The sequence below is a fragment of the Diplotaxodon limnothrissa genome, linkage group LG15, assembly GCF_057381915.1.
Source record: "Diplotaxodon limnothrissa isolate DT_005_m linkage group LG15, D_limnothrissa_male_GT1.1, whole genome shotgun sequence".
Classification (NCBI taxonomy): domain Eukaryota; kingdom Metazoa; phylum Chordata; class Actinopteri; order Cichliformes; family Cichlidae; genus Diplotaxodon; species Diplotaxodon limnothrissa.
Window position 1 is genome coordinate 23,380,480 of NC_140610.1, and position 136,777 is coordinate 23,517,256.

A 136,777-nucleotide genomic window follows, 5' to 3' on the forward strand; every position below is an offset into this window, starting at 1 on the left:
GAAGCTCCTATGTTGCCTTGTTTTCAAGTAAACACATTCACAAACTTAGGTGTCAATGTCACCTGCCTGAAATGTCACGCTGACATTTGAACCATCTGTCCCTCTTAAAGAACAACTAGTTATTTTTTTAAAGACATGCCCGTTTGTGTTTAAAGAACTAACAGATACAAATTAACTAAAAGACAGTGACACATTAATGGACATCTTGGGCTAAACTGATACAATGACAATAAACAACAGTCTAAGATGTAGAACACTAAGTGAATGTGTCAATCATCCCCTGTTTCCTAATCAGTTAGCACAGACCAAAGTACAGTAATATGAGTTAGGTTTTCTGAACCGTGTCTCATTCCTATTGTGTTCATCATAACCCCCAGTCATCGTGTCTTTCAGTTCAAACTCATCTGTGTTTAAGCCATGGAGATATTACATGTTTTCCTCGAGTCCATTTATTCAGTTGTTTTACTTGCAGCTCTGACAGTCTTTCTACTGTTCTATTTACATTCCTCCAACATTTTTCACACCCAAAAGGATGGAAAAGAGCCTCCTGGACCCACACCACTTCCTTTAATTGGGAACCTGCTGCAGCTGGACCTGAAGAGAATATATGTGACGTTAGTGAATGTTACAGGGTCATACTGTAATGTATGATAAGCATGGATGGGTTAAGGTGTTTTTTTGTTTGTAGTTATCCAAAAAATATGGATCAATTTTCACCATCTATCTGGGAACCAAAAAAGTAGTGTTCCTGTTAGGATACAACACAGTAAAGGAGGCACTTGTTGACTATGCTGAAGCATTTGGAGAAAGGGATCCAATACCAATTATGGATGAGCTATTTCGAGGACAGGGTGAGTAATTAAAAAGACAAGATTATGGCAAATACATTTCCTGTTGTGCATCATAATTTGAAAATATATATTGCCATGTGTATGTCATTGAAATTTGTTTTGATCAAATCAGGTATTGTATGGGCTAATGGTGAATCATGGAAAAAAGATGAGGCAGTTTACGATGATGAAGCTGAAGGACAAAATCATCGAGGAGTGTCATTACCTTTTGGAAGCTTTTAAACCCTTCAAAGGTAAAAGCTGATTAATGGCTGTGGAGAGAAAACAACTTCACTCCTTTAAATTTCGAGAAATTTAGTCAAAAAATAAAATTTCTCAAAGAAGTGATTTTTAACACCTTTTTCTGAATTTTAAAGGTTTTAAATGTCTTGAAGAATCTTAAAGAAGTTCCATCAGTTCAGGACCTCTTTAGGGGTCACTTCATTAAGAAGGTAAAATATATCAGAACACAAATGATGTGTTTATTGTATATTACAGCTTAACAAATGATCAGAGATTTGATTACTAAAACATCGTCACAGATGTGGAACAAAGCAGAGTGAAGGATTCTTCCTCTGATCAGTTAGTATGTGATTATCCAAATTATTATGAAAATCAACGTTTTATACACTCTTCAGTCTTCATCAATCAGTTATTTGCATTTTTAAGTTCTAAAAATGTTTTCATCCAAAACTTGTTTGTCCCAGATGCAATTTTACTTTTAAGTCGCATGTAAAAACAATATATGAGTTTTGTGTAATATTCTGTGAATATATATTAAAAAATGCAAGAAATAAAGGTTTGTGTATTCAACAGGGGACAGCTGTGTATCCTTTCCTGTTTTCTGTTCTGTCTGATGAGAGTAAATGGGAGAAACCGTACACTTTTTATCCGGAACACTTCCTGGACAAAGATGAAAAGTTTATCCAGCGTGATGCCTTCATGGTTTTTTTCTGCAGGTTTGTAATCAACTTCTTGTCAAGACCCAGTCTACTCACAGATATAATCTAGTATATTTTTTTGTTTTGTATTTCAGGTCGCAGGGTTTGTCCCGGAGCAAGGCTGGCCAGGATGGAAGTCTTCATCTTCTTCACCTTCCTTCTGCAGCACTTCCGAATTGCTCTGCCATCTGGGGTTTCAGATGATGAACTGCTTCTATCACCATCTGATAGTCTCATCCTTAACCCTTCAAATGTTAAACTGTGTGCTGTCCCCTTGTGAGACACAGTGGGCTGATGTAATTAATTCTAAACAAGAAATATTTTATATAAAAGAAGCTGCTAATGAAATAGGTAGAAGGGGTGGTGTTTCCTTGATTCTTCTTTAAGCAAGAAAAATCAGTTTGAGACTCCGAAAGAAACCTGCGGCACCACGAGGAGCTTTGTAAGGATATTTTTAATCTCCAGTGTTGTATTCATTTAATCAGGGTAATTCAGACATGCATCTGACTAGTGCATTCAGCATACCCACAATCTACAGATGATTCAGAAGATAGAAACCTCCGTTTGTTGTAAATACAATACTATGCATTTAGGCTTAACCCAAGTGTAGACAGTCAACTGACACACCAACATCTTCAGTTACACTGAAACAATCCATTCTAACTTTTGTCAGAGTCACACCTTTCCTTGACATTTTCCACTGAGGTTCAGAAAAAGTGTTTATGAAAAGATAAGATGGGATTTTCACTACTAATACAAACTAAACTGATCTCTTTCACAGTTTATTCCATTCATCTCATTCAAATTCTGTCCTTTGCATTGATGCAGTATAAACATTAATTCACACTTCACACTGAGTTTTCCTATTTTCTCTTCCAATGGTGATTGTGTATTTCTCCTGGCTCTCCTTACATTTTCCCTTCATGGCACATAGCGGCCCCTCCCTGAGCCTGGTTCTGCTGAAGATTACTTCTTGTTAAAAGAACTTCTTTTTTTTCTTCCTACCTCTGCCAAGTGCTGCCTATAGTTCATCGTTTGATTGCTGAGGTTTTACTTCATATGTGCATGCTTTACTATGTGTCAGCATAGATTTACACTTCTGCAAATCTAAACTGTGTTATATCCAAACTTTGTTACATAATATATAAAAGGAGTTGGCAACATATAAATGCAGCTGTGTGAAACTGAATTGAGTATTGAATTGTTAACATTGTTCACCCAGAACAACGTGTGTTCTATCTTGATTTTGTGTTTACAGTTTGGTTCTGAACTTATTTTGCATATTGTAATGATTACTATTTCAGCATCAGATCAGTCAGATCTATACGGTCTCTTTATAAAATGTACTGATTAAATCTAGCGGAGCATATACTGTTAAAGATTTTATAATGAAATATATATGCTTGTTATTCCCTCTTCCACATTATTACAAAAAATATGACATGTATTCTCTGTAGACACAGGAAGAAGCCTCCAGAAGAACCAGGCTCTGCTGTGACTGGTTGGGCTCACGGGAAGAAGAGAGCCAGAGATTAATAATAACCAATAATTAAATACAGAGAGGTGTATCAACACATAATGAGTGGAAAAGGTGACTGAAGAAGAAATATTCAGTGCAGCAGCCTACACCTATTCCAACATAACAAAGGGAGGATTCAGGGTCACCTGATCCTGTTAGGATGCCTGGGTCGTCGACCCAGGGTTTTTGAGTTTTTGATATTATTTATACTTCCTAGTTTTTGGTTTCTTTGAGTTCCGTCTTATGGCTTATGTCTCTGTCGTCTTTAGTTGCTCTGTCTCCCCTATCACCTGCATCCCCTTGTCTAGTTCGCGTCTATGTGTATCTTAAGTTCCTATATCCCCGTGTTCAGTCAGTGTTTGTCTGCCCTGTTCCCACGTCTCTGTTCCCTTTGTAGTGCCTGCATGTGAGTCTGTGTCTTTGTTCAGTCTGTGTTATGTGTTTCCTGTTTTACTTTGAAGGTCTCTGTCTTTTCTCAGTGTGTTCAGTTTATGCTTCTTTGGTCTCGTCAGTTCTGATTTGCCCCAGCTGTGTTTCCCTCCTGTTACCCATTCCCTGATTGCTCCCTCTGTGTATTTAAGCCCTGTGTTTCTCTGTGTCCGTGTCGCGATCTACCGTTTTCTTAGCTGTGTGTTCTGTCATTTCTCTAGTTTAAGTTTGTTTTGAGTTTTTTTAGTTTTGTTATATTTTGAGTATTAAATTAAAGCCTTTTTTGAGTTCACGTCTGTCTCCGGAGTCTGCACCTTGGGTCCTATTCCTGCCTGCACACAGCCACACCTAACAGATCCAGCCCTAACTACATGCTTTGTCAAAAAGGAAAGTTGTAAGCCTAATCTTAAAAGCAGAGATAGTGTTTGCCTCCAAAATCAAATTGAAAGCTAGTTCCACAGAAGAGGAGCCTGAAAGATGAAGGCTTTGCCACCCATTCTAATTTTAAATACTCTAAGACCCACAAGAAGCCTGCAGTTTTAGAGTGAAGCGGTCTACTGGGTTATAAGATGAGGTGTTTAGATTGGGCCTGATTATTCAAGACCTTGTATGTGAAAATCATTGTTTTCAATATCTGTGTTTATTTGAAAAAAAAATGCTGAACATTAAAATGCTTTATTAAACTCAGAAAGAACATCATAACCAACAACACAAAACATTATTGATTAATATTTCTGATACATGAGAGATTGTGACTTCATGTACGAAAGTCACAGCATAAACCTGCGACAAAGTGAGATTAAATGGCAACTATGTGAATTAATCTTAAAAATAAAAAGATGCACCTGAAAGCATTTGCATATTGATTGTATATAACTGCATACTACTACTATTAAAAAATACAATATACTGCAATATAAGAAAGAAATTTTACAAATGTATACTTCATTAAGATTATGCTGGTCATAACTCTTGATGTCACAGTATTACAGCTATTACTATTACTGTATTTAATCTATTCGTAAATCTGAAAAATATAAAATAAATTAAAAAAACATTTTGGTTGATGTTTAAAAAAAGAATTAAGCACATTTTAATGTAAATGAAAATGTACTTTTAGATTGTTAATTAGATAAAACTAGACAAAAATAAATTATGAAGGTTATATAATGAATTTCAGGCATGATATTGAATATTACTAAATATTGAATAATATATACTACTGAAAATTAAATTTTACTAAGTAATACTACTAATACTTGTAACTATAACAAATAATTATGAATGCTTAAATATGAAAAAGGTCAGTGCAAATGTTAAGATGTGAATATGAAAAGCTAAAGACTGATTATCAAACGATATGTATGTATGGTATTTATGTAATGTAAGATAGGAAAAAAACACTGAAAAAACAGGGGTTAAAATATCTGGAATATATAACTGTTATGTAAAACAGCAGTCCCCAACCCACGGGCCTCGGACCGGTACCGGTCCATGAGTCGTTTGGTACCGAGCCGCGAGAGTTGAGGCTCAGGTGTGAAATGTATAGTTTATGAATACATTTTCTTTTTTTCGGTACCGGTACTAGTTTTATTTTGTTGTATTTATCCGCGACACCTTAAAGGCTGGTCCGTGAAAATATTGTCGGGCATAAACCGGTCCATGGCGCAAAAAAGGTTGGAGACTGCTGATGTAAAAAACATAGCAGATATGCAGAAAATCTCTCTTAATGTAGTTAAACAAATGAAAAGTTTCATTTGCTAGTTTTCTCATTCGAATTCTGGACCATTAGATTCTTTTCATGGTGGCGTAGATGCTGCTGCTATCACTGGAAGCTGCAGAAGAGGCGTAGGAAACTCTGACTCTCCTGTTGGTCGCCACATCACCTTCCTGACGTTTACTGTGAGCCTGTGAGATAAGAGTAAGAAACGTAACAAATAAACACTTAAACACACTTAGAGAAAAAAATACATGTGCTCTGTCACCCGAGTAAAAAATACTTGTACTCAGTCTTGTACTTGTAAATATGAAACAAGCGTGAATTTGCACTGGTGCATAATCTCACCCTTTCTTGACTGGTTCCTGGTACATGGCAGTTGTCTGTGCTCATTTCCTGGACAAACATAGTTTAGTTTAAGTTTATTACTGAAAATGATGGATAGAGAAAATAAAAGAATTCACAAAAGTTGTCATTATTCTTTAAAACCCTGATTATTTAATTTGAAAACTCACAATGTTGCCACTTGTCGGTGATTTTTTCACTAAAAACATAGAAAAGGACACATTTCAGTTCAATACTGACTGACTTGTAAAAACATTTTTGTTTATAAATTGTAAATATACCATTCTTACGTTTACTTATTTTCCATATGACGATAGCAATCATTATAAACAGTACTGCAAACCCACCGGCTACAACGATCAGAATGATGTTGGACTGAACTGTAAAGTTCATAAGTGAAACAATGAAACATGACATTATTATGAACCAGAGCTCAGTATGTTGGCAGGATTTGAAAAACTGTACTGACCTGCATTTGGGCATTCTTGAGCTGCTCGAGCCGATTTAATTGTAGTTGTTGCTGTAGTTGATTCTGTCGTGTTTCTTGTCGTGTGTGATTTAGTTGAGGTTATTGTTGTAGTTGAATTAAATGTGGTTGTTTTCGTAGGTGATTTAATTGTGGTCACTGTTGTATTTGATGTAGTTATTCTTATTGTCCCCAGGGATATAGCTTTGGTTCTTATTACAATCGATGTAGTTGTATTTTTTGTCATCAGGGATTCAACAACTGTGGTTGTTGTTGTAACTGATTTAGTAAAGGTTGTTGTCATGGGTGATTTAGTTTTGGTTGTTGTTATAGTTGTTTTACTGTTGATGACTGTTGTTGAGGGTGATGTTGTTACAACTGCTGTTGTGGGTGCTTGAGTAGTTGTTGCGCTTGATATAGATCCTTCTGATTTGGGTTTTGCTGTAGTTGTTGATGATGCTGTTGTTCTTGTGCTTGCTGAGTCCTTTTCTAAAGATGTCAAGAATACCAGAAAAATAAAATATCTGATATTTAGTTTTACAATCTAGGAATATGCAGATATTATTAAACCAGACAAAACTGTTTGTGTGTGTGTGTGTGTGTGTGTGTGTGTGTGTGTGTGCGTGTGTGTGTGTGTGTGTGTGTGTGTGTACTCACACATATATCTCTGCACCATAACTTTATACATATTTATGTATAAATATATTTGATACATACATATTTATTAGGGGTGCAACGATACACAAAATTCACGGTTCGGTTCGGTTCGATACTTTGGTGTCACGGTTCGATATTTTTTCGATACAAAAAATGTTCATGCATTTTTAATTTGTCATTTATTAAAATTATAAATATATATTTTAACTCAAAAGTACAGTTTTTAAATTTAACCCTAACCCTTGTGCGTGTTTTTTATTTTGACAGCGAATGCGCACCTGCGGACCACTTATGTGCAGCCCTGGTTATTTAGCTCATCATATTGCAGCCACAGAAATTCTTTTGTCCATGAAACCATAAAGCTGCACTTTCTTTTTGCCTTATAGTCTGATTTGTCATAACTTCTCCGTTTTGTGGTAAGCTTTTCTTTGGCTGTCACTTCTTCACCCTGACCTGTCTTATTTGGCTCAGCAGAACTGAAATGCTTTTACACACTCACTCACATAAGCTCAGCGATTCTCTGCGCGATCAACCTCTCACATGTTTAAGCTTGCTGCGTCATGTTTGCATAGTAAGCTAACGATTAATAAGACGATGTCAGAGGAATTGGTGCACAAATTATCATCACTCACAGATCAGTGCTGTCGCTCTCTATACACAGTTCGCACGATTGCAAAGTGAAAGCAAAAAAACAAGCGCAAATTCAAACGCGACTTCAATATGTCACATATTGACAGTGGCTCACCGATGCCAATGACATAATTACCCAGCTACATTTCTGAAAGAATGCAAAAGCATTGACATATATTTTTCCTACAATAGCCCGACGGGCAGGGAAGAGATAGATTTTGGTAGCCCGACTGAAAAAATCGCTAGCTCCGGGACGTCGGGCTAGCGATATTGCAAGCCCTGTATCTGATTGAGGAATCACTCATCTTTGGAAAAAAGAGTTTATTACAGAGAAATGTCTCTTTCCAAAATAAAAGCTATACTATCCGCTTCTTCTGGGCTATATTCTCAGCAGCATAAGGAGAATCATGTGCTAACAGCTGTCTAAATGACTCGGCTAAAGTTAGTAGCATGCTTGCTTTTTTTTGTCTGCTTCCACTTGTCTTTGCACTAGGATGATGTCGGCGTAAATGTGCAGTCATATTCGTTGTGTTCCCACTAGTGCTTTCAGGTTAATCTCGTTGAAATGACCTTAACGCCACAACACGGCAAATCTCCGTTAACGAGCTACCGCCGATAGCTCCGTGCATGGGGCTAGACGGCCAACACGTTAACGAGCTAACTGCGCTAACACACTAGCTCCCACCCATGTAATTGAGCATTGCGTGGCACATCCAACATACTGTTTTACTTTAGTCCATGACTCGCTTACCTTCAGGGTCATACGTCACATGAAAACCAAAATAATTCCAAACACCAGATCTGAATGAGGGTGGGGGAGGTGCCCTGCCCTCTTCCTTCTGACGATGCTGTCTGTGTTGAGCGCTCAGTGGATCTGCGCTGGACAGTGCAGCCTAGGCGGAGTAGTCGAACGCAGATTCACTGAGCGCTCAACACAGACAGCATCGTCAGAAGGAAAATTGATAAAATAAATTACAAATGTTGTATTGTTCGATACATATGCGTACCGAACCGAAAGCACTGTATCGAACGGTTCAATATCGATACGAATATCGTTGCACCCCTAATATTTATGTATGTATCAACTGTTCACATTTTGCTCACAAAAGTGAGCAGAAGTTTAGATTCAAATTTGGAAATGTTCATGCTTGAAAAAAAAAGACATTGTATGCATAACGATAAACACATACAGTATCATAGGTCAAGCATCAGGGTCCAAAACTGAAAATTTAAACAAATATTCTTCAATCTCATTTTCTGTCTCCTGTTTTAAGGCTCTTAATTAAAAAAAAAAAAAGTCTATTCTTGTGAGTAATAACAACATAATTGTATCAGTGTGGTTTAGACATTTGCATAAAAAGGGAAAGATCTTTGGTTGGAGATCAGAGGGGGTTGCATCAGGGTGGAATCTGGTATTAAAATCTGCCAAATCAAATATGTTGAGCTACCAGCTGTGGTGACCCCTGTAGTGACACAAGGAGTGTCAAAAGTAACCTTTATCAGTGGCTTTACACTTAACTTCCTCACTCTAATCATAATTACTGTAATGTTTGAAGGTTCACACATCACTATAGAAACACTAACTGTTAGAAACAGACAGGAGAGCCCCAGAGTCTGAAACTTGTTTTCCTGATAAAAACTCCCTGCAGCGGTAATCACTGTCATCCAGTGATTTGATCCAGTGACAGTGTCGCTGATGTATTACTTACTCAACCAACAAAGGTCCAGGTTTTACTGTTACATTTAGCATTAAAGTCTGCTGCATTTTGACAGTGCAAGTGATATTTATAGGAAATGGGAAATGCAAAAGGCAGACATCAAGGACCCCCTGCCAAATGCAAAATTTATAAAGGTATTTAAACTCTTTACATAAAACTACTATTCTTATTTTTTCTCTAAAATATGTGATTTAGCTGTTTTGATTTGGGGGGGGGGGGGTTGTTTTTTGTTTTTTTCAAAATGACCTATCAGCCAATACATATTCCCAGCTAAATGTCCTGCAAGACATTTTGCACACTTTTTAAAACATTTTTAGTTAGTTCCCTTTAATGTTTTTTACATTTAGTTTCAGTTTTTTAATTTTCAATTTAGTGAACTATATAAACTTATTTAAACTTAACTATATAAACTTTAAAGTTTTCTTGTCAGCTATGCACAAATAGATTTATTCTATATTTTCACTGTTGTGTCTTGAGAAACCTTGTAGTTGGAAGACTGGTATACTTTTAAATGTTTTTTCTTCTTTTATGGTTTCATAATTTGCTCACCTGTGTTTGTGACTGACACACACATACACACACACACTCACTTTATCACCCTCAATTTCAAGGCCCTTCCTACAGCTCTGAATTTCTGCTCTTAGATAAGCAATAGTAATGCTGCACTACTTGCACAAAACAAAGGCACTTCACCTTCATGTCTCACGTTGTTGGTGAAATTGGATGGTGGGATTCCTGCTGCTGATAAAAAAGAAAGAAAAACAAAGTTCATTCTGGGTACTTTAATTAAAATGATTATTTAATAAGTTTGAAGAAGACAGAAGAAGAAAGTTATCATGACAAAAACATACAGCACTATAGGTAAAGCATAATTTAGAACAATGAATTAGATTCTCCTCTGAGTTTTTGCTTCCTGTTTATGAAGCTATTAGAATCTATAAATCTTTATATGTTTGTGTGTAAATCACACATAATTAAATAAAGGTTGGATTTGCACATCTGCTTAATAAGTGAAAGATTGGTAGTTCGAGATCATCTGGCTTTAAATCTGCCAAATCAAATACGAATTGTCTCCTGCGGTGACCTTTTGTGAATACGAGAGAAGCCAAAAGTAGACTTTATCAGTCACTTTAGAGTTAATGACCTTCCTCTAATTATAATTATTGTAATGTTTGAAACAGTTTAAGGCAAAAATATTATGATAGAAATACTCACTGTTAAAAACAGACAGAAAAACCATAAAGTTTGAAACTTGTTTTCCTGATATGAACTGTCTGCAGTTATAACGACCGTCATCCAGTGATGTGATGTTCTTTATAACCAGAGAACAGTTTTCTGTGACACTCAGTCTGCCTGACTTAGATCTGGCGTCATTGTGAATCTTCCCATGTTCAAACAGTGGCACTGTTATGAAACTTCGGGAAGCACCAAATAGCCAGGTAGTACTGTTACAGCTTTTATTAAAGTCTTCTCTGTTTTGACAAGCCAACGTGATTTCATTTCCAATCCTAACAGACAGGTAGGGGTGAGTTCCTGCTGCTGAGGAAAAGAGAAAAGCAAAGCAAAACAAACAAATAAAAAACATACAAACGTAAAACTTTTGTCTTCATTCTTCATTAGATTAGAAGTTCTGGCATATAAAACCTGGTATTCGATTCCTGTCTCACATCACTACCTGTAAAAGTTTCTGTACTTTTACTCTGGAGACCAACGATGTCAAACTCATTTGAAATGGTGGACCACATACAGCCCACTTTGATCTTAAGTGGACCAGACCAGTGAAATTACAGTGGTCCCTCACTTCACCTTTTGCGGCCTCGCTATTTCGCGGATTTTTTTGGTGCAATTTTGCATGCTTTTTTTTTTTTTTTACATCGCATTGTGTTCTGCGTCCTGATCGGCTGTAGACCATTATCTGTAGAGCATCCTCCATGCCGTGTCTCCTGTCCAGCACAGAATGCATTCAGCTTGTCAAATTTACATAAATCTTTGATCGCTGGCAGTGAGACTGAAGTGCTGTACTGTATGTTTGTAAGTTTCCTCCCCAACAAACACAACAATGTCGACAAAATGTTTTGCACTGTCAAAGACACCTGCGGTAGCACCCAAAAGGCAGAGGAAGATGCTAACCATCACACAATAAGTTGGACTTCTGGACATGCTAAAGGAAGCTAAAAGTTACCGTATTTTTCAGACCATAAGACACATCGGGTTATAAGGCGTGACATAAGCAGTGATATAAGTCAAACTTTACTCAACTCGTTCTTCTTGCTTCGTCTATTTCTGTACCATTGATTCATTAATGTTGAATTCTCTCGCAGCTGCTCTATTCCCATGTTCTGGACCTGAAAACAGGCTTTGATCTTTGGTTTCATTCTATAATACTGGATGTATTTTTCTACGAAGGTTTGAACTTTGAGAGTGTTTAAACAAGAGAGAAACGTGAAAATGTTCATGCCTGTCTGAGAAAAGTGTATGAAGTGTGTAGTTAGGGGTTTTACAGCCTTAAAACATCTATAATAACTGTAAAAGTAAAAGTTGGCTACTTTGTGGATTTCCCCTATCGCGGGTTATTTTTAGAACATAACTCCCACGATAAACAAAGGACCACTGTAGCCTTTGTGTAAGTGTAAAGAAGTTTAACACATTTAAACACTGATATATATTTAATATATATAACAATACACCTGTTTTTCCACATGATAAAGTAATGCTGCTATTGTAAATGAAAGAGGGCTGTCAGCATGACTCTTTGAGCTTAAGGTTTAAGAAATAATATAAAATTAAAGGAAAAAGTTTTGTTAGCTCATCGTCAGACTTCACAGAAATTTCTATAGTAGATTGTGAAAAATGGAAACTTTCTGTCATTTCATTGTTCAACTATGTCTTATTTATTCAGTGTAGTATAAATGGCAATGGGGAAAGGTCTTTATCAGTATGAAAAGACGCAGAACTTACGAAAATACAGTTAAAAGTCCAAAATGCCTTCTGTATGCCTTCCTTTACATTTTCCAAAGCCATACAGTGGGACAGTCTGTGGTGGGTCAGTTCTTATGTTTGACACCCCTGCTGTAGACTTAGCTTTAAATTTCCTTATCGTGATGCTGTCTTATTACTGTAACGTTTCAGACCATTCAATGTGCAAACAGTTTCGAAGGACATACCCGCTGTTAATACAGACAGATGCATAACTGCTTCTTCTGATCTGAATTGACTGAGGCGCAAAGACCAAAACACTCAGCTGTGAGATTCTTTTTGACTAAAAAACAGTCTGTCTGATTAAGTCTGTTGAAGATCTGTTTTTTGAAAAAAGTGGCATCACTAGGATAGTGGTACATAGAAATCTTGTCACTACTGCAAAATTTGAACTAAAAAAAAATACAGACTCATATTTTTTTTTAAAGATATGTTAAATGTTTCCTTACCTGCTAATGGCAGCATTAGTATCACAAACACATAAATGTTAGCCAGTTTTAATCCAGCCATTGTGCTTTATTCTGTCTTTTCTTGTCTCCCGTTCTCTCACTCTTGACTCTGAAATGGCACATACTCGAGTGTCATAGATATAAATGTAGACATAAGTATGTTCCACCAAAGCATGACTTCACTGGGGTTTTTTGTGTGTGGGCGGATCATATTAGACCATTAGGCATATGTAAAGAAAAAAAAAGAAAAAAAAGAGTGATGTTTATCCCTTTTTTTTTTAACCAAAGTGACACTATCAGAGCTAACTAATGTGTGTTGTTATTCTATTTGTGTAAATGTGTAAATGTGCAGATGCTGTAGTTTTGTCTCTACTGAAGCCAGAGTACACTTCCTGTCCACAGCCATCTTTAAAAGCAACTGTGACCAATAATGAGGTCATTATTACCATAAACACTCCAGCTATTTTTGTCTTCTGGTCATGATTATTATTTGTATAATTTTCTTATCTCCAGACCCTAAAAATGGATGTATGATATTAGAAATTTTTTGGTTATTCTTTGTGCAGCAGAAACATACACAGTTAAATGATAGCCTCGTGCAATTTATCCTAAAGCCCACTAATCCACGTACGTTATATAATGCAGTGTGAAATGTGCTTTTAAATAAAACGTATATTATTTATTCTGTGTTTATTAGACAGCAGAATTCATGTTAACAGTAGACATAAACAGGTGGAAATTGAACAGTTGAGCCCATCTTTATGTCCAGGTTGTAAACATTTTACTTGTTTAGCAGCTGGGAAAGAACAATTTTTAGTCATATGACACCGGTTATCCTCAAATAATTTTTGCGTGGGAGGTCTTTCGTTATGAATTTGGTCAAAACAACAGCAGAGCTCTGGAGGTGTTACCCACAAATGGACAAAATAATCATGAGGTGTGAACACACTGATGTTAGTTTTAACTTGCATGAGAAACTCAAACACTGTCATGAACTGGCTGTGTGGCAGGGACCATGACAAACACAATCCCCCTCTTTGGAAACTTGGAATAGTATGTTTTGTTTTGTTTTAAATAGCATAACAGTAAACAGCTGCGTCAAGACAATAATTAGAAATGACTATTTCTAATTATTGAAAACTGATATTATCAGTTCCAAGAGTAAGTTTGGGTGTGTTTTTGTGTGCACTGGTTAGATTAACTAAGGTCGATTCAGAGGATGGTGAGAATGTAGGTAGAAGAGCAGCAGGCCTGTAGTTTTAGTCTCTAACAAAAGCCACATGACTCATTCATGGACATTTGAGGCCAGTCGGTCAGTATAATACACCTTCCTATAATTCACAGCATCTGTGATGTGTGTTTGTTTCTTTGTCCACTAACTCTGGTGCACAACTGGGAGCTGAGAGACAAACTTTGCAGGTACACCAAGGCCTCTTAGCATCCCTGTCTAAATTATACACTGTGATGCCATCATGTTGTCCACAGACTACCTTGCAACACACTGAATAAAGCTATTTTTAGCATATACTGTACCCACATATACTATGCCTATATGTTTTTCACACTAATGGATTTTACTGATGTTACCAGCTTTATTTTAACTAATATTGTAGTGTCCCTCCAACAGAAGATGGTATTAGGTATTCCGTTTACTGGCTGTTTATTAAGAACAGTAACACAGTCAACTGCGGACCGTAGCCAATGCCAAAACAACAGGGAAAACGCTCTCTCCAGAATCAAAACAAAACAAACAAGTCACTCTCTCTTCACCTTTTCATGATCCTTTTCCCTGCATAGACCAAAGGCACACTCTCTAACACCCACCCCCCAAACACTCTCAGCCAACCACACGCATGCTATCCTACAGACTCTCTCTCATGATCTGATTGACAGGCCCAACGGCCTCTAGCACTAGATTTACTAAACCTGTGCAAATTTGCGTAACTTCCCTCAACCCAACACCTCCTAGAATTACTGGCTTTTTTATTTTCTGGTGCAAGTCCCGAGGTGTTAATCACCCCTGCTGAGATTTTCACAGGTCGTCAGCTCGTTTCTCCTCCAGCTTTTGTTGTGCAAACCACCCATTATCCTTGAGGCCTGGCACATTTGCATTTGCTCACTCAGAGTTGCTCAGATCCAAGTCAGGCCAAACCTCTGTGTTACAACTTTCAGAAATGCCTGCCGTATCTATACAAAATATCCCACACATTGACTGACCTGCAAATATGAAAGACACACATTCACACCTTCCTTGACTCTCAGCACAGATCTTCCATTGTTCCATTGTCACTGTGTATGTGAGGAAGAGGCATTGCTTGACTACAGCACAGTACTGTGCATAAAAGCAGACCGACCAGGCGGAAGAATCATTTCTTGTTCACATTTCTGAGAACGCACATCAGGATGGCCTCCGTATCACTGCCACGCAGGAAGAACCTCTCTGTGCAACAGGCTTTGGCCTGGCTTCAGGAAATGGACAAAGCAGATTTTGATGGAGGAGAGGTTTCATTTGTCCAGCAGGCCACTGATACCTCCTCAGAAGAATCTGAAAAGGAGACGGAACAAGAACCCAACATGATTCCACGGAAGAGGCACCGTGGTACTGGAAAGCCCTGTTTGAGCCACACGGCAAAAGATGGCACTGTGTGGATGAGGAGGACATTGGAATGCCCAGTGCAGTAGCAAATCGCTCGTGCTTCACTGTGCAAGCTGGACCCACAGAGTCTGCTAAGGTTTGTCACTGCACAGCAAATCCAGCATGTCCAAATTAACACTGTCAGATTAGATTTCAACACTATTAAAGTGTCTATATGGGTCCACATCAGAGAGTGTTAATTTAACTCTTTTTGGAGAGTTGGTACGTTAACTCTGATTTAGTGTTAAACACCAAATCTATCTGGAGTTGATAATTTAACATTTACTAATGCTAACTAGGTGGTAAGAGTTTATATATTAACTCTCAAAGAGTATTTTAGTTTAACTACATAAGAGTTATCTTCTAATTAATTCTAAAAAGTGGAAATTTTACTGTTCTGAACTTCTAGAAATTCCTTTGGAAATAAACAGTTATTAAAAAGATGCAATGGTTTTTGAAAAACATTTATTCTGAACTGTGCACCACAATTTCAAAACATTTTCTGAAAGATGTAACAGTATACATGTTCTCACTTTCATTAGAATTTTGTTTGACATAGATGAGCTGGTAAATGCAAATAACAGCATTCTCATCACTTATTTCTTCAATACAATATGCATGTCCTTCATTCATCACTTTGTGGAACTTCAACGCACTTCTGCTGTCCCCCATATTCCATCTTCATATTCACAGCATATTCTGTGTGGAGATCAGAGAGTAACGCGTTACTGTAATCTGATTACTTTTTTCAAGTAACGAGTAAAGTAAGGGATTACTATTGCAAAAACGGTAATTAGATTACCGTTACTTTCCCGTAGGAACGCTGCGTTACTGCGTTACTAAAACTGTGATTTTTTGCGAGAATGTCTCACGACAGTGACGTAAGCGAGTGCGCCGTTAGTGACAACAGCTGTGTGCAGATCAACAATGGATCACATATCGAGTGCGGGAGAGAGTATGAGCGTGCAGTGTTTAAAGCGTGGAAGTACTGACCTTACTTTGAGTTTGATTCCATAAAAAGTGACAAAAACATTAGCGTCCATCGTGCGTGGGAAGAAAACTTCTTTTTACAGCGAAAAAAACCCCTAAACTTCCAAGCAAGCACCGAGTGCGCTATGACGTAATGGGAAATTCACAGAGAAACTCGCGGATTCTTCCATTGACCACGGCACACCTGCACCAGGGTAAACCTCCGCCTACCGCAGTCCTGCTTTACAGGTGAAAATAGAGCAACAGGACCGCTGAGTCTTTGACTTTATTTATTTTCTGCTGTGTTTTATTTGCATCTACTTGAAAGACTGAGTGTAAACACAAAAAATATTTTATTTTATGTGCTGGAATGTGTAGAAAATAGGTTTAAATGTTAAACTAATTTATTCAAGTCAGAGAATGTTGCCTATAGTTTAATTTTTACTTGATGCATAAAGTTAAAAGATTAAAACTGATAAAACAAGTTAAAAAAAGAGACTTTTCCATTTGATTACATTTTGTATGATGGATTATGCAGAAAAAGTAGAATTGGGCTGAAAGATCTATCGCTTTATCACCTCTATCAGGTTGTAAATCGTGTTTTTAAAAAGTAACTAAGTAACTAAGTAATTAATTACTTTTGAAAATAAGTAATCAGTAAAGTAACGGGATTACTTTTTTGGGGAAGTAATCAGTAATTAGTTACTGATTACTTTTTTCAAGTAACTTGACCAACACTGGTGGAGATTGATTAAAAATTGATTAAAAATTAGTTGACACTAATTAATTGCACAAATAATCACAAATAATCATAGTAAAAAAAAAAAGGAATAATTTTTGAGCCATTACTTGTGTAAAGTATTTTCCCAAAAGACAAGGACACAGACAACAGGTAATACTGAACTAAATTTAAAACCTCAACCTTTTTCATTTTTACCTAAACCGTGTGCACAAAACTCTGGAGGGATCTAGATGCTAACGTAGAACCCAGTCAGGACATCTGCTACTGCTGTTTGCTCATTTTTTTATGGGAGATCGTTTTCAGGCTTCAAGTAGCACCATTATACCAACATTTCACATTCTAGACATTGTTTTAGGTGTATTTAAGTTGACCAAAAATTTGACTGAAAATTCACATGTAAGCTTTTTTTCAGGACTGTAGTATTTGCCCGCAAACAATACCTTCCACCTAGCTAAAACAGAATATTATGCTATCAGCGAGCAATATGGCTAATGCCTTTCACATAGCTTTGTCTAAACTCCAAAGAGCCACAGAAGTAAAAGCTAATAATAATAATTGAAACAATCTTTGAAAAAATGACTTACCAAGCATGGCAAACAACTCAAATATGTAGAGCAAAATGTTCTGAAACAGCTGAAAACAGACAAATTTGCGGCGATCTCCGACATCTGGACATGCTTCAACAAGAACTGTGCTAAGAGTTTCACTCCAGGAGAACATATGACCATAGATAAACAGATGTTCCCTACCAAGGTTCCTTGTCCATTCACACAGTATATCGCAACCAAGCCAGAGAGATTTGGAATCAAGTTCTGGATGGCCACGGATTTGGAGACCAAATATGTCTGCAACGCATATCCTTACTTGGGAAAGGACGCCAGTCGTCAGAAGGGAGAGAGGCTGGCAGAGAACGTGGTCATGAAACTGATGGAGCCGTTTTTGGATGATGGGAGAAACGTCACAACGGACAATTTCTTTACTTCACTGTCACTGTCGCACAGACTACTTCAGCGCAAAACAACATTACTGGGCACGTGAATAAAGTCCGGTGTGAACTTCCTCAACTTGCAAAAGATACTGCAAAGCGAGAGATATTCTCGACTTCAGTGCTTAGAAGTGGCATGTTTACCTGTGCAACATGTCACAAATTCACCTGTGCCAAATGCAGGGATGATGGACACTGGGTCTGCCAATGCTGTAAAGTTTGAAACACTTTGAAATAAAACAGACTTGTGTACCCATATATTGTGAATGTGTGTCTTTTGTATCGATACAGCAGGAATTTCTGAAGGTTGTAACACAGAGGTTTGGCCTGCCTTGGATCTGAGTAAACAAATGCCAATGTTGCACACACACACACACACACTGCTCTTGCTCTTGACGAAGGCGGTCGCACAGAAGATCTTGGAGAACGCACGGCTGCCGTGAATACTCAGAACAAGACCTCTGAGTGAAAAACTGGATTACATCTGGAGGGGCTAGCTCGAATAACACCTTTGAACGCAAATTCGATCACATCTTGGGGAAGTGCACTGCGGTCGTGAGTTCTCAGAACCTGCTCTTTGAGCAAAAAGAATGAAAACATCACAGAACGTAAGTTTGGATAACATCAGCTCGCGGCTCTCCAACAGGAGATTGAGAGACCAGTGTTGGACTGTTAGAACAGCTTTGAAATTCATAAGAGGTGTTCGCACTAAAGTAAAAACCATCATCACTTCATGCGGAGACCCCTTCGGCACCAGCTGTGGTCTCAAGGCTGGAGCTGAACAAAACACCCTAAAAACGACTGTGTTTAGACTGTTCCCCCCATTCCATGCAAGGCCACCTGGGTTGGCTGGAAGACTGTTTACTTAGCCTGGCGGAGCGAAGGACACTGTCTCAGCTGAACTCTGGACACACACACACACACACACACATACACTGATATGCACACACTGATCCCCCCTCCCTTTCCAAACGCCTTCCATGCTTGTGCCCTACCGGGGAAGATGGCAGTCGACTGGACCAGCGCAGACATGCTGCAGGACCGGATGCGCTGTCTACACCGGCTCTCTCTTACCCTTTACCCACCCCTGTTGCTTGTCTTGTGTTTCTATGGTGTATTGATAGTCATTTTGTGCTGAGGTGTTTTTTCTGTTATCAAACTGTTCTCCCACTAGGAGCTCAGTCTGAGTGGAGTTTTTTTTCTCCTCCTCTTACCTCATGTTATGTATTTTCGTTGTTTTTTTCCTATCAGCCTACCTTTCTGACATGTCTCCCCAATGTGATGTTTGTGTAAAGTTGGTCAGAAGGTTCCTTTGTAAGTGCGCATGCGCCATTAGCGTGCTGCCTGCTGTAACCCTAATTTCCTTCGGGATTAATAAAGTATTCTGATTCTGATTCTGATTGCCTACTCTTTCTCTTGTCTATTGTGGTGAAACTTATAAGGCGCAAATTATCTGTTCACATCCGTTATAAGGCTTGTGCATAGTATCTGCGTCATTTGAATAATATCGAATCTTGACCGACATTTGCCGTCATGTTAAATGTTGTTGTGTGTTTTTGTCTCCACCCACGCTTATCCTGAGTACTAATGCCATAATATATTATCCTGATTACCTCATCTTCACTTACCAGCTGCAGATACATAAACGACGGTTTTATGCCGTTATAAAGATTGTGTTCCTGCTTTGAAATGTAACCCATGGTCTCTATGGCTATTGTTTGAAACTGTATTAAATCAACTTCTTGGTGGTGGGGGGGGGGGGGGTGTCCTCTGTTGTTTAGATGATGTTTTTTGGGGGCAATATTTTTGTTTGATGTTTCCAGGATGTGCTTCATCATCAGAGAAAAACATAGATAAGCTATTTTAATTGTGTGAGACGTGATGTAATTTTCCCGAGAACTGAGTAAGCGATCTTTCATAAGAACGTAATGACAAGAGCAGCAGAACTTTGTACGTTTCTGCCTGATGTCGGGTTTGATTCATGCCACTTCTTACTATATGGAAACCCATGTGCATTAGACACAAGTGTAGCCGGATGGGCTACTCGCATTTCTTTTTCTCTCTCTCCCTCGCTCGCTCTCCCGCCCTCGCTCTCTCCTGCATTCGCAACTAGGTTAATTGGGAACCCACCTGCATATTGATTGCAGGGGGGCATCAGTCCGTATAAAGTGAAGCCGGTCTTCTCCTGGTTTATTCCTCCCATGCCTTTCGCGAAAAGCAGCAGTAATGCTGGCACACCGCTACGGATTGATCAGCAATTATTAATCCTTTATTTATCCAGGTAAAAAATCTCATTGAGATTAAAAATCTCATTTCCAAGAGAGACCTGGCATCATAATTGAGCAGATCATGTGACAGCTACAGCGCGGCAGCTTCTGTTTTACTCCAGCGTTGCGGAGAGAGGTGCTAGAGTTATCTCCACCAGTGCAGTATAGCGCCTCCAGTCCAGGGGGTTTGATTGCTGCCTTCACCTCTCCGTGGCAAATCGCCCAACCTTAATTGGAGAATCGAGACGCCTGCCTAGTCGCTGTTTGAGGGCTCCTCCTCAGTGCAGCTGCTGTCTTGTCTTGTCTGGTGTCATCTTTTATTTTCCTGGAACTGTTTTTATTAAGTGGGCTTACCTTTCTTTGGTCCACCTGGTTTTATTCTATTTTATTCTGGATTGCTGCTTGTCCCCACGCCTCCGTGATCGGGCTAGAGCGATCCTCTGCCCAAGTGTCGTGTTGGGAACTTTAAACTTTTTTTAAACTCCAAAACACATGCAAACTCCAAAACACTTGCAAATTCCAAAACACAACAGAAGTGCTCCAGGACGCTAGGGGCAGTGTTGAGGTTTTGTTACCTAGTAACTACACAAGCCAGAAAGTACCAATGACCGGATTTAGGCTGTATCCCAATTCAGGGTCTGCGGCCTTGAAGGCCGCATTTTAAGGCCGATTACGTCACAGCGACACGACGAAGGCTGTCCCAATTCAAAGGCTGCTTGAAATGTGGCCCCCAAATGCGTCCTTAATTTCTCTGAATTTTAAGGATGGGTCGGTGTAGCCTTCATGGCCCAACATATCCCAGATTTCATAGCGCGGCGGTGGTGTGGATAATTTTGCCGAAAAAAACGGCGGAAGCGGAGGCCTGGACAGTTACCACCAACCCAAGCTGTGGTTTGACTCGTGGGATGTAAGGCGTGTGTGTGTGTGTGTGTGTGTGTGTGTGTGTGTGTGTGTGTGTGTGTGTGTGTGTGTGATTTCTTTTATTAAAGCTATTAAAGATGATATGTAGCGAGCCTGATGCTCAGCGTCCTTTTATTCTTTTAACGTGTTGTTCTGTGTTTTATTTCAGTGAACAGAGGACGTGCCAGTGGTCCAGGGACCTCAGGTGGTGGGTCGTTTTCACACTTCCTTTTGTACAACACTGGGTGCCAGCTGTAGTGATTTTCTTTTTGTGTGATTTTGTTTTGGGTCCACGGCTGCTGGTTAGTCCAAGTTCCATGATTGTTTTATTGCACTTTTAGGACACTGTCAACTACGATGCTACATTAATGTATTAATTTTATTCTTTATTTTAACTATAAATAAAACTGTATTAATATTGGAGCCAACCTGCCTCGGTGTGCATCCTTGAATATGTGCGGCCTCTTTTATTTATTTTTCTTAAATATATATATTTCCTGGAGGTGAAATTCCTCTTGGTGGCGTTGTCATGTTATTACTATTTCTTTTATAACTCCGCCGACCACTTGGTCACACAAGCATTGCCCTATATGAAATTTTTTTTTATCACTCTTTCTTTTTTTTCATTAGTCAATTCAGTTGTGGTTGTTATGTCTTAGAATTTGCACAATCCAATAGCAGAATTAGCTAAGAATCAGAAAGGCCCAAAAAAGAAAGCATGGAGCATGAAAAATGCAGACAGTGGTGGCAGAGCACACTTTTCATTATTTTGAACACTGGTTTTCACTTCAGCTCTTTGTGTGTTATAGCTTCACTCTTCTTCAACAATAGGGTGATGGATCAACAACAGCACAAACAAGAGTACCCCACAGACCATTGGTATCCCTGGCAGACTGCCTCCACTGGCAGCAGAACTCTCTGTAGGTACATTTGCCATCATTAGATTACCAGCAGACCGCTTCTGTCACCCCTGAACCATAAATTCTAAATATGGTCATGCTTACGACTGCCTGTTAAGAGTTGGGCTGCAGCATCTGAACAAACTGAAGATGAGAGATCAGAGCCTGGCTGATACCAAAATGAAGACTATTACAGTACTCAACCCTGGATTAAATAAATGCACGTATCACTTTCTCGAAGTTAGCAAATGATAAAAATGTTCTTAGTTTTTGCAAGAGCCCTGAACTGGAAGAAGCTGGCTTTTACAACAGAGTTTCTTTGTGTCTTAAATGAAAAAAGATGAAGGACACAATCAGATTTTTTTGAAATGGGAGTTCTGGACTTTTCCAGAGCCTAGGTCACCGTTAAGAGAAAAACGAGGGTCAGAAGGTCCAAATAGTACAATCTCAGTTTTTTGATCGTTTACATTCAAAAAATGTAATGCAAACGACGATTTAATATCAACAAGGCAGTCTAGCAGAACATTTTTAGAGAGTCTTTAGAATTCTTTTTAAGAGGAAAGTAGGTTTGATAGACATTGGCATAACAATGAAATGAGATTTCATGTTTCCTGAAAATAAAGCCTAATGGGAGCATGCAAAGTGAAAAGAGTACTGGGCCACAGATAGATCCTTGGGGGGGACCCCACATGTAAGGTGCGTGGATGTGGATAAAGAGCTACCGGACCTGACCGAAAAACTTCTATCAGTTAAATAGGATCGAAACCAGTCAAGTGCAGTTACCCACACAGACCAGGTCACTTCTTCACATTTGTTATGTCTACTTGAAATATGTCAGATGATAGAAGCTCAACAAATACACACATAAAGAAAAAATATACGAGTGACGAGACATTAGATATCACAAATATACACACCAAATTTTAATCGCTATTTTAAAGAGATAGTAAAATGATAATAGGACAGCTTGAGAAAATAAATTTCAGCCATATATGTCTTTTAAATTTGTATTTGAAAGTTTTTGTTTGCTTGAAATATGCATTAAACTCACCCTATTTAAAGATAAATACCATCAGTAATATCAAAACACATTACTGATCTCTGTGTAAATATGTTTCTTTGACTGGAACACCATGATACAGACAGACCATGAACTCAATGTTAAGAACATCCACCTGAGAGTCTGTAACTGATTGTCCTGATCTGAATCATGGTGTAAGGACCATGATCCTCTGATGTGACCTTTATAACCAGAGAACAGTGTGCTGTAACACTCAGTGTGTCTGATTTAGATCCAGCTTCTTTCTGAACCGTACCAAATTTACGTTGGTAATTGAATTCTTATCTATCTCAGGCAAAGTAACTCCATCTCCAGCTCTAACAGAGAAGCTGGAACTGGATGGCTGAGATGGAACTGCTGAGAAAAAATAAATAAATAAGGAGAGAGAGAGAGAGAGAGAGAGAGAGAGAGAGAGAGAGAGAGAGAGAGAGAGAGAGAGAGAGAAATGTAATACCTTTATAGGTTTTTGATAGGTTACGGGTCTGAAAAATACACTAAATTTGCCATGTTAAAAGAATAGGAAGAAAGAAAAGAAGAGGTTCATGCATAATATCAATGATATTCAGCTAGAAATTTCCTGAAAGCAATACTGTGTTAAAACCTTTTCTTGCACCTTTTCTTCACTCACCCAGACCCAGCTTAGCCTTCCTCCTCTCACAAACCTCCACCTGCCATTAGGGATGGGTACCGGTATCCGGTGCCATTATGGCATTAACGGTAGTAACCAGACCGAGTTGTCACACACTTTGGATTCTAGCCAATCATTTTACCTTTGCAAGGATAGTAGGCGGGCCCAGGTACGTACGTTCTTTTAGAGCAGAGCTACAGATAAAAAAATCCCCAAGGCGAAGTGGTCAAAAGTCTGGCTGTACTTCACAGCAAAAGATGCAAACTCAGCAGCCTGCAACAAGTGCTTTAAGGTGATACTGTGCAAAGGAGGTAACATCTCGAATCTGGTGAAACACCTGGCGACACATGGCGTTTTTTTAAAAGCCGAGAAATGCACCATATTTGATAGCTTGCTGCGAGACCTCACACCGGCACATCTACTGCGGGTGTGGTGCCTGTTATCGACCCGGTGTTAGCAACATCCCCCAAGAACCCGAAGACGAGAGTCCTGGCCCCTAGCCCTGCCAGTGTAGCAGAATTGATGACGGATGATGATGGCAGCAGCAGCCGTTCTTCTCTGGTGAGTAGCTTAATGTTGTTCGTGTGTAATTTACGTTGAGTAGGCTAACCACGTTATTACATTAATAAGGTAAGGTGAACTAGCAAACACCGTCATAGTTACATGCGGCTGTCTTCTTGTTTGATGGCAGATACTCCCTTCACCCTGGCCAAAAAGGCTAAAATGACCAAAGAAAAAGTGGGAAACAGCTAAACATGAGAGGTTTTTGGACAAAGTTGGTGTTTTTTCCAGTGTTTAAGCACTGCTTCCAGCCAAGAGTGATACAATATATGCCCTATAACTGCAAGGCTAATATTGTTATCTTTTTACAAAAAAAACCAGCTAACTATGAGAGGTTTTTGGACAAAGTTTGTGTTCTCCATTCTTTAAAACACCAGTTCGAGCACCGTTTAAGCACCGGCACCGTTTCAAAAGTACCGGTTTGGTACTGGTATCGGATAAAACCTAAACAATACCCATCCCTACCTGCCATCAATGACCCTGTACACCAGCTCATTACCTCTGTCCCCTCAGGTTCTAACTCTGTCTCTAGCCCACAGCCTCCATTCCCAGCCCTGATGTAGATTTAGTGTCTTGTTTCCTATTCAGGGTTATAGTCACAGCGTGTGTATATAGCACTTCATGTTCCTTGTAATAGTGTATGTAAATAGTGCCTCAATCGTTCTCAGCCATTGATTCCCATGTATTTGTTTATTCTCTAGTTTTGTTCACTGTTGCACTTCCTGTCACATTCTTGTAAATATCTCCACAGTCTCTCACTGTTGTAAATAGTCGCATGTTGCAATCTTCCACTGTTTACCTTGGTATTGTAAATAAACGCTGTGCACATCAACTGCATCTCGGTCTTTATCTGCTTTCTAGGTCCATCTTGGGGTTCAGCTCTTTCAGTCGTGGCACAGGGAGCCTATGCTGCCCTCCCTCTTTGTATCTAAACCAGTTTATCCAGTTAACTAAACAACTCTCAGACTGAGAAGTTTGTGCTGCTGTTCTTCCATCATGTATTATAAGCATCCTGCTGTACCATGTGCTCTCTCACTTCTAGTGAGCCCCACCGTTTTACTTCCTGCTTCAATAGGGTGGAAGTATTTCACAAAAAAATAAGGGTTCTCTGAATATATCGCTTGGGCCGTGGCATACAGAGGCCATGATAGTACCATTGCCTAGCCCAGGGGTGGGCAACCTGCGGCTCTTTAGTCTTTATGCTGTGGCCCTGTGGTTAGGGAGAATAAATTGTAAAAGTATTTAGCTGAATTGTATTTTATTTGTGTTAGTTCTTTTTTAACTTGTAGTTCTAAATTGAAGGATTATCATGATCTTGAAATATAAAAATAAAATTATATTTTATTATTTTTCGTTGCTCAAAGTAAGAGTCACACTCGTGGAAGCCGGTATACCAGCCGAAACCCGCCGTGCATTTATTGAGACTTTCAACCCCAGGTAGGCCAAGTATGGAGAAATGTAAAAAAAAAGAAAAGGAAAATATCTGAAGAAAATAGAAGATGTAATGATGCCTGTGCAGATTTATTTACTTCTGACGAGAGCTGCCTAACAGTATGCCTAATTTGTGGATTGTCGATCTTCGGATCCACATACATGTTTGAGCAGCTATTCCCCACCATGAACAATGATAAAAACAAAAACCGCTCATGCCTTACAAACAACAGCTTACAGTCCTGCGTAAAGATGAAAGTGACATTGTACAGCCCCAGTCTGCAGAAGCTGTGCGCAGAGGTTCAGGAGCAGAAGTCCTATTGTAAAGATATCACGGCAGACCCGACGATGTTTGCATGAACATGTTTTACAGTTTCTCTTTGTTGATCAATTTCACACACGTTGCTGTACACATGCAGCTGGGTTTAGCTTTCCAGCACACAGCCCGACACATAACACAACAGCAGAGACAGCACAGACTTTAAGGCAGCGAGGCGTGATTGTGGATGACGCTCAGGTGTGACCACCTCTCTTGCAGCGGCACTGCAGGCCACGCCCTGCCACTGATTAATATAAGTATTTATTCAAAATATAGCAAAAAAATTAAAAGTGTAAAATGTTTTGGCTGTTAGCAAAGTTTGGAATTCAGATCACGCAAAGTAAATTGACAGAAAATATCTCATTTTTTTTATTAAACATAAGATGTCCGAAAAAGAAAAAATGTTACAATTATAAGTTGTTGTTTTTTGTTTTGATTTTTGAAATTTGTCTTTATGAATCATTTAGGGAAAAAAAGGATTTATGTAGGTTCCTAAATGATCATCACAGTAATATCAAATAATATAAAGCATATTCTGATCATTAAAAATAACTGCCCCTGGATTTTTGTATGCTTTTCATGTTCATGTAGATCCTGTTATCATTATTGGAGGCTTTGCCAAAGGTGGAGAAAGTCAGTGCATCATCTTTATGGTCATTACTCTGAACCTGTAAAATATAGGAAAGCAGCACACACACACACACACACACACACACACACACACACACACACACACACACACACACACACACACACATAAATACATAATAAATACACACATAAAAAAACTGCATAATTTTTCAGTCATCAGAAATAAAAAAAATATCTATACAAAATTTTTGCTGCTGTGATTTGTTCTTGATCAATACTGGTACTTACCTGGGTTTTATTCCTGGACTTTTTGATGGAGGAATAGGAAACATCAACTGCAGGATTAGCCTAGACATTAAAAATAACCAGAGGTGATATGTTAATATTTTTGATATCAAATTTCTTGTGATTAACCTGTGCCTTCTTTTAGTATTTCCTAGTGTGCAGATTCAGAAAGATTTCTAGATTGAATTTACAGACATTTAAATCTCAAAAGTAATGATTGCAGATAGATATTATCTATTATTTATTTTAGAGGGACATACTTAAAAAATTTTGATTTTTTTTTTGAGACAATAAACTAGTCTAGTTTAATAGTTGAATAGACCAGACTGGTGAAGTCATTGCTTTTTATACTTTTCTTGTTCTTCATGAATTTCAAACATGTGTGAGATGTGTTATTTTTGTTCATTGCACCCTTGATGCTTTGATTTAATCTGCTGTAGGGGTTTTACACACACACACACACACACACACACACACACACACACACACACACACACACACACACACACACACACACACACACACACACAAATCCTAACGCATAATGTAAGTTTTTTTTCATTCAACACAATTATACACAGCAAATTCTAATTGTTGAAATTTGTCTTCATGCAACAAAACTAACATTAAGTATAACCAGTGAGACAGCTTACTGGGGCTTTGTAGGTCTTGTTTCTGTTACCAATGGTATGATAGTAAGCAGGATCAGCCTACGCAGTAAAGTCAGAAAAATATAGAAAATGAACATAAATACTCAAATACACCTCATTACTTAATTTCTAGAGGTACATTTATAGTATATACTTTTTTACCATTTTCAAACTATTTTGTACTTTTACTCCAACACCATTCAAAAAAGGTGACACATTTTTTTAATCATTTGCATTTTTTGTGAAGTTGCATTTAGGCAACAGGAAACTTTTTTTTTTTTTAAATATATTTGAGTATAGTTCAGTCAAATATAATCTGAGAAAAAAATGTCTTTTGATGTCAGTTTTATATAGATTTCAAATTCCTTATAAACATTTATAAGGAATTTGTAAGGGGCGACCGTGGCTCAGGGGGTTGGGAAGTGCATCTGTAACCGGAAGGTCGCTGGTTTGATCCCCGGGCTCTCTATCCTGGTCGTTGTGTCCTTGAGCAAGACACTTTACCCTACCGCCTACTGGTGTTGGCCAGAGGGGCCAATGGTGCCTCTGGTGTTGGCCAGAGGCACCTCTGGTGCTGGTGCCATCGGCCCCTCTGGTGTCAATCTGCCCCAGTGCTGCTGTGGCTACAGCTGTAGCTTGCCTCCACCAGTGTGTGAATGAATAGTGGCATTGTAAAGCACTTTGGGTGCCTTGAAAAGCGCTATATAAATCCAGTCCATTATTATTATTCTTTGTATCTGGACACCCAACCATCTACCCCTGACACTAAGGAAAATGGAAATGTAATGAGTACCATTACTTTTAATAATTGGTTCAGTGTATAGTGTGTGTGTGTGTGTGTGTGTGTGTGTGTGTGTGTGTGTGTGTTAGAGGATAAATATATCATAAGTAAAATATGAAACAGGTGTAATTTGCACTGGTGTGTGATCTCACCCCCTTCTGACTGGTTTGTGGTATACCGCAGTAATTCATGCTCAGTTCCTGAACAAATAGAGGTTGTTAGATATTTTTCATTTAAACCACTGATACTTAAAATAAAGTGATGTTATAGCCACAGAGAAATTAACTATAGAAGTCCTCGCTGTATAAACATCTTTGACTATTCAGTTTAAAACTCACAATTTCATCACTCTTCTGTGTTTTGTTCCCTAAAGAGACAAAATAGGGAATTCCAACAACAACAATTTAAGTCCAACAACTTTATTTAAAAAAAATATTTGTGTTTCTCAAATATAAATGTGGTGTTCTCACTTTTATTTCTCTTCCATCCAATGAGTGCCAGGATTATGAAGAGTACTAGAAAACCACCTGCTAAAATGATCAGCATGTGTTTGGTTTGAACTGGAAAAAAAATTTTATTCAGAAATTAACAAAATATAGCTATTAATTACAATACTATGTATTTATTAAACCAGTTATCAACATGGTAAATGATTTATATCCAGTGTATTTTCACTAAATGGGAGAGCGAGAGAGATACCCTTTCTTATTGCTCTAATCGCACCTGTGCAATATGGCAGCACGTGGCACTACCTGTCAGTATTTCATAAGATTTGATAAGTGTTGATAGGGCTTGCTAAAAAAAAGACTGCTACTTCCAGCCTATGTAAATTGTGGAAATAATTTATGTATTTTTAGTTTTTTAAAAAACATTTTGCCTGATTGAGACAATGTGCTACCAGAATAATGTTAACCCTGTTTTTGGTGATGGTTTGATCTGTATTATTTACTCAGAAACAGCTTTTTTATTAAATAAACACATACAGTTTTAATTTTTAGATGCTCACACTGTACCTGTTTTTGAGGGTTTCTCTGGTTCTGTGGTTGATGTAGCGCTTTTAGATTCAGGGGCATTTGCTGATATTGCAGTTTTGGTTGTTGTTGATGTAATTATTCCTTTTGTTGTGTCCCCTTCTGAAATGTTAAAAAATCCAGTGAGAAAATATACACATTTACTATCTACAGTCATTAAACAAAAAACAATGGGTCTAAAAATTACAAATCTATCAATATAAAAACAAAACAATTCAGTATGAAATCTCTTCAAACTTTTTATCATATTCTCACTTGTATGCAACAGCACTACTGTACTATAAGATATGCAATACTTTGTATATACTGTAAATCACTAAAACAGAACAAATAGACCAGACTGGTGAAATCATCACATTTTTTATTTTAAATCATTTGTAAAGAATAAAAACTAATGTTTTATCTTTATACTGAATCATGGAGGGGAACATATTGAGCTTAATTAGATCAGAAAACTTATCCATGATTATAAATGAGCTATTAGATCCACTCACTGTAGGCGTTAATGTTCAGATTTTTCCTTGATTTTTTTAAGCTCTCATTAAATATACAGGTGTCAGCATAGGCCAAGATAATGTACTTATTTACTGTACTTTGAGTGCGCTGTAACAAAGCAGTTAAAGGTGAAAACAGTAATGTCAATACTCACTGTTAATAACAGACATGTAAACCAAAGAGTCTGTAAATTGCTCTCCTGATTTGAACTGTCTGCAGGTGTAATGACCATCATCCTCTGATGTGACCTGCTTTATAATCAGAGAATAGTCCGGTGTAACACTCAACCTGTGTGATTTAGCTCTGAGACCACCGTTAAACTGCCCATGTTCAAACAGTGACACTGTTTCATTGCTTCCTGAACCACTGAAGAGCCAAGTAGTACTGTTATAGCTATTGTGAAAATCTTTTCCATTTACACAAGGCAACATGACTTCACCTCCAACTTTAGAGCTTAATTTGGTCATTTGAGTAACTGCTGGTGACAAAAGTAGATAAATGAAAATGATAACGTTAGACTCAAACACAGCTTTTATATTGTATGTAGGGCATAATTTTATATTTATATATATAAAATGCACATGGTTCAAGAATTTCCTAAACTCATCGTGTTAACTAAAAATAGTAAACAGTTTCAGTTACATGACTATTACGTCCTGAACCATCATTAGCAATGTCAGTATAGGTTTGATACATATTTTAAATATGTTTCTTTACCTGTAAATAGAAGCATCAAAATAAGAAGAATTTTAAATATTGCAAATTCAACCATTGTGCTTCTTTGTCTTCTTCTTTATTATAACCTCAAGTCTCAATGTCACTGTACTTGTGTCTCAAGACAAGTGTAGAATCCAGCCTACTTCCTGTCTCCACCTCATTGTGACTGGTGGTTTTCAGTCTAGGCAGATCACATTAACGTCTTCATTTTGTTCAGTTTAAACTTATATCCTGTTTAAATCGAATTCACACTGTATTTTTTTAGCATAATATTGATGAATGAATACATTTTAAGAATATAAATGTTTTGTTTCAGAACTAGTCTCTAATGAATCGACCATGCATTACTTTTATATTTCAAAATTAGCATTACGACACAATATAATGAGGGTATTTCTATCCTTTAACCATATATACTCAACCAGCTAGCACAAAAGCGTGTCACTATACAGTATGTGTGCTTCTTTGGGAAAATTGACATTTGTGCTTTTTAAACAGCAGGATTCATGGCATGACGGACAGCACACGGAACTATGAGGGAGTTGAACTTCTAAACCATATTTGACTCCTAGATGTAACACATTAATGTTTTATAGAGGATAACACGGACGAGATATTTTAGTGGTCTGAGAACTGTGGTCATGAGATTATTTTTTTCTGAGAACTCAAATTCAAATTCAAATTTTTATTTGTCATGTACACAGTCATACACAGTACGATATGTAGTGAAATGCTTGGACAACTGCTCGTGACCTAAAGAGAACAAAAAAGGAAAAGGCTATGAATAAGATAGGAAATAAATATGAAAAATTAAAAAGGGTAAATTTAACTAGGAAGGAATAAAATATAAATTAAGGTTAAAAATGAAATAACTGTACAACACAAATTAGAATGAAGGGTAAATTTAACTGGGAAGAATAAGATAAAGATAAATATATAAATTAAAGTTGAAAATAAAATAACTGTACAACAAAATACACAATACACAATATAGAACTATATAAGAATGTATGAAGAAATCTAAATATAAATAAATATATACACAATAACAGCAGCTGTACAAGTATTAACCGGAAATGAAGAATATAGTGACCAGTGTTGTGCAAAACCAAAGTCCAGAAAGTCCAGTGTGTGTGTAAGAACCATATGTGTGGGTCAGTACTGTGTGGTGGTGTGATTGAGAGACCGTATCGCCTGCAGGAAGAAGCTCCTCCTCAGTCTCTCTGTGTTGGTCTTCAGGGAGCGGAATCGCTTTCCTGACCTCAACAGAGAGAACAGTCTGTTGAGGTCAGGAAAGCGAACTAGGGTACTAGGGTAGGAGGTGTTTTGATGACATTGTGGTTAATGTCAGCTCTGTTTGCGTGCCATACACATGACAAAAATAAGCATCAGGTTCAACCACACTGTCATATCTAACTAATTTTAAATTGCGTGTAAGTCACAAACCCACAATCCTACTTATTGGAAATGTAAAATGCTATCCCTCTATCTTTTAGCTACAAGGGCTTACTTCGTCCCACCTGGGTTATTGCTGGGCAGGGAAGACTTTCCACTAACATTGCTTCAGGAACCTCCTAGAATTTGTCCCTCTACGATCTAACATTTAGCAGATAACATATTGAAACATCATTAAGCATAGCTAAGCATTTTTCACCAGGACATATTGACACACACACACATCCTTCATCTAAGAAATAACTAATTTGTATGCATCAGGGACACCTCTAGGGACGCCTATAGCATCTATGTAAGTTGGAGAGTTTTTAGTCAAATCAGAATCTTCTGACATGGTTCTACCAGTTCTACTCACAACGGTCTCTGCAGTAGCATGAGATCCCATTAACACTATAGGGAGCGCTAATCTCACAATAGTACAAGTTCCTGACCAACCACTGGGCAGAGTGTCTCTCACGGTCTTGTCTCCACACCACCAGGAGCGGTCAGCACGAGCAACATTAATGCTGCTCATATTTGCCCATTCAGTGACATCTATGACCTCATTGCACCATGCAGCGTCTGAGTTTCCTATAGGGGTGACACTTACCCTGGTTAAACAGGTGTAATTTCCGGCCCTTGGGGAAAACAGAGGAGGAGTGACACCCTTCCTGACTACTGGGAAAAGTGCACTTAAAATTTGTTAGTCATGACCCACCTCCTCCTTCATGTGGAGCTGTAACATGCAGTCAAATCCTGGCCTGTCCTCCCTGAACAATAAAGGGGCAGTCACAGTGAACAGTGTGGGGCGCGCTGTAGAGCAGGCCACACACTCTATCATGTTGTTTGTACTGGCTGTGTATGTTATCCAATCCAGCCAGGTGTTTTTATCTATGTACCCTGTTTCTACCTGTATCATGTCCTCTGGTGAGGATATGTTTACATACCTCACAAATAGGTCTCTGGAGGTCTCGTAGGCCAAATCCGTGACATTCACCCCTTAATCTTTGTGGTGCTGAAGTGCCGTTGACTGGAATGTAACCCCCACCGACAGTTTCCGCCTTAGAGTGAAGAACTACCTTAATTATCCCCATGCTATCTGTGCCTGCCTGGTCTACTCTGATAATCATGTAAAATGAGTCTTCAGACAGATCATAACATCGTCCTGAATATGCGATGGACCAGGGATTTTGTTTCAGACCATTTATGGTCAATAGCAAGGGGTTGGATCTGGTCCCAGTCCCACCCGGCCTCTCTTTAATGAGAAAAGCGCAGATTTCGTACCTTGTTTGGGCCCCAATAATTTGGTTGCAAGTGAGACCACACATCGTCCCAGCTACTGCACCAGCTTCGGTCTCCAGGTTCGGGCCATCCCCTTGGTGGCCTACACAAATACAAATCATACCCTCTCCAACTGTCACCCTTTCCCTTACAATTAATCACATTACACAGATCAAAACTTAAATCTTGAGTGGTTGAGTATACATAGTGTAGTTCAAGGCATCCGCCATACTTAGAGATTTGTCTCTCTGCTTGTTGGCAGTTCCTCCTATTGTACGGATGTCTCTGGGCTTTGGCATGGTGTTCAGCTGCAGGTCTTCAGCTGCAGGTCTCCCCAGAGGCTCGACCACAAGGCAGCCCTGTGAATAGCACAAGGGCTGCTTCTCGGTTTGGCACATCATTGCAGGTAGAGGGTAGCCTACTACCTGGATGAGGTGCGAGGATTATTCTGCCCAATGTGTTTTGTCTGGTTGTACTTTCTGTGTCACAGGCAATTCTCCTGTGAAGAGCTTACAATGGCTGACGTGGATCAACTTGCCTCTTTCCGCGACCTTCACTGCTGTCTGTGTGGTCAGCAGGAATTGGAATGGGCCCAACCAGCGTTTTGCCTTCGAGTGTTTCCTTCTTACGCCTTTCACCAGCAACCAGTCACCTGACTTGAAAGGGTGCAGGGGTTCCTCTGCCATTCTGGGAGGGACTGCCTTCGCTGTCTGGTGTATCTGCGAGAGAGTCTTGGGGAGATTTTGACAATACACAATCAGTTCACTGTTACATAGCTCTGTAGACACGCCTGTCCACTTTGGGGTTTCAGCCCCCATTCTGGCAGCTCATCCATACAACTCTTCATAGGGACTGAGGTGTGCTGGAGGTTTTCAAGGAGTCTTTCGCTATTTCTACAGCCCCTCCATGCACAATGTGTTTGTAATCTAAACCCCACTCTCACACTGATTTCTTTCAGTGCCTGATTTACAAAATGGGTGCCATCATCACTTGTGATTTTCTCCAGGATACCCCATCTGGAGATGATCTCTGATAGGAGGGCTTTTGCCACTGCGCTGCCATCTGCATGCTTATATCTAAATATGAGGATAAACCAAAATTTTCCCCATTACAAAGGTCAACTAATAATTTATTGGTTGAAAATTGCCAAACAGCCTTATAAACTTAGAAACTAAGATTGTTACTTAGTGTTGTATGTATTACCAACACAATGGAAGTACTATGTGAAGATTTAAAATATCATGTCATGTCACTACTTCTTCAGTCACCTTTCTCACTCACTGTGTTAATAGACCTCTCTGCATTGAATCATACTTGTTATTAATCTCTCCCTATTTTCCACAGCATGTCTTTCATCCTGTCCTCCTTCTCTCATTCCAACCAGTCGCAGCAGATGGCCGCCCCTCCCTGGTTCTGGTTTCTTCGTGTTAAAAGGGAGTTTTTCCTTCCCACTGTCACCAAAGTGCTTGCTCATAAGGGGTCATATGATTGTTGGGTTTCTCTCTGTAAGTGTTATTGTAGGGTCTACCTTACAATATAAAGCGCCTTGAGGCGACTGTTGTTGTGATTTGGCGCTGTATAAATAAAATAAAATTAAATGTTGACCTCTGACCTGATGGTCTGATGACTGTCTGTAGTCATAATGACCATCATCTTCACCTTTGTCCTTTTATAACGTGAGAAAGGTTTTCTGTAACACCCGCGCTGCTTTATTTAGCTGTGGCATCTTTGGCAGCCGGTGCTAAATTCCTGTGTTACAGCAGCATTATTGTTTTATTGTTTCTCTAATCAATTAGAGCCAGGTATTATTGTGACATCTTTCATGAACATCTTTTCCATTTTCACAAGGTAAAGTGACTTCACCTCCAACTATGACAATAAATTTAATTTCTTCCAGGTGCTGCTGTTGAGGAAACAGCAAACACAACACTTTCTGTCAGTAATTAATACTTTACAAAGTAAACTGTAATATAAATACAAGTTTTTGATTGTTGTTTAAATATATGTTATATATTTGTTTCCTTACCTTTAAGTAAAAAAAAAAATCTAAAATAGAAAGATATTAAAAATCTTTGCTCCAAATTATCAGCTTTTTCTTCTTTTATCTCCTGTTCTCAGTCTAGCATCTCTCAAAGGTTTCTGTTGCACTCTGTCATGAGCAGAAATGTGGTATCTACTTCCTGTGGTTAATGTCTCCTCCCCATGAGACTATAGTGTTGTTTATTTTAAGGTAGGTAAGCTCATAGTATCTCTTTCAGATTTGATTCATAACCAAAGACAAAAACAACATTTTTATTTAAAATGTTCTGAAACATAGTACATCCACATGCACTTACGTAATGTGTCGACAGTTGACTTTAGGAGATGGGAATCATGCATATTTTGTGTGGACATATTGCAATTATATTTGCAGCCTCAGACTATGAACACACAGATTCTGATAATTAGACAGCATTACAAAACTGTGCTTCTGCTGTAAGAGTCTATGTCAATCATATTATTTTACTTCATTGTTTAGTTACCATTTTTTGGATGTTTGATACTTGGCAATGCTGATACTATTTTAGAGGTGTGACAAATGATGCCGCTTCTGTTTTTCTGAGAACTGAGAAGCACTCAGGCAAGTGTGGTCACAAATCACAAGATATTCATCAGGTGTGATCAAAACAATGATGTCAGTCCTAACTGATCTATTATTATTTTGTGAGACTTATTAAATTTAAATGCAAAAAAAATGTTGCTAAACTCTAAATATAATATTTGCTAGAGGCTTTGTACATGTTTGTGTGTGTGTGTGTGTGTGTGTGTGTGTGTGTGTGTGTGTGTGTGTGTGTGTGTGTGTGTGTGTGCATTGTGTTTAGACATTGGTACAAGGATCCACAACAGCAGAATATCCTTGTCATCTGATCTGGTCTCACACTGTGTCTGTATAATACAGTTCATGTCAGTTTTATGTATATAGTGCCAATTCACAACAGTCACCTGAAGATAAAGACCCTACAATATCAAAAGGAAACCTTAATAATCAGATGACCCCCTATAAGCAAACACTTAGCGACAGTGGGAAGGGAAAAGCATCCCTTTAACAGTCTTGATGAATGCTCAATCCTCCAGCAGAACCAGTCTCAGGGACGGGCAGCTAGTGGTGGGCAAATGAAGCTTTCTGAAGGATTGAAGTGTGTATTCAAAAGGGGCTCATTACTCTAAACCTTTGAACACAGTCTTCTTTAGTAGCATCTGGTGGTCAGAAATATGAAGTGCGGCTTGCGTCTATAAATTAAAATCAACTTTTTCATTATGATTGTTCACTCTACAGATCTAAGTTGACAGCTTCTTTTAAAATATCACATATAAACAAAATAATGTTATGTCTATTTGAATATTAATTAATAAACCTTCCTTGTTTAAACATGTAAAATGATGTGGTCTCATTTGTACTGTGACTACTTGACATTTGTAAACATGATAAATTAAAAATAAATCAATCAATGATGTATAATAATACACAACACAGTCATATACTAGGTTGGGAGTATGTTTGTGGTGTGAGGTCTCTGCCCCCACATAGTTATGTGATTAACCAGTGGACAGATACATTTATATATAAAATACTATAACTTACATGTATAATGTATTTCTAATTTATTTTTTTAATCTGGGTAAAATAAAAAGTTCAAGTTCAAATTTATTCGCCACATGCAGGTTGCCCTGCAGTGAAATGAACCCGCCCCCCGACCTTACACACACAACACAGACATCACATGGGGATACAAGTCAGAGAACGGTTGCATTGCAGAAAAAAACACTGAAATGTACACTACAATGGGAAAAGTACAAGAGGAAAAAAAGAGACCTCTACTCATGCTGGGCTACAGGAGGACAGCATGTGAACAGGAAACAAAAAAACTCCTCTGCACAGAAAGCACATAAATGTCCACAGTACAACATTATAGAGCACATGACCAGCAACAGGGTTGGGTAGGGGATAAGGAGTAATCCCAGGCAACACAGCAGCCATCCTGCCACTGCGCCGACTCACCAGCACGGGCCCAGACCCGCCTCGTGTTCCCAGGAGGCAACAAGCATCGAAGGCATTGGAAGGGGAGGGGGGATGTGTGAGTGCTTATCAGTGTAAGTGTATGTGTGTGCGTGTCCGTAGTTCAGCTGAGACAGTGTCCTTCACCCTATCAGGCTAAGTAAACAGTCTACTAGCCAACCCATGTGGCCTTGCATGGGATGGGAAGAATAGTCATCACACAGCTGTTATCAGGGAGTTTTTGTTCGGCTCCAGCCTTGGACCCGTGCAGCTGGCGCCGTGGTGTCCGCATGTTGATGTTGTTGATTTTTCTTTTATGCGAGCAGCTCAGGAGAATTTCAAAGCTGTTCTTAACACTCCGACACTGGTCTCTCAATCTCCCATTGGAGAACCGCGAGCCTCCCCATGATGGTATCAAACTTCTGTCCCGTGGTGTTGTCATTCTTGTACAGATACAAACATAACAGATATAAGGTTATTATTTTTGTTGTTTATTTATGAACAGGCCGAAAGTCCTCACTGGCTCCATGTCATTAAGTCACACACTGGTTCGCTATCTCTGGATGGACATACCTAAACACATCACAAATCCCGCCAATGATTCACTTCCTCGTAAACCATTGAATCAGGTACTGAAGCAGTGACATACTGAATTGAGCTTTGGATATCACTGATCACGTGACTTTGACCAGATGAACCGAGCTTCGGCACTGTGCTTCTGAAGTTCTGTGTTGGGTTGTTGTTTTTTGTGGTTGTTTTTTCTGATACCTGGGACAGAAATAATTGGTTTTAAGCCTGATCTAAAATGTAGAGATGGTCTGTCTCCTGAATCCTAAAATGGCAGGGGTCTTTTAAAAACTCTAGGAACAGCAAGTAAACCTACAGTCTGAGAGCAAAGTGCTCTACTGGGATAAAAAGGTAGTACCTCCATTGCTGAAGCTGCTGCACTCAGCTGTGGCTGCAAAGTGGTTGGTGCCTGTGGTCAGGGTTTTAATAGTTTTGCAATGTTCATTAGTTTTTATTTTTATTTAGTTTTGACTTCAGATTTTCAATTTTATATCAGTTTTAATTAGTTTTTACCAATTGTTTGCTAGTTTAGTTTTTATTTTTTTGAAAATCCTTAGTTTCAGTTTAGTTTTGATTAGTTTCAGTTATAGTTTTAGTTGTGTTTGCAATAATTAAGTGCAACAAAATCCCAGTTTCATCATATCAGTCATTCTCTTCTGCTTATCCTTGGGTATGTTGCTATTCCAGCTACCATACCCTGCACTCTGGACAGGTCGCCTGTCTGTCGCAGGGCTAACACGCAGAGACAGACAACTCACATTCCCACCTATGGGTTCTTTAAATAAATAAATAAAGGCAGATGAACAACCATTGATACCAGGCAAATATAAAATTTATATCTTGGCCCCAATGAGACTATTAACTCTTGCAGCACCGGGTGTTCGTAATTTTGGTTCAAGTGAATTGATAAACCTTTTGAAGGCAATTGACTCACACAGTTATGTAGATATCCCCGTCCTGTTGTCTCGGGATGCATCACGCTGCCTTGCCTGGGGTTAGCTTCTGTTTTCTGGGGATGAGGTTTGAGTGCGCTCCCTTACCTTCTCAAGGTAAGCTAGGTTAGCCTTCTTGTGTGAGCTTTTCAAGTGCACTTTAAGGTTTGTGGGATTTTTTTCCCCTTTAGAAATGTCCCTCATAATTTGTCTCTTTCCACTACAAGACACTTGCTTTATCCAAAACACAGTCATATTCAAAGTAATCCCAAATTGGACTCCGGCGCTTTCTCCCGACTTTTCCTGACATGATTCTGCGCGTGGACGGAGCAGCAACACAGACGACTTAACTAACATACTGCCACCTGCTGGCATAATGAGACATAGCAAGAAAAAAATCTGGAAACTAAACTTCATTTTCACCCTTGACTATGACACACACACATCTACGAAAACTAAACACATTTTTGCTATAAATTCAGTTAATTTTAGTTAGTTTTGTGAACACATATTACAGTTTTAGTTAGTTTTCCTTTTTTTGTTTTTATTTTTATTTCCGTTAACGAAAATGTTTTTTCACTTATAGTTTTCGTTATTTCGTTAGTTTTCGTTAACGATAATAACCTTGCCTGTGGTGGTGCTAAAACCCGAACCAGCATGGGTAGATAGCACTGACATTATGAGAGGTTTTATTCCCTCTGATTTAATTTTGGTAAGCTTAGCAGATGTTACTGTAGATGCTCCTGGGGTCAGTTTCTGCCTTCGTCTTCGCAGCAGAATAAGTCACCGCCTCCTCGTTTTTGACCTGCTTCACACAACATTTACATAAGTCAGATCGTTACAAAGATTTTGATGTTGAGTTCAGTTTTTTTATTCAGTTTTTAAACAACTCACTGATTGAAATCAGAGGAGTTGAAGATAAATATATGCTTTGTAATACATCCTATTATATAGCGCTGCAAAGAAAATTTAAGATAAGATCATAATTATTGTAGGAAAAAACTGACAAACTTACCTTTTACTTCAGAGTTTTTTGATTGGAGTGGTCAATTGTGGCGTAGATGATATTCTCCTCTGGCTCGTTCTGATTAGAAACACAGTGGTTTAGATTGCATAAATATCAATACACAGAACTCCGCTCTTGGGTGAGAACTTTGACATCATAAATTCCATTTTAGGTCAACAAAAATACTTTCAGAAACTACAATATGTTGCATTTCTAACAATTATCAGTTTGTGCATTTTCTCTTTACCCTTTTTCTGTTAAAAAAAACTTTGGGGAATCTATAAAGGTGAAAATTCAATATGAAAGGATCAATGTGAACATAACCATAACCCTCATTTGTCTTTCTGACAGGTCAATGGGTCACTGTCTCCTGGTGGATCTTAATAGGTTAATTTAACTTTAATCTTAATTTGGCTGTACTTTAACAAGTATGATCAGATTATTGCAGTTCAATAATTTGCCACATAGGGCAGCACGGTGGCACGGTGGTTAGCACTGCTGCCACACAGCAAGAAGGTCCTGAGTTCAATTCCAACATCAGGCCGGGGTCTTTCTGTGTGGAGTTTGCATGTTCTCCCCGTGTTTGCGTGGGTTCTCTCCGGGTACTCCGGCTTCCTCCCACCGTCCAAAGACATGCAGCTTGTGGGGATAGGTTAATTGGATAATCCAAATTGCCACTAGGTGTGAATGTGCGAGTGAATGTGAGTGTGAATGGTTGTCTGTCCCTGTGTGTTAGCCCTGTGACAGACCGGCGACCTGTCCAGGGTGTACCCTGCCTCTCGCCCTATGACAGCTGGGATAGGCTCCAGCACCCCCTGCGACCCTGAAAAGGAGAAGTGGAAGCAGATGGATGGATGGATAGTTATGAGGAGAATCCTGGAAGCATGGTAAGGTGTTGTAAACTAATTCAGAAAATAAATCAATGTCAAAAAACAAGAATTAGAGGTGGGCAAATGCCATTTAATCTTAGGAGATTTCTAGAGTATAGCACTTTTTTTTTTCTCTAAGTACAATTTTTTCCAAAAATTTGGAGTTTATCCTCAAAATGATCCATCATATTTTTAAATGCAGATTAATCAGATTAATGTTGATATCTATCTAATATAGATATTACCTAACTAGCTAATATCTACTATATGTTAATTGTAAATTTGATATTTCAAAGCCATAACGTAAAGATTTATCAAGGTAGCAATGTTACCTCACAGCAAGAAGATCCAGGGGAATTATTATGAATTACTTTGTTCAAGTGATGACAAATATTAAAGCTTAAGAATCATAACTTGGCTTTATTGAGTACCGCTGTACTTTTCAGTGCTTTTATTCTACCAACAGCTACTTAATGGGAAACACCTCTACGTTAAGCAAGGCAGCCCTAGCAGAAACTAATAGACAGCATATGTGGACCCATTTGAAAACAAGATGTTACACTATAGTCTATAGGTTTAGCCACTAATAATAAACTAATAATTAAATGCAATCATAAATAAACCTGTAGAGCCGGAAAAGGGAGATTTTCTTTTTCATTTTCACCAAGTGTTTAATTGTTGGGGTCTCTGTGTATTTCTAAATGGAAATTATTCAGACATTACAAAAGAAAAAGAACCTAATGATGAAATCAGTATTGCATTAAAGCTTATGTTCATTGGGCCGCCTACAGTCTTCTATAAAAGGTTGGTGAAGACATTTGTCGCTGGATTTCTGTAAACAAGCTTTACATCAGAAAAGGTGATGCCATTTCCTATTTCTTATGAATTAAAAGGCAGAATTTCAGAGGAAGTTATGTAGTTACTATTGCCCAATTACCATTTAAATAACACAAGATCCTAAATTTAGTCATAACATTTTAATTCCTTAATTTGGTATCTTTTGTGTAGATGTTGTTACGAAATCAGTTTCACCCCGGTTCTTTTATTCCTCGGGCATCCAGAGACGGCACCGGACTCAGTAGTCATTTTCACAAAAACCTTTATTAATCTTTATTCATCTTCATTTAAGCATGCACTTCTAGAAGAGGAGATGTGCAAGGCCAGTGTACCTTGGGGTACCAGCCTGTGAGTCTTACACATTAATTCTTGGGTCACAGAGAAAGAGAAAAACAACTAGTAAATGGGCCTTATTGAGTAACAGTTTTCCTGTATAATATCACTATAAAACAATATCCTGTAAATGCTACCATGGTATCAAAATATCACAACAGTGATCATCAGCAATTGCTACATTTCAAATGATGTTATATTGCTAAATTATTTTCAGCCCCTGAAAATAAGGGGACCATGTATATAAAACCTGTATGATGTTGGTATATCTCATAGCAAGAAAGTCCTGGGTTTGAATCCGCTGGCCAGCTCAGGTATTTCTCTGTAGAATTTAAGAATTACAGCCATTTATAAATATGGTCCCCTTATTTTGAGTTAGTGAAAATAATTGAGCAAACTAACATAATTTGAAATATAGCACTTGTTTTTAACATTTAAAAATTCTTTGCAGTCAATGGCTGTCTGAAGTCTAAAGCCCATGGACATCAACAAATGCAGTTTTTCCTCCTTTGAGATCCTCTGCTAGTCCAGCCTTCAGTTGCTGTTTGTTTGTGGGTCTCTCTGCATTCAGCTTTGTTTTTAATAATGGAAAAATATGCTCTGTTGGGTTGAGATCAGATGCCTGACTTGGCAAATGAATAACGCTACTGTGGCAGGATGTGGTTTGCAGCTCAGCTGCAGGGGAGGGGTGGAGTAGTGCATTCAATGGACAGTGCCAGGGAAGGCCTGCTGGCGCAGTTGATTTTCATCATCCTAACCACACCTTCCCTATTTCTAGTAGTTGCTGGGGCCTAGAGGAAGAGGCCCCAGAAACAGCTGGGGTTCTGGTAACGAGTGTTACAGTGGTGCCCAACTTCCAGGTGTGACATGTCAAACCCACAGGTACCGCAGCCAGTTCAGGTGGCCCAGATGATGGGCAGATGCAGGCAGTTGTGAATGGGAGGCAGCTAGAGGACCTGTAGGTCAAGACTGGGCGTGGACACTTCCACCAGGAGTGCCCATTCATGGAAGCCAGCCATGTGTTTGGTGTTGCTGAAGTCCCAAAAGACTCCCTGGCTCAGGAGGCACGTACAGGGATCCAGTAAGGTCCCAAGGGGGTACACGCCAGGCTATTGTTGACACGGGCTGTACACAGACCCTTGTCTAACAAACGCTGGTTCAGCCAGGGAGGTTGGAGGCTGAGTTGGTGGAAGTTAGATGTGTGACATACCCAAATATCCCATAGTGCCACTGCAAATTAAACATAAGGGCAAGACGCTAGAGGAAAGACTGTGCATCCCTTAATTTTGGGGACAGACTGGCCAGGGTTTAATAACCTGCTGGGGCAGTGTGCGGGGATGCATGGCCTTTAACAGTATGTAGCAGCTGTGCTGCACCTAGCAGTGACACGGGCTCGTCCGGGAGAGGAGACAGCAAGGCCCTGCTCGCCCCAGGAGATTTCCTACTAGAACAATTTCATGATGACACCCTGCACTCAGCCTTTGACCAATGGATAAAAATTGATGGTCACATGGTACACCCTGATGCAGCGCTGACCTACCAGCATTTTGTACTGATCAGCGATAGACTTCATAGAGTGAGTCATGACATTCCCAGTTGTTGGTTTCTAAAAGCCGCCAGAAAATGATATCGCCGTCGGCTCTAAAACTCCATGGCAAGGCATATGGGATATGAAAAAACTCAGGTGGACTGGCATCTCTACTGCACGTTTTACCATAATTTTGGGTTGGTGCGATTAATGTACATAAGTTTAAGGATATAATGGTTTCATCTGTTGAAAGTTTTTTTTCTGAACTGTGCATGCCCTTGAAGTTTTTACCAGCTCTCTGACAGGTTTCTGTTTTTCTGCCTAATGATGTCCTCCATCACTTCCATTCTTCTATTTGGGCCTCATATTTAGAAATCCAGTGGAAAGCAACAGTTTGTGTCACGGCTCAACGGCACGAGGGAACAGGGATGGACACAGGCGCAGAAACCAACCCGGAAGCGAGGTGACAGAAAACAAATGATTTATTTCCGCCCACAGGTAAACAAAGGTGAAACACAAAGCGACGCCACCACACTAGTGGCGCGTAGGACTCGTCGGTGATAATGAGGGCGACCTAGACACCTCTAGGAGACGGCTGAGCAGCGGGGACAGCGGGGAGGTAGAAACAGGACTAGGTAGGGGCCGGGGGCACTGGAACAAGAGGAGATCACGATCAGAGGGATCCAGCAGACAACCAATAATCCTCCGCAGTTGAATTGAATTGCCTTACTTGGTTTCAGATGGAGGGGACAGGTGGAGCGGAAAACCCGGAAGCGGTCGAGGCGTGGGGAGGCAGGCAGGTGAGCGGTGGGCCGGCAGGCCACGTTGTGTAAGCAGCTGGCGGCCCAGGTCCAGGAGGACGGGAGCGAGGGGAACAAGATCTCCACTCCGGGTGCTATCGCTGAGGACAAGAAAAGACAGGTCAGTCATCACACGGCGTTAAGACAAGGTTTAGGATGCTCCACTGAACTAACATGGGAATAGCAGATACTCAGGCGATGAGTGGTTGAGAGCGCAGGTCTGATATACCGCTGGCACGATTGCTCACAGGTGGTCAGCCAGGGAGGGGCAACCGGACTCCGCCTAAAGGAGGAGGAGCCGCTGTCTGAGACCTGCAGGTGCCCAACCAGACCATGACACCTTGAATCAAATTAATATATATTATCTGTTTTATTCGTCATGAGATACAAAAGAAAGGAAAAAAGTCTCCCCCGGCCATGAAACCACTTGCCAGTCAATTGTACAATTGCCTCTACAAAGCCTCTGAAAGTGTAAAACAGCTATGATTTCTGAACAGTTAATGCACAATTTTTATAAGATGCCTTTAAATTAAAGCCAAAAGTCAGCATTGCAATCACATCTTGACTGTTTGAATTAAAATCCACTGGTACTGATGTACAGAGGCAAAACTACAAAAATCTTATCTGTCCATAAAGTTCTTAACTCTACATCGTCCCTATCAAGACCTGTGAAAAGATCAGTGTTTTTCTAGTAGCTTCTATCCTGTCATTTGCACCTCTCAGCCAACTGAAGATGTAAACATTATTCTAACACTGATATGCAGATTTCATTCTATAATTAATAATTAATAAACAATAGAAAAAACAGTAATAAACAAGAGAAATATGCTGTATATTCAACTAGAATGAACACTTAATTGATTGCTATGTGCATAGCAGAATCTACAGTAGCCCTGCTTTGTGTGAAGCGCTGGATCATAACCTTTTCAGTTTTCTGTTGCGGTTAAAGTCAATGGAATTGATCAAATTAAGGTCCAAAATCTAAGAATACAAAGATGTTGTCATTTTGTGTTGGCAATTGATGATAATTTTCCTCATGGCTACAACAATTTAAATGTTCATATTTCATAGCAACATAGTCAAGCACAAAAGTAAGAAAAGAAAATCTGAGTAATTACCTTCAAACTGAAGCATAAAAATCAGGATTGTTAAAAGTGAAGAAATGTGTTGTTGCATCTCTCTCTGCAGGCTCAAATTAGGCTCTCTGGCACAGAAGAACAGAAGTGATAACATTTCCTGTTCCTGGTTTCAGAGAAAAACTTGTGAAATAGTCCCATTCGTCACCCAATGTATCTGCAGTTTGACAGGGTACACAGCAAATCCAGCATGTCCAAATTAACACTGTCGGATTTGATTTCAACACTATTAAAGTGTCTATATGGGTCCACACCAGAGAGTGTTAATTTAACTCTTTTTGGAGAGTTGGTACGTTAACTCTGATTTAGTGTTAAACACCAAATCTGTCTGGAGTTGATAATTTAACACTTGGTGTTAAGAGTTTATATATTAACTCTCAAAGAGTATTTTAGTTTAACTACGTAAGAGTTATCTTCTAATTCATTCTAAAAAGCAGGAATTTTACTGTTCTGAACTTCTAGAAATTTCTTTTGAAAATAAACATTTACTAAAAAGATGCAATGGTTTTTGAAAAACATTTATTCTGAACTGTGCACCACAATTTCAAAACATTTTCTGAAAGATGTAACAGTATACATGTTCTCACTTTCATTAGAATTTTGTTTATCAAAAGGTCTGACATGGTAAATGCAAATAACAGCATTCTCATCACTTATTTCTTCAATACAATATGCATGTCCTTCATTCATCTCTTTGTGGAACTTCAACGCACTTCTGCTCTCCCCCATATTCCATCTTCACAAGCATATCCTGTGCGGAGATCGAATATAAATTAGTTGACACTAATTAATGGCACAAATAATCCAGTAAACAATTGCAGCACAGTAAAAAAAAAAAGGAATCCTCTTTGAGCCATTACTTGTGTAAAGTATTTTCCCAAAAGACAAAGACACAGGCAACAGGTAATACTGAACTAAATGTAAAACCTCAACCTTTTTCATTTTTACCTAAACCGTGTGCACAAAACTCTGGAGGGATCTATGCTAACGTAGAATCCAGTCAGGACGTCTGCTACTGCTGTTTGCTCGTTTTTTTTTATGGGCGATCGTTTTCAGGCTTCAAGTAGCACCATTATACCAACATTTCACATTCTAGACATTGTTTTAGGCGTATTTGACCAAAGGTTTGACTGAAAATTCACATGCAAGCTTTTTTTCAGTGCTGTGGTATTTGCCCGCAAACAATACCTTTCAGCTAGCTAAAACAGAATATTATGCTATCAGCGAGCAACATGGCTAATGCCTTTCACACAGCTTTGTCTCAACTCCAAAGAGCCACAGAAGTAAAAGCTAATAGAAATAATTGAAACAATCTTTGAAAAAATGACTTACCAAGCATGGCAAACAATTCAAATATGTAGAGCAAAATGTTCTGAAACATTCAGCTTCGATTGGAGCCGTGCTGGGGGCGGAGTCTGTGAATTTACTCTGTTGGTGTCATAGCCCCTGTAGGAGTTCAGAGTTAAGAGGTCAAGAGTTAATGTTTCCATTGTAACACCTCCAGATTTGACAGAGAAACACTCATTTTTAACACTCGATTTTAACTACTATCATTTTACACCTCAGAGTTACATTCAAAGAATGTGACTCTGCTTAGAGTAAAATTAACTCTACTTTTGCAAGAAGACTATTAACACCAAAACATTTAACACTTTTGAATTTGCTGTGTATGTATGAATCTGAATGTGGGTCACAGTCCCTGGCATTGGGCACTTTTTTGTTTGATTTTACTGCTGTTCTTGTGCTCTACATTCATTTATTTTTTTATTGTTTGAGATTTGAATTCCCATTATGATTTTGTTATTTTTGTAAGAGTAATTTCTAATGATACTGTTGAGTCTTTGTCTGTTTTACTGTCCATGTGTTACTCTTCCTGCTCTCTGCCTCATCTTTCTCTGTTCTGTAAAATTAGCTTTGTGTCTCTTTCTTGGTAATGATAACTGGACTTGCTCTCATACTGCTTTTTACTACAAACCACCAAGGGTGATCGTGGCTCAAGAGTTGGGTGTTCGGCTTATGATCGGAAGGTTGCTGGTTCGAGCCCCGGCTCGGACAGTCTCGGTTGTTGTGTCCTTGGGCAAGACACTTCACCTACCGCCTACTAGTGATGGCGCGATATGGCAGCCTCGCCTCTGTCAGTCTGCCCCAGGGCAGCTGGACAACTGTAGCCTGCCTTCAATGTGAGAGTGAATGAATAGTGGTATTGTAAAGCGCTTTGAGGGGTCCTGAAAAGCGCTATATAAATGCAATCTATTATTATTAATTCAAATAGGCCTTCAAGCACTTTTTCTAGCAGTCACACACACTCACGGCTACATCCAGGACAATTAGGAGATCAAACCTAGTCAAGAGCAGATGGAACCTGGGACTGAACTACTAATCTTAGAGATCTCTAATTGTTAGAGAACAGGTTCTACTGCCTGAAATCAACAGGTATGTGTGGCGGCGGTGTGATCGCTAGCTAAGCTGCAGGGGAGGACTGGGGCAGTTAGGCTCAAGTGGGTGGTGCCAAGGAGGCTGGAGGGACAGGTGGCGATGATTTGCCTAACAAGGTTTCTCCCTTTTTATATAGTGAAGCTAGAGGGAGGGGTGTTCGCAGATGACTAACTCAAAAGTTGGTGAACAGTGTGCCAAAACATAAAGCCACATGTGTGGTGCTTCAATAAACACTCCTCAAGTGAACAGCATCACAGTCTGTCGGGTCAATCTTTACAGTATGATGTCATTACCTACTGACCAATCAGTTATCTCGAAAAAAAATGTGACCATTCCTGTGAGTACTAGAGTTTGGGGTGGGGGGTTGATGGTATTATAATATCTTTTGTAGCTATTTTATGTATTCACACAGGGATATGATAGTTTATTAAATAAATTAAAAAATAATCTGTGAATGCTAAAAAAAATGAGGGCTCATCTCCTGCACTAACATCCTGAGATAACATCATCAGAGCAAACTTATATTAAATTGGCTCAACCAAAAAAGCACCCAACACTGGACACACTTAGACAAAGCTACCTCTAAATGCAGAGCATGCCGATGGTAAAAGTGGGATAGCAACCTCCTTATTCATGGGGATCAAAGAAATGTGATTCAGAAGGAGGTACATTTTTGGATTATTCAATCCTATCTTTAGGGTTTTTTTCTAATTTGCGCAGCTTCATCTCCTTGTTCTACCAGTGACATGGAGATCAGTTTCAGTATCTGTTGTGAATGATATCTCAATTGCTAAAATACATCTGGAGGACAAAGAAGACTGGAGGCTTGCCAGAAAAGCTGTGTTCAATGATGGAGAGGTGCACCCAAGTGTTTTTGCTTTCAGCATATAGCATATTGATTAATGATCTTTGATCAGTGGTTGTTGATCAATGGTCATGACAATTTGCATATTAATGATCAAGGAACTGACCTCACAGCCCATTGTTCATTTAGTTGGCTGGTTTCAGTTATTGTCCAAATGCACTGTTTATAAGGTCTCAGCTGAGAGTGATGAGTGACGAAACGTTTCTCCCAGGTGAACAGAATCAACCTTTTGAGATTCAGCATTTAGAGTTTCCAAAAGAAGAATGTGAGGCAGCGCTTTTAGCTGTTGGCCTCTTCTCCTGTGCTGCCAGTTGGGATTTCAGAAGTCAGACGCCATCACTGCTTTAGGATTAGACTCCTAATTTTCATTTTTGATAAATCTCATAGGGATGATTCAGATGACTCTGAATTATCCTTTAGTTATGCTGCTACAGGCTAAGGCTGCTAATGCACTGAGCATTTCTTCTCCATTCACGGTTTTCAGCTTTATTTATCTTCAGGAATCCAAAGTTATATAAGCAAGAAGCAGCATAACTTCATTCAGGATCACTCTATTACTGCAGTTTCAGTAGGTAGAAAGTAAGATTTGACCGAAAAAGACTAAACCTGGTTACAGGTCTATTTTTTTAGTTGGATGGTGTACATTACATTATTGTTAATATACAAAAGACTTAAAGAGAATCTAAGTAGTTGCAAACGGATTAAGAAAATGTTGAGCTGAAGTATGTGCTCTGAAGTTCAATGCAGTTCAGAGTCAGCCAGACTTGCCACATTTTCATAGATCACTGTGCCATCATCGCAGTCACCAACATAATGGACCTGTAAAAAGCACACAAGCAGATGTTTAAGGGAAACTCGGGTGGCCACTGAAGTAATAACTTGAGGATTCATTATACTTCACATAATTGTTACCAAGGATCTGGCAGGTTAAAGATTAAAGTCCAGTCTAACTGTTTAGGACATTTATGTTTTCACATGCATCTTTATCAGGTAAGTCCTAGAAAAATTCAATACTGCCATGCAGGTGTGAAAACAGCTTTATATTAATGGTAACTCACGGTGAACCAACTTTCTCATCATCTGTCTTACAAGCTATTTTAGTTCCTCCTAGGTTTCAAACTAGCCAGTTCACACTGACAAATTGTGTATACATGAAATCTGCTTATCAGAGCCACTTACTGTGTACTGTTTATTGAAAAAATCCTACATAACATTTAAAACAAGATCGTTTTAAACTCACGTTGCTCTCTTCAAGAAGCTTTCTGTTTCCTTAAAAAAAGAGCAGCAATTTAATTCAAACGTATACTTTCAGTAATTATAGTTATTATGTGTAATCTGAATTGGCTCACCTGTGTATCTGATGACTAAAATAGTGATGACAATCATTAGGATCAGTGCTGCCATGCGAAGATGCCACATGGCATAGCTCAGCGGAGACTGGTCCATGGACTCTCTAAAGTCTGCACAAAGCACATGGTTCACAGTATTTCTTCATGCATTTCAGCGTTTGAATATTTGGAAACTAAAGTAGGACTCAAAGTTATTTTTACAAAATGCAGCACTGTGGAATAAAAGAGGCCATTTCCCTAAACATTGGGTTGGGGGTTTTTTTCTATATAAGTTATTGTATGCCTTTATTTTCTGTAAGAGTGGAGACTACACTGTACTCCAGAGGTACATTATAACAGTCAATTTTTCTTGAATGTTCCTAACTGGAATGTGATTATTAGAGCTATTCTATCAATCTGTTTTCTTATCCAAGTCATCATTGTGGAGGGGTTTGAGCCAATCCTAGCTGCCATAGGGTGAGAGGCGGGGTTCATCCTGGACAGGTTAAAAGCTATTTGAATTCTTCAAATACTAAGGAAAGAAGTCTTAAATGCTTTTTTTTAATCACCTCCTATAGCAAGGGATTCACCAGACCAAAACATTAATTAGAGTTTGATTCAGACCTGGTCCTGTATGTTGGTAAGATCTGCCAATGACGTTACAAATTGTTTGAAAATTAGGACACCCTGGAAGGTAAAAAGAAGAGCGTTGTAGAGTTTAGAAGCAGCTGCTTTGAAACCTTGGTTTCAGCTGTGGACCAAAACACTACTATCGTTTTAACCTGGTCTGGCTTCTACTGTCTTTTTGTCTTTTTCTTTGAATCACAATTTTAGGTGGTGGCCAACCTGATGGAAGGCAGCAGGCTTGGGTGGGAAAAGACTGACAGTTACACTCCCAGGTCGGAGCATGGAGCCCACTACCACAAGACCTATGACAACCCTGAGTGTGGTGTCCTTGAACCCTGAACTGGCCAGACTTTAATTTCCAACCCACAAGTTACCATGGTGGTTTTCCCCTCGTCACCGATAGAACTTATTGTCTTTTCAAATCTAAGGCAATTTGCCTTTTTAAAAATGTATTTATAGCAGCGACTTGCACATATTAGGTAGAATTAACCAGCTTATTTATTCTACCTAGAGGTGTGTAATGAGCTATGGAATCTGTGGACTCTGTTCATCAGTGTTTAATAGGTAAAAATCATCTAATCGTTATATATAACCTACCTATGAAGACTGGTGTGTAGTGAGTTTCCATCTTCACATTGTTTTCCTCAACAATCTGGCAGGTGTATCGTTTGTTGTGGTCACTGTGAAGCTTCACTGTTAGAAGTGAAATGCATGTGCGTCCAGTGTATCTGACTTTATTAAGCAGCACAGTTCCTGTGTCATCCACCCAGCGGATGCTTATCTCGTCACAAGGGAGGCTACTGAGTCTGAACAAAGAGCACTTTAATGTGATGTTTCCATTCATCTGTAGGTCGGGGTTTGATGGAGATGCTGAAACTGAAAATGAGTGACGACAGTTACCTCAGCATTAAGAAAAAAGTGGAATGTGAATTTAAATGCAAGTTCTGTAATTTCTTCTTACTGTCACAGGTTTACTGAGTGATTGTCCTGTAGAAAAAGTACTTTTGCACATTGAATATATGTAACTTTCATCCAGATGTTACTGTAAAATCTTGCTCCTTTTATTGCATAGGCATATCGAGTTAAAGCTCAGACTCCACCAAAATGGATTCATTCAGTTACTCCAAATATGCCTAATGATGGATTAAAATCAAGGCTGGATCCCTCACAGAGCCTGTGGGGATGATGGATGTTTAATCCTTAGTGCGGAGTGTCATGCACAAATTTGTTTTTGAGGGAAAGGGCCTCAGAGATTTTTTTTTTTTTAAAAAGGATATTAATGACCATGATACTCTGCAAAGACCCAAATCATTTATGTTCAAGTACTCACTAGTCAAAATATTTAGATAGACAGTTGTGTCCTGGCCAGTGGTCCCCTCAGGCCGACAGTTGTAAACACCAGCATCCTCAGTAGTGATGTTGTTGATGCACAGAGAGCAGTCACTGTGAAGACTTAGTCTGGCAGCTTGGGTTGAGTTCTTAACATCTCCATGATAAACCACCTGTGTTGTCTGAGATGGCTCTCTGTTGTAAAACCAGGTAACCATGGAGCACGTATCAGGCGCCTTGTCACAGGGCAAAATGACATAATTTCCTGGTCTGTGATAGAGAAAGTATGGTTCACCACTGATTCCTGCTGCAAAGGAAAGGAAAGTTTCTGTGATGAATGACACGCATCATCCATCCTCTTCCCCGCTCACCCGTCCTTTTCAGGGTAGCAGGAGCCCATCCCAGCTGTCTTAGGGTGAGAGGCAGGGTACACCCTGGAGTGGTCACCATCAGGGTTAACACAGAGAGACAGACAACCATTCACACCTATGGGCAATTTAAAGTGACCAGTTAACCGAACTGCATGTCTATGGACTGTGGGAGGAAGCCAGAGTATTCAAACTCCACACAGAAAGACCCCAGCCTGATGGTGGAATTGAACTCAGGACTTTCTTGCTGTGAGGCAACAATGCAAATGCAACTAAACAAATAATGAACGTAGACCTTAACATTTGCAACATGCATACATAGTGCATGAGTTCTTATATGAATAACTTTCAATGATATCTAACTTTACTGTACATCTCATGTAATCCAAAATCAAGACTAATTAAAAATAAATTCTACATAAAATTGAGAATCACTCCAAATATAACTCAGTCATTATTACTATTCTTTTTTTTCTCCCAAATACTGGCTACTTTTTAAAAACTGTTACTGAAGCTTATGAAAGTGGCATCTCTTTATCATTTCTGCAAAATTATTCAAAGAAATTTAACATAAACTGTCATGGCATTGCAGGATAGAGGACCCAAATGCAGACCCACGGTGACAAACTGAAGAAACACAAAACAACCTTTTATTTTGGCCTAGCATCATGAAAAAAAAGCAGATTTACCTTCAAACTGAAGCACAAAAACCAGAAATAATTTCCAAAGAGCCATTCTGCACCATTCCCTGTCAGCAGGCACACACTGTGAGGTATTTCTCTATCTTTATGTTGCTGCTGTTTTGTCTTTGAGCCCATCACACGCCACCCATTCTGTCATGAGTTTGGATTTCTTCACATCCGTGTCTGCAAATAGACTACACGCAAGTGCTTTCAATGAAAGACACTGCTAACAGGCTGTTTGATTTATTTGCTCTGACAGTCTTCCAAAATTAAAATATACATCAGTATCATTTACCCAGCTGAGTACTGTGTTGTGGTTCAGTTGTGAGGAACTGTTGCTAGTGCAAAATTTTTCTTTGCATAGTTTGTTATTTCTGTTTCCTTTGTTTATTGCCATTTTGGGACTGCCATCTCCCCTTTTTCTTTTTCCTATATATTTTTATCAGCACCTTAAGCTTAACCTAAAAATAAAATCAGTTGTTTTGAATCTGGACTTGTTGACTTGTTTCCCCATTTGGACATCTAATTGTTATTCCTCCTCATAGTTCTATGATTCTGACATGACTGACTACACACTGTGGACGCTGAGGAGGACAACCCGAGTAAAGACGGAGAAGGAATTAATTTAAACAGGAACTAAGAACTAGAACTTAAGTAACAGAGGCACTCTACACTGAACATCGGAAACTCAATATTCTGCAAAAATCAAGAACAAGTCAACCAAGCTCAAACACCTAGGTCAAATACCCAGGACCATGAGGAGAACAATTTAATTTATGGATGACTTAAACTAAAAAATTAAATAACATGTCAAAAACACTCACACACACAATTATACAAAAACAACTTTTTACTTCTTTAGTTGGATGAACTCATGTATTTTACGGTAATGTTGCCATATTTCATGTTTGTATGTATTTGAAGCTGACAAAGATGTAGGGTTATGTTTATCTCTGACAACAGCAAGCTTAAATAAAAGCAGTGACATTATGAGATGTTTTATTTCCTCTGATTTATTTTTGGTAAGTTTAGCTGATGATACTGTAGAAGCCGCTGGGGTCACTTTCTACCTTTGTCTTCACTGCAGAATAAGTCACCGCTTCCTCCTTTTTAACCTGTATAACAGAAAATTAAAGGATTTAAATAATTCAGACCATAACAAACACTAGAGAGTAGAGTCAAAGGAGCTTGCAAAGATGACCTGGATGACTGAGAACCTTCACAGACACTAGAGAGTAGATTTTTTTTTTTTTTTTTTTTGCTTTTTTTGTTTCTCAAAAAATTCACTGATTCAAATCAAATGGGTTAATGAATAAAACATGAATCTACAACTGTTATATAGCCCAAAAGTAATTTTAAAATGGAATATAAGTAAAAAACAAAAAAACAATAGTTACAGTTTTCCTCAGTGAGGCATTTTGATCAGTGTGGTCAATAGTAGCATAGGTGATGCTGCTCTCTGGCTCATCCTGAAAGCAAACACAGTGGTTCAAAAAGCAAAGACATGAATGAAAACTACTTTAGGTTCTATTTCAGACACATGATGATCAAACATAGTCTCAAAAACTAAATGTTAACTTTCAAATAAAGACTTGATTTTGGCTTTACTCTTATTTTAGTAAAATTCTGTATAAAAGGGTGAAACTAACCAAAAAACCCTTTTAAAACGTCCACTAAAACCAGTGAAGTCAGAGAAGAGGAATTACAAGCAGGCTGAGGTTATTATGCCATTGTGCCAAAAAAAAGTAATTGTTGTTCCTCAGTTACTCATTGCATCTCAAACCAGCTTTAAACTGCTGCAAAGTGCACCTGTCCACTTAGTCACAGGTATGTATTTTTTCCCCTCTCTATACATACAGACTTTAAATAACAGATGGATGTAGTGTCCTGGTTTTAATAATTTAATATAATGAAGACAGTACCAAGAGAGGATGCTTTAAATGCATGTGATTATGCATAGCAGATGTTGACAGATGTTTGATATATCTGCCACTGTCGATTTGACTTTTGCACACATTACATATCGCTTTGGTTTCACCTACAGTACTGATTGTAAAATGTTTCCACAAATGCATAAAATTCGACACAACTACACAAGCATTGTTCTAACCTTTTAACCGAACGTTAACGTTACTCTGTCAACAGCCTATTTGTAAATGACCGAGCTAACAGAGCTATGTAAACAGAACGAAGACTGCAGTCGTCAGTAATGCAGCGTAATGGAATAGTCTCCCGATCTTCGCGAAAGTTATAAACAGCGTCCGGAACCCAGTTAAGGTACAAAAAAATCTATTCAACAAGAATAGTGATGCAGTTCAGTCTTTTTTCGCTCAGCCGAACTGTGTCTGTAGTTGTGTGGAGCAGCCTGTGTCAGTCACCTCTTTCACACGTCACTCACTCATCCAGTCATGCACAGCGGTTTCATAAGGAAACTCAGCTTTTTGATATAAAGTTTTTCTTGTTCCCGAATACAAATATATTTTTAAAGTATTTGTTCGAAATAAGTATTCGTAAAAAAACACGTTATTTGTGCCTCTCCGAATACCGTATTCGGGTTCAGCATACACAGTAATCTGATGAATCCAGGTTTAACTGGAATACTTTAGACAGCAAATTAAGCCAATGAATTATATAAATAATAATTTAATTTATTACTATGTTCATTACTATATTTATTATAGATACATGAACTATTTACCGAGATCAGCTGGCCCAAGACTCCTTGAAGTATTTCCTCATTCTAAACAAGAAAAGGGAAGAACACATTGTCATCATATACTGTGGCACGGTCAGCATGTTGCAATTTTCCGAGTGATCAGTGGCAATAATGTGCAAGAAAAAAGTTCATTTGTAAAGGTTATATTAATATTAAACAAAGGTATTTCTGTTATATGTGAAAACATATCATATATAGTGTGTATCAATATACTTACATGTTTGGGTTGGGTGGGTTTTTGAATGTCTGGAAGAAAAAGTAGAATCAATAATCACAATGTAGAGCTTCTTAAATCAATTTTCCAGTGCAAAGTATATTAGACTGAAGTAACCGCAGTGAAAATGTAGCATTTTCACAAGTTAACATTAAGCTGCAATTATTGCAGATTGCTCAAAATGGGATAGAGCTCTTGTAATAATATATAATAGTAATAATAATATTAGATGAACTAGATGATAAGTAGATGACCCAAGAATGACCACATTTATATGTACTATAATTACTAACCCTCTGTCACTTTAGCACGCCTCCTGTATTTGATGAAAACAGCAGCGATGACGGCAACCACCAGCACCAGCATCACAGCACCAATGATGATGAAAGCCTTGTTTGGGGTGGAATCTGTCAGAGGATTCAAAGTAGTCAGCATTAAAAGTCTTTCAAAAGTCATTAAAAAGTATGTAATTCACTTTTTTAAAAGTGACTCACTCTTATATCCCATCTTATCTTAATTTACTTTTCTTATTGATGTTATCCTACCTATGAGGACAGGTGTGTAGTGAGCTTCTATCTTCACAGTATTGTTATCTTCAAACTGGCAGGTGTATCTTTTCTTGTTGCCACTCTGAAGCTTCACAGTCAGAAGAGAAACACACGTGTGTCCAGTGTTCTTGACATCTCTGTCCCACAGCACACTTCCTGTCTCATCCACCCAACGCATACTGTTTTCTTTACAAGGAGAGGGATAGTATCTAAACAGAGAGCACTCTAACGTGACGTTTCCATCGTCCTTTGGATCAGTGTCTGATGGAAATGCTGAAACTGAGCAGAGAACACGAGTGAAAACAGTTATGCAAGTTCAAAACATCTGGATTATCTTCCTAAATGTGAGAAACCTTATGAGACATTACAAATAAGTTCTATTTTTCTCCTGGTATTTTAATAGCTTAAATAAGTGATTATCTAATAGTAGTTTTACTAATTTAGAATATAAAATTTGAAATGAATACATAAGCCATGGCCAGATTTACTGCTCTCATCCAATGAAATAAAAACTCTTTTCATTTAAGGACCTGTCTCCATGTTTCAACACGAGAATTTTAATTCCCCAAGAAGGTGATACATTCAATTACATGACACGTGTAGAGGGAAATCAATGCTGTATAATAGTAAGTGTGGTGATAATGGGTGTGTTTAATGCTTAATGTACGGTGTCATTCACAGATATGGATATATGGAAGTCCATGGAAGTCTAAATACTCACTGGTCAAAATATTTAGGTCCACAGTTGTGTCCTGATCAGCGTTCCCCTCAGGCCGACAGAAGTATTGACCGGCATCCTCTGCAGTGATGTTGTTAATACTCAGTGAACAGTTACTGTGCAGACTCAGTCTGTCAGCTTGAGCTGAGTTCTTCTCAACAATTCCATTATGAACCATATTTATTGTCTGAGACTCATGTTTGCTGTAAGCCCAGATAACCATGGAGCATGTACCAGGCACATTGTCACAGGGCATAATGACATCATTTCCAGGTGTTAGATACAAGACGTGTTTGGTTTCACTGACCCCCACTGCAAAGAAAAGAGCACATTCAGAAAAATGTGTATATAGCACACATGGTCATCTTCAAACAAAAAAATGAATAAACTGAGTGCAAGAGGTTTGTCCCCCCCCCCTTTTTTTTTCTTTTTAGAATCATTAAATGTCCAAAGATTTCTTTGTATTATACTGAAATGGCTTTGGATTTGTCAGAAGATCACAAATCAAGTTTAAATTTGTTTCCAAACTGAACTCACGCTCATGCCACAATTCTGTCTTCCGAAATATTGACTAATTTTAACAAGTAACAAAAAAAACTTGTATGAAGCTATCAAAGTGGTTATCAAAGTAAGCAATAAAAATAAAGGAGGCTTTACCTTCACACTGAAGCACAAGAATTAGAATAAATGTAAGCAGGACCATTCTGTGCCGTTCTGTCAGCGCGCAAACGTTATGAGGCTTTTCTCTGCCGATGGTCTGTCTGATGCTTCCATTTCCTCTTTGACATCATCACAAACCACCAACATTATTTTAAAAGAACTTGGATTATGTAACATCTGTGCCTGCAAACACAGCTTAAAAAAAATTCACCTTAATTAGATGGATGAAAACCGTACTGGTTTGGCCTGATCGCTGCAATGATCGCTGAAACATTTTTTTTTCATACATCTCTTTTCCTTGTACTATTGTAGCCAATAAAGCACTTGGAGACTAGAGTAAAACTCCACACTGAATTTGCATATCTTAGGTTAATTAATTTTTTAAAATAATCCTGGCCATGATTTGATTTGATTTGATTTGATTGATTAGCATTCAAATTCAAATCTCAGTGAAAACAGTGAGAAAAAAAAAAACAAAAAACAGTGAAAACAGAACAAAAATCTACCATAAAGAAAGAAAGCATGAGACAAGGCTAATCAAAAGGTATTGGCTGAAGCATTTGCTTATTACGCCAACCCTTTTCACAAAATATCTTTTTGTATGCAGCTCCTGTACACAGGGCTTGAAGAAAATAATAAAACAAAGCAAAAACCAAACAAAACAAACAAACAAACAAACAAAAAAACAAAACAAAGAAAAAAAAACTTTCCACCTTAGCTAAGTAACTACATCAAAGTAAAGAATCAAGAGGTTGTTGTTTTTTTTCTCCTTTTTGTTCTTTTCATTCTTGATTTATATATTTTTCTATTACTCTATTTTTAAACATGTTTTTAAACAAGGAAAATGAACTACACCTTTTTAAATCACTGTCATAACTATTCCACAGGTTAACTCCTCTAACAGAAACACATCTCTGCTTTATATTTGTCCTTATCTTGTTTTTTTTAAAGAAATCTGTTCCCCTTAAGTCATATTGACTCTCTCTGACTTTGAACAGCTTCTGAGTACTGGGGCAAAGCAAGTTATTTTGTGCTTTATACATTATCTGTGCCATTTTATATTCAACTAAATCATAAAATTTCAGGGTATTCAGATTAATAAACAAAATGTTAGTTGGTTCTATATAGTTTGATTGGTTTATAATTCTTATAGCTCTTTTTTGTAACTTGAAAATATGAAGAGTGTTCGTTTTATATGCATTACCCCATATCTCCAGACAGTAAGTCATATATGGAAGCAACAGAGTACAATAAAGTGTGTATAATGATTTTTTGTTCAGGACATGCTTTGTTTTATAGAGAATAGCAATGGTTTTTGACATTTTTGTTTTCACGTGGTTTATATGAGACTTCCAACTCAGCTTATCATCAATTATCACTCCAAGAAATTTATTTTCGTACACTCTTTCAATTTCAATTCCATTAACCCTTATTTTAGATACATTTTTCACTTGTCTAGTGCCAAAAATAATCAATTTTGTTTTCTTTATATTTAATGATAACTTATTTACATCAAACCAGTTTTTTAATATATTTAACTCCTTTTCCGCTGTAGTCAGAAGCTGTTCTAAGTTTTTACCTGAGCAGTACAGAGTCGTATCATCAGCAAACAATACACATTTTAACAGTTTGGAAACACTACATATGTCATTTATATATAATATAAATAATTTAGGGCCCAGCACAGAGCCCTGAGGAACACCACAAGTTACCTTCAACTGCTTAGATTTTACATTATTGAATTCGACATATTGATATCTTTCATCCAGGTAACTTTTCATCCACTTGTATGCTATCCCTCTTATGCCATATCTCTCGAGTTTATTCATTAATATAGAATGATCAATTGTATCAAACGCCTTTTTTAAGTCTATAAAAACACCAACAGTATATTCCTTATTATCTATTGCATTAGATATCCCTTCAACAAGTTCCATCACTGCCATTGAAGTGGACCTTTTCACTCTAAAGCCATATTGGTTATCACTTAGGAGATTATGCTTCTCAATATATTTATCAAGTCTATTAACAAATAACTTTTCTAAAATTTTTGAGAACTGTGGGAGTAGTGATATTGGCCTATAATTGGTAAACTGACATCTCTCTCCGTTTTTATGGATTGGAATAACTTTTGCTATTTTCATTTGTGAGGGAAACACACCAGTTTGAAAGGACAGATTACAAATGTATGCGAAAGGTTGCACTATATATTCTATAATACTTTTAACTAATATCATGTCAATACCAAAACAGTCAGTGGACTTTTTATTTTTAAATGTCTTCACAATGTTAATTATTTCTCTATGAGTTACAGCACCAATAAACATGGAGGACACATTCTGAGTAATATGTTTATTCAGGTCGTTATTATTTCTTGACTCTGGAATTTCTTTTGCTAAATTAAAGCCAACATTTACAAAGAAATCATTAAATTCATTTGCAATGTCTTTAGTTTTATCAAGCACAATATCTTTATCTTTTTTAAAATAATCTGGATAATTCTTATTTTTTGAGCCCTTTTTGATTAGACTGTTTAATATCCTCCATGTTTCTTGTGTGTTACTTCTACTTTGCTCCAATAATTTGTGGTAATATTCTTTCTTACTTGTTCTTATAATATTTACTAATCTATTTTTATATAACTTGTACTTTATTTCAGCATCTTTTGTCCTCTGTTTTATGAATCTCTTATATAGATTATTTTTCTTTTTACATGCATCTTCTATCCCCTTTGTGATCCATGGCTTATTTGATCTGTGATGCTTTCTAGTGATTTTCATTAAAGGGCAATGTTTTTCATATAGTGAAATTACAGTTGATAAGAATGCATCATATGCACTATTTGAATCTTCATTTGCAAAAACCTCATTCCAATTGTGTTTTTGATGACATGTGGGTAGCAAGATCCTATCGTCCCATGGTTTTTCCTCACCAAATTTACAGGTGTATCTATTATCGTGTCCATTCTGATGCTTCACAGTCAGAAAAGAAAGAAGGCTACAGAACTACAGGGCTGATGAAATTTCCCCTGTGTGTGTGTGTGTGTGTGTGTGTGTGTGGGGGGGGGGGGGGGGGGGGGGGGGCATTATTTTAGTGGTGAACTTATTTAGGTTGTGACCGTCCAAAACAGGGTCCACAGTCCAAAGCAGGACTTCAGAAGCAGTGCAGGACACAGTCGCTGCTTACTTTTAAACAAAGAGTATGGTAATAACAACCATAACAACAAAGTGTATGGTCGGTGAGTGACTGGCTGATTGAACACAGGTGGAGAGGTAAACTTTCAAACGAAATGCAAGAGAACAACAGATTACAAAATAGGAAAGTGAGAACTTCCTTGTTTTGAAGCATATTATTTGCAGTAAGTGCAACACAAATTCGACTGAAAATGACGAAACCTGATTTCAGGACATTGCTCATATAAGCAATATTTTGTTACGCAAGCAATATTGTTATACGTAGTTTGGTCAATATTCAAAAAGATGTCATGAGATTATGAAGCATTAAAAAAAAACTTATGGGGAAAGTGAACGATATTATTTTTTAAAATAGAAAAATCTAATTAAAAACAAAGATTCATTTTTGTTCTGGTTAACAGAAGGTGGTGCTCTGACGTTCAGTCCAGTTCACGATCAGCTGTCCTGTTTCTCACATTTTCATAGTTCACTGTGTCATCATCACGGTCACCAACATAATGTACCTGCGAAAAACAACACAGGTAAATCGTCAAGGGAAACTCATTGAGATCAAAATTTAATTATATTTAAAATAAAATACTAGGTCATCTAAAAGGTATCCTTAGCTAGTTTAAATTAGCTAGCAAGGATCACACTGGTGGAGACTGAGGGTAGCACATTTACATAATTTCACAGTACTACTAGTACTAGTACTACTGCCATCGTTAAGCAATTTTCACACAAATGTCAGATAATTTTGGGAGACTCAGGTTAAGATGTCCTCCATAACAGGTGTAGTACACAGGAGGAAATAGTTGTCTTAGGTTTTTGGAAAATCTTTTTTAGCCCAGCTAAAGAGTGCAGGAAACAGAGCACTTGACCTTTGAGGTGCATGCACCAGATGCTTAGCTGCAGTATCTGCATGTCTGCTCACAGTATGAGATTGTTTTTGAATGGAGACAGTAATGCTTTACATACAACTGTTAGTTTTTTTTAACTTTACTTACTAATGGCTATTTCACTATCACTTAAAGATTTAAATTAACTGTGAGCATTTCTGAAGTCTTAAAAACATGTTCTGCTGCCACTGAAGAAAAATAATTATGGCAACCAAAAATGAGGTCATAGTGTTTCCTGCCATTTACAGCAGAAAGAAAAAAATCTCCCAAAGAGCTGAGAAATAAGTGTGTGACAGGGACACAACGATCAGTTGAGATCAGTTGGGTCACAGACTGGTCTCAGCAGATTGTTGCCCCTCCCTGAGACTGGTTCTGTCTGAGGCTTCTTCCTCTTGAAAGGGAGTTTTTCCTTCCCACTGTAGCCAAGCGCGTTTTTCAAAGAGGTTGTTTGATCATTGGGGTTTTCTCTCTAGTTGTTGTAGGGTCTTTACCTTTGAATACAAACCATCTTGAGGTGATTGCCGTTGTGATTTTACGATATATAAATTAAATTAGATTGAATGTGATTTTTTTAATTTGTTTACTTGTTTATTTGTTTATCTGTTTGTTTCTGGTGCATAATGGAAAAAAAAAAGTACACAACGCTCTAGACTTATTTGGGGCAACAAGATAATAAAAAAAAACTACCCAGTAATCCTATAAACATTTGCGATGAAGCATCATGGCAGATTAAATTGTAAACATACAGATTATGTTTTTCTGTGCCATTTAAAGTCTTTATATTAGAAATGGTAAAAATGGTAAATGGCCTGTATTTATATAGCGCTTTACTAGTCCCTAAGGACCCCAAGGCGCTTTACACATCCAGTCATCCACCCATTCACACACACATTCACACACTGGTGATGGCAAGCTACATTGTAGCCACAGCCACCCTGGGGCACACTGACAGAGGCGAGGCTGCCGGACACTGGCGCCACCGGGCCCTCTGACCACCACCAGTAGCCAACGGGTGAAATGTCTTGCCCAAGGACACAACGACCGAGACTGTCCAAGCTGGGGCTCGAACCGGCAACCTTCCGATTACAAGGTGAACTCCCAACTCGTGAGCCACAGAAAGCCTGTGTGTTTAAAATTCAGGTTTTTTTTAACTCACATTCGTGTCTTCAGGTGGCTTTTTCCTTCCTAAAACAAGAGCACTGAATAAATTCAAAGGTCTTTTTGTTGGTAATCTGTCTCATTACTGATCTGAATTGTCTCACCTTTGTGTCTGATCACAAGAACCGTGATTACAATCATCACTGTGAGTCCTACAAAGTGAAGAGCCCACGTGATGTAGTTCAGAGGAGACCGATCTGGGGTACCTAGAGAACACACAGTTCAAAATATTTCTTTATAAATTTGATATCTTTTAGTCAAAGTATTTAAATAACTTTAACTGCTGTAAAAATCCAAATTATTATTTATACTAGGAGTTCAAATGTCATGGGTCAAACTGATCTAATTGTTATACAAATCCTACCTATGAGGACAGGTGTGTAGTGAGCTTCTATCTTCACAGTATTGTTATCTTCAAACTGGCAGGTGTATCTTTTCTTGTTGCCACTCTGAAGCTTCACAGTCAGAAGAGAAACACACGTGTGTCCAGTGTTCTTCACATCTCTGTCCCACAGCACACTTCCTGTCTCATCCACCCAACGCATACTGTTTTGTTTGCAAGGAGGGAGAGTACAGCAGAGATAGAAGTAACGCATTATTGTAATCTGATTACTTTTTTCAAGTAACTTGACCAACACTGATTAGGACCCAAGATGCAGGCTTCTGCTTCTGATGCAAGATTCATTTTTATGGTGAGGGTAGAAACAGCAGTGGTGATAGCATGTGCAGAACGTAGCCTGGCTAAATTAACCAGCCCAGAACACAGATTATCTTTGGGGTTCTTTTAATCTGAATGATAAAGTAAGCGCTGGAAATAAAAAGGTTGTAAAAATAAATGCATTTATTTCTTATCCAGTAACAGCTTTGTGCACTGGTAACCCACTGCTACTGCAGGTTATTTTCTCAACTTTGTCAGCATCTGTAACTCAAAGATGTCTAGCGTCAATGTGTGACTGATATAAACCCATCCAGAAACAAAATCTCAGCAGTGCAAAAATAATTGTAGTGGCTTCTCCTGCTGAAAGACAGAGCCAAGATTAAACAGTTAACAAAGGTACATTTTCCCTCTTACCCACGGAGATATTATAATACAAGTGTGAACTCAAATACATACAGTGCATTAATCCAGTAGAAAAACGGAATACAGATCCCTCTGAGATGAATGGTTGAAGTCGGTTGCAGACACTTCTGGTGCTTTAACTGTTCCACACTTTGCGTTTCAAACAGATCACGCAGCGAAAAACCGTCGTGATTACATTGTGGGCATTGCACACCCACATTACACCAATGCAAGCTAGCACTTCCGTGAATGTCTCTGTAGATCCCCATCATCATCTCTTGCGCTCTCAGAGGTACCCCAAAAGAAACAGCGCCATCCAGTGGCATGTCCCATAATACTGACCTTCCACCTGGCTACACTAAGATAACCTAAACTGGAAAAACTAACAAAAACATACCAGAAACCTTTAAACAGAGACGCAGGGAGACTTGGGGAAACAACACAGACGAACCAGCAATGAGCACAAGATGACACACACTGAATACACAGACGGGAACATGAGGGAATGAGGAACAGGTGGCAACACAGCTAGAACTGATTGGGCACAAAGAGACAAGGAAGCAAAGCAGAATGCACTAACGTAAGACACAGACTTTCAAAGTAAAACAGGAAATACACAGAGAGGCAGACTTGAGGGGGAGAGAGAACACTGAGGAGCACGAGGGAGAGCACAGACATGATGGGTTGGGGAAACATGGAATAAAACACAAGGAGGGAAAATAAGGCACCAGAACTCCAATACACAGAGGGAGACACAGGGGGTAAAGACACAAGGGGAAATCCAATCAACTAAACCGAACAACAAAGAATAACTCCTTAGAATGACAAATGATCTTAGCATGATACAGAAACGCAACAAAACTGAGAGTGCTAGGTCAAAATGACCCAGGACCCCAACATACTCATTGCCATTCATTTACCATGTTACCTGAAGTGTTTCACCCACAAGGTCAATCTTATGTCACAGTAGATGCTAAATCAGCTATGGGGACAGTGCGGTGTATAACTGGCTTTTCAACTGGCAGGGATAGCTCAGTAGGTAAAGTGGTCGCCCCATGATCGGAAGGTCGGCGGTTCGAATCCACTTAACGGCTACCCTGAGGTACCCCTGAGCAAGGTACCGTCCCTACACACTGCTCCCCGGGCGCCTGCTTAGTGGGCTGCCCACTGCTTCACTGAGTGAATGGGTCAAATGCAGAGAAAAACAAGTAATTTCCCCATGGGGATCAATAAAGTATCCATTAATAGAAGCCCAGGGGCAAGTAAAACAAACAAAAGAAAAAACAGGTCTTGGTTAATTTAACCTGGTAGAGTTTCTAAAAGTCTGTAAAATACATGCCACAAAAGAAGGACAAGAAGGCCAAATTATACATACTTACTCCTTGTATAGCCCCTTTTTATCTTTTGTCTGACAGAAAACGTCTTCATTTATACCTTTATAAGCTTTCTTCCGATTGGCTGCTCCTCATCAACACATGTACCAAAAGTTGAACGAACAACTGTTGTCACATCCAGAGCTGTGTGCCTGAGGTGAGCTTTGCACATACTCATTATTTCAAACTCTGGGCTGCAATTAAATACATATACAGGATAAGACACAAGGAAAGGCAAAATATGCTGAGAACTCTGTTATTCTCTGTATTAAATTAGATTAAAGTTCTTCCCTGGAAATGCAATACGCCAAACGCATGCATATGCATTTGATAAATTTAATTAATAAATTATCTAAAAAGAAGAGAAAAAAAACACACTAGTGGCACTATAGGTCAGAGCAATGCTTCAGTGATCCTTTGGGATTACTGGTGTTATGTGGGCCACTGATTTATTCATCATCCTTTTATTGTCTTCTTGTCATCTCATTAACCAGCTCTGTTGGTCGCAGAATACTCGTCCACGTATATAAAGCCAGAGAAGTCAGAGCGTGGAAGTTTGCAGCTGACATCTTGTTCCCTTTCTCTTCCTCCCTCACCACGGGTATTACCTTTTTGTTTTATTTGTGTATTTTAATTACAAGTTAATCACAATCTAGTTTTGGTTTTTTTTCCATTAGTTTAGCTAGAAACCTGATTTTGTTGACTGTCTCCCTCCTGTCTCTTTTGGCCCTTTGGGCCATGAATTTAGCAGCTATAACAGTTGTTTAACTCATTCACTGCCAGCCATTGGCAGTGAATGAGTTAAACCCATTGACTCATTCACTGCAATTGACGGCTATAGACGTCAATGGCAGTGAATGAGTTAATAGACTCTTTTTTTAGAAGAAAAAAAACGTGTGAATGGTTGTCTGTCTCTCTGTGTTAGCCCTGTGACAGACTGGTGACCTCTCTAGAGTATACCCGGCCTCTTGCCCTATTGCAGCTGGCACAGGCTTCTGGTGCCCCTGTGACCCTGAATTGGATGAGCAGAAGAGAATAGATGGAATTCTGAACGTTTAAATCTGATCTATTTAAAAAGTTAAAGGTTATTCTTAGTAATAAATGGCCTTCAAATAGACTGTTTAGTTCAGCAGTGTAGTTTGCAGCAAATTAAGTCCAAGGAAAAAATGCAGGTTCTGCCTTACATGTATGTCATTTAAGCTTGTTGGAGTGAAAATGCTTTAATGACACAAAAAGCATCTGACTATATTTTATTTGTGTTATTGGTGGAAAAAACGATTTAGCTGGCCAATGATGTGTTTACGTTTTTAAATTTTTTTTTTTTTTTAAGTTATTTAAAATTTGACTTGCACCTAGTTTTACTCAAATTAGAGACACATGGTTTTTCAGTGACCATGTGTGCATATGTGTTGATCACTTGTCAACACATATGCACAAGCAGGATCCTGAGGTCTTAACTCTGAGATGGAAATTTCAGAAAGTTTGGTTTCAGAAAAGCTGATCAGGGCATAATTAATGAAAAAAGACTTCCAATATCACTGTTCACCATGAAAAAGGAGCATAAAAAGCACCAAGCCCCCATTTTTTTATCCAGTTGACTGTAGAATACAAATACATATCTCACTGTGAGCAACAAAAATTGCCCTAAAAAAGCAGAGGGAGAAAATTATCCACTTCATTTACCAACCTCATTTTAACATCGGCTACGGGTAAACTCTTCCACATTGTAAACATTTAAAATTTTACTGTGAAGCACAGCAGAAGATGAAGCATTTTCCACTAGATTATTTAATTTTTCTAGAAGTTACACATTGTACAGTGTGTTTCAGTCTTGTTCAGTATCCAAAGGTTTCATGATGTATTTGTGCAGGAACTGAGAAGCCACAAAGCACAAGAAAGAGAAAGTAAACATGATCTTTCTGAAGAATACAAATTATTTATAAAATGATAAAGAACTAAAAAGAATTATGATGACTCTTTGTTCCTGGTGAGATAAAGTTGGTGCTCTGAGCTCAGCACTGCTTTTCAGGGTCACCAAAATCAGCACGTTCACCATCAACCTGTTAAGTAGGGGAGACCGGGGATAGTTGTAACGTGGGTCAGTTGTAACACTTCCAATTTCTCCAATCAGGGCTAAGTTTCAAATGATGTGACTCATCCTGTGCATGCCCAACTCAGTTCTGCTATCACATGTGAAAAATCAGCACATTTTGTCAAACACAGACAATTTAACACGAAAAAAAGTAATTTGTATACCAAAAAGTAAGTTTTTCTACTTTATTTCAATTTCTAATAGCATTATCTGCTTTGCAGTTAAACTCATCAAACTTAAATTATGTTATTTGTACGTCTATGGGGATATATTCTGTGTAGGTCTTTAGTGCTAATGTTTTAGCCGTTGGCTGTAATGTTAGCTAGTTCATGGCTATAGGAGTCTGGGTCAGTTGTAACAGCAACAGTCTGGGTTAGTTGTAACAATAATGCAGATGTTACAACTTACCACACTATTACTTTAACTTATATTAAACAAGTTGGGGCAACGACATCAGCAGAGAGAGGTTCACTGGTCGCTTTTGTATATGCGGTTAATGCCATTGGCAACACAATTCCTCCACTGTTTGTGTTCCCACACATACCTTATGCAGACCACTGTGTCAGAGATGGACCAGTAGGAAGTACTGGTAGTGGAAATAAATCAGGATGGGTGCAAGAAACAGATTTCCTCATCTTTCTGAAGCACTTTGCAAACCACACCAAGGTAAGCCATGATAAAAAGTAATGGAATTGCGATGCTGGTGAACAACTAAGTGCATTCATGTGTTGAATAAACAAAGATTACATGTTAATGTTTTGTTAGTACCCTTATTTCATTGTGTTACATTTCACCCCAGGATATGTTACAACTAACCCAGACTATGGGGTTAATTGTAACATTTCACTCTTTGTGTTTGAGGCCATACCATGCAATGGGTAATTGTGCTGCAGAGAAAATAGCTGCACTATTTAATAGCCGAGACATGTAAATACTTTGCATTACATTTTGAATCCACTACCATAAAAGAGCTCCAATTTACAGACAGAAATGTCAAAAATGTTACAACTATCCCCGGTCTCCCCTACAACGCAAGTAAATCTTCAAAAACAGGTGGTGTATTAGATATTACAGACACATAAAAAATAATGCCTGTGTTGTTAATTTAGACGGTTGCTATGTTTGAACTGATATGCTTTGCTTGTTTTGTGCAAACATGATGATATTCTTTGGTTTGTTCAGGTGCCACTTTATAAACCTAAACTGTGCTGCCATATTCTTTTAAGAGACAAGAGGCTTTCTCTCTTGGCAGAACCTCCAGTGAAAGCTGTGCTTTTTCATGTTTGCTTATGCAGTTTTGTTTCATTTTTGTTAAATAAAAATGACACAGTATCAATGGCATATGTTGCTGTTCATCTGAGGTTGCACTTATCTAACTTGAAGGCCCTTTAAAGACCAGATTAGTATGCTGCTACAGTCAGTCATGTAAATGTGCTGCAGTACTGAATGATGCCACAAGGTGGTGCCTCCTCCTTATAGCAAATCCTGCAATAAGACAGGTTTGCATGTCTTTCCTGTACTAACTCATGAGAGTGTTCCTGTAACAGCAAAACTGTGAAATAAAGTCCTAGTTTCATCCAGTATTATGTTTATAGGTTTTCAAAAACTACCAAATTGTTCAAGAGGCACTTTAGATGACTCATACTGCTAACTGCTAACTTAAACTGTAAGCGTTAGCTACATTTTTAAATCGAAAAACCTACATATTTCAAGCTTCAACTCACTTTGGTGTTTTCAAGCTTTTAAAGTAGCTGGAAAAAGTAACAGAACAGCAATTAAACTGAAACGTCTGATTATTTTTGATCAGCGAACCTTATATGATGCAAATGCTGAAATAAATGCTTGCTATAGGTAAAAAACATCCAAATCAAAAGGAAAGCCTTCCAAATTGATCCTGTGCTTGAAATTCTGCAGTAAAACTTATATCCTGCAGCTCTGTTAGCATTTAAATTGTCTAACCTCTGTTTCTCATAAGAGCAATGATAGCAATTATTAGGATCAGTCCTGCAATACAAAGGGCCAACATGATGTAGCTCAGAGGACACGGATCTGTGGAATCTGTGAAAAACACACGAAGGAAAATATTAATTCCTAAATTTCTTAAATTTCCTTCTTGTAACCTTATAGTCAATGTCCAGCAACATCAATGTTTTGAACATTTAGAAGCTACAGTAACAAACCAAAGCTATATGTCAAAATCAATCTGTTCTTTATCCTACCTGTGAAGACAGGTGTGTACTGAGCGCTCTATCTTCACGCTGTTTTCCTTAAAAAACTGGCAGGTGTATGTTTTTCTGTGGCCTCGCTGATGTTTCACGGTCAGAAGTGAAACACACGTCCGTCCAGTGTTCGTGACACCTCTGTCAAGCAGCATCTTTCCCGTCTCGTCCAGCCAGCGGATGCTGTTCTCTTCACAAGGATGGAGGTCAGAGTATCTGAACAGAGCGCACTTTAATGTGAAGTCTCCATCCCCATTTAGTGTCTGAGATGCTGAAACTGAGAGAAATAGGTGATAAACAAAGTAAATGTTAGGTCATCACAACTGCTCCCACATCTCAAACTAATTCTAATGTTTAACAGCTTTATGCACATTTCATTGGATTCATCAGTGAGACTTTATTCTTAAGTTGTTGTTTCTAAGGACAGCATGAATCTGAAGTGTTAAAATCACTCAAACAAAAGCCTTTAATACATTTCATCATCCGTGTTTAGTCAAAACATTGTTTTTTTAGTTTGCTACTTTCCAGTTACTGCATGCTAAAAGTCTTCAATCCATCCAGTTTATTCCACTTTAGGGTCATGGGGACTAAAGCCCATACAATTTTTAATACACTTCAATGTATGCAGCTTCTAACTCTAAATGTTAAACGCTCCACGGCCCATCCCGAGGAAATATTGGACAAATATTGGACAAAGGCTGTTGATTATGGAGCGGCCAGGCTGGAGAAAAAGAGGAAGACCGCAGAGAAGATTCATGGATAGGTGGACATGCAGATTGCTGGTATGACAGAGGAGGATGGTAGGGAAAGGGTGAGGCAGATGATTCACTGAGGCAACCCAATTAAGGAATTAAAAGAAAGAAGAAGACACAAATACATGTAGTGTGTTTTACAGCAGAGTGTAAGTACCCACTATTCAAAATATGTAGATACACAACTGTGTCCTGGTCAGTGTTCTTGCCAGGCCGACAGCAGTAACCACCAGCGTCCTCAGCAGTGATGTTCTGGATGCCCAGGTGGCATTTACTGTGCAGACTGAGCCGGGCAGCTCGGGATGAGTTCTTCTCGATGGCCCCATTGTAAACTATGGCAGCAGTCCCAGATCGATCTTTGCTGTAAAGCCAGTGAACGACGGAGCAGCTTGAGTCAAGTGGGGCTGCGTTGTCACAGGGGAGAATGGCATCATGCCCCGATTTGTAATAAAGGTAGAAGTATCTTACACCAATGCCCGCTGTGAAGAAATAAACATGTTTACCTTTCTACTCATTTCTTTTATAATTCTAATGGAATAATCCATGTAACCTATTCAACCTAATGCTTTGAAACATGTATAATAATCATAAATCAAATTATATTGTGTTCTGTATTTTCGCCATATTTTTATCATTTGGGTTATTTTTTCCTTTTAATTTTAAATGAACAGCCAAATGCCTCAAACTGAATTCTCCACACCAATAAATCATGCTCATATCCTTCTAATGATCTGTCATAATGAAACTGTTTTAAATAAAAACAATAATAATCTTCACATTTTGGCCTAGAAAATTGTTAGAGAATCACACAGACATAAATATGGAGTGTGTTTCATAGGATCAGTTTGGGAAAGAATCAGTCAGTAGGAGGTTCTTAATATCACTAGCAAATCAAGTTCGCTCAGGTCATTGTACTCACTTGTCAGGATATTTAGATACACAGTTGTAAGCAGTGCATTGTTGTCCCCAGGCCGACAGTAGTAAACACCAGAGTCCTTCAAAGTGATGCTTTTGATGCCCAGGAAGCAGTTACTGTACAGACTCAGCCTGGCGGCTTGGGCTGTTTTCTCAATGATGTTTCCATTGTGAACCACCTCTGTAGTCCAAGGTAGCTCTCGGCTGTGAAACCAGCTAACGATGGAGCATGTTGAATCCAAAGGGGGTGCGTTGTCACAGGGGAGAATGGCATCATCTCCAAGTCGGTAATTAAGAGTGATGTATGCTTGAATGCTTGATGTACTGATGCATACTGCAAAGAAAAAAGATGTGTTTATTCTAGTCTACCCAATTATCAAGATGAGGAAGGCACCATGACTCAATAGTAACGGGACAAAGGAACATAATTTAAAATATATTTTTAACAGTTTCATGAAAGAATTTTGCAGACAGTGACTGGAAAACATGGACATGGACATTGTGGGTCTCCGCATTCACTTTTGAATTTAATAACTTGAAAATATGCTCTTTTGTGGCTCTTGGGTTTTGAAGAATACTACATTTCTTTGATTTGAGAAACTCTGGGGTTTCCTAAACTTGCACTGAGCCTTATATTTAAGAAAATACGAAAATAAAATACAAATGAATTCATCGGTGTTGGAGTACAGAGCCATAAGTACTAACTTTTTTGTGTCTTTTTCTAAAAAATTGTGAACGAACTGTATTTCTCTCTTAACCTCCTAGAACCTGGCGTCCACATATGTGGACATCACTATTTGGGTTATTTAGACCAAAATACTCAATTTTGCTCTACAAGGGCCTGATATCCACTTACAAGGACATTATACTGCTACTGTTCTATTGAAATTTTTATCCTCATATGTGGCTCTCATTTTTCTTAGAAAAAAAAAATCTGGTAATTCTTGTTTTTACATTCATCGGGTCCCAATCAGCCCAAATATCAAAGAGAAATTAAAAAGCATGCCGTGGAAGAGTTCGGGTCTTAGGAAGTTAAAACAACGTTTAAAAGATCAAAGGTTTGAGTTTTTCTAATAGTTTTTCTTCCTTCAGCTGCTTTATATTCAACTGGAATGAACAGTCAGTGAAAGAATATGCACTGTAAGATCCAGGGTAAGATCCCTAGTGCACTTTATGCTTTGGGTCAAGTGATTTATGATATCTAAAAACCCTTTACATTCTATTGTCAACCGAATTCAATGGAATTCTTCTAATTATGATCCAAAACCTAAAAATATACTTTACATGTTGGTATTTCTTTTTTTCCACATGGCAACAACAATCAATTAAAATGTATATATTTCATCGCAACATAGATAACAGAACCAAGAAAAGAAAATCGGAATAATTACCTTCAAACGGAAGCATAAAAATCAGGATTATTACAGGTTCTTGCATCTCGCAGGCTCGAAATGGGCTTCCTGGTACACAAGTGATAGTGTTTCCTGTTGATGGTTGTATTTATGAGTAAAGAATTGTGTAACAGCACCAACTCATCAGCCAAAAATAGGTTGAAAGGGCATGTTATAAGACCACTGACATTGGTCACTTTGGAGTTTTTGAATGCGTTTCCTGTCTTGGTTTGACTTTTATACCTTTCTTGGTAAGTACTGATACTGCAAGCCACATTCACCAATACATAAACCAACACCCTCTTTGGAAAATGTACACACATACACAAGGATAGTCCTTCCCAGCTATCGTAGGATGGGGGCCAGGACAGGTCGCCACTCTGACGCAGGGCTATCACAGAGACAGACAACTATTCACGCCTATGGCCTTTTTAAGATCCCCAATTAGCCAAGTACCCAGAGAGAACCCACACAAACATGAGGAGAACAAGTAAACTGCACACAGAAACCAGTGCTAACCACTGCACCACTGTGCTGTTATATGCACCTAATTCTTATTTATTAAAGTCATTAAAGGCTTACATACTACAATCATGGCATCCTGGAAAGAGAGCAGTTCAAAGAAATTGTTAAAAGTCCAGAATTAACAGGAAATTCTTGCTCAGGATGAGTTTTTATAAACTTGTGACCGCAGCTGTAACCATCTATGGTATAACACAGGTACAAAGTCACCGCCTACTGATCAGTTCTCTGGAAAACAGTGTCACAGTTCCTGGAAGAACCCTCCTACCTCAGTATGCTATTTTTATGCAGTGTCTTATAAAGTATTTGTCTTTCTCTGGTAAATATCCGTAATACATTCTTACAACCTCATACTATCAAACTGCCCACAGCTTCAAACAACAACTTTCCTCTGTCGCTCGCACGCAACTTATTTTGTCTGTTACTTTCAGTCTAACTCACTTTCAGGTAAATGAACTTATAGGTAGATCAGCTTGATTGTTCACTTCTGGGTTTACTTATTGAGTCGAGAAAAAGTCTGTAAGAACAAATATGTTACAGTAAAATGCTTTTATTGACAGTGAAGAAAAACAAGATATTTTCTTGGTGTTTCTTATTTTAAGTTTCACTTGTCTGGATAACAAGTTCTTTGAAAATAAAAGCTACTTTCGGCTACTGTGCTATTTCTTTGAAAATATTCAACAATAATTGGCATTGAGATTTACAATATACATCCTTGTTTCACGGGTAAGTGACATTATTCATATTTTTGTTACAGTCAAAACAGAATTCTCTACAAAGACCCAAAACAAGAAAAAATCCGGTAAAAGTTTTATGTACATCTCTTGTATCCATCCACAGATAAAAAAAAATAGTCCTCCACATTTGCAAAAATTCAAATTTTTAACCAGTTTTCTTTATTTTTAACTTTTGGCTGACCATTTGAGAGAATACCAGTGAGCTAGGGGCTCAATGCAGTGCGATGTGCAGCAGCTTGTTTTGGTCTATTTAGCCTTTAAAGATTAAACTTGTGTGGGAGAACAAAAAGTCGCAAACTACCCTCAACTACTTGATTTTTACATGTCAGAAAACAGAAACTGTCAATCATGCAAAAGCATTAAAAACATCTGCTGCATAAAAACTGTTTCTAATGCTGATATAAAATAGCCACTAAATCCAGTGACCCAGTTAATGCAAACAGTATCCCCAAGACAAAGGAAGCATATAATGCTTTACTGATTTCACATAATTTATTTCCATGAAGAAATGTTCAAAACTGGATGTTGACAGTGTAAAATATGAAAATATGAAATACTTTTACCCCAGAGGCTGAAGTCTTTTCAGACTACAAGGCCATGTTATTCACCACCTCATCATTGTAATTGTTAAGTGCTGTTTTCTGTAACATACTCACAGGAAAATAAATAGACTGAAAATAAATAAAATCAAATTATATTCCAGATAAAACCTTTTAGTAGTTTATAAAAATGACAAACATCAGTGAGTCAGAAAAAGTAAAAAAAACAAAACATATCTTGATTAACAAGAAGCCAGAAAACAGGAAAAATGCATAAAATAAAAGTATTTTAAAGATTCTGAGAAAAAAGAAAGGTTTAACGGAGGATTTAACAGTTGTTTGGAGAAATACCCTACCATCTCAAAGGTAAGGGTATAAAAAAGTAAAATGTTTGAGGTTGTGGTATCAATATGTAATTGTCAATCAATATTTATTTACTTACAAATTCCAGAAAAACAAAGAGACCCTGTCAACTGACATGAATCCTCTTGGAGTGAAGAGTTGGTGAGATTGCAGCAGAAAGCAGAAAAATAAATGTTTATACCAAAAAATCTTGCACATAGGAGGAAGACAAACGCTCTCTTTCTACATCTTTTCAGTTCTTAGCTGAATTAAAAGAACACAAGAATGGACAGGTAAATGTCTGTGATGGTGAGCCCGATTTTTTTAAGCCCTCCTACCGATCAAGTATGAGAAGTAGCCATAACAAATTAGCCCTAAGGTTGACAAGTGCGGCACATCTACTGAAGAGGCCACCTGGTGCATATGATTTGTTGTGCTTTGTTGCATCCTATTTAGTACATTTGTAATGAGACTTACTCAATAAGTCTGTTATTTATTCTAATTTACAATTTTTAAGTAAAAATAGAATCGAAGTCTGACTTCATGCATTTCACATTATAGACCAGGACTTATGAGGTCAAAATAAGTGAAAACAAATGTGTTTCTTACAAGGTTTACGAGCTTGGACACAAACATGAAACAAGGCTACGTGTCAGCTAAGACCAAAGTATCTGCGTTTATGCAAGACTTTAAAAGGAAAAAGAAAAACTTTTATGGATACAGTAGGAATATTAAACTGAGAATATTCAGATGTCAAACTTTTGTGCTTCTCCTGTCCACTCTGCTTTCCTCGTCCCACAAACGGCAGCTCGACCAGCCATGACATGCATAACGGATAGAGTTAAAACTGAAATCATGTATTTCAGAAAAAGGCCTAAAGTTGTGCCTGTGTTTAAAATTGTGCGCTGAACTGTGCGCTACATTCTGTTTGGTCCAAATTTGGAAAACACTGCAGCACATTCCACTTGTCACATATTTATGAGTTCCACAATCTGTTTTACTGAGCGATATTACCGCCGAGTTACCATGTCATCAGCTTTCGCCTTCCCTCCAAATGATAACTAAACTATTTGCTCTTTGTGACTGCATGTGTTCACATTAGGATATGATTGTGTGCGTCTCTATAAAAAGAGCTTCTAAGATCAAGTGTTCTGATCCTACACTATCTTTGTGTGTAAACAGAAGAAAGAAGGTACAATGCTCAGGGATTATTCATTTCCTTAACTATTGAACCTTTTTGGGGGGGACGTAGCAAGTAGGTGCATTCAGTCACCATGAAATGTCACTGGAGCTTTAAATGTGTCCAGCAAAACAGCACACATCTATACACAATGCTGCGGTAAAAAGAAACTACAGTTAAACGCAATGAGGTCTTCATGGTGATTTTTAGACATCATCTAGCAAAGAAGTGCAATTCCTTGATTGGCCACTTGCCATTGGCGCAAAAAACGAGTCATTTCCCAGAGACGCCCATGTTGAAATGCCCAAATTCAGCATGACATGAAAATAACATATTTACAAGAAACAGCTGGGCGAAGCTAATTTCTCCCACCATGACAACTAAACTAGAGCTGAGTTTCTTTTTAGCTATAACCATCCATCTGGATAAAGTTAAAGGCTTAAAGTGAGGGTGTGGCTCCTTTATTTCACAGGTGTGCCACACAGGCAAGTAACTTTCTGCCAGGCCCCTCGACTATGGAACCAGCTCTAGTTTGGATTTGGGAGACAGACACTATCTCTACTTTTAAGATTAGGTTTAAAACTCTCCTTTTTGCTAAAGCATATAGTTAGGACTGGACCAGGTGACCCTGAATCCTTACTTACTTATGCTAAAATAGGCATAGGCTACTGGGGGATTCCCATGATGCATTGAGTGTTTCTTCTTCAGTCACCTTTCTCACTCACTATGTGTTAATAGACTTCTCTGCATTATACTAGTCATCATACTAGTTATTAATCTCTGGCTCGCTTCCACAACATGCTTTTTACCCTGTCTTCCTTCTCTCTCCCCAACCAGCCGCAGCAGATGGCCCCGCCCCTCCTGAGCTTGGTTCTGCTGGAGGTTTCTTCCTGTTAAAAGCAAGTTTTTCCTTCCCACTATCGCCAAAGTGCTTGCTCATAGAGGGTCATATGATTGTTGGGTTTCGCTTTGTATGTATAAATTTAGGGTCTACCTCATAATATAAAGCGCCTTGAGGCGACTGTTGTTGTGATTTAGCGCTGTATAAATAAAATGTCATTGAACTGAATCTTTTAAACCAACTTCCCTAAATTGACGTCTCCATTGTGCCGATGCTTTGTGAAAGACTTTTAATGGCTGTCTGTGTGGAAAAGCCCATCCAAGCTGTCCGTGAAACTTAAATATTCATTATTATTTTCATAATTTGAAGTCTTTTACTTGGAACTATTTAGGATCAGTGTTTGTGGACCTGTGCACTTTATGGATGCAGTTTGCTAACGAAAGTTAGCTGAGCCCTAGCTAGCACCCCACCCTCTCATCTAAATATGGTCACTTCTGACTCCAAAAGAAACATGGCGTGGAAGCTTCCAAATTGCTAATGCTGAGGTTTCAAACTGTGGGTTGGTGATGTCACAGTGCCTACATCCATCCTTTATACACAGTCAATTCATGCTGCTTTATAGAAAACAGTAAACATGTTCCGTATTCTTTGCTGAAGCAGGTTTGAAACAGATTCCAGGAGTTAATCTGAGTCAAAGGACCTTTTGATTACTGCCATGTAAAAAAATTTAATAGATATTTACAGTGAGATTCACATCTAGAGTAGAGCTTCAAAGAATAATTCAAGTAAACTCAGGAAATGGTGGCCTAACATCTGTGGCAGTATAAAACTGAACAAGATTGCTCTGCTCGCTTTCTCTTGCATCATGTGGTGAATGTTTAAATAATGTGGAACTGCTATTGAGAGGGGGGGGGGGAGACTATGTGCTTTGCCCCATTAAAGAGTTTATTTACAGGAACCAGTGTCACAGTCGTCTGGGACTGGCGGGGGGGGGTTCCAGCCAGTTTTCCTTCACTAACCAGCTAAGAGTGCCAGCCTTTACCTACAGCCAAGTAAAGTGCAATGGAGTGTCTTCTGCATGTCAGTGTACAACAATCTTTCCAGGAGCTTTGAAAGGAGTCAGGCAGCTTGGTTACAACATTAACTAATCCCATCCATGAGACACCTGTCCTAAATCACCTGTAGATTGTGGCTGTCTGTAATTAGACCTGGCTCACGCCCGGCGCCTTCAACTTTCCAAGTTTTAAGGAGGAGATTTTTGGCAACAAAAAGCAGGTACTGCTGTAGGTATTTGATGCCAACTTGTTTCCCACGGGAGCAGGGAGATAGTCTCACTTGTTTGTGATTGTGTGACTTGGCAGGTCACAGTGAGGTTTCACGAGAGAAGCTGACTGAGGGCTCCATCTTGTCTCCATTGGATTTCTTTTCTGAAGGGCAGTCTCCAGGACAATCAGTAGTAAGCTGGGACACAAACAAGAAATCAAAATGAACTGTAATGTAATTAATCAGACTTGATGCACACATCTCTTTTTGGGCTTTTTCTAGTAACTGCCAAATAACCCACAAAAGAACAACTCCTGTGACTCTTGTAACTATAAGATATTTCTGTCATGATCCTGGGTCTGCTGACCCAGCGTTTTGTGTTTAGTTTATGTAGCCTTCAGGTTTCCTAAGTTCATCATAATCATGCCTAGGTGTTTCTAGTTATTTTCCCCTCGTGTTTCCACTATGTTAAGTCTCCCCTGCTTTTCATGTATTTCATGTCTGTGGCTTATGTTGTCAGTTCAGGTTGTCATGTCTATATCTCACTGTGTTTCCTGTTTTATTGTGAAGAGGTCTGGTGTGTCTGTGTTCATCATGTTCAGTTACTCTCCCCCTGTGACGTAATTATGTTTATGTGTCAGCTGGGTTCCCATGTGTTGCCACTTCCCTCATTATCCTCCTGTGTCCATTTAGTCTGTGTGTTCTCAGTCATTCTTTGTCAGGTCGTCCGTTGTACTGCTCCGTTGTTTCCTATGTCTCCGCTCCAGGTATCCCTGTCAGTTTGTTATGTTTAGAGTTTTGTATGTTTCGTTTTAGTTCACCCAGTTTAGGTCATTGTTTAGTTTTCATCGATTCCCTATTATTTTGTACCCTCATTTCTTGCCTTAATAAACGGCTTGTTTTGTTATTCACATCTCATTTTGGTCTGCGCTTGAGTCCTTCCCTGCAACATACGGTCTGCCCTAGCCAGACCGTGACAATTTCCTTATTTACATCTCTTCTCATGGTTTTAGGTTTTTCTGAGCTGTGGATTTCAGAAATGTGGCAATTCAGGGTTTTATCCAAATCCAGCATTACTCTTTATGTAATTTATTATCTACTATTTGTAGATTTTGTGTGATTAAATCTCTGTTCTGATTGAAGCTGGCACAGTCCTGTGCTCTATTTAGCACCTACTAAAACGTTATTCTTAACACTGCCACCAGATGGCACCAATAAAAACATGCAGGCATTACTTGTGACCCCTGAAGCAAAGGAACAGTTGGACAAATCATTTTTGCTATTTTATTTTTTGCATTTATTAAATTGTGGTAACCTCATAACCTACAAAAGATTGTGTGAACCATTTTTTTAAAAAAAAACTTCAAACGTGATAAAAGCAATGAAGGAGAGCCTGAATAAACTCGGGTCTCTAAAGGGCGCTTCAACTGTGACTCAGCAGGATGGTGGGAAGGTGGTCTATCAACTGAATGGAGAGTCCTTAAACAGATTTAAAGGCCTGGCTTGTCTAAAGGGTTTTAAGCAAAATGATTAGAAACAACCAGCTGGCAGCAAGATAATGTGCGAAAGATAGGGTTTTAAAGCCTTGTCTGCTTAGAGGACAATTTGCAAGGCTAAATGCCAGAACAGAAACAAAAAGAGACTCAATGTTCAGGGAAAGTAGAGAAAGGTTCAAGAATCTGTCACCTCTGAAGGTCACATTAAAATATCACACAAAGAGACACTCAAACTAAATACAGTCAGCTGTACAGGACACAGAAAGCCAACAACATAATGTAAAAGAGATATTTTGAAAGGTGCCTGTGAATGGTTTCCATTTACTATCAATTATTGCTACTTTTCTGCCATTACAATAAAAATATAATTTTTATTTTCTGTAAGCGTGTGAATTTACATTTGTTTGTTTCCGGATAAAGACTCTACTTTCAAGAGGCAAAGAACTTTATTAGGTTACATTTTATAATACTAATATTTTATTTTACTGTTTAGCTAAACTGTTTAATCTAGTTGAAACATTCCTGGAAGGACTTACCGCTTTCAGGTGATTGCTGTCTGCTCCCATGTTCACATTGTGTCTTTTCAGTTCTGATTTGATTAAGGCTGAAAACAAAACATCATGAAATATTAGAAATCTAATATTTCATTTAATGAACACATGAACACATAGTGACATCCATATAACCCCCCCCACACACACACACACACACACACACACACACACACACACACACACACACACACACACACTGCTTACCTGTAAGAATTATTCCCAGGAAGATCCAGGCACAGAGAAAGAGATTTCCAGACAGTGGGCCATGGTCTGTGGTCAGTTTTCCCTGAATCAGAGTGAAAATAATCCCAAATATCTGCAAGATAAGTAAACACCCACATAGCATGTTAGCAACAATTGCTAATAAAGTACATTACATCCTTAAAAAACATTCCAGTCTCTGATCACTGGCAAAGTGATAAGAAGATGTGGAAAATTTGTAGCCAAAAGGTATAAAATGAAAAATAATATTTAGCTTCTTTAAAAAGTTTTATTATTAGAGGAATCAAAAGCTGTTTGGAGAAAGAGGTCCAATCTTATGTTTTCTTACTGCAGATGTGGCCCATAGTGCAAATAGAAGGCGCTCCTTAAGTATGAGAAAGTGTTGCACAGCTTCTGGAGTACCTGAGCAAAGGCATTGAGGAGTCCTGATGATGTTCCCTCAGACTCAGGGTAGGTGATCTCCACTCCAAACTCAAAGCCCAGTGGCAAGTAACCTGTCATGAAGAACCTGAAACACAGAAGTCACAGAAACGAGGTTTAGAGTCAAAACAAAATCCAATGACCTGATCTACATAATGTGCAAGAATATGTATTTTCATTTGGTATTTACATGTAAACATCGGCACTGTATCTCCCTAGGGGTGGGGTGTGTTTCAACAAAAAACACTGAAAGATGTGTGGCCTGCAAACAAGCTAATTTAACGTACTAGCATCAGCAACAGAGCCTGCAAAATGAAAAGCAGCTAATCAGTTTGTAACTGAGATCTGTATACTCAGTTTAAAAGGAAGGTAAAGCCTGTTCTCTGTTGGTTTGTTTGTTGTTGTTATTAAATAATATAACTATAACACTAAATATATTCTATGTATATATATTTCTTTAATGCTTCTTAAGAACAGCTGGACCTACCCCAGGACTCCAGCAGTGACAAAGACCAAGTGGATGTTTTTGAGGTCCAGAGTGAAGGTGAAGACCAACATGCCCACAAACGACAGGATGTACACGATCAGTGTGGTGATCCTGTGAAAAAGCAACAGCGCGAACATGAGAGCCCCCGTACTCATTTGATTATGGTCACCAAGCACAAACACAGCCTTCATACTTCTCAACATATCAAACTGTTTTTTCTCCCACACAGACCAAAACAAACTGACAAAAACTATGAGAAAACATTAAAATAGAGCTTTAATTGCAGAAACTGAATCATGGCCAAAGTGGCAGGTGTTTGACTGCTTTAATTTACTGTACCTGCCCTCCTGGCTGAGGGATTACCACTCTTTGTGTCAGACATATGAAACAACTCTGATATCCCTCTATATGATCAAAAGTATGCAGCCTTTTCTTAGCTGTCATGAAGGGGAATCTTACTGCTACAGTTCACAATAATATTTTAGTAATGTTATGTCAGCTCTCTGGGGAGGGTTTTTTCCTGTCTCAACCTTAAAATGCTTCCTCCGTTGGTTCAGAGCCTGTTCTCAAACACATTCAAAAGTGCTGAATGTGAAATAGACCTTATAATTCAAGCAAATGCTGCTGTGGCAGTGTCCAGTGAGCAGAGGAGGCTGCCATAGCATGCCATAGCATGCCATAGCAGTTATTATACACTGCAGTGTATAATAACCGCTGAAAAAACACTTTTCACTTTTCAGCAATATGTCTCAGTTTTTCTTAAATCAATCAACCTTTTGTAATATCCCTCAGAAACACACTGGCACAGCTCCTTGGTTTAACAGTCTTACTTCAGTGTCCTTTGGCAGATCAAAGGTAATGTCTTTGTTATTAGGAAGTCTTTCTGCCTTTAATGGATCACCGTTCTTAAAGATGTGCAAAATACACTAATATTTCTGCCATCCAGAAACCATCCTGCAGGCTGATGGGTCATATTTTTGACACCAGCCTATAACATAAACTATATCTATAGCTTGTGTAAGTGTGTAAGTGTCGCTTACTTGTACAACTTTGTGCGGTCCAGCCAAAGGCCACAGAGGATAGATCCAACCATCCCAGCAACAACCAAAGTCAAACCGATTCTACCAGCATTCAACTCCTGGTTCTGAGGAGAGGAGAGGAGAGGAGAGGAGACGAGAGAAGAGGAGAGGAGAGGAGAGGAGAGGAGAGGAGAGAAGAGGAGAGGAGAGGTTACAAGAGCCACAGTGCAGACAGCTGATTCAAAGGCATTAGCCTCCGTTTAAACTGAGCATACAGTATCTCAGTTGCAGGTGGAGATTAAAAAAAAGTCACATGTTTTGTCAGTATGATGGCTGTTAATTGGAGGCTGGGGGGAGGGGGGTCAGAGGTTTAAAATGCTTCTGGTGGGAGAGGGCTGCAAAGTCATCTAACAGTTTAGCCAAGAGACGGAGACTTTTTTAAGGTCATGTAAGGTTGAGGATCTGTGTGTGTGTGTGTGTGTGTGTGTGTTTGTATTGCTGAGACAAGCAGCAGCTGAATGAGCATCAGCTTTTCCATCACTCAGTGTGTGTACAGTGTCTGATGGCGACAGAGAAAAAAAGACATGAGTCTTTCAAAGTGACTGAATCAGCCCGCTCTCTGTTGATTTAGCTTTGTGTGTGTGTGTGTGTGTGTGTGTGTGTGTGTTATGGTGGGATGCAGGCATGCATGAAAGCAGCTAATGAACTCAGAGCCATAGACAATAACCTCGTGTCTCATCGCAGCCGTCACAAGTTGCTCTGTTCTTTGCTTTCTCAATAACCTCTGTATATTTCTCCCTCTCAGCCTCTCCATCCACTCTGCAGTTTTCTAACACCTGTTTTATCTGCATTTTACATTCACCAGAGTAACATAAATGACACAAACATGGTTTACAGTGGTCGAAGTGGAGCAGCTGGTGCACATATCAAATCAAAGAGAAACAGTGAACTGAAGGCTTCACTTTGCCCTTTGGCTCAAAATACAGTACACACAGAACTGCAGCTGCTGATATTAAAGTGCAATATCAGATGGTTTTATGTGTAATTTAAGCGTTTTTTATGCTTAAAGAGTCTATTGAGTTCTGTGTTGTAGAGGTTGGAAATCGGTATATATATTAGACACTTGTATGCAAGGAGGAGAGATGTTTAGCTTTGTTGACTGTCACCAGTTATTGTTTGGGTTATTTTTAAAAGCATTTATGTCTCACATTCATGACTCCCCAACTTTGGTCTCTAGGTGGCTTTTACTTGTTTCTTGAAGTCTCAAAAGCATCAAAACAAAAACAGATGCATCACAGTTATTAGCCTAAGTAAAAAAGCCAGATAAACATGAATAAAGTTAGTAGGTTGTGTGGTATTACTTAACATCTTGCTATATAAGAAAACGGAGTTATCTTACCAATAAGTAAGTAAGCATGTTGATTGCAAGTTTCCAGCGCTTTTACCAAACGAAAGAGCTTCTTAACATCAAAAGTATCAGAATAAGTAAGATGGAAATTTCAAACCAGTGGGTTTCCAGAGTTATTGGGCTTGATCTTGTGCAAACATCAAAATGTCTGCACAAGATTTATTAATATGTTTATTAGTATATCAAACTAGTGAGCAATCCATTGACCAGTTTAATGACACCAGAACCAATCAACCTGATCAAAATTACAAAACTGTGAAGATCGTCATGAGCTAAGAGCTCAGAATAACGATTACTATGTTAATTATTAATAACAACCTCTTCACAATCAAATCAACTTGATTGTGATGAGTGTTTGTAGTCATGGATGTCTGCTACATTATTGTACTGTAATGTGTAACAGCGGTTAGCACTAACTGCCTCACATGCTCTGTGGGGCCTCTCTGTGTGGAGTCTGTTTGCTCTCCCTGTTCCTGCTTTGGTTTGCCTCCGGGTGCTATGGATAACTCCCAGTCCCAAAATATGCATGTTATGTTAACTGGCATTTCTAAAATGACCTCGTGATACTCATAACTTCTCCAGAGTCATCTTGCCCAGTCTCAGCTGGGACGGATGGATGATTTTACCTCATAACAGGCCATGATCATCTGGTTGAGAAGTGTTGAGACAGAGTAGAAGGAGCCAGTCATTATACCTGCAGACAGACAGCAAAGGCAAAGGTGAGCACAGTTTTGCATTTAGCTTAAAATTGAAATAATCCATGAGGATTATGACTGAGCTAGAATTGGATGTTTATAATTTTAAATAATAAATAATAAGTATAATTCTGAATGTAAACACCCAAAGCAGACATTAAAATAAGAACCAAACAGTAAAAGTAGCATTAGTAGTAGTGATGTACTGTAAATTGATGTTATAGCTCTTCTTTCATTGAGCCTCTGAGACCCCAAAAAAAAGCAAAATATCAAAGTTTTTGATATTTATTTATTTTTATATAATATAAGTATTGTGGTTGAAAGAAATATGTGACAGTAAAATAAAAAAAATATTTATTTTTAGTCCTATGTAAAGGACATCTGGTCTTGCTTGACTGCAGAATGGTTTAATGTAATGATATTGTTTTCATTTTTGTGTGGGTTTCTGGTAAAATGTATTTTTATTTCATGGACATCAACAGTTAGGTGAAGGTAACATGTCTGAAGACTAAAACATGATTTTAACAAAGAAGTTTTAGCTTAAACTTCGTTCTGCACACCTGATTATCACTAAGGTTGTTAGGTCATATCTCCCACTGATCATGTGTGACATGACAGAGTGATATGAGTGACGCAGAAAGGATTTCACTCAGAATTGTGAAAGGGGACTCAGACTTAGTGCTGTCAGGAGACGAGGTAGAGAAGGGCCAGACAGCAAAACAGGAAAGCTCAGAGGAGGGAATACTAACTTTTGAGGAAATGACTATACCTGAAGTTTATTACTGATACGAAGTGTTGTGTATGTTAGGCTGAAGTTGTGGGATTTGGTTTCTCTGGCACAAAGTGGAGAACAAGACATCTCCTCAGCTACTGATGTAGCACTGATGTAGTCCTGTTGCAGTCCGTTTAAGAGAGGTCTCACCTTCCAGAGGGCATTATTGTTTTCCCCTCAGAGCCAACCTTTAATGTACTTTTAGCAAATGTATTACTAATGACAGAAATCAAAAAAAGTTTTTAATGTAAGCTAAATTTTAGCTCATTATGCATTCTACATTTATGTGTGTGTGTGTGTGTGTGTGTGTGTGTGTGTGTGTGTGTGTGTGTGTGTGTGTGTGTGTGTGTGTGTGTGTGTTTAGTGTACACATTGTAATCCCAAAAAGCTTTAAAGCCCTGGGTTACAAATTGCTTCTTACCCATAACGGTGCTGTCACTTTTTCTCTGCTCAGGCTCTGCAATAACTTGTACAGCCTCCTCTGCACTTTCACCATCTTGCTCTAATTCCTACCCTCCTCCACTTCCTCTTCTGACTACAATAGGTCTGATTCTCCTTCTACAATTCTGAGCAAAATCCTTTCTACCTCACTCTTTCCTCAGCTTCCTGAAGGAGGGACGTAGGTTGACACCAAGAGTTAGCAAGTCATTTATCCACGTACACTGCCAAGGACACGGAATACCCTTTGTTTTAAAAGGGTAAAACTGATGTATATTTCTGAAATCCTACTAAACTTAATTAACGCACCCCATATCGAAGAAACAATCTGATATGATTTTAGAAAATATGTGATCTGTTAGCCCAACCCTCAGATAGGATGCATCACTACAAAGCCCACAATGTCCTCTTGCCAGTGCAGTAGGACTCATGTAGGGTGCATACTTTGTGCTTGATGCAGAGGCCTCAGACTGATTTCACTCACAAAGCACAAGAATGAATTGCTGCGACTTTAGAAGTTAATGTTTATTTGATGGAAAATTACTAAATGCACAGCTCTGTTTGTGTGTGTGTGTGTGTGTGTGTGTGTGTGTGTGTGTGTGTGTGTGTGTTAGATTAGCCTTTATTGTCTCCTTTAGGGGAAAATTGTCTTGGACAAATGAGGAAAACACATCATGTAAGATAACAGTTTGATACCCTGTACCTTTTTCTTGAGGGTTTCAACTCATACTCTTTATAAAGGATGTGATTTATACCCTCAGTGATTTTCAGACAATGTTTTATTAATGACTCTTCAAATATCACCTGGAGAGAAGATGAAGTGAGCATCCCAGTTATCATTAGCATATCCAGTTATTATTATTTAAGTATCCCAGTGCTGCTCTTTTTAGAACAAATCGCCCCAAGCATCTTGAAATTTACACACTAGCAAAAAAAGGTTATGAAATTCAACCTTGGTGCCACAGTGTTTGTTTAATGGAGCTTATCAAAGGTGAGACAGCGGTCAGCTGTTTTCTAAGAATGCAGAAACAGAGGTGTGCATAGAGAAGTAATTCTAGCATAAAAAGAAAGCATACCAAATGAAAGAAAATATGTGTAGCAGTACTGTGGGTAATGCTGCTATCTGGAGTAACTTTATAGTGATAAGGTTGTGACATTGTAATGATAATCTGTATAGGTGATAATGGTGGGTGAGAAGAAGTTGCTACTATTCATCATGATGATAACAGCATAGGCCGTAAGTCCGGATAACATAGGTAATGATCGTAGTATTACGCAATCTTTACTGGACTCCTGCTTCATATCATATCAAATAATTGGAGGAAATATCAGGGCTGAATATGCTGAGTGTGGCCAGGGTTTGTTTTGACTAATGGTAATGTATTAGATCTGCTGACCTGAAAGAGTCTCCAAAATGTTACCAAAAATAAAGACAAACAATGTAAAAGTCAGGTGTTTTACACTTGCCATAGGTGATGAGGAGCAGGACAAAGGCTTTATTCTTCACCAGGTTGAGGATGGACTGTTTGTAAGAGTAATCTTCAGGAGGGGAGTCTGGTAAGACAGCCTGTGCTTGACTGGGAGGGAGAGGAGGTCTGTCTTTTATGACTGTGGAAAAGGCAGAAACAGTGAAGTCATGGACCTTTTATGTGAGAAGAAAATAAATCAGAGCCTCTGTGAGCATACAAGAACCAGAAAAGTTAGGAAATTATTGATATGTGGTATCAAATGTAAATAATACACATCTGCGTACATACAGCCCACATTTTGAATTATAAACTATTTATTTAGATTATTTTTGACTCAATTCAAGTATGAGGTTAAATCAGAGATTTGTTATAGAGTCTGAGGTAGTTTCAGGAAGTCAGCTGCCAAAACCAGGAGTTCCTGAAATTACTGCAATGGAACTTTGATAATATGTCAACTCTTGATTGGCTCGTTTTAAACCAGCTGCAGTTTCAACACTGTGTGTTTACATACGGTGTCATAGATATTTAAAGACACCTACTATTAACCCCACTTTACAGAATGATGCAGAATCTTAATCTCAAACCCAATTCATGATCCTGAACTGGATGCTTAGTGTTTTTTAGAATATTTACAATAATCTTAGTCTCAAGAAGACAACCTGGCCCTTGGATGCACAAAAGCATACTTGCACACCTGTGTACCTGGAAGCAGAGGTGTGCCAGTGTTCTTTGTACCTGCAGGCCTCTGTACACATGTACACAACAGAAGTCTGAGTTTGAGCACCACTCCCTGGCAACTGAAACATTTGGCAGTACCAAGAAAACGTATGCTGCTTTGCATAATGTAAGCCAGCGTGCGACTGTGTGATATTAAATGTGTACCTATCACTGCCAGGACGAAGAGGACCGTGGAGACGGCAGCTGTACCGTAGAACATAATCATGATGTTGTGACCTGTGAGTTCAACATTATCAGGGGTGTTAGGAACCAAAACAGGAGGCAACAAGAAGCCAATGGCTGTCCCCAACTACAAATAAAAGGCACAGGAAGAGAGAGAAGAAGAGATTATTTACTTACACAAATATTACTATTGCTAAACTGAGCATATAAAGAGCTGATAATCTGGTGATGATAGTGTTGTCCATTAGTTGGCTGTGGCTAAGAAATTATTTTTCATCTACTATAGGCCTATTCTTAGGTTTTATTAGTCCTAGTATGTTCCACTGGTCCCTAGTTTTTCTAATTTCTCTATTTCTAGTAATGAAAATGTTGGAATTTAGACTGTTTGTTCGTGGGTACAATGATTTTTGGGGGGTCAATAATTGTCAGTGAGTTCTTGGCTGTTATTATTGTATTTGTTGTTCATTTGCTGTAAAAACTTTGAATGATCACTAAAATAGAATCACGTCTCTATTCCCCCCTGACTCGGTCTGCTCACTAAACTCCACACAAACCTAACCTATCAATAATCTGTGACACGCGCACGCGCTGACCTGATTTCCGAGCACTGCCGTGGCGCACGCAGTGGAAACCTCTCGGGGTCCGAACCACACCGAAGCCACGCGGGAAGGCAGGCCGAGGATGAACACCTGCGCCACGGAGCAGATGACCTGCGCGGTGACGGTGACTGCGAACAGCTGGGGGTTCACGCTCGCGCATTTCAGCCAGGCGCCGGCGCAGTTGAGGCCGGCGCCCAGCAGGGCCGTTAAGCGCAGACCCTTTCGGTCCAGCAGCCAGGTGGCGGGGAAGATGAGCGGCACGTAGGCCACCATGTAGACGATGGAGAGCCAGTCCACCTTGTCGTTGGTCACCCCGTAGTACTGCGTGAACACGTTGGTGATAATGCTGTACTGGATCCACTGGAAGGCGTTCACGAGGGAGTACAGGCTGAAAACGGCCAGCACGGCGAACCGGCGGGCGTACACCCTGGTCTCCAGCCTTTTCTCTTCCTCCTCCTCGCCTTCTCCTCCTCCTCCTCCGTTAGGTAGCATCACCTCTCTTTCATCAGGCGGAGCTTCCTTGTCCTCCTCCAGCTCCTGCGCGCGCTTTGAGATTGTCTCCCCGGCCGCTTCGTTTGGCCGTTCCTCGTCCTCTGGCTCCTTCCTGCCGACCGTGATGTCGTCAGGTGCGCCGGTACCCGCGCGCAGATGCTCCTGCACGAGCTCACCGGCGACCATGATGCGTGTTCGCAGCCTTTTGCTCTTTTTGCGCGATGCTGAGTCCAGAGATGATCGACTGAGGCGAGCTGAGCAGGAAACAGAGAGGTTTCCTCATTTGGTTACCGGTGAAAAAGAAGGCTGAGCTGCAGATGACTGAAATATGAACAACTGCTGACTACATATCCTTAAATATGAAAATACTCGAACACTCAACACTCCTTAGAAAACAATACCCGGCTTCTGTCAAACAGCGTGCTGCTCCCGGTCTGACACACTTGATTCTCTCTCTCTCCCTGTCTGGTGGTTTCAATACGTCTCTCTACCTTTTAAGCCGACTCTGACACAAAGCCTTTCGATAACGATGAGCCAATAGCAGAGCAGCATGAGCTTGTAGTAGTATCTAGTAGTGCTGCCTGTCTGGGCGTATGTGTGAATGGTAACCGTGGAAGCTCTGATGCACACGTAAAGAAAAGTCTCTGCTAGGAAGTCAAAACGAGTCAGTTTCGTCACTAAATCATCTTCTCTTTAATCTGCTTTCTAATACCAAAAAAGTAACGCGAGATCATTTAAATGTTTGTGGATGTTAGACTGTTTCTAATTTCTACCAAATTAGATGAGTGAGTTATTTTCATGTAATCTGTGCTTCTTGTGAGATCTCTCGGTACCATAGTCAGCGGCTCCTAGAAACACGGCCTTAAACTGTCAGACTCTCCCGTGGAAACAGCTCAGTTTGGGAGCAATAGACACACCCTCTACTTTTAGAGCCCTGCTTTAAACAAAGTAGAGGCTGCTTTGTTTAAAGCAGGGCTGGAGCAGGCACGCTTGACTCACCTGATATTTATGCTGTTGTATGCCCAGGGTGCTGGGAGACTTCCCATGATGCACTAAGCATTTCCTTCTTTTTCTTTTTACTCCTGCTGCTAATATGCCACTACTCTATGCGACTAATGTTTGGCCACTCTCTCGTGGATTTTATGTTTACACTGTCTACACTCCTCTTTCTTTGGTCACAACAGATGGTTGTGCCTCCCTGAGCCTATGGGAGACGTGGATAAAACAGTGTTCTTCCTCACCACAGTCGCCAAGCCCTACCTTAATGGGGATTATCAGATTGCAGGGGTTCTTCCTCTAATACTGTAAATGGTATACAAGTAAAGATGAACAGAACTGATAGAAAAAATATAAAACTAATCAGTGTTCCTTTAGTCTGTAGCTACGCTGCCTGTTCCATATACTCAAAGTAGCCTGTCCATATGCTGAGCATTATCTGCTCTAATCCTAGTGTGACCCAGTGAGACTGGATGCCGCAGCAAGTCTGATCCTACAGGTGATTCACACCTACAGTAAAATCTACACGCATCTGATCTCTTTACTGGACTTTAAAATGCAAAGCAAGCAACATTTCACAGCCCTTTCTGTGTTTCTTTTCCAATGAATGGCAGTGCAGTGTTGTTTGACTTCACTGAACAATGTGTAAATATTCAGCTTGCAATCATTTATAAATCTCCAGCTTGTAAATATCCCAGTTATTATTATTAGGTTCTTTCTCAGTGGGCTTAATCAAACTTCTGTCCACTCCGGACGTCACAACTACGTTAATTATACACAGTGGTTGGTTTTATTTATTTTGTTTTTATGCAGCTGGCTTTACAGGTTCTGCAGACTGTAGAATACCTGAGGTTGAATCTCGTACAAGGCTTGTTTTCTCATGTATCAGTGTTTTATGAAAGCCTGACAACTAAAGAATAAAACAAAACCAAAGGAAACTAAGATCACACCTCGACTAAATTTGAAATTTAATATCTGATGTGGGATTCTTACTCCACATTCTAGTAATCTCGAGGCGAGGGATGTTCTACTTTCGCTCGCACAGAGTGGCTCATCTCCCTTAATAAATTATCTTTGAGACCCCTCTTCCGGTTTCTTGTTGCCCAGGTAACTAGTGCATTCTCACAGCTTACCTTTGGATAATTTATGAAAGGAAATCTAGTCCACATTAATACTTCCTACAAAGATAAAAAGTAATGTCCGGGTATGAGGATCGGGCTCTGCTGGAGCTGAATCAGAGCAGGGAGACGTGGTGTCAGGTGGAGATGAACCCCCGGCAGGGCTGGGAGAGATCACAGAGGAGACATTACCGGAGTCACTTGAAGTCCAGCTCGGTTCTCCTTACAGCTCTGACCGGCGGACCGCAGCGCAGAGAGGCCTGCACCCAGCGGCCTGCCCCCATCAAGCTCCCGGAGAGAAGGCACTTCGAGGAGGGCTGTAAGAAGGCTTCTCTGAAGATTTTACAGAAATGTTTCTGTAGATCTGATATGGACACGAGAAACTGTGTGTCTGTCCCAAATACTTTAAAGATATTAATATTTAATTAGGTAATTAAATTCTAAAAGGCTGAAAGATTCAATATTTTAAAACTACAGCAAACCTGTATCCACAGTTATTTAGTTTATCAAAGAATCCCACTTTCCAGATATTCCAATTTCCCGTATTACGTTATTAAAGATGAAATTTGTTTAGTACCTTCATTTGCTCCACAGTACAGAGAAATGAAATGAAATGTTAGTAATGAGAGATAGTTTGCACACATGCCATTACATTAGGACCCTACAGGTCACCTGTTTTATGACTGCTGTTGTCAAACATGTGGCCCACATGTTTTTGCTGACAGACCCAGCCTCAGTAGGTCCTTTCCACCTCATTGGATGGTTTTGCAGAAAAGGAGAGCATGGCTGTTTAACGTGCTAAATCTGAGCCTCAACCCTGAATCATGGTCAGTTTCTCAGCCTTCTCATTAAAAGATTTTACCCACAATGTGTCATACAACACCTTACTAATCTACTTACACCTAGGAGCCACGCTGATGCCTTTCTCTAACAGTAGACGGGAAAAGTAAAAAACGAGGCGTATTATTATTAGCTTGATGTTAAAAACTTGATGCAGTGGTCTTACCAGTCCAGTCTACTTAAGGTTAAATTGATGGTATGTGGCCCACAAAGTAAAATGAGTTTCACATCACTTACCCAGGCAATCATCTAATGCTAATTTACCACTTGTACTGTAGTTAACTGGCTTAAAGTTTAAAATCTGTAGTGCACCACTTAATTGCTGCATGTCTTGATCAGGCTGACATAAACATATTTATCAAAAACATGAGGTGGAACTATGCTGTATCAATGATTTATGGAGGAAAACAAAACTGATGCTATTCTTCTTGCTTTTATTTAACTGAAATTCTACTTAAGTATTGTTTTGTTAATGTTCAATAGAACTTGTTTGAAAAACAAGTTTGAGAACAGCCGTATTATTTGATTTTCTATAAAGTGATCAAAAAGAAAATGAGCAGCTGTTGACTCCTGAGATCTGTCTCTTCTCTTCCAGATAAAACTCACCTGGTCTAGAGAGCTGCAGCCTTAGAAGATGACCTGAGCTCATACTGCAGATACACCAGGGACCCAGACGTGGGGCAACTTTCAATATTTTATTTTCACAACTAATATATGACGTGATACAAAACCCCAAATACGCTGGAGATCATGGCACATGAGGTCTTAAAAGATTTGATTGTACTTGTTATTGACAGTACCGAAATTAAAAACTCATTTTTAAAAAATAATTTCCATGCATCACTCGCTTTGGTCAAGAAAGACACATCTCATTAATTATTAAAATCATCTGCAAGACTTTGCAAAAAGCTTCTAGCTTGTGTGAAACTTAAAAAAAACCCTCAAAAGTAAAGAAAAACCTTTCTGATATTCAAACGTTAGCAGTGTTCATCACGTGTTTAAAAAAGTTCACAGCCTCGCAGTGAAACACTGAGAGGCGGACAGTAGTAATAGGGCATCGTCACTGATCTCTAGAATCGATTAGATTCCGATTCACAAGGTCCCGAATCGATTCGATTCAATTCGATTCGATTTGAATCTGGGAAATTTTGCCTCAGACAGTCAGAAATATTATATATAGGTGTGAGCATCAGAGCAGATGGCTTTGTGTCAAAGTAGCTGAAGATAAAACACAGAAAAACATGAAGGTGATTTTCCTGGCCTGGGATTTTACAAAAATATGCTGCAGTAGATCAAAAACGAAAGAAAAACATTAATCAACATATGAACATTACCTCTGAAGTTACAGAGGTTTTATTAGAGACACGGCTAAGCGTTTTGCATAATTTAAAAAGTTTAAATTTGTTCAGAAGCCTATTTGAACGGCAGAAATTACGTTTTCTTTTTGGAAGTAATTAAAGGGGGGGGGGGAAACAGCGGCCGACAGCGCTGTAAACAACGGTAGACTTGTGCGTAACAAGCAAGCGAATAATGCAGAAAACAGTACAGAGAGAGAGAGAGAGAGCTGTGCATGAAGTGTGATTTTATCGTGGTGGAAGCAAAACGGCAAAAGTCAGAGTGAATTCATGACACTGTTTATGTGAAGCGTTTGGATCTTCTTTTGCTGCTGGTTCAGTCAATATATTTGGAGAGAGATAAAACTAACAGCTTTAGAATCAGCGCAAAAAGGGCGTAAACACAAAGCGCGACCGCTTTCAGCCCCGAACGTGTCCGTGCCGTCGGGTGAGAAAGGCGACATCTCACTGATTCGTCAGCAGGTCCGCGCTTTGTGTTTACGTCTTTGTGCAGAATCCGTGTTCCTGCTCGCATTTACTGTTTTAGCTGTTTGGTGGTTGTTGAAATTTTGTGAGGTTTAACCTGAGATTCTGGCGTTTTGGGCAAAATAAATTTATATTAAAAAATTGATTCACCCCTAAGTAGTAAAGGGAGTTATCTTTTCCATGACGTCACACACTGGGTGAGCCTTGGATTTCGAAATCACGCTCATGTCACTGTCAGCGTGTTTTAGCTTTGGGGAAGTCTGTATGCATTGTGTGCGGTGACCAGCCGAACAGTTTCTGGAGGGAGACCTTTAACATCGGCGATGTAGCAACATGGCAGGATGATGTTAGCGGGCTCATTCCTCACCTGGCAGACAAAAGACAGATTAAACATGTCTGCACTTGTGGCGCTGTGTCTCAATATGATGATGACTTTAAAGCCTTTAAAACTTACATGCTGGTGAAGCCCGAGGGCAGGAGAGTCGGTCTCAAGACAAATGTGCTCCAATGGGATCTGCTTGATTAACTTGTCTCTCTGTGTGGCGGTACTAAAACTGTTTATTCAGGTGACTCAGCAAAAAAATTTTAAAAAATGTTTTTCCACAGGACGACATTTTTCATCTCACCTGTTTGCTTCTGCAGACGGCGGGGGGAAAAGAGAAGAGGTAGCCCGCCTTCACACCTTCCAGAGCGACCGATGGCTTCCCTGCAAAGTTATGAAGCAGAGCTCGGCTGATGCCTGACAGAAAAACAGAACATGAGATAACGTTCAGATGTCTGCACGGTTCGCTGGAATCTAACACTCACCTTGTTCCTTCATGGTCTCAATCGTGACCCTAGCAGCTGATCTGGAGTGGATGTTCCTGAACAGAAATTCACAATCGACACGTTACACAGACTTCTATGTGGATTAAAAACCTTCACTTAGCGACTTGTGCATGCTCGGCAGACTGACTGTTTGATTATTTCTGGGAAACACAGGCTCGGGGTAAAAAGCTCAATGTGAGCTTCATATTTTTATTCTTGGACTCTGCATGATTTGTTCATTCATGTTTACACTGAGTCTTGATGCACTAGGACTTCTTTAAGCTATAAGATCTTGTTTGGTCCTAAAATGTGTTAAATGAAATCCGTCATTTAAAAGTTCAAACACTTTAGAAGTTCAAACCTTAAAGCAATGAAACAATGGAATTCAACACAGTGGAGTACACAAATATAAACCCTGTGTTATATTTGTGAAAAGGGAAAGAACTTGAATTTGAACTCTAACAACAGCTATTTTAATTAGTCCTCACACAGGTAAGTCCAGCTCCTTGGCGATGCTGAGCTGTTTGATGAAGACGGTCACTTGGTCATCTCTGTCCTGCTGAGTCGGGGCGCACCAGGGAGTGAAGTCTAAACCAATCTGAAAAATTAAAAGAAGGCTGTTATGGCCCTAGCAGGGCCTCCTGGGAAATTGAACTTGTGTGGGTGTGTCCTGCTCTCTCCTACCGTAGGTGCCACCCTTTTTGCACAGCTGACTCTAATCAGCAATTAGGACCAGAGACAGGTGAGGTCTAGTGCCAAAGAGCCTTGTTGGGTTTTGTAGGTGGCCTGCTCTGTGGAGAGGAGTGTGTTTCGGTGACTAACCCTTTTTTGACTTACTTTTCAGTTTATTGACCAACTACTGGGTTTTGTCGTTTTCCTTCTTTAAAATGTGATAGGGCTTGTCCGTCTCTTTTAGTTGAATTACTAATAAAAACATTAATAAAACCCTTTAATTTAACCATTTTGCCTCCCACGTCTCCTTTAGATATTTCCCTCATCCCCTGGACCCTTTAAGAGTACGTAAAAGTTTGGGGCTGATCCGGGATTTGAAAGTAGGACCTTACACACCCCAAGCCCAAATCGTAAAAAATAAATACATTTTTTTTTAATCAGTCATCCCATCCCAGACTACTATTAATGTAGGAAAAGTTTTAGAAGACCAGAATCACTTTGCATTTCTTTTTCACTATGATCGTTCCAAATTTTAAGTCGTTTTTAGAACAAATTTAATCAAAATTTCATTTCCTGAAAAGGTACACTCAGACTAGCATCTTAATGCTCACCATTAACTTGACATAAACATTTAACGCACTGATCTACAAGTTCAGTATTCAAAGGGTTTATGCATGCTACGGTAGAAACTAAACCTTGGTCTCAGGTTCGCTCTTTAAACTCTCAACTTTGATCTATGTCAGTGAATCGTTACTGATTAAGTTTCATAAGAGAAGAAACATAAGAAATTTCTATAAGAAACAGAAATGAGGCGCACCAAATGCTACATTGGATTTGTGTGTGCCACCTTAAAAACTGACACCTGCTCTGGTGCATGAGCCTCTGGCAAGGAAGAGGTTTAAGTCGCCATCTCTCAAGTGAGTCAGTTCTCACAGAGCTTATGTCCAAATGAAGTCGAGTCAAACTGGTTTGATCGCTCAACCTAAAACCACAAAGTACCCTCAACCACTCAAGCATCCGCAGATTAAAGAAAAAACTGCCAGACCAGATATGAGGGAAAAGGTTACAGATTCAAACTGTAGCTGAACTAAAATGTGCTCAGTGAAGCAGAGGATGGAGCTCTACGTCTCCAACCTAATCCAACAGCTGGAAACAGCAGTAGGAGAGTGTCGATTTAGCCCTGTGACGCCTGAAATGTGCTGAAAAAACACACATTCCTCATTGAGACCATGTAGAAATTCCCTGCACCATCAGCGCCTGCTGGAGAGCAGTTAGTGTGTGTGACTGTCTGTGAGCCTGAGAAAGATTGTTACTGACCGTGTGCATTAACCTTTTCTTACAAGCGAGATTAGCAGGTAAATCGGGGCTTTTAACAAGTTTAATCTGCTTTGCTTCAAGACAGGTTACGTTAACAATGTAAAGATTTTTTTAACATGGGGCAGACACAGTGTGTGTTAGTGTGTGTGTTTGTAACAGTTGAATCCATGACCACCCTTAAGCCTTCAGAAGCTGATATAACTTAAATTATCTATGAAGTCTTCCAGTCATGGAATTATTTATTATATAAAACTTTGGTTAAACTTTTTCCTACTGAGCTCCATTTCATGGAGTCTGAGATGCAGCACACTTCTTAGTCAATTTAAAAAGACGTTTAGCTTAGACATATAAACATGTTTTATTAAATCCGCAGAAAAATTAAAAATAGTTTAATAAAAGAGATTATTATAAGGTTCAGTTAGAGGTTAAAAGTCTACCTCTCCAACAGCGACCAGGCGTTCTTTGTGATTATAGAAGTGTGGAAGGGCGACGTCCAGATCCTGTAGAACATATTTCTTTATTAAAGGTGAGGTTTAAAAAAGAAAAAAAAAAAAAACATTAAAAAAATATTTTTCTGGGTATTCAGCAAACACTGATCTACTGGAAATTTCCCACACCATCTTCAGGGTTTACAGAGAATAGTCTGAAAAGGAGAAAACAACCAGTGTGCAGCAGTTCTGTGAGTTTAAATGTGAAGTTAATGACAGTGATCAAAGAAGAATGGCCAGACTGCTGCAACAATAACTCAAACAACCACTTGTTATAGCTAAAGTGTGCAGAAGAGCATCTCTGAGCACACAGACACGCACTCACAGATACTTGAAGCAAATGCGTAGCAGAAGACCACAATGGTGGTCTGATTACATCATTTCCTTAGGGATTAATAAGCATTCTGTTTCTGATGGGCTGCCGCTCCCGTCAGCGAAGAAAGGAAAACTGACGCTAAAATTAAACAACAATAAATTTGAAAAACAGAAAGCCAGAATTTGGTATAAACAACATGAAATGGATCCTGCCTTGTATTAACTGTTCAAGTCTGCGGTGGTGTAATGGTTTGACACGTTGCACCACCTTAGAACAGATTGAACATCCTTTAAACATCACAGCCTTTCTGATTACTGTTGCTGACCATTTCCATCCCTTTATGACCACAGTGTGCCTGTCTGTTGATGGTTGCTTCAAGCTGGTTGGTACATCCTTGTCAAACTAGTTTCTTGAACATGTATGCAAATGTCCTCCACAGTCACCAGATCTCAATCCAACAGAGCACTTTAGGGTGTGGTGCGGTGGAACAGGAGATTCATATCATGGATCTGCAGCCAACAAATCTGTACTGGATGGATAATGCTATCTTGGACCAAAATCTCTGAGGAATACTTCAAGCACCTGGTTGAATTGCTGCCATGAAGAATTAAAGCAGATTTCTACCATAGTAAGCAAACTACATGAATCACTGGATACAGTCTGGATACAGATTTCCTTCCCATTTTTTCATGATTATTTAAGTAAAATATTTAAAAGACAGATGCGCTACACATTGGTTCACTACCTGAGGTTTCACGCTGCGCTGCTGAGGGCCCTCGGCAGCCTGCAGCGGATGGATGCCAAAACACGGAGCCACGAGATCTGGATAGCTGTGAGAAAGGAATTCAACATAACATCAAAGATAATAAATGCAATGCTTTCCAGCTGTGAACAGCTGTGCAGAACAGTATATACACATTTGTTTTCTTTACACTCTGCATGACTGACTTTAGAGGAAAAGTAACACAAGCTCTGTTCTTACTGTGAGCGCACCTCAGTGTGTCTGTGTACTTTTACTATACAAATATTAGTTCAGAAAACCTAACCTTTAGTTGCACCTAAGTTCCTGGATAGTTGTATTTATTTCATCAGCAAATAACTGAAATTTTGTCTCTTTTTCTCCTGTCTTATTTCAGCTTAATGATTCTTTTAGGCTTTATGCTGTTGATGTCGTTTTTCTTCAATTTGGTGTCCTCTCAATAAAAAGCAAGCAGCATAATATATGTTTGTGAGACAGACAATGTGCTTTGCAGACGTGCAGACCTTTCCTGCAGCTGGAGAACTCGGGCAAACTCTCCGACTTCTTCTGTAACTGCAACCAGAGTCTTCACACCAGCCTACACATAGACACACATAACTGCATGCTTACTATTTTAAATATTATATTAAACTGCACTTATTGTACTTGTGTGAAACAAGATGAAACATACAACTACACGTTTTCTTCATCTGTAGTTTCAGGCTGTATTTCCAAATGGCTCTGAAAATATCTACAGGTTTCAAATGGCCAAGATCTGTAAGGCATATGTGAAGGTATAAAAGGAATTCATTATGCTTACCTCCCTCGTCCTCAGGATCACATCCTCGAAATCCTAAAAGTAAAAGAAAGGCTATATTTGAGTAGTATATATAAAGCTAGGAGCTGTAATCAGACTGTAAATAAAAAGAGTAAATAATGCTCCAAATTTCCTGCAGTTCATGAAGAGGTGACGGATAATTTCCAACATGTGACAATTTACCTCTTCAAACTCATGAGCCGAGATATGACAGTGACAATCAACGAAGCCATTCTCCATTGAAAATCAACAAATAAAAGCTAAGAGACCAAATAATATTAGAATAACTTCTCTGCGTTAGTAGCATAGCTAACAACCATCCCGGAACACTCCTCCAGAAATAAACGTTGTTCCTTCACGGTCATTTATGGTAGAAGGACCGGTTCGTTTCTGCTCAGTTCCGGGTTGCGTTAAAAAAAAAATATAAACAAGTTGGCGGTAAAGATGGAGGCTGTAGAGAGTGAAATCTTACCAAGTGAGGAAACAAATCCAGAGTACAGGGTCCAGGTAACCTCGAAGAAAGTAGTAAGTGAGCAGGTGAACAAATACAAAGAACTTTTAAAGACGGCTCTGGACGGGCAGCCGGAGGACTTTCCGGAGGAGACGAAGCGAGTTTTACTGCAGGAGCTGCTGGCAGTGAGTCCGAGTCCTTTCTCACATTTTGGGATTGACTGTAACTGAACATGATGTGGGCAATGCTAAACTGTAGATGCCAGGCCGCTGATAGTTGTTTTAATGAAGGCGTATTTATAAAATCTTTGCATATATACTTTACAGCTTGATATTATTAAGCCACATCTGTTAAGCTCACCAGTAATAGTTATGAGGTCAGGCATTAGTGTCTGTGGGCTGTGATGTTAGCAGACCACACTGAGAGTAGGTGGAAGAGGGGAAATGGAGGTATGCTCTGGAAAGTCAGTTGAAGCAAGACAGGATAGATATGTGTGGATGAGAGGAAGGCAGGTGTAGCAGCGAAGATGCAAGGAGCGGATGTAGCGAAGGTAGAGGAGCCTAAATACCTGGGGTCACCTTTCAAAGAAATGGACAGTGCACGCGAGAGGTGGAAAAAGATGATAGTTGAACGTGATGAGACAAAATTAGATATAAGTACATCAGAAGGACAGCTCAGGTTGAGCATTTTGAGACAAAGTTGGAAAGGTGAGGTACAGATGGTGTGGAAAAGTGCAGAGGAGGGATAATGGCTCTATTGGACAATGGATGTTGAAGATGGAGTTGAAGAGAAGATGAGGATGCATGGGTTAGGATGAGATGGAGACAGATGATATGCTGTGATGACCCCATTTTTTTGATCTAGTTATTTTTACAAATCCTTTATGCACCTATGATTACAGACTGTCTGTGCCAAAAAGAGACAACAGACAGACAGCTGAAAAAATGCCACTATGGTGATTTTTTTTTTTTTTTTAATTACATAGAGGAAATCTGATATGGTGACAGTACTAAATTTCACTTAGGGGTAGTCTAAATGCTCTAGGATGGAGAATAATTAAATGGAGAGTGTGTAAATACTGTGTGTTTGTTTGTTTTGTGTTTTAAGTTGTGCTGACTGCTGTGTGGATACTTGCGTTATAAACTTACAATCTACAGATATTGCCGGCTGTCAGTATTCTAACGAATTATTTTATTGTAACCAACGCAGCGTTTGAAGTTTATGTTGTGACTCGTGTCAGTTTTTGCACTGACTAAATCCTCAAAGACAGGCATGACTGTTTTAGTCTTTTTATCACACTATTATTTTAAGTACACAGTAAGTGCATCCCACGTATTTCGAGCTATGTGCTTCATACTGAATCATCATCACGCTGCAGCAGAAGAAACCAAGTTTTCATGGAAATTTGGGGAAAACAGTGTTTCAGTTGTGCAGATTATTTGTAGCCCACTTTAAGCTTCATGTGAACTAAGTACAGAAACAACTGTGATCAACGTTTGACCTTTGTATGGAGGACTGTACAGTGTTCATATAATAACAGCAACAGAGTTTCCTGAAAATGATCCTGGTAGTCTTCTTTGGGACTAGATTAATCAGGACAGTCCTGCAAAATAAAGTGTAATATGGCTTCCTGTGTTGACCAAAATAGAAACGTTATCAAATTGATCTGATCCTGCTGCAGTTGAACAGCTGACATCATATTTTAATGTGTGTTGCCACTGATTGTGTGTTTGTTTATTTGAAACTGTGCAGAATTTTGAGGCTGCTGTTCAGGCTAACGTGTTGGTGAATGGACGGCCTTGGGAGGAGGCGCCCGATGATGAAGGTGATCCTTCGCCCTTTTCATACTCTTGTTTCAATTATTATATTTTAAGGAAAGCTTTATTAAGTCAACTATGCTGTCTGTTTCTCTACCACCAACACCCTCAGCAGAGGATGAAGCTGTAGATCTGGAAAGCCTCCTGGACGATACTATTGTTGAGACCACAAGAAGGCGCCGTACATTCCCCAAAAAGATCCTTCCTCATGTGGTGCATGCCCTCAAGGCTGAACGGAAAATCATGGTGGGGCTTTTTTTTTCTCCTTGTTTATTTTTTGATTTACCAGCTCTGATTATTGTGCATTACTCTCAATTTGAGTTTTTTGTATAAAAATAAACAAATATATTGAATAACTAAAGTGCAAAAGTGGCAAGTGTTTTTCAAAGCATAGAGTATTTTCTATCTTTGATAAAATGTTTATTGCTAATTATAGATTTCACAGAATCTTTCATGAACAGATATTTGTCTAAAGATTGAAACAAACTGTTTCATGTTTCAGGGGCTGTATGAGCAGGCCATCAAACCTCAAGAGGTGGTCAAAGATCCTGATCAAGGTAGTAGCCTCTGATCATTTCTATAGACACAGACATTTTTTATTTTAGCTTCTTCCCCAAATCTTTACAGGTATACCAGTGACTGTTCACCTGCAGCTGACTTGAATTGCTGAGCACCAGCTACAGAGTGCTGTACTGCTGGCTCAGGACAGTGTTACTGTCTTACTTTGGAGAGTAAATTTAGACATCTTATGGTTACGTGTAGAGTCAAAAAGAAAAACACATAAAGCGCCCTTTGTTCAGTGAGGGGGTGTTTGCTATTTTAAAGTGCATTTAGGAAGAACTGGTTCTTTTTCAAGGCAGACATGAAAGTTTCAGCATCACTGAAGTGAAATACCTAAACACATCAGTACTTCTTGTTCACCGTTTTTAGTAGAATGAAGCAAAGGCTGTGAATAAAAACATATCGGCAGGTTGTAAATGACTCATGAAGCGATAACAATAGTTTTACTGTAGTATCGCAGGTCACACAGTCATTCATACAGTTGCCATGAAAAATGTTTATATATATATATATATATATATATATATATATATATATATATATATATATATATATATATATATATATATATATATATATATATATATATATATATATATATATATGTGGAGGAGGATGTGGAGGGTGAAGGTAACGGTGGTCCCCGTGGTAATCGGAGCACTAGGTGCGGTGACTCCCAAGCTAGGCGAGTGGCTCCAGCAGATCCCGGGAATAACATCGGAGATCTCTGTCCAGAAGAGCGCAGTCCTGGGAACAGCTAAGATACTGCGCAGGACCCTCAAGCTCCCAGGCCTCTGGTAGAGGACCCGAGCTTGAAGGATAAACCGCCCGCAGGGGCGTGCTGGGTGTTTTTTTTTTTTTTTTTATAACTTAAACACCCAGCACGCCCCTGCGGGCGGTTTATCCTTCAAGCTCGGGTCCTCTACCAGAGGCCTGGGAGCTTGAGGGTCCTGCGCAGTATCTTAGCTGTTCCCAGGACTGCGCTCTTCTGGACAGAGATCTCCGATGTTATTCCCGGGATCTGCTGGAGCCACTCGCCTAGCTTGGGAGTCACCGCACCTAGTGCTCCGATTACCACGGGGACCACCGTTACCTTCACCCTCCACATCCTCTCGAGCTCTTCTCTGAGCCCTTGGTATTTCTCCAGCTTCTCGTGTTCCTTCTTCCTGATGTTGCTGTCATTCGGAACCGCTACATCGATCACTACGGCCGTCTTCTTCTGTTTGTCTACCACCACTATGTCCGGTTGGTTAGCCACCACCATTTTGTCCGTCTGTATCTGGAAGTCCCACAGGATCTTAGCTCGGTCATTCTCCACCACCCTTGGGGGCATCTCCCATTTTGACCTCGGGACTTCCAGGTTATACTCGGCACAGATGTTCCTGTACACTATGCCGGCCACTTGGTTATGGCGTTCCATGTATGCCTTGCCTGCTAGCATCTTGCACCCTGCTGTTATGTGCTGGATTGTCTCTGGGGCATCTTTACACAGCCTGCACCTGGGGTCTTGCCTGGTGTGATAGACCCCAGCCTCTATGGATCTTGTACTCAGAGCTTGTTCTTGTGCTGCCATGATTAGTGCCTCTGTGCTGTCTTTCAGTCCAGCTTTGTCCAGCCACTGGTAGGATTTCTGGATATCAGCCACCTCCTCTATCTGCCGGTGGTACATACCGTGCAGGGGCCTGTCCTTCCATGATGGTTCCTCGTCTCCCTCCTCTTTCTTGGGTTTCTGCTGCCTGAGGTATTCACTGAGCACTCGGTCAGTTGGGGCCATCTTCCCAATGTATTCTGTTCCTTGTCTCATCCTGGACTGTGGTGCTGACACTCACCAGTCCCCGGCCCCCTTCCTTCCGCTTAGCGTACAGCCTCAGGGTGCTGGACTTGGGGTGAAACCCTCCATGCATGGTAAGGAGCTTTCTTGTCTTTATGTCAGTGGCTTCTATCTCCTCCTTTGGCCAGCCTATTACCCCAGCAGGGTACCTGATCACGGGCAGGGCGTACGTGTTGATGGCCCGGATCTTGTTCTTACCATTCAGCTGACTCCTCAGGACTTGCCTGACCCTCTGCAGGTACTTGGTGGTTGCAGCCTTTCTAGCGGCCTCTTCATGGTTCCCATTTGCCTGCGGGATCCCCAGGTACTTGTAACTGTCCTCTATGTCTGCAATGTTGCCTTCTGATCTCGCCTGGTAGTGTGGATCAGTGAATCGATGTCTCGTTCACTCTTGGCATACAGCTTGATGTCATCCATGTACAGGAGGTGGCTGACAACTGCTCCGTTCCGTAGTCGGTATCCGTAGCCAGTCTTGTTAATGATCTCACTGAGGGGGTTCAGGCCTATGTAGAACAGCAGTGGGGACAGAGCATCTCCTTGGTAGATCCCGCACTTGATGGTGACTTGTGCTATGGGCTTGGAGTTGGCCTCTAGTGTTGTACGCCACATCCCCATTGAGTTCCTGATGAAGGCTCTTAGGGTCCCATTGATCTTGTACAATTCTAGGCATTCCAGTATCCAGCTGTGGGGCATTGAGTCATAGGCCTTCTTGTAATCAATCCAGGCAGTGCACAGGTTGGTCAGTCTGGTCTTGCAGTCTCGGCTGACTGTTCTGTCTACCAGCAGCTGGTGTTTTGCGCCTCTGGTATTCTTGCCAATTCCTTTCTGTGTCCCGCTCATGTATTGACCCATGTGCCTGTTCATCTTAGCCGATATGATGCCTGACAGGAGCTTCCATGTAGTACTGAGGCAGGTTATTGGTCGGTAGTTGGAGGGGACCGGTCCCTTCTTGGGGTCCTTGGGGATCAGGACCGTCCGACCTTCGGTTAGCCATTCCGGGTGTCTCTCGTTAACTAGCAGCTGGTTCATTTGTGCTGCCAGACGCTCGTGGAGTGCAGTCAGCTTCTTCAGCCAGTAGGCGTGAACCATGTCGGGCCCTGGTGCTGTCCAACTCTTCATACTGGAGACCCTTTCTTGGATATCTGCCACTGTGATGGTTACTGGACCCTGTTCAGGGAGGTCGCTGTGGTCTGCCCTCAGATCCACTAGCCACTGAGCATTGCCGTTATGGGTTGCGTCCTTCTCCCATATGCTCTTCCAGTATTGCTCCGTCTCCAGCCTTGGTGGTGCTGTTCTCTTATTATTGTTCCCTTGCCACTGAGAGTACACCTTTGCTGGTTCTGTGGAGAACAGCTGGTTTATTCTCCTGCCTTCTATCTCTCTGGTGTACCTCCTCAAGCGGCTGGCCAAGGCTGTGAGTCTTTGCTTGGCAGTTTCCAAGGCCTCAGGTATGGACAGCTTGCTGTATTTCTTATGCACCTTCTTTGTCGCAGCTTTCTGCAACTCCGTTAGTTGGCTAACCTCCCTCCGTGCTACTTTGATCTTGCCCTCTAGCCTCCTTCTCCATGGAGGGTACTGCCCCTTGTGGCTGTTCAACTTGTAGCCAAGCATCTCACTGATCACTGCTGCCGTATTGTAGATCAGCTTGTTAGTGTCGGTAATTGTGGTTGTAGGTATTGTCCGTAGTGCTGCATTAACATCATCTAGCAGACTTTCTGAGGGTACTTCACGTAATCTTGGTAACCGGCTACGGGGGATCCAGGTTTCAAGCTATCCTATTTTTCAGGTCAGTTCCTCTCGCACTCAACGATCCTTCTCCTATCGCACTTGGGGCTATGTACCCAATCTCGGGTGGGGGTGATGATATCTCCCCCCTGACCTGGCGTCCTGACTCCTCCTTGCCGTAGCATTTGTGTTGTACCTCGTCAATCTCTAGCTGTGAGAGCAGTCCCTTCTTTCGAATGTTGGAACACTGAGCTACTAGTTGTTTCGCCGTCATTGTGGATGTTGGGTATCGAAGAATCCATAGGTCCGTCATCCTATTCATGTAGCCCCTTCCGCTACACACACACACACATACATATATATATATATATATATATATATATATATATATATATATATATATATATATATATATATATATATATAGCGCCACTTTAAATGGTAAATGCACAGAATTTTCTACCTTATTTTGCCACTCAAAATTTTTATCAGTCATACATATATAAGGTATCACTCATTTACACACTTTCACGTTTTCCTACGTGTTAGTGCATTTTATCATTCTGTGAAACTTGAGATTCAGTATATTTTCCATTGATTCTTGGAGATGAAGACTGGAGCCTTCCAATTAGTACATGACCTACTTCTTGAGCCACAGCCGCCGAATCAATCGCTTTAAAATAAATTTGAATCAACATTAGCTTGAAAACGATAAATGATGCTTGAGGAGCAAATGGCTCAAGCAGATATGTTTATATGGTGTATAAATAGATGAGTTCTTCCACCAGTTTACTTTTAATCATTAGTTGTTATTCATCAATGGCTGCCTTCCACAGTATGTCCTGTCTTCTTACCTTCACCCCCAACCGGTCGCAGCAGATGGCCACCTCTCCCTGAGCCTCGTTTTGCTGGCAGTTTCTTCTTGTTAAAAGGGAGTTTTTCCTTCCCACTGTCACTAAGTGCTTACTTGTAGGTGGTTGTTTGATTGTTGGGTTTTCTCTGTATTATTGTAGGGTCTTTAACTCAAGGTAACTGTTGTTTCGATCCAGTCCTATATAAATAAAACCGCAGTATTTGTCCAGATATAGTCACTGTTTCCTTACAAATTTTATACCAGACAGTATTCCCTTCTGCACACACCTAGAGTAAGTTTAGTTTCAGTATTTCCAATGATTCTGTGACTATTTTGTGATATTCTTTGTGTTAAATCAGTGTGGACAGTTCTTTTTATTTTGCAGCAAATCTCCACAATGCCTAAGCAGACAGACAAGACTAACTGTAGACACAGCTGACGTGCAGTTTACCCTCGATAACAGAGCCGTTCTTGTGTGTTTTACCAGAGAACATCATGAATGATTTGACAGCAGCCGCTCCTAGTGTGGTAAAGCAGGCCATCCAGGTCATAAAGGTAACACACTGAAAGCTCTTAGCAAGTTGTCCTTCATGTATAGAGTCACACCTTCATGTATGGAGTCATTACTCACATATTTTTTTTCTACAGTCAATCAACACTCTGCAAACACAAGTTGAAGGCCTATGCGAAATCCTCAAAATGAAACCCAGCCAAGCCTCTCTGGAGATACACAGAGAAGTGTTTGGTTTTAATGACCAATCAGAGGCTCCTTTTCCTCCTGCAAAAAGAGCCATGGGAAACAAGCAACCAATCAAGAGAGCTGTAGAGGAAGCAGCAGCCGCAGAGGGCTATGTGCCCCAAGCCAAGAAACCAGAGTGCTGCGTGGGAGAGGACAAGCTCGAGTGACACTTCAAGAAACATTAAACCAGTGTGAAATTCCCAAACACTGCAGTTCCTCTAATGGCCACTTGGCTGATCCCAAGAGCCAGCACATCCATAGACTCCCACATTAAAATGTCTAACTTTACAGCGGAAATAAATGTGCTTTACAAGCTGCTACAAAAATGTTTTGCTCTCTGTAACCTGCTCCACCCTCTTTAACAATTGTACAAGGTTTAGCTTTAGTATGATCTGGTCTGTGTCTGTATGCAGCTTGCCGTCCAAACTTAGCCAAAAACTTTTCACTGCTCTCTCTGTCAGCACTTCACCAGCACTGTGGTGGCCAAAATAGCAACACTGGGGCCTTAAAATATACCAGATTGTGTCAAAGTGGATACATCCCTTTTTAATATCCAGTCTGTGGCTGAAATTAATAAGTGTAAACATGATCATTCTTTTCCATGAAGCCAAACAGAAGTTTCAGTTCCATGTGTGGGCGGCAACAGAGATACTGTTTGGCAAGTCAAAAGCACAAATAAAAATACCTCAAACTGGCTGATTTGTTTGTCCACTTGCAAGGACTAAAGTAGCATCAGAGGTTTAATCTTGTGGAGTTACGTGCAGCATGTTTTTGCATATTATCTCAACTTGATCAGCATCAGATTTGTTCATTTGTTAGTCTAAATTGATTTTTGTAAAGGAAAAACTGATTAGTGTTGAATCAAATGAAATCATTTATGTCATTTCTGTTATCTTGTGCATGATGTGTATATAATACAATTCCAGGGGCTTTGCTTGTACTTCTTTCTCATATTGGTCACTTTGTGGTCACTTTAATCCACTTTAAAGAGCTTCATAAACCTTAAATTTATGGTTAAAACTCCGTAAAAGCTGTCGGCTTAGTTAAATATATTGTTATGTCATAACTCTTTAAATCCCTTTTCTGTTTTTCAAAACTTTAACTGAGAGAAACTGTAAGTAGTGGATTTATAGTTGTCACCTGCAGAATATGGGAATGATCTGTGCGCACAGTAAAAACAGAAACTTTAAAACATGTTTATGAATGGAAGAAGTGTGTATTTTAATGCACAACATTTCATTCTGTAAATCTAACCAAATAGTTTTGGTGCATAAATCTAATGTGTGAGTGTAAACAGTAGCTGAACCCTAACCTCCAGGGTGAAAGTCCTGCGTCTCACCAGTTTGTTGTTTTTAAATAGAATCTGCTTCGTCTGTTGATTATCTCAGTTGGCTGTCTGGTAGTCCTGAAGACAGACTTCTTCCATATGCTAAATACAGGTTAACCATGGGGCCCCACAAGTCACGTGACTTACATTAACTGTGCTCGCCACTTCTTTAAAAAAGGCAGCGAAATTGAAAAGTAAGCTGAAGTGAAACTCGAGCTAGTTTTCTACCCAGTGTGTTTGAACTTGACTGGACTCAGTGCCCAGCACACACACACACACACACCTATCAGTCTCCTGACAGAACCAGTGTTAAGAACACTGTCGTCTTTCCTTTTAGGTTTTGATTTTAAAGCCTGTGATGTCAGTCTCTGGTTTTTCATGCCAGTCTCAACAGAATAACATCAGCACCAACCAGCTCTGTGAAGGATGGGAGGTAAGAAAGAGCTGGTTTAAAACATCATCTTGTGTATATAGGCTGATATCGCTATGGTCGCCCTCGGTGCTTCACATGGAGGTTGTGTGAGAAATAGGCAGATATGTGATGTAACGCTGCCAGTGTCCTCACATGAATCTGCACAAACAAACTCTGGTTAAGCAGTAAAAAACGAGACGTAAAATATCACAATTGTAGAACGTGTCAACGGATTATAGTGTTTGTTTGTTTGTGTCAGTGTTCGGAGGATGAGGGGCGGAGGATGAAGAGGAGAGAGAAGAACAGAGTTGCAGCTCAGAAGAGCCGCAAAAGACAAACTCAGAGAGCCGACCTGCTGCACGAGGTGGGTGAACGTATTTCTGCTGATCAGATTCTGATATATGCATTAAGTCGGTGTGTCAAACATATGGCACTTGGGCCCAAAGTGGCCCACCAAAAGGTCTATTTTTGGGCTCTTAACAGGTTTGCAAAATGTTGCAAATATTTTTTGCACTGTATTTTTTTCCTCCATGAAGGTTTATTTTGCAAGTCACTGAGAACAGATTGTGTCTTTGAGACTGGTTGTCTGAGACGTTAATTTCATCACAGCCAGATGACCGCCCGCTCACCTTTACAGACTTGTTACTGACCATAACACATCGGCTAAAGTGAGGTGGTTAAACCAACGACCATGCCAACACGTTTCTTTGATTTACAGCTGGAGTGTTTCTGGCTGGCTGTTTTGTTTCTCAAACTGTTTTAGGTTTTACTACAGTTCAGATCAAATTGGGCTGTATGTGGCTGATAAACTAGAGTGAGTATTTTGACAGGTCCTTTCTTGCTTGAAGCTGCTGGTTTAAAGCAAACTGTCAGTTGAAGAGCAAATTTACATGTGGACCACCGGGATAAAAATATGAAGTGAAATTGAGTTAATTAATATTACTTTTATAGCTTTTTTTTTTTTTAAATTTATTAATAAAAAAAAAGTGATGCGTGTCTCCTGACTGTTTGTTGGCTTTTGAAATAGGGCAAGGAGAGTGCTCTCTGATTTCTCTGTCTCCATATTCTCAAATCCAGAGATGACTGAGTGCTTACAAGCTGGGACTGCAGCAATAAAAATCCCATTGTGCATTTATGCAATGAATGTGTGGCAGCCACATTTATGTGTCTATGCAAAAATCACATTTCCAAAGTTACAATCCCAATCAAAATACCCCAAAGATGAAATGTTCAGTCTAGCTTTTGTTTTCAAATAAATATTTTTTTTTATTCATATGAAAGCTTTTGTTTTTTAATGTAACATGTATTTCCCACATTGTTTCCCCCTCTTCACCTCCAGGCCTGTGAGCTGCTAGAGCAGAGGAACAGGAAGTTGAGGAGAGAGGTAAACACACTGCTAATTCTGTCTCTGTTCGTCTTTTATAGACAATTTTATTTTATACAAACAGCAGCAAGTCCTGTTTGTATGAAATGCATAAAACACAGCAGAAATGAAAGCAAATAGTTCTGGTGTACCTCCATTGCTTTTACACAGCAGTAACAGAGTGAATTCATCTCCAGGTGGATTCTCTGTCAGAGGAGCAGCACCTGCTGACCGAAGCTCTTAGAGCCCACGAGCCCTTCTGTCCCATCATGCACTGCTCCTTTGCCTCCTCCACCTCTTCCACCCTGCAGCCCGAGAACATGGCAGCCCGTTCTGTCTGAGGCAGGGAACAAAGTCTCTGAAGACGAGTTAAACTTCTGAATGTATCTGAGAGTTGGTGTCTCTGTAATGCTGCAGTGAACCTCTAGAGAGCGCTGTTCACCACGCTTACACACAGTGACGATGCAACAGGTTCGAGCTGCTGCTGATCTGAAATCCAGGTGAAGAGCGTCCTCTGGTGGTGCTGTTATAGAGCTGATCATGTTACTGAGAGCAGACCTGAGCTGCAGCAAATACGAAGCTATCAGTCGAAAAGCAACGTCAGTGTAATATTGTTATCTTTGTTGTGATCAGAATAAAATACTGACTCATTCGTATGTGGACATATGTTTAACAAAAAGGATCTGGTTATACATTTTCACTGTTCCTAAATGATGAAAGATGGGCCATTACTATTATCTCCTTCTTCTTCTCATAGAAGCTAGTCTGAAGCCTTTGCTCATAAAACAACATTAGTTTAATCAGGGATAGGGATTGAAAGAAATTACACATTAAGTAGCCACTTTATTAGGTACACCTCACTAGTACAAGACTGGACCCTATTTTAACCCACAGAGCTGCTATAATTCTTCATAGTGTAGCGTAGCTTCAGCGAGGTGCTGGAAAGTTGATGTGATAGCCTCACACAGGTCCTGCACATCCGTGATGAGAATCTCTTGTTTCATGACATTCCAAAGATGCTCTATTGGATTGACATCTGGTAACTGTGGACGTCATCCATGTATAGCGAACTCCCTGTCATGTTTTAGAAACCCGGTGGAGATGAGTTTTGTGACAGGGTGTGTTATCCTGCTAGATCGTGACACACCCTACTCATCAATAATCACTGCTCAGGCTTAAACATTGCTCATTTGGTACTAAGGGGCCCAAAGTGTGCTATGGAAATATCTCCAACACCAGCAGCAGCCTGAACTGCTGTTACAACGCTAGATGGATCCATGCTTTATGTTGTTTTCACCAAATACTGATTCTACAATACAATACCAGCCCAGTGAGCCAGTGTGAACGGTAGCCTCAGTTTCCCGTTCTTAGCTGACAGGAGTGGTAGCTGGTGTGGCCTTCTGCTGCTGGAGCACATTTGCTTCAAGATTGGACCTGTTGCGCATACAGATATTGCCTTCTTTGGTTGTAATGAGTAATTATTTGAATTCCTGTTTCTTTCCTGTCTGCTCAAAGCAGTCTGCCATTCCCCTAAGACCTCTGACATCAACAAGGCATTTTTGCCCAGAGGACTGCATATTTTCTCTTGTTCAGACCATCCTCTGTGAACCTTAGAAATGGCCTTAGAAAAATCCCAGCAGATCAGCAGTTTCTGTAATGTCCAGACCAGCCTATCTGGCACTAACAACCATACTGAGTGCAATGTAGTGTAAATCAGATTTCTTTCCTCCTCCGATGCTTGGCTTGAACTTCAGCAGGTTTTTCTGACTGTGTCTACGTGGTGTGGCAATACAGTTTCCTAAAGCACAAGACATATTAAAAAACCCCGTTAATAACCTGTTTATTAACTTTAATTCAGAGACAGACAGTTTCTGTGAGAATGCTTCTTCCAGTAGCTGTTTCACTCTGCCAGTGATTAAAAAAAAGTCAAATCTTAAAACCAAATTTTATGATAATCCCTAAAGAAGCTGACACTGAAGTAAAATGTTCCTTTAGCATTATTTTGTGCTGCTATATGCTAATACGCCATGAGCCCTGGTTGAAAGAAAAGCACAGCAATGCACTTTATTTTGCACTTAAGAGACACATGAAATGTTAGCACGTCAAGTACTAAACCCACAGACCACACTTTGAATCAAAGCTTTGTTTTCTAATGCACGGTGGTGCAGCGGTTAGCACACCGTCTCCCCACAACATAAAGGTCCTGGTTTTAAATCTCCTGGTCACATGGGGCCTTTCTGTGTGGAGTTTCCATGTTCTTCCCATGCTTGCCTCTCAAAGTCCCACAGTGACACCACACCAAACAACGAGAACGTTAAAACTGCTCACCGTGAATTGTGTGTGTTTGTGTGGGTCAAAATCACAAAAGGTCAAGCTCACCAGACCTGCATGATGTATGAAAACTGCAAAATCTCTCAATTGTGTCACGGGCTAATTGCGAAGCTAATGCTCACCATCATCAGTTTAAGTAACAGAAACGTCTTTGAGGACATCACATCCTTTTACTTGAAGTCCTGAGGTCATTTTGAGCATATGAATAGAAATCTATAAGTTGGTAAATGCTACCAGTTCTCCATTTTGACCGCAACTGCATCAGAGTTTAAGACAGCACAGTACAGAGCCCACTTCAGTTTTCCTTCCTCCTTCCTTCCTTCCCCCTTCACATGAAGAGGTGAGTGGATCATTTCGACACAGAGACCAACCATTTCGTAGCAAAAGATTTCAGGGAAGCCAAACGGATGCTTTTCTTCCACAAACCTGCTGATGAATTCTTTGAAGACAAAAAGAAACAAAGTGGGAAGGTGAGCTGTTTTCAGCGTGTTAGAATTACAGCTGGCAGTAGGCGGCTCCATGGAAAATCAGTCAAAACAACATTAATGATGTCTACATAATGAATAAATTATAATAATATGTATTATTAAAGAGGTGTGATGAATAGTAGGTTTTAAACTTCTTTAAAACTTTAAATCTACTTAGATTCTGGATATTTTTTAACATTGGTGGAATTTTTTAAATAAACACTTAAAGAGATATGTCACTTCACAGCAAAAAGGTCCTGGTCAAATTCACATTTGGGCCTTTCTATGTGAAATTTGCATGTTCTCCCTCTTTCTGAGGAAGTTCTTTCCAAGTACTCCCACTTCCTCCCATAGTATGCTTTCACAGTTTCAGGATTCCCTGAAACTTTCCCTCTAAAATCCATCTAACCACATACAGGTCAAATTTGACCGGGAAAAGCCTCTTTGCACACTTTAAGAGAAGTCATTAATTTTCAGGTTAAAAGAATTTATGGTAGTGGGGATAGGCTGCAGCAGGTCAAATTTAACCCATACTCTATGTATAGTGGCAGAAATAATTATTTGATCCCACGTAAAACATGTTATAGTACTTAGTGGAGAAAACCTTGTTGGCAAAGCCAGCGATAAGATGTTTCCAGTAGTTGGCACTGAGGTATGCCTTCAGGACCCTAATGTGCTTCTTCTTTAACCACTCCTTTGTTGCCTTGGTGATATGTTTTGGGTCACTGTCATGCTGGAAAACATGTCCATGACCCATCTTCAGTGTTCTTGCTGAGGGAAGGAGGTTGTGGTCCAAGAATTTACGATACACGCCCCTGTCCATTGATCCCGGTGAAGTTCTGTACCTCTAAAAGATAAACAGCCCCAAAGCATAATGTTTTCACCTTCGTGCTTGGCTGCGGGGATGGTGCTCTTTGGGTCATTCTCACCTTGCGGGGCACTGCAAGACTTCAATCTATCAGATCATTAAAAAACTCCATGTAATTTTGGGCTGATCCCCCCCCATTTCTGCATGCGTGGAGCTCCAGACCGAGGGTTATTTTATATCACACCAACAGCTAGCACCTTCTCACTTGCCTTCTTGCTGATGGTCATATTGTCAAATCGAGCCATGTGCGGATCGTCCCTGATGTCCTTTGACGCCTCCTCTGGTCTTGCCCATGGTGATAGACAGGTTGGAATGGAAGAAACTTACTCTGTGGACAGGTGTGCTTTGTACACATAACAAGTTTAGCTCATGAGTATCTGATTTACTGGTTGATTGACTGATTGGAATCTGTGTGTCACATGGGCACACTGCACCTGTGTGAACCAGAATTCTAGCTGTGTCGTAGGGGATCACACACTTATTTCACTAAATGACACAGAAATCAATTTATAACTTCGATGTAATGTGTTTTTTCCTGGAGTTTTGGTTGATATTTTCTCTTTTCATTAAAATAAAACTACCGTAAAAATGAGAGACTGGTCATTTCTGCCAAATTCAGTTGGGATCAAATAATTGCTTCCCCCAGCGTGAAGGTTAAAATATTCCACAAGTGGTTTTAAATTATTTCTAATGTTCATTTTATTGTCCATGTGTCTGAATACTTTGGAAAATGAGGAAGTTTTACCTTTTACAGCCTGAAGAAACGAATCATGTTAAGCTGTTGAATTTAAGAGAAAATATTTTGCAAGGATATTGGAAAAAAAAATTCTTAGGACCCAGAAAAAGCTGACCTACCGTACATCCACTCATTAATCTGCTGCAATGTAAACACCACTGGCCAAAAAACAGTACAAAATGTTTTCTAATGAAACACAGATCAACAGTTTCAGGGAAAAAAAAAACTTGGACAACTCCCAGTTGCCTTACTGTGCTGAACTCCACCCATCAAGGTCTCCAAGTTACACAAATTAAACCATATTTGGCCTGGCTTCTCCAGTTCCTCAGACATCCTCAGGAAACTGGCAGCACAGACTCTATGAAACTGAGCCAAGACCAACGTATAAGTGAACCATTCTCTAAAACAACTCACGTTGCACAATAAGTAAGGAAACGCTGCCCAGGCGGAAACGAATATGTCACTGACTTATTCAGAGGAATCCAGTAGGCAGCCTGCTGAGACAGATAATTAAGCTACAAATATATGTTCAATCACACAGAACAAAGATAAAGGCATTCAGGCACCTACACAGCTGTCAAGTAACACCACACACACAAATATCCACAGAGTTCTGCTGAAATTCTGATGCAATCTTTCATTCTGTGTACAGATAAAGAATGATGAGAACAGGGCTGTAGGAAATGTTTTAGAAATGCTGAGATCATAAATCAGATGAAATTCCATAGTAAAATTTCCGTTTTTCAGGAAACGTATACTGTAATGGAAAAGTTTATCCAGTGACAGAGGTGACCGATATTAAATTGCAAACAAACTCTGCATGGGAATGGGATCAAGTGTTTGTTTTAAAGGAGGACATTTACTCAGGAGAGTACAGTTTGAGTCCCATTGTTGCCTTTTAGCTTGACAATGTTTAGACAGTATGATGTTGTACAGTATCCCCACACTAAACTTTTCAAATTCTACCAAATTTATAGCTGTTTGTTTGTATTTGTTAAAGTCCATGTTTTTTAGCCTAGGCGTTGTTATATTTTAAACCAAGTCTCTCACAGACTACAGTTTATTTCCCTTTGTGTTGGTATCCTGCTACAAACTGTGATTGGTTATTCTTGGGACAGCCGTGACCTGATTAACTGATTTTAAAAGATCGAAGTGGCTTCACAAAGAACGACATGATAAAAAAAACAGGAAACCTTCATGGTTAAAAGGTGAAGCCAGTGCAGAAATGCCAAAACTGCAGTTCCAATGGTCACATGAGGCTGTCTCCAAAAGTGAGTCAGTCACCATAGTCTCTCATGTTAAAATGTCCATCTTCAGCTGTGAAACAAACATATCTACAGTGTTTCTATAACTATATGCAATACACTAGGATGTTCGGGCTTGCCAGAAAAAAAGCATTGTTGCTGATTACTGACTACTAAGCTTTACTTTTGACAACACAAGTCTTTGAATTATATGAATTGACTGATTTTTAATTATCTGACATATAATTTGGCTCTTTGTGAATGAAAGTCTATTTGGAAAGCTTGCACTTCAGTTTTGTGGGTGAAATGAAAGTTCTTTATTATGTGTCTCTGTGAGCTGCACTCATAAAATAGATGATTATGATACTAAATTACAGCACTACCGTATTTTCCATACCATAAGGCACAGTGCACCTTATAATCCGGTGCACCTTATGTATGAATTCTGGTTATACTTACTGTCCTCAAACCAATTTTATGTGGTACGCGGCATTCAAAAAAATGTTTTAGTACGACTTTGGTAAGCTACAAAGCTGCACTGCTTGATGGATTGTCAGAGTAGTCAGGAGCCTCGCAGAGTAATCTGGGTCCAAAACTCCGTCTGTTTCAGGTCCCAAATTCAAAAGAACACTGCGGCATCACTGAGAGTTAAAAACTGTCTAAATTGTTTCTAAATTCTTTCTTTAATAAAATGATCAGCGTTGCTGCTTTACCAGGTGTAACAATTAAGTTTCACATCCAGGCAACCACGAAAACAGAATTTATTACATTTAACGGAGTTCACAGTTAGCAGGAAGTTAGCTCGCTAGTTTCCACGTAAACATGATATACCATGTTCTGACTGAGAGATTTCTGAAATAATTAAAACTTACAGCTCTGCTATCACTTTCAACATAAATGAAGACAGATAACTAAACAGCAGTTACTTTTGTAGGGCTGCTGAAGTTGGACTAGCTGGTATATAATGATGTGCCATGTGATCGCTAGCGGCACAGCTATGTTAGCACAACATAAACACAGTGAAGCTGGAAGATGAATGCTAACGCTTTTTCCACTAGGGTGGAAACCCAAGGGTTCCCGATGGTTAGGGACAAATGCAATCGCATGGCAGGATGCTATAAACGGACCAAACTTCAGTCAGGAGAACAACTGAGGTAATGTATCCACAATACGAGGTTAGTCATTCATATACTGCAACAACACAGGAACAGAGCAGCTGCGAAAGAATTCAACATTAATAATAATAATAATGGATTGGATTTATATAGCGCTTTTCAAGGCACCCAAAGCGCTTTACAATACCACTATTCATTCACTCTCGCATTCACACACTGGTGGAGGCAAGCTACGGTTGTAGCCACAGCTGCCCTGGGGCAGACTGACAGAAGCGAGGCTGCCATATCGCGCCATCGGCCCCTCTGGCCATTAATGAATCAATGGTACGGATGTAGAGGAAGCAAGAGTTGAGTAAAGTTTGACTTATCTGTTTTCTTTCATTTAATGCGCCTTATAATCCGGTGTGTCTTATGCATGAAAACAGACGTGTTCATCAATAGTGCGCCTTAAAATCTTGTGCGCCCCATGGTCCGAAAAATTCAGTAAGCTAATGGGTGACCTCAGTGACCATAGCTCAAAGGTTCCTAGGCGAATTATAAAATGTATTCATAAATGTTAATGAGATCAAATTAAATCAAATTACAACTTCTCTGTCTTTTTTAAAGTCGACTTACACCATAACGTTTCTAGCAATTACTCAGTTGCATAATTCAGGGATAGAAAGGGAGATCATGAATATATTATAAATTTAAAATGATTTATTTTATCAGTTTATTGGTGACCATCTATTTAATAAAGCTTTCACTAGATTTATTATGAGACATTAAAATAAAGTGCTAACTTGCTGAGTGGTGGGGTGCATGAAATAGCATTGGAGTAATTCCAGTTTCCTTTAGAAACTTCTCAAAAACTGATGGAAAGCTGAGGGAAAATAGAAATATAAAATAAAAAAAAATAAAAAATAAAAAATGTTATCTCACACACAGACACAATGCACCCACATACTGACATAAAAATTCCATTCACCTCCAACGCATCTACACAGACACACACACACACACACTTCTGCTGAAATATGAACTGCATTCTCAGTAAGTTCCCTAGAAGAGTAGTGGTTGTGCCAATGGACAGATCATCTGTTTCTGCAGTAGTTTAAGTGTCTAAGGTTTTGGTCTGCAACTCACAAATAGATTTAATTTAGTGCAAGCAGCACTAAATAATTATAAACACTTTGAAAGCTTTTTGAATGCCTTTTTCATCACACAGTTCACTCAAATCCTCTTTTAACTCTGGAATTATAAGTGAGGGCTTGTTTTGCTGCTTCTAGCAACGTGTTTACAAAGCCAAAGCAAAATGGTGTCTCTGTCTTTGCACTGGAACCTCTTGCACTTTAATGCAATGTTAACCTTCCACGTAAAGGCCATCACAGACAGGTGCCCTCATTTTTTATATGCGGTATTTCCATTTTTTTTTTTTTTTTTTTACAGGTCTGATGCTGGACGTCATTGACACCATGAGAAACCATGCTTCCTGTAACTACCTGAGCAACTACAGTGGATTCATGTGCCGTTGAGCACAAAAGAGTCTTTCCCAATTTTTTCCAGGAAGGTTATACCATTCGTTCCAATGTTATTTAGAGAGATAGCAAATTAAAAACAATACATCCTACAACCAGTCATGTAATGTAATAGCCACATGTCCCTTCAGGCATCATCTTTTTGAACACCACAGTCAAACTGTATATTGTAATACTACTGCTTTTAGAGGTAAACTTTATTGGATTTCAGTAGTTTTTTGGTTTTTAAACTGTTCCCAGCGCATTCGCCCACAACTTGACTTGGTCCCCTCACAAATAAATAAGGTCAGGTCGAGTTGATTTGACACATCTCGGAAATTAAAGCTACATGCCTGCAATGTTAAATTAGCCTTGGGGTGAAGACTGAAACAAACATGTGAACAATCCACCCTGTAGCTGTTTGTTTACTGTTTGTTTAGAACCCACCCACCACTTTAATCACACTCTAGATCTTGTTTTAACATATGGCATAGAAACTGAACATTTAACAGTGTTTCCTGAAAACCCTCTCCTGTCTGATCATTTCCTGATAACATTTACATTTACAATAATTGATTACACAGCGGTGGAGAGTAGACTATCAAAGTAGATGTCTTTCTGAAAGCGCTGTAACTAAGTTTAAGAATATAATCCACCCACTGTTATCATCTTCAATGCCCTGTACCAACACAGAGCAGAGCAGCTATCTGAACGCTACCCCAACAGAGGTCGATTATCTTGTTAATAATTTCACCTCCTCACTACGTACGACTCTGGATACTGTAGCTCCTGTGAAAACTAAGGTCTCTAATCAGAAGTATTTGACTCCGTGGTATAATTCTCAAACACGTACCCTAAAGCAGATGACTCGTAAGCTGGAGAGGAAATGGCGTGTCACAAATTTAGAGGATCATCATTTAGCCTGGAGAAATAGTTTGCTGCTTTATAAGAAAGCCCTCCGCAAAGCCAGAACATCTTACTATTCATCACTGATTGAAGAAAATAAGAACAACCCCAGGTTTCTCTTCAGCACTGTAGCCAGGCTGACAAAAAGTCAGAGCTCTTTTGAGCCAACCATCCCTTTAACGTTAACTAGTAATGACTTCATGAACTTCTTCACAAATAAAATTTTTATCATTAGAGAAAAAATTACCAGTAATCATCCCACAGATGTAATATTATCTACAGCTACTCTTAGTACCATTGATGTTAAGTTAGACTCTTTTTCTCTAATTGATCTTTCTGAGTTAACTTCAATAATTACTTCCTCCAAACCTTCAACGTGTCTTTTAGACCCCATTCCTACAAAACTGCTCAAAGAAGTCCTGCCATTAATTAATTCTTCGATCTTAAATATGATCAACCTATCTCTAATAATCGGCTATGTACCACAGGCCTTCAAGCTGGCTGTAGTTAAACCTTTACTCAAAAAGCCATCTCTAGACCCAGCAGTCTTAGCTAATTATAGGCCAATCTCCAACCTTCCTTTCATATCAAAAATCCTTGAAAGAGTAGTTGTCAAACAGCTAACAGATCATCTGCAGAGGAATGGTTTATTTGAAGAGTTTCAGTCAGGTTTCAGAGCTCATCACAGCACAGAAACAGCTTTAGTGAAGGTTACAAATGATCTTCTTATGGCCTCTGACAGTGGACTCATCTCTGTGCTTGTCCTGCTAGACCTTAGTGCAGCATTCGATACTGTTGACCATAATATCCTATTAGAGCGATTAGAACATGCTGTAGGTATTACAGGTACTGCACTGCAGTGGTTTGTATCATATCTATCTAATAGACTCCAATTTGTGTATGTAAATGGAGAGTCCTCTTCACACACTGAGGTTAATTATGGAGTTCCACAGGGTTCAGTGCTAGGACCAATTCTGTTTACATTATACATGCTTCCCTTAGGCAGCATCATTAGAAGACATAGCATACATTTTCACTGCTATGCCGATGACACCCAGCTCTATCTGTCCATGAAGCCAGATAGCACACACCAATTAGTTAGACTGCAGGAATGTCTTAAAGACATAAAGACCTGGATGGCCGCTAACTTTCTGCTTCTTAATTCAGATAAAACTGAGGTTATTGTACTCGGCCCTGAAAATCTTAGAAATATGGTATCTAACCAGATTCTTACTCTGGATGGCATTACCTTGGCCTCCAGTAACACTGTGAGGAACCTTGGAGTCATTTTTGACCAGGACATGTCCTTCAACGCACATATTAAACAAATATGTAAGACTGCTTTCTTCCATTTGCGCAACATCTCTAAAATTAGAAATATCCTGTCTCAGAGTGACGCTGAAAAACTAGTTCATGCATTTATTACTTCCAGGCTGGACTACTGTAACTCATTATTATCAGGATGTCCAAAAAACTCGCTGAAAAGCCTTCAACTAATCCAAAATGCTGCAGCAAGAGTCCTGACAGGGACTAGAAAGAGAGAGCATATTTCTCCTGTTTTGGCTTCCCTTCATTGGCTTCCTGTTAAATCCAGAATTGAATTCAAAATCCTGCTCCTCACATACAAGGTCTTAAATAATCAGGCCCCATCTTATCTTAATGACCTTGTAGTACCATATCACCCTATTAGAGCACTTCGCTCTCGCTCTGCAGGCCTACTTGTTGTTCCTACAGTATTTAAAAGTAGAATGGGAGGGAGAGCCTTCAGTTTTCAGGCCCCTCTTCTGTGGAACCAGCTTCCAGTTTGGATTCGGGAGACAGACACTATCTCTACTTTCAAGATTAGGCTTAAAACTTTCCTTTTTGCTAAAGCATATAGTTAGGGCTGGACCAGGTGATCTTGAATCCTCCCTTAGTTATGCTGCAATAGACTTAGGCTGCCGGGGGATTCCCATGATGCATTGAGTTTTTCCTTTCCAGTCACCTTTCTCACTCACTATGTATTAATAGACCTCTCTGCATTGAATCATATCTGTTATTAACCTCTGTCTCTCTTCCACAGCATGTCTTTTATCCTGTCTTCCTTCTCTCACCCCAACCGGTCGCAGCAGATGGCCGCCCCTCCCTGAGCCTGGTTCTGCCGGAGGTTTCTTCCTGTTAAAAGGGAGTTTTTCCTTCCCACTGTCGCCAAAGTGCTTGCTCATAGGGGGTCATATGATTGTTGGGCTTTTCTCTGTATCTATGAAGCGCCTTGAGGCGACTTTTGTTGTGATTTGGTGCTATATAAATAAAATTGAATTGAATTGAATTGAATTACTAGGAACAGGAATGTAGAACCACCCTTCGTAACAAGAATCTGAGTAAGTAAGTGATACATTTCTGTGTAATTTTATCTTATTATTTCATCTGTGTAATTTCATATCTTTATCTCTTACATTTCAGTGGGGGGGGGGGGGGGGGGGGGGGATTTTGGCCCTCCCTTCTTGATAATATTGCATCAGTTCATTCAGGACTACAGGCATTTATTTGTACGCGGCATTTCAATCAGTTCAAGATGTGGACTTTGCCTGGGCCATTGCCAAATCAGACCGTTTATCTACACTCTCCTTCTGTATTTTGACAAATAAAGAGATAATGACACAGGTTGTAATTTTTAAAACCTCATAATGACCAATATTTTTTGTGCTGTTAAATCAAACCTTATAAGAGGATGTGCTGTGTTTTTACCACAAAATACAAAATACACAATCAAAGCTGTTGAAACTGGTTTTGACACCAGGGTGACTATATTAATTAAATCAAATGTTTTGACAGGATACTCCTACATTAATAATGCAATACATTCCAGTGTTACCAAATCATTTCCCAGATGTTAGCGGATACTTACCCAGACAGATTCTTTGAAAAATGGAGCCCTTTGGATGCCAGATTTTCCTCATATTTCACACTCATCTTTCTCGTATTCTGTTAATGCGTCAGTAGCTAAGTAAGCAGCTGTGATGATTAGAACAGCGAATGCACTGAATGTAGTTTCGTTAACCGTGAACTGCTCCCTTAATGACCTTTTAGTCTTCATTGGACCTTTTGACCACACAGGGTGACATTGGTTAGAGATTATGACACTGCTGTTTCATCAGTTGTCTTTCCTCTGCTTGTCACTGAATTGCCTCAGTTTCCCTCTCATTTAAGCAAGTGACCAACCATCCTTCCTCTCCATTACAACCCCCCTTCTTCCTGCCTGTGTGTACTTTGGCTCCATATTAGCCAACAACTCATGGGACACACTCAAGACAAACAACCAGCAGTTGAGACCACAGGCAGCAATACGTGTTTGCCAGTGAAACAACCAACTATGATCAAACATAGAGGTAGAAACTGAGTTCGCCCTCTGGAATGACTTAACATGATGTCACCTTTTGACCCCAAAAAGACCCAAGGATAAACTGTCCTCTGATTTCGCAGCACTCAGGGTGTGTCAAAGCATGCACTTCCCACTTCTACTTCCGCTTGAAATTTGAGAAACAAAGTTACTTTTTAAAAAGAAAAAAAAAGAATTTAAAGGGAAACAACCCATAAAGGATGTTAATTTGTGTTTCAGTTATTTTTGAGTTAAGTTAAGTTACAGATTGATTGCTGTTGAAAATATAAAACTTTATTTCAGCAGCTTATTTTTTTTAACTTAATTATTTATTATTAATGAATTCAAAATGACATTAAACTGAGCAATGAAGCAGAACAGTTCTCATCAGGTTGAAAACATCAGCCATTTTCACTTCTTGTATATAAACTTTTATTCATAGACTAATGTTCAAACAAACTATAATGATTACAGAAGGAAAATATTCTTAAATCTCCAGCATCATTGGTGTCTGACATTTCCTAAAACATGGCCAAACATCACTGTAATCAACAGGTCGCAGGCACTATAGAGCAATGAACTTTAGGATTGGTAGAGGAGGGGAAGTACAAATTCAAACAAACTGATTATTATGTCACATAGTGTCAAATGAATTGAAACAGAGCCAGGGACAAGTAGTTGTCTATTTTTAAAGTCTGTTTAGAATCAGGCTGAAGAACGGACGCACAATTTTTTCGTAACTTGTCTCAGAGCACAACTCGGACCCAAACAGATGTGTGCATGCTTATAAAACCATAACACTTATGTAAGCCACCCTGCCCTTAATGGTGTTGCCATTAAACTTGTCCCAACAACTTTGTTGACCTGCCAAAAGTAAACATTCCTGCATGGCAACAAGCAACATAAAAACTCAACTTAAAAGTTATGGGCCAGAAATAATGTTATCTGCCACATATTATGCCCTTACACTATAACAGTTTAGCAATGTTTGTTAATTTTGTGATTGTGTGCAATGAGATTGCGGGGCGATCGTGGCTCAAGAGTTGGGAGTTCACCTTAGTTACCATTACTAACACTTTAATGAGTTTGAAAACTATTGTCATATCAGTGCATAACGACACTCCCCATGCCTGCATACTGTGAAGTAGTGCAATCTTAGTTCCTTTTTAACGAGCGCACAAAAAGATTGACCAAATAGTTGGAACTGTTTTTTTTCTCAAAAGCAAAGGAGAAATCCCATTTGCATTACAAACGCCTTCATGTGAGATGCTGTTCTGCTGATGTATCTCCTCCTGACATTCCCACTGAACCTGTTAATTACAGCCTGCAGCTGAAGAACGCTGAACCTTGGCTCACCTCTGAAAAGATCCCATACACAGTTTTGAACTTTTTATTGTAGTTTTTTATGACACAGGAGTATACCTTAAGCCAATCTGAAGTCATCTCTTTACAAGATGATAATAATGAAACTAAGGTGTTTATACAGATGTGATAAATTGGTCACAGCCCCGTTGTTGTTCATCCCAGCGTTCTAATAAACTGAATAATGAGGAGTGGAGTCCTCTTTTATTCTATTTGTTGCACTCATCATTCACTAGCAAGTACCAAAACCCCACATGTGAATGTTTTATAATAATGAAGCAACAAAGCTTGGAGCCTTATGAAGTATTGGCAGCAGCTCCCTGACTGATACCTTTGACAAAGTGCGCGTGAGAGAGGGTAGGGCATAGAAACAATGAGAAACGTATGTGGGCACAGAGGCATTCATAGACAGGAGTGTTTAGGGTGTGGATTCAATTCTGGACTTAAGATAAATTCTTCTTCTTCCAGTCGCTCCCTTTAGGGGTCTTCCCAACAGATCATCTGCCTCCATCTAACTCTATCCCTATCATCCTCCTTTGTCAAACCAAGTCTTTGCACGTCCTCCTTCACTGCATCCACAAATCCTCCGTGGTCTTCCTCTTTTCCTCCTTCTGTCTGGGAGCTCCATCTGTAAAAAATAAAAAACTACATCCAAAATCCAGGCCTCAATTGTACTCTGCTGCCGGAGCTGGAGAAGTAGTTCCTTTGAAGTCAAAAAAGTTGTCATATCGTATGGTCGGTACATTGTAACGTGATGTAAATGATCTGTCGACAAGTCTGTGCAGTCACGAAAATTGGCAAGCATGCAGACATCCACATGGACCCTCGGTCTCAATGTCTGATGACTCAGAGCCAAGCAGATCCCAGCGGTCTCATGAACAACTCTGAATGTCAGCAGAGACAGGTATCAACAGAAGTGAGTGTCAGTGAACCTGGACTAGCCGGCAGATATGATCTGTGAGCTATTTTTTTTTACAGGAAATTGTAGAAGGATACATTTCTCTAAAATGTCAACAAGTTGAAAGTCTCTCGTGTTCAAACATCATTTGAGAGCATAAAAACATCAAAAATGGACTAAACGCCAGCCAAGAAATGCCTGAGATGAGCCCACACACAGCACAAGGTTAGAGATTTATATATGGGCGCAAAGATCCTGAACCTGACCTTAATATCCACTGAAATCTTAGGTAACCCAAGACTGATACTACTGATGTCCACATATATCTGGAGGCTGGGACACCACCTGTAGGGCTGCAGTGTACAATAGACTCAAAGAGTGTCGTTATTTCATCACTTCAACAACTAGATTGATAAACGATAAGAGCTGTTGTGAAAGGCCTTGAATAATTGACATCACTCTTTTATTCCATGCATGGTTTCCTGAAATGAGATGACTTGCTCTTTAAGGAGTTTAACAGGAAATCAGAATACTTGTGATAGGAAAGAGGCGGAACGTCATGTGTTCTCTAGGTTCTGGGCAGCTTACCGGAATACTAACTATTGGTACCGTGAAACTCACTAGGACAGGTGCAAAGTATTGATTACAGTGATTGTATACCTGGATGTTTGCTTTCATCCACTTTCAGTGACAGCTAGGTGGGGTCAAACCATAGCAGATCTCGGGCTGGCAGACCTGGAACAAGTTATTTTCTGTGTGAGTTTTAACATCCTGGTGCAGGTGGGTGAGATTTGATGCTTGAGGGCATGAAGCTTCTTGTGTAATCACATAATTATCTGTTTATACACTTTCAGTTTGCCGGGATTGTTTAGAACACATATGTCACGTTTCATCAGAAAGCTCATTTGAATGGTTTCATCGGATTAATTCCCTATCACATCATTCACATCATTCTATGTTGCAACTTTGGCATAACTATGTATTAAAAAAAAGACGGGAAACAAATGGATTTGATTTTGCACATTCCACATATTGGCTCGTGTTTGAACACGCTTGTTTACGGTGTGATGTACCGCACATCTCTAAGGCCAGTGGCCTTATTGGGCGGGTTTGTTGTTATTTGAACTGCATGTCAGAGCCTTCTTGGACAGATACTGTAGAAAACATCCAGTCATATCTAACAAGGCAGTGTTACCTCACCCTTCTGCCTGCCTCTACCTCTTTGAAGAGAACATGTTCAGTCTTGTCCTTCAGCTCCATCACATGCACAGTTGCTCTGTGATTACATGTAGGAATTCTGTCGGAGATTTTTGTAAGCAAACGTTTATGTTGTGAAATTGTTCCACTTGTGGAAAAAAAACATGGTGATAGAAGTACAGCAGCTTCCTAGTACCCATGGGTACTAGGAAGCTGCTAGTACATCTGGGAATGTAAGCTTTTAAAACATTTTAAAACCGAGTATCCTTCAAGGAAACTGTGTTATTTTTCCTGATATTCATAACACACTCTTTATTTTAATGAGAGAGGGCCCGGTGCTGATGTAACTGTGTTCCTAAAGTAAAGCAGAAGACCACAGCTGCAGAGTTAGTTTTCTAAAGATCAAGCATGAGTTTTGTTAGTTCTGCTGTTGTCATTTTCAGACATGGAGAACATGAGACATACGCGAGCGGGTTAATGGCTACAAAATGAAAATCATTGTTTCAAAACTGATCTGATGCAATCCAAAGCAACTGACCGGTCAACTGCATTGTCAGAAAGTGGTGATTATTGATGATAAGCATTGCAAACATTTGTTTTACAACGTGTTGCATCAGATGGCACATGTTTTCATAAGTGCAGAAAGTCTATAGGTATATGATATTGTACAGCTCCAACAGTGAAGAGCAAGGCACTAATATTTCTGTTTCTGCTCTGTTTAGTGTTATCAACGTACTATCACAGCTTTTTTTCCAACAGCATCATGTGAGCTCACTGTAGCAATAATCATATCGTAATTTAATTTAAGATTATCATAAGAAATCAGCTACTCAGCCCACTTCCACTGAGCTTCAGGGAGCTTGTTTTTGGTTCTACAATTATTGCTGCACATTTATTAAGCTCTAACCATTATTATTATTATTATGTACTACTGATATGTTAATAACAATTTTTTTTGCATTTTTGTCCCAGTTACATGTTTCAGATCATCAAACAAAATATAATATTAGAAAGAGATAACTAGTCGCTAACATCTATCAGTCTGGACAGGGTGACAAAGCCAAATGTTTTCAATAATGAGTCCCGTTACATCTGGTGTGAAACTAACACAGCATTTCATTAAACGACAGCCAAACATGGTGGTGTCAGGGTGACGGTCTGGGACTGCTGTCCTGTTTCAGGACCTCACTGGTTGCTGTAATTGATGGAAACATGAATTCTGCTCTCTACCAGAAACTCCTGATGTCACATCTGCCCATCCATTTCCAGAAAAGGCATCTCACAGGTCGCATTTTCAGTTCACATCTTTAATTATCAAAGTATCAAAAATCAAAACAGAGATGGAAGTAGTTACACAGTGATAGTAGCAGTGCAGTTGTACCTGACATCCTTTATTTATTTCTGCTATGACACAGCTATAGAGAAAAAAAAAAGTCTTCAGTAGTAGAAATAGGCACAATATGAATACATGCACTCAGTGCTCAGTGACTATCTAGTAATGACTAGCATCGGGACAACAGGTGACAAAAGTACTATGACCACAAAGACGCCTGCGTCCCTTTAACAATGTGACTCTCACACAACACATACAACAATATAAACCTTCTAACAGAGGAATACAACTTCAGTCTACAAAATTCATTATTATTCTGTCAAAGGAAACCCCTTCTGGTATGTACTCATCCTTCGCTTTGTGCGTCAGAATTTCAGTTTGATTGAGAATGAGAAGTTAGAGTGTCGCTCAGGAATAAAGGGCTTCTGATCTCATGTTTGGCTTTATTTTACTGCCAATAAACAACAAACAGCAATCATCGTGCTTGTCAAATTTCTGTTTGAGCAATAAACTGCTTTTTTCCTTGGGCTATTTTTTTTTTTTTTACAATGGAAAAGGGTGTGCAAGTGAACAACAACTATTTTGGCAGTTCGTTTTCAAACAGTGGAAGTTCACGACACACTTAGATTCTAACGTGTCAACAAATCTTGCATAACTTCAGAGTAAACTGATGCAGCGCTTCTGATACCTAGCTAACGATATCTAATGAACACAACATCCGGACCAAATGTTTTCAATAAATACATTTTTAAAAAAATAACTTTTGGTTTTGCTCTGTTGAGACCAAAGGAGGCATTGGTGTTTACATACAGCAGCACATAGTTAATATGCATTTGATACTTTATACAAGACACTGGGTAGAAAACACATCTGTAAAATAACACTTATGTAGCTTCATTGTCACAGAACAGGTTGAAAAAAAATCCCCTTTGCTTTAAGAGAGAACACAGTGATAAATAAAGTGTCCATTGGGCAATTGTGATTGCCATAAAATATTGAATTCTTAAGAAAAAACCCCACAACAAAACACTTATCTATACATGTGATTACACTGTCTTTTGTACTAGGCTTTTTTCATTAAGTGCAGAATTAGAAACCCTGCCTGCAACGTACATTTCCCTTTTGTGTCTGCTACACTCACAGCAAGGAACCCGACCCGTACTCATGCTTTTGGACGAGTCATCTCATATTATGTATAACAAAACGGACGTCTATAGCATACCTAGGTCCTGAGTGGTTAGTAGTAGCAGCGTTTTTAGTAATTCACTTTGTATACAGGACAAGCAGACAGGGTTAAAACAGCAACATCCTAACATACAGTAATCATTTAATAAATATGTCATCTTTGCTGTACACTAAACAGAGACCGCTTCTTTTTAAAGTCAGTGACTTGCATCTGTACACACTCACACAGTCATTCTGAATCTCCTTACTGTCGGGGTGAACTCTTAAATAATGTGCCTTGATCACCTTGAAATCGTGCTTTGGTACAAAAATCAGACCATCAACTATTCAAAATACTAATAAATCAAGAAAAGCTGTTGAACTTTGTTTAAGTGCTTTAGCATCTGTTCTTGGCCCTGACTGTTTAAAATGTTTAAAAAAAAAAAAGAAACACAATGCAAGTCAAAGTGCTGTCCATCATTTCTCACTCCTGTCCAATCAGCAGCTACGGGTTCAGGGAGCGGAAGGTGCTGAGGTCACTTTACACCGCTCTCTTTTTCTCTAGCAGCATTATGGACGGCAGGTGGGCGTGAGGAGTCATAGGTGGCGTTTCATTCTCAGGTCATAAGTTTGTATGTGGCAACTCCACCTCCTGCGAAACCAGTCAGTCCTACATCAGCAGCAGGAGATGGAAGAATTGCAAGCCCTAGATAACACTCTGGGCGATCATAAGTGACTGGGGCACTGGACATGATCGAGAGTCAGAAGTCCTCCGCCGAGAGGCGCTGCTGTGGACGTGGATGCGGATGAGGTGGTGGTGGAGGTGAGGTTGTGGAGTTGTAAGGTGCTCTCCTGGATGTGCTGGATGAAAAGGTTTCGCTCGTCCTCGGGCGTCTGGGGGTTCTGGGCTCGGACGATGCACGTCGGCCGGTGCAGGTTGAGCATGTAGACCAGCTGCTGCTTCTGCTGCTTAAGCTCCTCAATCTGAGCTTTTAAGTCGGCATTGATGCTCTCCAGCTTTTCAGACTCCTGCAGAGAAGGATGGAAGAAGAAGACTGTTATTCACCCGAGAAACATAAGCTACTTCTCACCGCAAGCTGCGAATGTCATGCTTTATAAATTGTCTAACTGTGAGGGTGCAAAAAGCTAAGAGTAGGTGCAGAATAACCAATGCTCAGATTGATGAAAGTGGAAAACTACCTTCTGGAGTGATTCAGTCTTTTCCTTCTTCTTGTTGCGGCACTTGGCGGCAGCGATTTTGTTTCTCTCCCTCCTCCTTTTCCTTCTTTCATGCTCCTCAGATGTCAACTAAAAAAAAGTGAGAAATATAGACCATTAAGAAAAAAATACTCTCTCTCTCTGTGTATGTATGTATGTATGTATGTATGTATATAACAGACACATTACAGATAACTACATGCTGTAATTCCCCCTCTGCCTTACCTCTCGCTTGACCCCGTTCCTGTATGAAGTTAGCTCAGAGGCTCGATCCGAGCTGGAGCTGGCACCATCGGAGCTCATGTCGGTGCTAAGCCCGTTGGACAGTCGCTTGCTCTGGATTGCCAGCCGGAGCTCCTCTTTCACGATGGGTGTGAAGTTGGTGAAGTCGTCCAGGGTGAGTGTGCCTTGAGGGGAGAAGCAAGGAACCAAGGCGGAGCAGCTGATGTCAGCCAGAGAAGGACCCGAGTGCTGAAGCATCATTCTGTAAACGCAAGAGATGAAAATCATCAGGTGGGTTAGAAACACTTAATATAATTCAAAAGAAACTGAGCTAAAGTCATTATGAACCCAACGCTGAAAGTCACAAGATAAATAATGTGGGAAGAATAATAAAGGAATGTTCAACTTTTTGCTGAGTAACAATGACACAAATGTCAGAAGGAAGTCCAAAGCTAAGATCGGTTTGAAAGGTCAACATGGCATGTTAAGGAGGACAAACAGATTGTGATGACAAGACAAATAGCTGTGTCATTCAAAACTGAGCAAATATTTGCTTTGTGGAAAACATGCTGTAAAAAAGGCTCATTAATTAGGGAGGTGTGGATGTTTGTTATCTAAACGGAGAAGTGAAAAGAGTTGAATTATGGCCATCAGCCAGATAAGAAGGTGTTTACATCAGCTCTGAGACCAAAACCAAAACAAGCACATTTATATTATATTCTTATGTTCTCCAGTAATAAATCATTTGCAACGAAGTCATTAATGATATGGTTTGTATTAGTCTGCACACAGCTGCACCTTCTTAGAATTAAAAAAAAAAGTTTTAAAAAGTCTTGTTAGCTCTACAAATATTTTACCACCGCCTCCCTCTGTTCCCTTCAGTTTCGTTATTATGTGTTCAGGTAATTATAAAAGAGAATTGTGCTATTCATATGTTTGTTTTGGTTTTGTTATTATAAAGTTAACTCAAAAGAAAGAAGAAAAAAAAGAAACAACAATATTAAAAGTCTCGTCAAAAGTGAGGAAACAAGTGCAAAAATCCGAAATACCTGATTATAAATAAGTTACAAAAAAAGTGTAACAAAATGCATTCAAGCAGAATCCAAGAAAAACGTCGCATGATGTCATATTTGAAACAAAAACAATAACAAGTTTTTATAAATACAAAATACGCTAAAATTAAAAAAAAAAGAAAAAAAGAAAAATCGTTAGTGCAAACTGCTCCAAAAAGATGCGCTTGTTTATATATTTTATATTTTCACGCAAAAACACGCGCGGAAGTTTTCGCAGTGTCCCGGGACGGAGCGCACGGAGACACCGGCTCTCTGCGCTTCTCACCGGGATCAAAGAGCGACAACACCGCCTCTCTGCCCCTCACACACACGCTCAAACACCCCCGTCCTCCTCCACGGGAAACAGATCTCCAGCCTACCTGTTAAAGCTGTGAGTGTCCGGATCGGATGAAGTGCGCCGTGAAGAAAATAAACCTTCTCTTATGTCTGTGCGTTCCGCTCTTCCTGTGTCGGCTTCCTGCTCGTTGGCTACGGTTGCTCTTGTGGCCTTTACGTTGCGTCACCTCGCGCTTTTAAATTGGTTGAAGGGGCGGGACACATGACGCAACGCAACGCTACTAGAGAGCGAGAGAGGGAGGGTGCTAGGGTTGGGAGCCTGAGAGTAGGGGGGGTGACGTCATCCTATTTTTAGAAGGCTGATCCGGCGATGATGCAATCTAGCAACCCCGAGTGTTCTTCTCTGCCATAACAGGACAGGCGTCCCCTCCCTCCTCCTCCTCATGTTTTTTCCTCCTCTGCCTATCCTCCCGCAGATTTTCAGCTCTTCCTCATTCTCCTCCTCCTCCTCTCTGCTTCCTACCCTCTTCCCACCAACGCGTTATTCCTTTCCCAATCTTTTAATCTTTTTTTTCCTTTTTTGTTTTTATATTTGTCTCTTTTTTCAACACTTCATTCATCATCTCCAATCCTCTTTTTTGGTATAGTTTCTATCCCCCTCCTTTTTTAATCCCCCCCATCAGCTTTGGCCTTTTTCACAAATTTCCATGGTTTATGTCCCAAAATCCCTCTATTCTTTGCCACTCTCATAACATGTTTTTCTCTTATCTTCCCTCCCATCTAATCTCTGTCATCCTATTTCCAGTTGTCTCTTCTCCACTCGTTGCTGTACCTCCTGCACACGCATCTCCACTAATCACTTGAATCTTTTTTTGTTATTGTCTCGTAAATTTACCAAATTTAGAAATACGGGCTAATTTTCCTCTGCGACACCTGGTAGGTTGATGGTATTTACAGATAACCAGTTTAACCTGTTTGATCTTTTTCTTTTTAAAATTGCAGTTTCTTTTATTCCCTTTTTATTTTGTCTCCTGTTTTCTACTAAAAACCTTCACGTCTTTTCCTTTTTCACTCCTCCATCATTATATTTCCAAGTTCTTTCTGCTCACTTTTTCCCAGTATTTACTTTGATACTTTTTTCTTAATTATCCATGTTTTTATATTCTTTCATCATAGTACTTGTACATCTTTCCTTCTTCTATTCACCTGAAGTCTTTTGCCCTCTTTCTTCTACTTCTTTTATCTTATTTCTCTTCTCTCTCTTTCCTCCACTTTTTTCACCCCCATACATGTCCCGTCTTGTACTAATCAGCCTCATTTTATTATTCCTCTTTGCCCTCCATTATTGTTTCCATAAGCATCACCTCTTCACACGCTTCCCTTCCCTCTCTGTCATCTCTCCCTGTTTTGACACTGACATGGATTTCCATTCCAGGCATTCCACACTAACGAGTGAATAAGGCCGTTCAGGCTGAGTGACAGTGGACGGTTATTTATTGTGCGGTTACACCACACTCACCAGCTGGGGTATAAAAGAGGTTAGACAGACATGCAGACAGATATGGACCTTTGCATGGATGGATGGATGGAAGGATTATAATGATTTTCCTTTTCCTGTCTGATGATATGATGACATTTACCTGTCATGTGAGGACAGGTAAAGAAAACTTTCTGCATGTTTTCATTTCTGAACTACTTGTGCTTTTACATGTGTGTGTGTGTCACAGATTTGTAGACTGCCAGTAAATGTAATCTACACGCAGGGATTTTCTTGATTAGTCGTAATCAGATGATCTTGTTTACTCGACTGCTGACACAGATTTCCTGTGAGAATGTTGGTTTTTGGCTTCAGAATACAAAAATATGTGCGAATTTTCACTATTTAACATCTAAATTTAAATTGTAAGTCGTGGCAGCTGTGGAAATACACAACTAGTAAGCATCTATATGTTAATAATATTCAGACATAATAATCGATATTATTAGCAGTCTTTCACACTAGTTTTATGTATTATTATTGATAATAGTTTCAAAGTTACACCTGCAACTTCAGCACTAGCAGTAATGTCCTCGTCCTAGCAGTCAGATTAAAGGAAAATACATTTTAAAGGGTTTTACCTTAGCTATAAAACTCTGCTACTGTAACATAATGTTTATTTTATGCTTACTGAATTGTCCAAAACTGGAAAAGAAGATGGTTCATGAAACGCACGTTTATTTTATTTTATTTTTTTCCATATGGGCTGACCCACATCAGGTGCAGCTGTTTATGTTGGGCTGTTTTAATGTGCAGCCATAAAGCAGAAAGCAGCATGGCTTTAAAGTGCACACATATCTAGCAAAGACAAGCAGAGCATGCTGACGTCATCCTGATTCAGAATCATTCCAAAAAAGAAAGAAAAGAAAAGAAACAGATTGTTTTGTCTCAAATATTTCTGTCAGAAAACAGAACAACGTTATTATTTTGTGTGTGTGTCTGTTATGATGCCTACATATCCTGTCAAAGCAGAAAACTCGGCTCAACTTTTGCGTACATGATACAATAATTTCCTGATAGATTGTTATCTAACACGAACCATGCAACAACAGCTCTGCAGTTTTGTAAAATCCTGCTTCCACTAGATTACTCCTACTAGATTTTAAGTGACCTGATTCATGAGGATGTTTTAATTCTGATTAAAAGATGCAAGCTTTTGGGCATCTTGTTGACCTCTACTGCAGTTTATGTGCTTAACTTGTAAGTGTCATAGGTTTTTTTTATTTGTTCGAGTGATTTCACACACTGAAGAAAAGGTTCTTTCCCTCCTATTTCCTTGTAGTCTTTCTATCTTTTCCTTCCTTTTCTCATTTCCTGCCATTTTCAGTATAATGCCCTCTCGGTTTTGTAATTTTGAAACTCCCAGTTTCTCTGAGTGTACCAACAAAATTGACTTTCAGTTTTGCCAACTCAAGACTTTCTTGGAAACAATATTGCTTCACTATTTCATGAAATTATGAAATGTCAAAATCGAGTGATCATCAAGTGGTCACTATGTTTGCATCTCATCTTTTCTTAACTTTACTTGAAATGAAGCCAAGGAGACATGACTTGTCACATGAACGATGACTGCCATGACTGATCTAGAAATTCATGTAACTATGAATCCCACCCAGTTGTAAAGGCCATAAAATGGTTAATAATTAAACAAATGAGTTTCCACTGCTAAGGAAAACATCTGGCCTTATGTGAACCTCTGAAAAAACACTCCCTGACAAAGAAGGTGACCTGCTGAGGTGTTTTCTCCATTTTTAGACGGTGAGTTTGAAGGCCGAGTTGAACAAGGGAAATATTTCTCTTTGCCAGGAACTGAAAGAAAAGATCTGCTGTTTCCCCAAGCTGTAAATCTGAAACCCTGAAATAGGTTAAAATAAATTCTAATAAAAATTATTTTAATATAATTTAACCCAGCATAAATATTCTTATAAATAAAAACATACCACAGATGCTTTTGTCGGCCTCAGACTAAATGAAAGTGACTTCATTGACTTATGCCCTTGAATTCTTCAATGCATTGTCTACGTTTCCTGTGCATGTGACATGTAATGTATGTGCTAACTCACAGTCACATGGCTTGATTTTGTGCTTTTAGTTTTGGTCCAGATGGAAAACATAAATGCAGAGTGACTGCTGTTTGGAAAGTTAAGAAAATGCTCCGACTCAGAACTCCTGCTCAATCAGACATCACAGAGGATAGGGGAGGGGGTTTCCAAAGCAAACTTAGGATCCTAAAAAGCTCTTCCAATGAAGAATACTCACTCACTCAAAGAAAGAAAACATAAATTGTTACAGACAAATCAGAGGCAGGCTAAATAAAAATGAAAGTAAGAAGAGTAATATATTAATAAGAACACTTTTAGGGGCAAATTAAATGAAGGGACTGAGTCTGAGCTGCTCAGCTGCTCTACTGGGAGCAGGAAGAGCCTCAAAAGTAATCAAAATGACAAATCTAGACTATTCCAGAACATACTGGGAGCCAGTTTAAAAATGCCAAAATGGGAGTGATGGGAGGCTGCTGACTTCTTTATAGTCTACAGTCGTTCAAATAGAGTTTTAGTTCAGGAAAGAAAAAAAGGCTGACACATGTAAAAGCACACTTTTAAATCTTAAATGACATCTTTTTTTAATTTTTAAGATGATAAAAGCATGACTGCATTAGTCTCACAATGTGGTGCTCGAAATTTAGGTTTTAATTAAATCAGATTTCAAGATAATTTGCAACCAGCTTGAAATTTTCAGGCCGAGAAGCAGCCGGTGGGAGAATCTGTTCAGCGTGACCTACGACCTGGTGGCAAGTTTCGTCTGAATTTAGCTGAAGGAAATGAAATGACGTCCAGTTCTGAACCTCATAAAGAGTCACATGATCTGAATTAGCCATCACTTACATTTATAACAGTGAGTCATGCAGAGACTCAATGTATGCTTTGATTCAGTGTAGTTTCAGTTAACTCATAGAGTAGGTACGCTGGTTTCAGTTTACTTTTCCCCGTTTAACTGGTTATATTAATACTGTTTAGATGGTTTTAAAACATTAAGCTTGTAGTGATGATTTCATTTCATTGGGAAATTTATTTATATATTTTTATTCTTAATTCAGAACAACTCTTATGATAAAAAGCAAAAATGCGTAACCAACAAAACCTATAAATAAAGATGATTTTTATCTTGACAAAAGCAAAAAAAAATAGAAAAGAAAAGTGTTTTCGCACATTTTGAGTTTGTTGCTATCAAAGTGAATACATTCAGTGGAATGCGGAGCCTTGGCTTTTGCAACACATTTTGCAAACTCCCACCAGCTCTGGTTATCCACCTGTCAAAATATGTTTATGTCCTATAGTATGTGATGTCTCATAGCTCAGAGCCCCAGATGGAGAACTTCAGGCCCAGGTGTGCACGCTGTTCTGGAAAGTTACAGTACTCCCCTTCCTCAGCCTGACGTTGGAAAGGTGCTCGGGAGGAGGGAGGTGTTTCCAACATAAATGCGCCAGAGTTTTCCAAAGAAACATATTTAATCTTTTACAGCTGACAACTTCCTTTAAAAGGTCACCAGCCCAGACAACTAACGTAAGAGCAGAACATCACAGTCATTCACAATAATATATACAAACATTATGAATAGAGATGTTATAGGTTTTACTAAAATATTTTTAGTTGAGCTATTTTCAC

At 39.4% G+C, this 136,777-nt stretch overlaps 7 protein-coding genes and 2 pseudogenes across 7 annotated transcripts; 4 read left to right on the top strand and 5 right to left on the bottom strand.

Annotated features, from left to right (window-relative positions):
• The first annotated feature begins 417 nt into the window (after window positions 1–417).
• On the top strand, window positions 418–1,095 carry LOC146617551 (cytochrome P450 2K1-like; annotated as a pseudogene).
• A 42,885-nt stretch (window positions 1,096–43,980) lies between these two features.
• LOC146617552 (uncharacterized) lies at window positions 43,981–53,070 on the bottom strand. The gene is made up of 9 exons (XM_085373481.1): window positions 53,025–53,070; window positions 51,969–52,271; window positions 51,236–51,514; window positions 50,033–50,143; window positions 49,924–49,952; window positions 49,452–49,502; window positions 44,438–44,558; window positions 44,214–44,347; window positions 43,981–44,097 (listed from the first exon to the last, which is right to left on the bottom strand). The coding sequence occupies exons 1-9, from the start codon at window positions 53,068–53,070 to the stop codon at window positions 43,981–43,983; spliced, it is 1,191 nt and encodes a 396-aa protein (XP_085229607.1).
• A 976-nt stretch (window positions 53,071–54,046) lies between these two features.
• On the bottom strand, window positions 54,047–72,952 carry LOC146617553 (cell adhesion molecule CEACAM3-like; annotated as a pseudogene).
• Window positions 72,953–78,429: 5,477 nt separating this feature from the next.
• Window positions 78,430–89,487, bottom strand: LOC146617554 (choline/ethanolamine transporter FLVCR1-like). Its single transcript, XM_085372649.1, has 10 exons — window positions 88,804–89,487; window positions 88,193–88,337; window positions 87,309–87,449; window positions 84,563–84,630; window positions 82,550–82,653; window positions 81,510–81,620; window positions 81,005–81,110; window positions 80,585–80,696; window positions 80,363–80,430; window positions 78,430–78,528 (listed from the first exon to the last, which is right to left on the bottom strand). The coding sequence occupies exons 1-10, from the start codon at window positions 89,485–89,487 to the stop codon at window positions 78,430–78,432; spliced, it is 1,638 nt and encodes a 545-aa protein (XP_085228775.1).
• Window positions 89,488–91,493: 2,006 nt separating this feature from the next.
• On the top strand, window positions 91,494–92,870 carry spata45 (spermatogenesis associated 45). Its single transcript, XM_085373482.1, has 2 exons — window positions 91,494–91,734; window positions 92,851–92,870. The coding sequence occupies exons 1-2, from the start codon at window positions 91,494–91,496 to the stop codon at window positions 92,868–92,870; spliced, it is 261 nt and encodes an 86-aa protein (XP_085229608.1).
• A 1,449-nt stretch (window positions 92,871–94,319) lies between these two features.
• Window positions 94,320–99,552, bottom strand: tatdn3 (TatD DNase domain containing 3). The gene is made up of 10 exons (XM_085373483.1): window positions 99,415–99,552; window positions 99,235–99,267; window positions 98,939–99,012; window positions 98,421–98,505; window positions 97,309–97,371; window positions 95,371–95,480; window positions 94,883–94,938; window positions 94,702–94,814; window positions 94,530–94,610; window positions 94,320–94,442 (listed from the first exon to the last, which is right to left on the bottom strand). The coding sequence occupies exons 1-10, from the start codon at window positions 99,469–99,471 to the stop codon at window positions 94,320–94,322; spliced, it is 795 nt and encodes a 264-aa protein (XP_085229609.1). The 5' UTR covers window positions 99,472–99,552.
• Window positions 99,553–99,673: 121 nt separating this feature from the next.
• nsl1 (NSL1 component of MIS12 kinetochore complex) lies at window positions 99,674–107,779 on the top strand. The gene is made up of 6 exons (XM_085373196.1): window positions 99,674–99,867; window positions 101,435–101,507; window positions 101,615–101,745; window positions 102,002–102,056; window positions 106,957–107,024; window positions 107,118–107,779. Exons 1-6 carry the CDS (start codon window positions 99,676–99,678, stop codon window positions 107,373–107,375), a joined length of 777 nt encoding a protein of 258 aa, XP_085229322.1. The 5' UTR covers window positions 99,674–99,675; the 3' UTR covers window positions 107,376–107,779.
• A 1,114-nt stretch (window positions 107,780–108,893) lies between these two features.
• Window positions 108,894–110,651, top strand: batf3 (basic leucine zipper transcription factor, ATF-like 3). The gene is made up of 4 exons (XM_085373252.1): window positions 108,894–108,968; window positions 109,207–109,311; window positions 110,287–110,331; window positions 110,508–110,651. Exons 1-4 carry the CDS (start codon window positions 108,894–108,896, stop codon window positions 110,649–110,651), a joined length of 369 nt encoding a protein of 122 aa, XP_085229378.1.
• An 18,486-nt stretch (window positions 110,652–129,137) lies between these two features.
• Window positions 129,138–131,775, bottom strand: atf3 (activating transcription factor 3). Its single transcript, XM_085372286.1, has 4 exons — window positions 131,658–131,775; window positions 130,229–130,487; window positions 129,986–130,093; window positions 129,138–129,814 (listed from the first exon to the last, which is right to left on the bottom strand). The coding sequence occupies exons 2-4, from the start codon at window positions 130,484–130,486 to the stop codon at window positions 129,512–129,514; spliced, it is 669 nt and encodes a 222-aa protein (XP_085228412.1). The 5' UTR covers window position 130,487; window positions 131,658–131,775; the 3' UTR covers window positions 129,138–129,511.
• Between the last annotated feature and the right edge of the window lie 5,002 nt (window positions 131,776–136,777).

Bases quoted from the DNA above. Each gene is read 5' to 3' on its own strand.
- atf3 (XM_085372286.1), bottom strand. From the start codon at position 130,486: ATGATGCTTCAGCACTCGGGTCCTTCTCTGGCTGACATCAGCTGCTCC. The intron at 130,094-130,228 runs GTAAGGCAGAGG...ACTTTTTTTTAG, and splicing joins GGAACGGGGTCAAGCGAGAG to TTGACATCTGAGGAGCATGA. The intron at 129,815-129,985 runs GTAGTTTTCCAC...CCTTCTCTGCAG, and splicing joins AGACTGAATCACTCCAGAAG to GAGTCTGAAAAGCTGGAGAG.
- nsl1 (XM_085373196.1), top strand. From the start codon at position 99,676: ATGGAGGCTGTAGAGAGTGAAATCTTACCAAGTGAGGAAACAAATCCA. The intron at 101,508-101,614 runs GTGATCCTTCGC...CACCCTCAGCAG, and splicing joins GGAGGCGCCCGATGATGAAG to AGGATGAAGCTGTAGATCTG. The intron at 101,746-102,001 runs GTGGGGCTTTTT...TTCATGTTTCAG, and splicing joins AGGCTGAACGGAAAATCATG to GGGCTGTATGAGCAGGCCAT.
- spata45 (XM_085373482.1), top strand. From the start codon at position 91,494: ATGTCCGGGTATGAGGATCGGGCTCTGCTGGAGCTGAATCAGAGCAGG. The intron at 91,735-92,850 runs GTAAGAAGGCTT...CTTCTCTTCCAG, and splicing joins AAGGCACTTCGAGGAGGGCT to ATAAAACTCACCTGGTCTAG.
- LOC146617552 (XM_085373481.1), bottom strand. From the start codon at position 53,070: ATGGCTCTTTGGAAATTATTTCTGGTTTTTGTGCTTCAGTTTGAAG. The intron at 51,515-51,968 runs GTGAGTACTTGA...ACTCATTTTCAG, and splicing joins CTATCTAAATATTTTGACTA to TTTCAGCATCTCCATCAAAC. The intron at 44,348-44,437 runs GTATCTGCTATT...TCTTGTCCTCAG, and splicing joins CTCAACCACTCATCGCCTGA to CGATAGCACCCGGAGTGGAG.
- LOC146617554 (XM_085372649.1), bottom strand. From the start codon at position 89,487: ATGGTCGCCGGTGAGCTCGTGCAGGAGCATCTGCGCGCGGGTACCGGC. The intron at 87,450-88,192 runs GTACACATTTAA...CCTTTTCCACAG, and splicing joins CTTCGTCCTGGCAGTGATAG to TCATAAAAGACAGACCTCCT. The intron at 81,111-81,509 runs GTAGGTCCAGCT...TCTGTGTTTCAG, and splicing joins GTCACTGCTGGAGTCCTGGG to GTTCTTCATGACAGGTTACT.
- tatdn3 (XM_085373483.1), bottom strand. From the start codon at position 99,471: ATGGAGAATGGCTTCGTTGATTGTCACTGTCATATCTCGGCTCATGAG. The intron at 99,268-99,414 runs GTAAATTGTCAC...TTTTACTTTTAG, and splicing joins CGGCTCATGAGTTTGAAGAG to GATTTCGAGGATGTGATCCT. The intron at 94,939-95,370 runs GTGAGGACTAAT...ATTTCTGTTCAG, and splicing joins AAGGAGCTGGACTTACCTGT to GAACATCCACTCCAGATCAG.
- batf3 (XM_085373252.1), top strand. From the start codon at position 108,894: ATGTCAGTCTCTGGTTTTTCATGCCAGTCTCAACAGAATAACATCAGC. The intron at 109,312-110,286 runs GTGGGTGAACGT...CTTCACCTCCAG, and splicing joins GAGCCGACCTGCTGCACGAG to GCCTGTGAGCTGCTAGAGCA. The intron at 110,332-110,507 runs GTAAACACACTG...ATTCATCTCCAG, and splicing joins ACAGGAAGTTGAGGAGAGAG to GTGGATTCTCTGTCAGAGGA.